The 144,179-nt window shown below is 45.6% G+C and overlaps 3 protein-coding genes across 3 annotated transcripts; 2 read left to right on the top strand and 1 right to left on the bottom strand.

Annotated features, from left to right (window-relative positions):
* The first annotated feature begins 15,216 nt into the window (after positions 1 to 15,216).
* LOC149347403 (uncharacterized) lies at positions 15,217 to 19,891 on the top strand. Its single transcript, XM_089541577.1, has 2 exons — positions 15,217 to 15,255; positions 18,369 to 19,891. The coding sequence occupies exons 1-2, from the start codon at positions 15,217 to 15,219 to the stop codon at positions 19,626 to 19,628; spliced, it is 1,299 nt and encodes a 432-aa protein (XP_089397703.1). The 3' UTR covers positions 19,629 to 19,891.
* A 21,221-nt stretch (positions 19,892 to 41,112) lies between these two features.
* On the bottom strand, positions 41,113 to 60,901 carry LOC149347402 (uncharacterized). Its single transcript, XM_089541576.1, has 4 exons — positions 60,829 to 60,901; positions 47,262 to 47,560; positions 45,458 to 45,580; positions 41,113 to 41,226 (listed from the first exon to the last, which is right to left on the bottom strand). The coding sequence occupies exons 1-4, from the start codon at positions 60,899 to 60,901 to the stop codon at positions 41,113 to 41,115; spliced, it is 609 nt and encodes a 202-aa protein (XP_089397702.1).
* A 3,221-nt stretch (positions 60,902 to 64,122) lies between these two features.
* LOC149347401 (uncharacterized) lies at positions 64,123 to 122,649 on the top strand. The gene is made up of 6 exons (XM_089541575.1): positions 64,123 to 64,174; positions 82,756 to 82,871; positions 93,242 to 93,362; positions 110,695 to 110,912; positions 120,086 to 120,236; positions 122,402 to 122,649. Exons 1-6 carry the CDS (start codon positions 64,123 to 64,125, stop codon positions 122,647 to 122,649), a joined length of 906 nt encoding a protein of 301 aa, XP_089397701.1.
* The last annotated feature ends 21,530 nt before the right edge of the window (positions 122,650 to 144,179 follow it).

The raw sequence follows: 144,179 nt of genomic DNA, 5'->3' as shown, positions 1-144,179 counted from the left end.
CATCTCTCTCTTTCTTTTATGTTTTTTTTACCTTTTCTCAGAGGGCCAATGAAAGGGTAAAAGGGCGATTTAGACTGAGCATCGCCGGAAGATGAAGGCTGCGTATACGCGGAAGTGGCTGTACCTAGCCCTTCTACGACCTATTTGGGCGACTTGGGCTGCACAACACGCAGTTGAATACCTCTAGCTGAATAATATGCCAAGAAGCTAAGCCAAACACAACTGTTTTTTTTAACGCTAAGTTCGTTACACGAAACCTCTCTAAGAGTCAGTAAGACCATACAAAGTGAACAATGGAGGGGGTACATTCAAGTTGTTAGAACCCTGACACTTCCTCCTCCCTTCTTCTCTTTGTGTTGTATAGAATCCCATCTGCCAGTGGCTCCATGGTTATGGCGCTCGGCTGCTGACCCGAAAGACGCGGGTTTTGTCCCGGGCGTCACGGTCGCATTTCGATGGAGGCGAAATGCTATATGTCCGTGTACTGTGCGATGTCAGTGTACACTAAAAAAACGCAGGTGGTCGGAATTTTCCGGAGCCCTCCATCACAGCGTTCCTCATAGCCTGAGTCGCTTTGGGACGTTCAACCCAAAAATTGCGAGGACACTTCGGCAACTAAAGTGTTGAGAGGCGAAAGCCGAGAACACTATGCGGTGTCGACTTTCGGTGAATGTGACGTCACACCGCACCCGTGGCTATATCGATAGCCAAATTAGACTTTCGGGGTTATTAAGTGTTAATTGCGCTTAATTACACATTTTCTCATCTAATTTGACACAAATCTGACGTTTTTCCGACCATTCTGCGACAATTTTCACTATGCCGTGTCGACTTCCGGTGGATGTGACGTCATACCGTTCTCGTGGCTATATCAACGTCCCCGATATTTCGACGCAATTTCGAAAATTTTGCCTTTAATCTGCAGTCATCAAACTTGGCTTCTAGGTTCATTTTTTCCTCCTCTATCTGAAGCAACCATTGGTTTTCTTCTATCTTTTTTAGTTCTCGAGTTAAACGCGTGTGACGCGCTTTGTTAACAGACGACAGTATGAGCCATTGAAGGCTCTCACCTTAATAAACGAAAGCAAGAAACCCACAGGCAGTAAGACCAGTAATTTGAATGAGCTCTTCGACGGAAGTCCGCCTCGCTGGGTTCTTCGAAACAAAAGTTGAGAAATACTGACACAAAACCAATAATTTATTTTCAACCCAACGTTTCGAGAACAGCCCGGTCCCTTCTTCACTTACGAAGCTCGAATACATCACCCAGGCTATTCGTGTGGTAAGCTTCTGAAAATGATCAGATTGTAGCGTCATCAATGGATCTAACAGTCAGCTATCGGGGACAGGCTGCAAGTTTAAGGGTGCTTTGCTATTGGGCTGGTTGCTTGGAAATCATGCCTGTTAACAAGAGTAGCCAGGAGGAGACAAAAGCCGATAGAAGACGGCGAAATCAAGGGACACTCGTCGTGAAATTTTCGTGCATGCTTTATCACATCCATCTTGATGCTTGTTATGCGTACTTTGCGCATTTGCTGTCTCAGATATAGTGTCTGTTAAAGTTTGTAGTCCACCGCGAAAGCGACCGATGTCGCTGTTGTCGGCAGCTCAACATGCTCCTGCTCGGGGGTCACTGTGCAATACATATTTTTAACAAAGACAGTACATTTATTGCTTGAGACAGCACACGCGCAAGTTATACCTCATAAATGTCTCTCCCCAGGCCCTGCGCTGACCAACATGAAACTGCAAGTTTTTCTTTACTTAAGAAAATCTCAGCAGTTCGCCTGAACTCCGCATGTGGCGCAGCAGTCATCTGACGAGGAAAGTAACCAGTAAGTATGCAGGACACAAAGACGGAGAAATAAATAGCTCAATGAGAGATAAAAAACGCGGAAGGTAAGAACTGAATTAATTCAATGGAAATGAAGCTCTATCGATATTAGAAAAGGCAGATAAGGAAGAAATCGTTGAACAATAACTCAACAGGCTGTGCCCCACTCTTTGAACCTAGGTCAGGGTGTCTTACAAAGCGCTGCTACAAAAAGAAATTAGCTAAGAAGATGTAACATGCTCAATGTGGTAAATCTGTAGAAACGATTGAACATCTCAAATGCGATGATATTCATCCCGATGTCGATGCAGGCACAGTCACTCTTCCTAAGGCCCTAGGGTTTCGCGATAACAATGGTCATGTGAATAAATCTGCGGTGGGAGCTAGCAAAAAGCGATTGGAAGATTGGTGCCTCAAAGCAGAGAGGTTACATAAAGTTAGAAGTGTAGGAAAACGTATTTAAAGAAGATTTAGGAATTCCAGACCAATACACAACGCCGTCAAATAAAACTAAACAAAAGAAAGTCGAGCATGGTGGCAACGAAAAAACCACAGGTACTACAACACACGTACGGATGTGTACCGATATTCCCTTTTCCCTGATGTAACTGAAATACGGAAAAAACTGGCAAGTGATGTTTGTAGTGTGCGAACGTGCAACAATTTGGGCTAGGTGTCGATATATTTTTGAGAAATGGTGTACAAATTTTGTGTTCTGATTGCTCATTGAAGTGTTTATGAAATGTATTTGTTTTTGTTCCCTCACTTTAACGACCTTCATTTTAGGGTTAACAGTATCACCAAATGAATAAATAAATAACTGTCCCCACCCGACGCTCCTATTTTCCATCCATCTTCCATCCTTGCACCGAGGTCTCTGACGACTGAGAGCACTGCCCCAGGTAGCACCGAAACTTTGCGATAATGTCACATTCTTGTTGTGCTCAAATGTTATTTCAGTGTACTTAATGTCCTTTTCTCTAACGTTTTTGTAATGTTACATATAAATGTTATAATAGCCTACCCCTAACATTAATGAAATATGTAAACAACATAAATGGAACATTCTCGAAAATGGTGAAGCAGCCCCACACATGCACGCAGGCCCGCTAGTTCTGATGGTACACAATTTACAACGCTTTGCAAGAACCAGCAACGATGGCGACACCCTAGATCCACTATACAGCACAGCATGCAACTCGTATTCACTCGCCTCCGAACGGATATCATGCTGTCGAGCTTATATACTTACTACTATGGGGTTGTCCCATGAGTGATAGTGGTGAATGGGTAACAAGCAACATTTTGTGATAAAATAATGGGGCTGTTCATGCAATCTATGGCGAGTACTATCTAAGAGATGTGGTTACAAAGTACTGTTAGTTCGAAAACATCTTTACTCTACGAACAAAGAGAAATGGTCTGGAAATCAATGCTCAAAATATATTTGCAATGTTGTTTTAGAGTTACGACTCTGACATTATAATAAAATTTAAAAGATTATATTAAACCAATGTTTGTTTAGAACGTGAAAGTAACTTTTCCTATATAACTTAGCGTTATATGTTAATTTTTAATGTTAATGTAAAGTTACAATGTAACATGTAACGTTAGTGCAACTTACATAACATTTTTATAACACTATTCTAACGTTCGGTGCTACCTGGGGCATTTCGATGCATGACTATGACGGTGAGGCTCTGAGAACACTAAGAATTCCAAGCCTCGTCGTGAGAAAATCCTCATTCCTTCGCTCCCTGCTGAATTCCGTACGCCGGCTGCCTAAGCGGGTCACAGCAGTTTCCCTGGATCCATGAACATTTCTTGCCACTGTTAATAACATGCCTCACGAAGCTGACTCAGGTATCAGTACGAGACTGCGTTGTAAGCCCCACCGTTCTTCCAGGCGAAGTGACAAAGTCGAGAAAGATGAAGGCGCGACTTGTGCTCTGGAACATGCATTATACATTCGGCGGCGCACTGAAATCTGCAGTAATGGCGCGGGCAATCTAAAACCTGCTTGGTTGCCGCGGTTGCAACCAATGGAGGAATGTGAGGGGTGGGAAAGGTCGCCCGCTGAACCACAGGCGCTACTGCATAATGCAGATTTTTTTTTTATTCTTGTTTTCGGTGCTTCCACTTTCCGGTCCATACGCAGATGACGGAAGCATTAGGCGGCACACGTGCATTAAATTATAAAGGAGTCGCAGTACGTAACGTCATACTCAAGTATACGTAGAAACTTTATTTCCTGGAACGAGGTATACGCCGCGTATGGTTGAGCGTAAAACAAATGGAAACGCGAAAGCAGAACACGTCTGCATGAAACTTCATCATGGACCTGCTGAGTTTGACTCGTTAGCGCACTTTTTTTTTTCTGAAACTCTTACCTTATTCGGTGCTGTAAGGTTCACTGAATAAGCGCCGTGTTGTTCTCGCCTCTGAGTGCTTCCGATGCATACTCACAAGCGCTGCGTGCGGTCGGCGCTAATGGCAACAAAGACGTCTTTAAAGGCACCGTGAGGACGTTATCCAGTTTTTGTTTAACTTAAAATGGATCGTTTGGATTTTTATGCCTGTGCTGATGGCTCTTCGGCAGCCAAAGACGCATTCATTCTTGAGAAGAGAGGATTCGCAATATGACGTCTTTTAATCCCGCGACTATATACATTCGAACTCGGTAAGCAGGAAACCATGGGATGTGATGCGACAATTCTGCGCTGGCACTATTGGTTGCGCATTTTCCTTTTCAATGATCCTTTTCCCACTGCGCCTTACGGCTGCAGGCTACAGGCTTCCTTCTACACGTTACAGGCTCCTGAAGCATATAGTGCCTTCTGTAGCCTGTAAGTAGGCGGGGGGGGGGGGGGGGGGGGGGGGGGGGTTGAGGGGTACGCTGGCAGTTGCGAGGTGCACCTTTACCGGAAGGTAGATGAGGGAAATTTCCAGAAATTATGAATTTTGGAAGACCCGCCGCGATGTCTCAGTGGTTAGGACGCTCTGCTACTGAGCTGGAGTACCCGGGTTCGAACCCGACCGCGGCAGCCGCGTTTCTATGGAGGCGAAACGCAAAAAAGGTGCCCCTGTGCTGTGCTATGTCAGAGCACGCTAAAGATCCCCAGGTGGTCGAAATTACCCCGGAGACCTCTGCTACGTCACCTCTTCCTTCTTTCACTTCCTCCTTTATCGCTTCCTGTACGGCGCGGTTCGGCTGTCCACCAAGACATGTGAGACGGTTACTGCACCATTTCCTTTGCTCAAAACCAAACCAATTTGTTGTTGTTGTTGTTCACCTCATGGGATGGCGCATACCCACAGAGGGGGATCGGCCAAGAAGAGGGGTGCATAGAGAGTTTTTGAGATTTTTTGCTTGTTTATTTAGTTTTGTTTTCTGGGGAAAAATAAATAGATAAATTAAGTAATAAATAGAAATAGCAGAATGCTGGGGAAAAGAATCTTTATGAGAAAGCAGAAAGACTAAAAAGAAACAGGACAAGCATAACGCACGCAGGAGCTGGACTCAGCAAGATCTCTAGCAGAGGGAGTTGATTAAGAAATAAATGAATGAAAATAATAATAATAATAGTAACGGTGGAAACCAATTTCTTTCTTCCTTTCTTCTTTCACTTCCTCCTTCATCCGTTCCCTACGGCGCGATAAGTGAGACATTTACTGTGCCATTTCCTTTGCTCAAAAACAATTTAAAGTTTTTTTTTTCAATTTTGAAAAAAAAAATCAAGGAAAAAACCAGTTTTCTCCTAGAAATGAACGTTGGGAAGATACTCAAAACAAGAATATGCAGATAATTTACATGCAGGCATACCCGAAGTCTGGCACTGAAAATACTTCATGCATTCTTGTTCACAAATATGCTCTATTGCTTGGTGGTTTGGCTTCCCAAGGAATGACACTTGGTGGCGCGTGGTATCGATGGTGGATTCTTTTGTCTCCACTTGTAACCGGTGTGAGGTAAAGAAGGCACATGCCGATTAACACTGAAAAATACTAGAAGTGGCCATCGGCCTGTTCCGTCTCAGCACGGTGGTGTTTCCAGCGTCTCGTCCGGTAACAGTTTTTCCAGAAGCTAATCTCGCGAAATTGTGAGATCTGAGAGTGTGTCGTCGAAAGCTGCCTGCACCGAGAAGGACGCCGACAGGCAAGCCAATCAACCAATCAGCCAATCAACTTTTAATGAAGGTCTGCTGAGCAAACTGTACCAAAGTGTCAGAAGAAGCTTGATGAGGCCTTGACATAAAACAATATAAACCTGCCCTAACAGCTTTGTGGCTATCAAACAAGAGAGAGAAAGGAATTTTAATGAGAAGAAAAGGTGGAGAGATCGGCTGGTGGTAACATGGCTCTGGCCTGCTACAAAAATATATATATACATATAAAACCATAATGGCTGTAAGCCTCCGAGCTTCGAAGGCTCGCATTTGAGCCGCCCTCAATTGCACACGCTAAGTGGGTGACTCACCGAGGTTGAATACGACAGGGTGCTGAGCCAAACAGTAGAAAAAGTTGCAAAAATATAAAAACTCTATATCCCATGGTGTCTGCACATTTTGTAGTGCAGAAGAGAATTGAGATGTAATCGCACATTGTTCGTCTGTGATCACCGCGCTTGAGAGGCTGATTTTTTTTTAATTCATAGTCTCACAACGCCGACAAACGCCGACACGGGATTTTCTGGAGAAAGGGACCTTTAATGCTATTGCATTAAAACTTGAAATTTCGAACAAAAATTTTAACGCGATAGGCTCCGTTTTCCAGAAAACACGTTGTTGGCGTCGTCGTTGTTAGCGAGAAATCACGGGCATGGCTCGGGCAGGTGGTCCTCAAAGAGCAGCCTAGGAGGCAGGTGGGACACCCAGGTCACGTGACCTTGCGGGTTTCTCACAGCCTGCCCACCGGATAGTGAACAAAACTGCCCACTGCGGCTAGTGGCAGTTACTTTAACCCACAAGGGCCGAAACTTCATAAATCAGCCTTTATCTTTTATTCTGTCAAAATACCTAAATATTTAAGAAAATAACAACATATCGCTAAAAGACATCACGGTAAAGAGCCTAAAAACCATTTTGAATCTTTTTGAAGACGTTTAATTACACCTTGTTCTGAACTGTGACTAAAGCTGTAACACGTGTGAATTCTGCTTATGTTGTACACCTGCATGGTTGATGTGATGCTTTTGGTTTTTGAGTATTTTTGACGCTTTTGTTGTGATTGTGATACTAATGTTGAAGTGCCACTGTAAATATTCCATTCATGTTGATACTTTATTTATTGTTTTCGAGTGCCTCACCTGTAGCTGTCTTGTAAACTAACAACTGCGGCAATACGTTGCCTCAGCAGTGTGGGCGCAGGGTGCCTCTCAAGCTGCATTCAAGCAGCTTTATTCCCTGCGTCCTCTCTCTCCCAGTGATACTTGTGCCACTGAGAGCGACAAATAAACTTCAACTTCAACTTCAAATGTTAAGAATTCAAATATTTTTCGATATAAGACGTTTATTTCACTTCACAATCCCAAATTAGTTTTTTATTGGTGGAAATATCTTAATCAACGCCGACTTTTCAGCTGTCCTGCACTAAAGGATGCCAGGAAAATTCGCTTCTTGATACGTGTGGTAAAGCTCCAAACGTTTTACATCTACTTTAAAATCCCATTTCTCATGAAGCGCTGTGGTTTACTTATGAAAATGCGCAGAAATTCTTCGTTTTTCTTGCAGAATTACAATGTAGTCTATAAGGACGACTTTCAAAAATGGCAGCCAGAGAAGACTAGGCAATCTCTCTGAACGCACACAACGCACAAAACTCAACGTACCCAACATAGCTCCGGCACAGGAAAAGTTTAATCTGTCTTGAACCTACACGAGCGGGCGTGAGCTTTTCCACAATAAACTTTTAGAGTTACTGCGCACAAAAAAAAAAAGAAATCGGTGTTCTACGTGTAGGAGGCTAGGCATTTAAGGGTGCTCGGGAAAAGCAACATGGGCCGCACAAGGCCCACCGCTTAATCGCTGCACCACTTCGCCAGGAGGGGTATGAGGACTCCCAGCGATCTATATATTTATTTATTTTTTTACAATACCCCTAAGGGCCCTCGTGCGAGGGTATTACATAGGCGGGGGGGGGGGGGGGGGGGGTGCGATACAAGCATGAAAATATGGCACAAGCACTTGAAACAAAATACACGTAATAACGAAGTATGAAATAAGGCTAGTAATGTACACAAATAACACAACAAACAACGCAGAATAAAATACTCAGTAAATGCACATAATATGAATTTAAAGTAGAAAATGACCGTCTGCATATATGGGAATTAACCCATTACGCTGTCACGTCATACATACCCTTAAAGTGGAGCTTAGGTGTCTCCTTCCATTTTTTTTCAGATTCTCGTTTTTTTCCTGAGCCTTCCGAGCCCTTCCGTTAGTCGGTTGGTGTCAGGAAGCGCGCCCGCGCACCCCCCCCCCCCCCCCCCTCCACACACACACAAACGCAAACGCATGTAAGACCCACCGTTCTGCTCTGCCTGTCTAACTCATTGGTGATGCTTTGCAATTCATCTCCCGTGTGACTCATGGCAGGGGTGGCCAAACTGCGTCTCCTCGGGAGTCCAAGTGCGGCTCGAGGCTCTGGCATCTGTACGCCTCTTACATTTCTGCCACTAAAGACAGCCGAACTACAGGTTGATTGCTTCACGAATGGGGCATCGTAATACAGAGGCACAGTGAGAAGTCGCCGCATGACTGGGATTACTGTTTCTACCAGTCTTTTGTAAGAATTTAAAAAAATTGCCCCACCCCCCCTTTATATTGCGGCTTTTCAGTAAAAAGATTTTTTTTATGACACTTTGCATATGCGTATCTCGCCACCCCTGGTATATGTATGGCACAATGTGGTACGGTATGCTACGGCATAGTATGATATGGTATGGGATGGTATGGTGTGACTGGTGATAGGACACAGCTAATTGGAGAGATGAGATAGGCATTTGGCCTGCAGTGGGCGTAGCCAGGCTCATGATTATGATGATGATGATATAATATGGTATGATGTTGCATATGATATGAAATGATATGGTATATTGTATGGTATGGTATGGTATGGCGTGGCGTGGCGTGGCGTGGCGTGGTGTGGCGTGGTATGGTATGGTATGGTGTGGTATGGTATGGTATGGTATGGTATGGTATGGTATGGTATGGTATGGTATGGTATGGTATGGTATGGTATGGTATGGTATGGCGTGGCGTGGCGTGGCGTGGCGTGGCGTGGTGTGGCGTGGCGTGGCGTGGCGTGGCGTGGCGTGGTATGGTATGGTATGGTATGTGATATGGTATGGTATGCTATGGTGTGGTAGGGTATGGTATGCGAGTTTCGACATCCCGAGGCTGCGCGTTGGCTATGAGCGACATGGTACTGGAGTCCAGAGTAATTTAGACCACCTGAGGTTCTTTAACTTGCAGAGCTGATATGGGACAACACGAGGATGTATTTGCATTTCGCCTGCGTTAAAACTTGGCTGCAACAGCAGGAAATCAATGCCGCTCAGCAGCCGAATGCCGCAGCCAGCGTGTCGGAGCAGCGGGTTACTGCCGTATTCGAAACGTCGTTCTGTCAGTTTGAGCACTCAACTATGTATGTAGACCGATCACTCTTGTTAGAAGCCACCGCAGTATTGATCATGTTAGCAACAGCCGCTGGCGAGATTGACTAACGCTGTCAAAATGCTTGGCGCACACGGTGAACAGTCGGTTAGCACTCCGCTGAAATCACCCTTTTATTATCAAGGAGAGAGAAGGTAACATAAAAGCAAGAATAGACGCCAGAATTAACCCGACCTTTTCTGAACAAACACATGGCAACCAAACAGTGCTTGCTTTTGTTCAAAATTAGATACTCGCGATTTTTTAAAAACAATTAGCAGTGGACGCAAGTTGAGCTTGAGGGTAGACGGGCGCAAAATTAGAAAGGAATTGTACTTGAAAGCCCTGAAATCAACTGAAATCACTCAACAAGATCCAATCAATCACTGCAGCTAGCCTGCGAATTTATATTGACAAATTTGAAGTGGTCGTATTCCGTGGCAATTGCACTTCGTCTGCTCTAAGTCTGTCTGCTGGGGTTGTTTTGTCCCTTGGTGCTGCCTTCCTTGGGCACAGTAACTGGAATGGGCTCTCCGCGATTGAATAAAAGGGAAGTTTATTCAACAGTGCAAACAAACAAAACATTGGAAACACACTCATGACTGAGGGCAAATCAAATGTATACAAAGTGGGTGGCCACCCAGAAACACCATGACCTTATTTTAATACACCGTACATATCACAAATTACAGCCTATAGTGCATAGAACGAACACTGGACAAAGAAGAATCAGCCTCCCGTAGCAACGACGCACGGGGGGGGGGGGGGGGGGGCAAGGATCTTTCTCAGGGTGATTGGCCCTTTCAAAATTATACACCACCATCCTCGAACAAACCAGCATAGTCGGTAAAGAGAGGGGGGGGGGGGGGGGGTCGGCCCGGCTAATACCGCAGCGCCGGCATAACCAGCCGACCTTCGTGCACGACAAAGAAGCGTGTGTGCCACCGTCGCAGAAACCGCGCCTCCCCATCCGCTGCAAGCCTTTCAGACAGGTATTGCCAGATGAGGAGACGCAGGCTCTGCAACGCGGGGTACATAGCCGTCGCCGGTTGACGCCGGGCTTCGGCCAGACAGCGGCGACGCCACAAAACAAACATAGCGGATATAAACACTAGTTTGCCAAAATAATCCCGTGGTTGCTGGATACCTGGCCCGGCACGAACTGAAAACATCCGATACACCTGCCACCACATTATCCGGGCAACACGGCACTCAAAGAAAGTGTGTCGCGCTGTCTCTCGCGCTCCACATTGCGCGCACTGGGCGATGGGCACAAGGCCCCATGATAAGAGGCGTTCGCGCGTGGGGAGGACTCTCCATCTCCTCCTCCACTCAAAGTCGCGGACCTGCGGAGGGAGACGACTTGTGCACCACGTGCGCCACTTGCGTACCGCGGTGCGCCGCTGGTCGTCGGCGCCAAGGCGCACGCACGCGATCATCTCGCTCAGCCGAGACGCGGGCGTCTCAGTCAGGTCGACTCCTGGCAAGTCAGTACAAACAGACTGCTTGAAACTTGCCTTACAGACCTAAACGGCTGCCTCCCTAAACTCTTTCTCATGTTCAATATTTATCTGTAACCCTAGCTTCCCAAACAAGGCACGTTTAGCCCCGTTCTCTTTTTCAGTCACGGATCTCACAGTGTTTGATTTGTTTATTTAAATCAACAAATCCGAATTCTTTTTATTTATTTACTTATTGCTATTATTGTAATTGTTGTTTTTATTATTAATTTTACATTTTTTTCTCTAATGACATTAATTTTTTAACGTTTTGAGCACCTTTTAGTCGCCGAATGTGTCTTGGCCAATCCCCCGCAGTGGGTAGGCGCCATTGTCTTGAGGAAAACAACAGCACATGTATTCTTGTAGCACGACCTAATACATCCCCTTTCACCCTAAACTGCATGCTTTTAGGAGATAATGTAATTGTTGATATATCACATGTTTTTAGCTTTCTTAAAGAATCAGGATTTCTTAAGTGTCTCTAAATGTGTTTTACCCACTGGTCTGTTTTAATTCTAATGCACCTCAGCCACTTTCTCACTCCCGAGAAGACGGCTGACGTCCCTATTCCATCGGTTGGGGACCTCGAGATCCTTGCACCGCCAAGGATGGCTGCTGAGGTTTCCGACCCTCTTTAAAGCTTTTACTATAAGTCACTTCTAAAATTTTGTCTTTTATTTTTCTAGGTTCCATGAATTAACTTTTTAGGCCCTTTACACCGCCGTTCATTTAGTCTTTTGTATAACATCCTATATAAAACAATTTTCTTTACCCTGAGCTTGGCGCATGATAGCCTTAGTTGCTTATGCGCCATTAAACACAACACAACACAACACTCTTGTAGCACGACCGTCTTCCAAGATTCTAGCTTCCAAATTTCCAACTCATGCGGTCCGCATAATTTTGTAGGCACCGCGGTGGCAAGCGACTGGAAAACCTGTGCTGAAGCAGCTGCTGCGTATGGCGTTCTTTTTTTGTTTGATTCGCTAACTGAAAGTGAAACGGGAGGAGTTATGGAATCACAGAGCTTGTTTAAAGAAAGAAAGCGGGGGCCAAATTTTGAACATCCTATATATTTCATGTGTTCCGTGCCCCACATAATATCAACAAAGTTCCACTACTACCTTAAATCGACATACTTCAGCAGTTAAGATTATCCCGTTGGGCCTCCACAGGCTAAGACACTGGACAAAGGGGAGGAACTACACCTCCGAAAGCTACAGACCAACACTTACAACAACCCACGAAGACTTCATGCCATAGACCCGGAGTCATTTGACTCACAATGCAAATTCTGCGGGGATAAGGCGGACCTGTACCATATGGTATGGGCCTGCCAACGAAATCAGGCGATCACTGTTAATAACCAGCCAACGCAGGAGGGGTGGGAGGCAGCTGTGACCAGCTCGGACGAAACGAGTCAAAAGGAACTCATCGAAAGAGCCCGGACAGCAGCCTACGCCAATGGGGTTCCGGACTGAGAGCTCCTACCGCCGCTACAACCTCCCAAAGTATTTATTTATATTTATTTATTTATACAGAATACCCCTAAAGGCCCTCGAGAGGGTATTACATAGGGGGGGCACAGGCAATTGAACAGAATAAAAAAAAACCACAAATATAAAACAAACAACAAAAGCACAAATAAGACACACTGGATGAAATAAGTAAGCAAAAGAATCAATCAAAAGCACAAATAAGACACTTTGCATGACATATAAGTAAACAAAAGAATCAAAAGAATGGCAGCGCGACAAAGAACGAAGATTACTGCATTATTAAAATTATACAAACAGAACACTAATACAATGAATCTTTTTAGTAACAAACCCTGCAAAAAAGGAAGCCATGAACAAATAAAATAACAATGTATGCGAAGAGTTAAGCAGTAGTTATTGAAGATATAAGTTTAAAATATTTATCAGGATCAGTGGTGGTTGCGATATGTGAAGGCAGAGTGTTCCAGTCAGATATTGTGCGTGGTAAGAATGAATGCGCATAGATAAATGACCTGCACGTGAAACGTCTAACTTTAAAGGGATGATCGCGGCGGTCAAAAATCGAAGTAGGCAAAGAAAAAAAGTCGTTATGAAGTGATGGATGATGATAAAGTTTATGAAAAAGTGACAGTCGTGCAATTTTACGGCGGAGACATAAATCCTGGAGACCTGCGCGTTTCTTTAAGGCTGTGACGCTGGTGTTACGTGAATAATCGGAGTAAATAAAACGAACGGCGCGGTTCTGCAATGATTCAATGTTATTTATTAGGTAAGATTGGTAAGGGTCCCAAATAGCCGAGGCATATTCAATTTTAGGTCGAATTAGAGTGGTATAGGCATGAGCACGGAGGTGAGGAGGAGCATGCTTTAGGTTATGTTTTAAGAGACCTAATGACCGATTAGCAGATGCAAGCATAAGGTTAATATGGTGGTTCCATGCTAAGTCTGAATGAAGGTGAAGTCCTAAGTACTTATACGTGGTGACTAGCTCGAGTGAGCTATTATTTAAGGAGTATGCTGTTTGAATTCGAGACATTCGGTTAGTAAAAGACATCAATTTAGTTTTTGAATGATTAAGTTGCATAAGCCAGGTTGAGCACCATGCTGTTACTGAATCCAGGTCAGATTGAAGGGATTGGCAATCGGTGTTAGAATAAATTTTGCGATAAATTACACAATCATCAGCAAAAAGTCTGATATGGGAAGAAATGGAATCCGGTAAATCGTTGATAAATATTAGGAAAAGTAAGGGGCCAAGCACACTTCCTTGTGGGACGCCAGAGTGTACTTGGCTGAAAGACGAATTGTGGTTATTGACAGTTGTAAATTGAGACCTGGAAAACAGAAAATCTTTAACCCATGCAATGACAAGAGGGTTAATATTAAGCAGTGCTAGTTTCATTAATAACCGGTTGTGAGGTACTCTGTCGAAAGCAGAGTTTGATTAAAATATTTTCACCACCGCCTTTCGTCCTTTGTTTTCATGTTTCGTCGGTGTTCCTTCTAGCGTTTTACGTAGAGCTAGAAACGGTGAATGCCTTTAGCATAGCGCGAACCGCGCCTCGCCACTGCGCATGCGTAGATCGATTTGAGGGCGCTAGATGGCACCATTTTCCCGTCAACAGCGCACCCGTATGCTGTGCCGAGGCCAATCAGCGCGCGCTCAAACCAATGGGGCTTATATAGTTAGCGATTCCAAAACAGCTTTTCTTAACTTCGCCCGCGGACGCGTTCATTCCCCCGCGTGGCAGATATTGAGAATGTGCAACCCAAATTCCGATAGGCGTATTGAGCTGGTCTGGGTGAGGGCTCACTCTGGCAAACCGGAAATGAGGCCGCCGATAACACAGCCCGAGGACTTATTTGCCGGGCTAATGGCGACCCCAGCCGGGATTTCTCGAGGGAGCAGGCACACACGTTATCAGAACTTACTCAACAAGCACGCCTTGCCCGTCGACTCTATCCCTCTCCCAACCCCCTCCTATCCCACTCTCAACAAATCCTCTGGAGGCGACTCCAGACCCGGATTCTTCCTACCCCTCAGCTTCTATCCTACTTCCGCCATGTTTCCCCACAGTGCACTCTCTGCGGAGAACCGCACGCCACCCTGGACCACATCCTCTTCGGCTGCCCTGCCGATCCTCCCCCGCAGGGACAGCCCGCCATCGGTACATGGGAGGAATGGGAGGCCCTCCTTGCGTCGCAGGACCCGGACGCGCAACTTTGCTGTGTGAACCGGTGTGCCAGTGTCATGGCCCTACGTGGCCTGGACACATGCGCGTAATGTGAGGGCTGTGCGGTGGCCCTGAGACCTTGCACGGTCCAAACTCGCTTGCATAATAAAGTTTTTCATCCATCCATCCATCCAATGGCAGGGTACGGTACGCAGTAAGCGGGGGCGGTGGTGGTTCGCGATATGCTAAAGTTAGAAGTATCTAATGTCGGATTTATGCCAAAACTACGCCCAAGCTTCTCCCAGCATGCTGCACCAAAAAGACCGCGCAAAACGCCCCAGAGAACAGCAATGCGGAAACGAATAAAGTTTAGGGTGACTTGTCCTCTGGTGCTATTTTAGGATAGACTCAGGCCACACTGGTGGCTGAGTTAAAATGCATAGGCAGAGACGCGGTCCATGCGTTCGCCACGTGTACAGAAAATTGCAATCTCGAAAGCCAGGAAGAGAACTGTGCTTACCGCGCTGCCTTAAACGCATGCATCTTTCAGGTATGCGAGTGCTTTCCCCGTTCACCGTCTCGACTCGCCCTGTAAGTTTAATTATGTGTGAATGATTTAGAGCCGCTTTCAGTGCTTGCTTTAGGATGAGAATTATGCATTGCAGTACCCGCCGAGTATGAGTCCACATAAAACTGAATTAAACTTGATATGTTTTTCTCTTTCGTTTATCCGCGAAGTCATCCGACCATCCTCCAAAAGTAGTCGCAAAGCTGGGGGAAACTGACGGGAAATCTCGGTTTGAATGGTAGCCATACGCGTATACGAGAAACGTGACTGCAAAGCGCGTGTACCGGCGAGAACTGGATGACTTGGTGACTGACGCTTTAGGCCGTTCGACCGTTGGCGCAAAGGTGTAAACTGTGTTTCTGAAATGCATTGTTATTCGTGGCCCACACTCGCTACAGATTATGAGAAGTAAAGTAATGGCATTGCAAAAACCTCGCCACTTGGAACAGTTTACGCCATGCCATTAATAACATGCAAAATAAAATGGAAAGTCTGCGGACATATTTTCATGATAATTTAGAACAAACCTCAACTTATCCGCCGTGGTTCGACTATACAGCCAGTAATAATTTCCTTGTGTTAAAATGTATGCATTTATTGTTTTTCGTGTGGTGCATATGCTGCGCGCTATACGCGCACAACGTTTTGAAGCGCGCACCTAAATAAATCAGGCAGATGGGTCAGATCAATAGCGCCTAAATCAATAAGAGACAGTTTAGTCCAAATCAATAAGCGACATCTCTCTATAGGTTGATGTTCATCGCCGCAAGGGAGAATATTATTCGTGGGGAAAAGGCGCTTAACCCTTCAAGACACGCATTATATGTTCTGCTGTCAAGCAAAATCTGAAAATTTTTGTGCATATATTTTCAACGTTCTATTTCACACAAGCAACATGAATGGCTCAAAATACTCACGGCGCATACTTCCACGCTGACGGAATTTCAGGTCAAAAACCACATTTACACCTAATTAGTTATTTTCTTTATACAAAGGAGATTCCGCAAAAAAAAAAAAACTCAGCTACTGTGTTCTTTGGTAAAGCATTCCACCTTGTGAGATAAGAAAAAATTTACAGCAGTAGACAGCCCCTCTTAGGCCCATTGTAGAACTTTTCGAAGTAGTACATGATGTGTATTTCTTGTTTTTGGAAGTTGTCCTTTTTCCTAAAATTGAAATTTGCCTAGAATTCTGTTCAGCAGGGATTTGAAATGTTTCCGGCTTTACTGACGACGTGAAAATAGCTCTTAACTCTTTGAAAAAAGCTTGAAAAGACCCGGTCACAATCGTAGACGCTGTGTTATAAAGGGTTAATGATGATATATTTTAGAAATGTATAAGCGTACAGTAAAACAAAAAAAAAATGTGACGACGGCGAAACAGTCAGCACTCCAAAGACAAATGCGTGTTAAGCAATCTGTTGGATTCAACGTCGAAATATTGACGAAAATTAGGTTCACTCATTAATTCAAAGCCTTCCGCTACAGCGTCTTCCTCGCCAAATGCCCTCCTTTGCCCTTCCCTCATGGTGCGTTTCAGCTGTCGGCTTTGAGGGAGACAATTAATAAGCGTCTGGTTTCTCCTCAACTACACACACAAACACGATATGCTTGTTTGTTGGACTTTATTTTCTAAAAACGCAGAAAAAACAGCCTCCAAAATCCGGAAGCTCTGAATGGGCTCTTCGAAGTTAAACAATCATTTGGCATGATGCATGAATGCTTGGTTTAGGTTTATTAGGGTTTAATGTCTCAAAACGACTCAGGCTATGAGAGACGCCTTAGGCAAGGGATTCGTAAATTTCGACCACCTCGGTCTTTAACGTGCACTGGCATGGCACAGTAGACGGGCCTCTAGAATTTCGCCTCCATCGAAATTCGGCCGCCGCGGCCGGGATCGAACCCGCGTCTTTCGGGCCAACAGCCGAACCCCGTAACCACTGAGCCACCACGGCGGGCCTCATGCCTAATTGTTTAAGTGAATTTGATCTAATTTTATTAGCTCGCTGTGGGGTGGCTTGTTTTCGTGTAGCCAGATTAAAGTCACATGAGCGGGGCTAAAACAAGGGAATAGCGTACGATACAAGGTTCCCGCTGCTTTCCAACATATTTGCGCGTTTAAATGATAAATGTATATACCGAAAAAAAAAGACTACATGATTTGCTGTTACAGTTGCCTGGCTTAGTTGAGTAAAGTTTGGTATAATTGCTCAGTTCTGAAATCATGTGACTGCCATCGGGTCTCAGTGTAAAGTCAAGCCACTTATTATGACTCTCAAGACAGATCTATCAAGTTTTCTACGGCTTTTCCAGCTTGTATTATTTTAGCATCACTAAATATTTTTGAACTGCCCCAAGATTCCAAAATAGGAAACGTAGTACCAATTCATAAGGATGAACCTAAAGAGAATGTGTAAAACTTCATGCCCATTTCTTTTTTAACAAGCGTTTTCAGTGAGACACTATTTGCAGATACAACTCGAAAGGAAGCCATCCAGCAAATGGCGTAAGACGGATTTTTATGACGCCGCGATTAATCCGTCGAAGCCGTGGTTATGCCCCGTTCATCTGCCACTACCTACGATTTCACGCTTGCGATTTCACGCAGCCATTTATACGCTAGAGGTATCAGAATTGGTGAAGGGGGTGAATCGGTGTTCGCCGATGGCTGAAGGGGCTCCTTTAAGGGGCGTTTACCGATTCGTTCTTGAGTTGTGTTCGACAGTACAATACGCAGTCTGCGCGAATATCTGGGCCCGTGGTGGTGGTGAAACTTTATTTCCAGCCGATGGAGAGGAGCGACCCGAAGTCGCCCCCCGCTTAAACGGCGGCCGCTATCCCTTGGGCATCGCGGCGGCGTATTCAGCCAGCTGGAGGAGCTTGATCTGTGTCCCCGAGTCGGGGCTGAGCAATAGAGCCTCCCAATGATCAGAGTCGGCAATGAATCGACTCGCGGGTAGGGGCTGCGGGCAGTTCCAGTTCATATGATTTATATCGGCTTTGTTATCACAATGTTTGCATTTGTCTGAGTAGAGTCCTTCCGAATAGAAGCTACGCAATTGGGGATTTGGATAGGTGTTAGTTTGAAGTTTACGCCAGGCTTTGGCCTTTTGTTTGGAGGGCGTTTCAACTGGTAGGGGGGATCTGAGTCTTGCAAGCCTGTAGTGCTGCAGGATTTCTCTGTAAGAAAACAACCTGTCACTGCGATCCCACGCTCACCACTGATGTATCTACAGGGGCTGCTGCTGATTTTCCTGGGCCGGCCATGGACGATGCACAAGACGGAATGCCTCAACGATACAAGCTCCCAGCTCGGCGCGTGTACGTCAACCGACTGCGGCCTATCAACATGTTTTTTGCCTGCGTCACTTATTCTGGATGCTCCGCCACTTCTGGACGCAGTGGTCGATTCCGTCTGGCAACGTGGGACTCTGACTGCTGATCGGGCGGTACAAAAGTGCGCGCCTTTCGACGCCCCTCTGGGCCACGGCACCGCCACTGCGATCCCACGCTCACCACTGATGTATCTACAGGTTGGTTACTATGACGCTTATTCTTACCGTGACGATGACGTCTGTCTTTTAGCGGTGTCGTGGCCACCTCATGTTTTGAAAAGTTTCCGCGCTGGTGTATCCTATTTATGGTGTCTGCTAGTTTTGGGAGGCGATGTCGATCTAAACCCGGGACCCATGACTAAGGCTCAAGAGGAAAAGCTGGACCTTGTGGCTGGTTCCATCTTACGCCTTGAAGCTAGCAATGCAGTCCTTCAAGACTCTGTCAACAAAGTGCTTCAGATTCATGCAGACTTAAAAATTGACTTAGAAAAACTAACAAAGCGAGTTCACGATCTAGAGCAGAAATTTGCAACCGCACCATCTGCTGAGCTCGTGGTGAACAGTGACAAGGGTCTCGCAATTGTACAGGAAAAAATTGACGACCTTGAAAATCGCTCTAGGCGATCCAATGTTCTATTTTACGGTATAGATGATCCAGAGAAGTCGGAAACTTGGGAGGAGTCTGAACGTCTCGTAAATGACTTTTGTAAAGAAAAACTTGGGCTTACTGTTGAATCTGTTTCTAGAGCACATCGCGTGGGCCGCTTTTCTTCCGAGAAAAAGCGGCCTATCATAGCCAAATTTTTTAATGAAAGGGAAGTTGACACTGTCATGAGCCGCGGCTATAAGTTAAAAAACACTAATTTAAGCATCTCGCGCGATTACTCCGAAGCCGTTCGCGAAAAGCGACGGAAGCTTATCCAGTTTTCAAAATCTATTAAGAAAGATGGGGATAAAGTGCGACTCGTTTTCAACAAGCTCTTCGTTAACGATGATCTTTACATGTGGAACACCAACGAAAGTCGAGCCATTCTTGTATCAGGGCGCGAGGATGGCGAATGACGTCCTCCCTCCGTTTCCGTTAACCTGAGTTCATCGACCACCTCACCTGCCAAATTACATTGTGGTAATTATAACGAATGGCTGTTTTTGTACACCAACATTAGAAGTGTTGTAGCTAACGGTATTGCACTATCATCTTTCATCGATTCATGTCAAGCTTCTTTAGTGGTACTAACTGAGACGTGGCTGAACGACACTATTCATGATGTCAACATCTTTAGCAGTGCTTGCAATTTCAAATTTTTTCGCTGCGATAGACAATTGCGAAGGGGGGGCGGTGTTCTCATCGCGATAAAGGAAGATTTCATTGCCACACCTATCGTTATCGATTCTTTCCATGAATGTGTTTGGGTTTCTTTGAATGATGGTGCATTTCGTGTCATCATCGGCGTTTTCTACCGTCCTCCCGATATGTCTGGTGCGTTTTCAGATGAATATCATCGGGTGCTCAGTGAAATGTATGCGCGTTTTCCTAATTCCGCTGTTATTATATTTGGAGATTTTAATTTCCCAAGAATTAATTGGTCAACACTTTCCGTAGTGGACACAGATGCAGAAGCACATTCTTTTCTCTGCTCTTGCCTTGATTTTTCATTAACACAACTCATTAACCAACCAACACGATCAACTAAAGCCTCTTCCAATGTACTTGACTTAGTTCTCACAAACAAACCTGATATATTTTCAGGCATAACTCATGAGGAACGCATCTCTGACCACGATGTTATCACTGGGTACATTAAATTTCGCGCTAGTAATAAGATAACTACTAAAAAGAAAATAAGATGTTACGGCAAAGCAAATTTTGATGCAATTAATGCAGAATTATTAATGTTTTCTGATAAATATTTGCATGATTTCTGCTCTCGCTCTATAGAGCAGAACTGGATCCTTTTTAAAACTGCCCTCAATGATCTCATCGACCAGTTCATTCCCATGTTAACCATTACCTGTGATAGCAGTTCTCCTTGGTTTACCAACCGTCTTCGGCGGCTGAACAACAAAAAGAAAAAACTATACAGACAGGCAAAACTGAATGGTCTTGTGAGTTCACATGACAAATACAGAGCATGTGAAAAGGATTATAAGGCACTATTAAAATCTACTCGGCGCAACTTTTTTTCTCATGACTTGTCGTCCATGCTGAAAAATAATATTCGCCGTTTTTGGCGTGTGGTAAACCCAGCAATTCGACCTGACATATCACTCTTACAGATTCTGTTGGTGTTCCCATCCCTGATTCAGAGTGCGCTCAACTTCTTAACGATGCGTTTGTAACTGTGTTCACAGATGAAGACATTACTTCCTTGCCTACATTAAGCGCCCTAGTGGAACTAACTATGGACGAGATAGTCATCAGTGAGCCTGGTGTTTTATCTCTACTAAACAATCTCAAAACATCTTCTAGCGCTGATCATATGGGCTTCAATAATAAAATTTTAAGGAATACATCACATAGCATTTGTTCCATGTTAACCGCATTATTTTCCCAGTCGCTATCAACTGGCACCATTCCTAACGACTGGCGCATAGCTAAGATAATACCAATTTTCAAATCAGGTGATCGTGCTTCTCCGCTTAACTATCGTCCCATCTCCTTAACAAGTACAGTTTGTAAATTACTCGAGCATATTATACATACTCAGGTCATCAACTACCTTGAAGATAATAACATTATCTTCGATCATCAGCACGGTTTTCGCAAGGGCTACTCATGCGACACCCAACTTGCCGGTTTTATTAACGATATTCATGCACTGATTGACGCTGGTTTTCAAGTTGACGCAATATTTTTAGATTTTTCTAAAGCATTTGATCGCGTTCCACACCAAAGGTTGTTGCTTAAACTTTCCCAACTGAACATTCACCTTAATATTATTGCATGGATAGCAGATTTTCTCTCATCTAGAATTCAGTTCACATCAGTTAACAACTCTAACTCATGTTACGCTAATGTTACGTCTGGAGTTCCACAAGGCAGTGTACTGGGACCTTTACTTTTCCTCATCTATATTAATGACTTACCCAATTGCGTGACGTCCAGAATCAGACTATTTGCTGACGATTGTGTGCTTTATCGACGTATAACCTGTAACACTGACAGCTAGCCACTGCAGTCTGATCTTGAAGCGATAAGCACATGGTGTTCTAATTGGTTAATGCCTTTAAATCTCCAAAACTAAGCTCATGTCTTTCACCAACAAGCCACGTATTCCTACCGCCTACTTTCTTGATAACAATAGCGTAGAATTCACCACAAGTTACAAGTATCTTGGCATTAACCTTCAATCCGACTTATCATGGAATCATCATATTAATCTCACTCTTGCCTCCGCTAACCGTACTTTCGGACTTCTCAAACATAATTTAAAAGAGGCCGCGACACATGTAAAAAAACTAGCGTACACCACATTAATCCGTCCGAAACTCGAATACGCGTCTACCATTTGGGATCCTCATCAGAATTATATCAGTAACATCGAAGCCCTGCAAAACCGTGCTGCGCGATTCATCTTTTCTGATTATTCATGTTACACCAGCGTCACCTCATTGAAGACTAAAGCCGAGTTAGATAACTTAGCACTGCGCCGAAAAATTTCCCGTCTATCACTCTTCCACAAGCTTTATCACCATCCTTCCCTTCATGATGAATTCTTTCAGCCACCGCCAGTTATCTTTCCACGTCGCGATCATCCTTACAAAGTTAAACGCATTAACTGCCAGTCATTCCATTATGCCTATTCTTTTTTACCACGCACAATAACCGAATGGAACGCTTTGCCATCAGAAATTGCCACAGAATCTGATCTAAATAAATTCCAACATCTTATGCACTCATGTTTCAACAACTAAAAAGGTATTTTTTTTAGCGTTCTTTTCTTCTGCCTTGTCTTCTTTTTATTTTATAATTTTTGTTTTGTACTTCAGCGCACCTTTTCCAGTGTCGTCTTTTTCTTTTTCTAGCGGTGCTGTTATTTATGCTCAAATTTTGCTTTTATGTGCATTGTTGCGACCCTTTCTGTGAATGCCTATTTATGATTAATATTGTGTGATTTCTATTTTATTTTAGTGCAATATTTTTAACCTTATAACAATGCTTTGTACTTACTCCCCCCCCCCCATGTAATACCCTCAAATGAGGGCCTTTGGGGGTATTTTGAATAAATAAATAAATAAATAAATAAATTCCGAATAGAAGCTACACAATTGGGGATTTGGATAGGTGTTAGTTTGAAGTTTACGCCAGGCTTTGGCCTTTTGTTTGGAGGGCGTTTCAACTGGTAGGGGGGATCTGAGTCTTGCAAGCCTGTAGTGATGCAGGATTTCTCTTTAAGAAAACAACCTGCCCTTGCCGGAGTATAGGGCGGGTGGGCTGCACGACCCAGCTCGGCGGGACAGTTCTCGAGCTAGGTTATGAGCAGCCTCATTGCCAGCAAGGGAGGCATGAGCAGGCGTCCAGATTAGGCGAATGCGCCGCGTGGGCTGATGATTTAGCAGAATCCATGCTGCTTGTGGGGAGATTCTTCCCAACGCGTAGTTACGTATCGCCAATTTTGAGTCGCTGACAATGGTTTCTGCCCGTCTTCAGAATAACAATTCTTTTGTTGATTGTCATCACGACTATACCCAGCAAACCAAAAACCTCTCAGAGACGTCTAGCTAGACGTCTCTGAGAGGTTTTTGGTTTGCTGGGATAGATCAGTATGATCCTGTATTGCACAACTAATTGGGTTCTGCGAAGGCATATTCAGCTCATTTGTTGTTTTTAGAGCGGCTGCATTCTACTTGATTTCCGTAAAGCCTTCCACAATGTGCGTTACGTCCTGCCTCCTGTTTCATAAATTATCCCTTCCAGGCTTACCTCCCTAAAATGCACTTCATTCCGCTACAGAACAGCCCCACTGACCATTTACGGAAAGTGACAATGGTTTTGAGTTAGCCGCCGCTCCCGTGCCCTCCGGAATACCTCAGGGCTCCGTTATAGGTCCGTGTGCCTGGGTTTTTAATCTATATCATTGATATTTGCAACTGCTTAACCTAAGATAACAGGCTGTAAGCGGGTGTCTTTGTTGTATAATTTGAAATTAAAGACGATTCAGACCGCTCAGCTCTACGGACTAACCTGGATAGCGTATGCCGTTAGTGTATGTCCCTCAGTATGTTTAAGTGTAGTTATATCCGTTCCCCTGTGGGCAACACCATATTAAGTCACGGTATTACATAAAGGTCAGCCTCTAATTCAAGCTAATAAAGCTAAATACCTGGGAATTGCCTTTTCTTGAGACCTAACTTGAAATATAAATTTTAATACGAAAAATTTCAAACATTCAAAAATTGTACTTGAGCAATATCTGGCCTATCCTCGTATACGCCTGCCTAATGTGTGTCCTGCCCCCTCAAGTTCTCATTAACAGCCAGAAAGCTTTTCAGAATCGCGCCGCTCGCTTCCTAGCAGGAGTCTGCAAATTTCCAAGAAAAAATTTTGATATTAAACGCAGACTTAAGAGGTCCGACCTTTCTTCAAGCCGCCCACGATTTAACGTAACATTTTCCCAGACATGTTCTTAATTGGAACGGGGCTTGAATAAAGATGCATACTTTATGCACCGACTGACACCCCCGAGCCTCGCAACCGCACTCTAAAGATTACAAAAACGTTTGGCCGTACTTCTGTTCACGTGTATTTTCCTCTTATATGAGAGCACAAGGAGCTCGTTGGGCCATTTGGCGGTGTCGCCATCCAGTGTCACAACTGATGTCATCATATATGGTAACGTCATTAATGATATGTGATACGTGGTCATGACACGCATGTTGTGCCACGACTCTTCCTGACTGAATGAGCGTGACGTCACTAAACCGGAAGTGGCGACTGGAAGTCACGACCCGAAGTGACGTCACTAAACCGGAAGTGACGACATGATGTGCTACAACAACTCGACGGGCTCCTTTCGATATCGCAACCCAGGCTGCGCCTCGTCTAGTCGTCCCCTAATTATCACCCGTGGGAAGAATATGCTGTTTGCCAAAATTAGGCCTGGATATTTCGTACCACGCGTTATCAGCCAGTGGATTCTGTTGCGTCTCGACCCCTTTAAGTTGTCGCTGATGAGTAGACGTGGGTAGTGAAATGACAGGCTCGTTAGATATACATATGAAGAAAGCCAACGCTGGTGAACATTTTCAAGGTTACGCTGCACGCAACGTAGTAGTAGTAATAGTAGACCTTTATTCGTCCATAATTTACAGGCCGAGCATGTCGACCGCCTGGGAGATTAGAAGTCGCTGTTCTTCCTCCCCTTCAGCACCAAGCTGCCACCGTAACTCAGTTGCTATAAAGCACCGTACGCGATATGAAGAGGTGTGACTTCGGATCCCACGGGTGGCATGTGGTTATCTTTTCTCCGACTTTCTAATCAATTATCTTTCTGGCAGAAACTGACTACACTGCTAATTTAACTTTAATAAACACGACAAATAGTTCAAAAGCAAACCTTCTCCTACTCTTTGCTTGGTTTCAATTTTTGTTGGCCGTCTTCACAAGCTGCAGCTATATTGATGTTTTTACGTTTTAACACCGTTGTACGGTAAATACGCTGACTATACGGCCCTGCGCCAAATGCGGCTAAGCAACTGAGCATGGCAACGTCAGAACCGGCAACACTTTACTGCATTCGCCGTACGGCTCTCCCGACTATGCTAAATCACTTTATGGTCACATGACGGGTCTCATAAATAGTAGTTCTAATTCAGACCAACCAACTCCGTTCCTCGACTCCTAGTAATCGAGGAAAGCCCTGTCCCTATCGAAATGCCCCACCGAGCAGGATAAATATAGCAGACGCACGACAGAAAACGTGACCACGCATACCGGATTTGTCTGGCTGGGCGGAGTCTGCGACAGCGTAAAATTACATCCAGGAGCTGCACTGAATTTCGGGACGCGAGACGACTCTATCGTGCGTGAGTCGTAATGGACATTACTGTGAGTCTCCAAAAGAAAAAAAAAGGACAACGCCGGGAGACCGTTAAAGCGCAAATTTCTGTTCATTGCAATTTTTTTTGTACCTTTGTCTGGGGCCAAATGGGCCGCCATCGTGTTTCAGTAATGAAAACACCCATTCTTGGCAGTAAGCGTATTTGCGTGAAAAGCATAGCCATCAATTCTGGACAAAAGTATTGATGAACGGAATTTTTTTCAAATAATGTAAGATTTTAATATAACTATAAATATATCCGCAGATCACCCGATGGCAGTCTTGAATTTTTTTGTTCTATTAACGTCGTTGCTATCATCAAAACCGTTACCCATTGGTTTTCTATGGTAGTCCTGACTGTTCGATGTGTCTCATGGAAACACTTTAAAAGAAAGATTTTGCTGCATATCAGAAGAATGGACCATTACTTTCAATGTTTTCATAAGAGTACCTTACAGTTTTCCAATAACCAAAATTTTTGTCCTAGAATGTTGCACATGAGACACGAACAAGCAAGGAACAAGTACTACAAATGAACTTTATGCATGGTACAAGTCGTATGTGTGCCTTGCTTTACAGTCTCTTTTTTCGCGTAAGCCCGCCGCGGTGGCTTAGCGGTTAAGGCGCTCGGCTGCTAGGCCGAAAGACGCGGGTTCGATCCCGGCCGCGGCGGCCGAATTTCGATGTAGGCGAAGTTCTAGAGGCCCGTGTACCGTGCGATGTCAGTGCACGTTGAAGAACCCCAGGTGGTCGAAATTTCCAAAGCCCTTCACTACAGCGCCCCTCATAGCCTGAGTCGCTTTGGGACGTTAAACCCCAATAAACCAAACCAAACCAATCTTTTTTCGCGTAAACATACTTTCAACAGTGAACAAACTGGACCATACCAAAGTATCAATTGAAAACTCTCAGGTTCACTTGCATTTTTGAATGAGAGTACGGCAGTAGATGACAGCAATGGGACATCACGCCGGTAACGAAGGAGGAAGTGAAGAAAGCCTTAGGAGATGTGCAAAGAGGGAAAGCAGCTGGGGAGTATCAGATAACGGCAGATTTGTTGAAGGACGGAGGCGAGATTGTGCTACAAAAACTAGCCACCCTGTATACGCAATGCCTTGTGACCTCGAGAGTACCAGGAGCTTGTAAGAACGCCAACATTATCTCAATGCACAAGAAAGGAGACGTCAAGGACTTCAAGAATTACAGGCCGATCAGCTTATTCTCTGTTGCCTACAAGGTATTTACTAATGTAATCGCTAATAGGGTCAGGACAGCCTTAGACTTTAATCAACCAAACGATCAGGCAGGCTTTCGTAAAGGATACTCGATAATAGACCACATCCACACTATCAATCAGGTGATAGAGAAATGCGCAGAATATAACCAGCCCCTATATATAGCGTTCATTGATTACGGGAAACCTTTCGACTCAGTAGAAACCTCAGCAGTCATGCAGGCATTGCGGAATCTGGGTGTAGAAGAGTGTTATGTGAAAATATTGGAAGATGTTTATAACGATTGCACAGCTATCATAGTGCTTCATAAAGTCAGCAATAAAATTCCAATAAGGAAAGGTGTCAGGCAGAGAGACAGGATCTCGCCTATGCTATTCACCGCCTGTTTACAGGAGGTATTCCGGGGCCTGAAATGGGAACAGTTGGGGATAAGAGTTAATAGAGAATGCCTCAGTAATTTGCGATTCGCTGGTGACATTGCCTATTTAAGCCACTCAGTACATGAACTGCAAAACATGATCAATGAAATAGACAGGCAGAGCAGAACGGTGGGGCTAAAAATTAACATGCAGAAAATCAAAGTAGTATTCAACAGCCTAGCAAGGGAACAGCAGCTCGCAATTGGTAGCGAGGTGCTGGAAGTAGTAGGAGAATATGTCTACTTAGGGCAGGTAGTGACCATTGATTCGGATCATGCGAGGGAAATAACTAGAAGAATAAGAATGTGGTGTAGCGCATATGTCAGGTTCTCTCAGATTATGAATGGCAGTTTACCAATACCCCTAAAGAGAAAAGTATACAACAGCTGTATCTTGCCGGCACTCACCTATGGGGCAGAAATGTGGAGGCTAACAAAGAGGGTTCAGCCTAAGTTAAAGGGGCACTGCAATGTTTTCCTCGGTACCAATTGATATCATTAAATCGATTTATCATGTGTTCCTGAGACCAGCGCAAAAACAATTATTGAAATCGGAGCACCCAAACGAAAGTTATTGCACTTTGAAAATTCGAAATGAAAAGATGAGACGAAAACGCATTTAACTCACCCGGTACCCGGTGTGCGCTAAGGGTTTACTCTCTTTCTACTATCGTATAGTAATGTTAATGTTTGTAGTGCAGGGTTGCCCTCTTTCGCTACGAAGCTCAAAGTCGTTGTAGCGCAAAGTTCATGACATGATACCGGTTGTGCTACTGGATGCATGCTTGCCTGCTGGAAACGGGTATTGATATGTTCTGCATTCTGACGATAGCATGAAGCGGTAGCGCCGTCATTTGAGGGCAGAAAGCAGCCTCGACTCTTGCTTTCCCTACTGGGAACAATGAACCGGCGTCGCTTTCAAAGCCTTACATCTCTGACACGGTCAGCGACCGTAAGCAATTCCTCTTCTCCTTCGCAGCTTTCCGGCGGTTAGACGGATTGTCGCTTACTTCGTCCGGGTTCTGGCCGCCGTCCTCGGACTTGTAAAGGCTGAAAGGCTCCCTGCGGCTATATCATATACTCGCTTTCCGCCGCTCGCACAAAGGGAGTCGGGGAGATTGGTTTCCTTTTCGGGAACATCATTCGCACATTACGGGAAGTATCCCCGACCGCTGTTCCCTATTCCCTACGCCTCCCCCGCCCCAACTCCCTCACTACCCCTTCATTATCCCAGTCTGATCCCATCACTGCACTTTGATTTTCACTTGTGCTCCTTTCTTTGATCCCAATTCCCGCTGCTGTGCGGGTCGACCTCCCGCAAGCTTTTTACCATATGTGAAATGACATTAAAGCCTCTGCGGCGGGATGACTCCGCGGAAATTACCTTTGTTCGGCAGCGCTTAAATTGCTATTATCGCTCGCGTAAACGATTTTCGTGCCTCTTTTTGTCACGCGATAGCAATTACACATGTAGGTAGAAGCAATAAGAAAAAAAAGAACGGATGATTAGCCATTAGGGAGTGACTGCTCGCCAAGTGGGAGTGAGCTGCACACCCTTTTTTCTCTTTTTAGGTGAATTTGTGAACGAACTTGCTTTCAAATTATCTGCAACTTTGATGTCAGAATCAAATTAAACGCGAACGAGAGGATTGAAACAGAAACATATCAGTGACATGGTAATATACTTGAGGGGTGCTGAATATTACCGCTGTTCATTTTTATTTCGAAGGCGCAAAAATTTTTCCTCGAAAGTGGTAATTGACCTCGCGCGTATTTCTTCGCCACCCGCTAATATTTTTGCTTTGTTGTATTCGGGCTTCAGTTGTCCTGTACGCGTTTCATCTGAAGCTGAAAGTTCTTAGTACATCGTTTCCTTACCTGCAGATGTTTTCAAGTAACCAACTGCCTCCATACCTCGTCATCCTCGCTTAATCTTATTAAAAAAAAAAATGCTTGCATTCTGCGCCGTTTGGTTCGAACCGTGCAGTCTGATTTAAAATGAGCGACCAAAAGACACTAAAAACAGTGCGTCAAGCGCTGTTTTCTTGTCTCTAGATCATTATTTGTTTAGCACTGTGGAACTTGCATGAATGGATGGCAGCAAAATAGCGCGTTCTGCTAAGAACGGTTAACCTTGAGTAGAATCATGGAATCCTGTACCTCTTCAATCAAGTGTATAGCCTCATCACTAAACTTGCTGTATATTACTTCGCTATTCGAAAGCCGGGGTGCAGCGGCTTGGTTCGTAATGAAGACGCTAAGCGATCGTCTCTCCTCTTGCGGCTTTCTTATAAACTACTCAGGCTTGCTCAATGAACAAATTTAAAGTAGGGGTGTGCGAACATTCGAAATTTTCGAATATATTTCGAATATTATATTTTCAGCAGTCGTATTCTATTCGAAATCCAAGTATTCGTGTTGTTTCGAATATTCGACCCGACGCGAATATTCGTATCTAGCCGAATATTCATTGTGAGCACCGGCGTTCATTTCGGTCCGCAAGCCCTATCGACAGAGACATAACAACATGGCGGCGCCCAGAGCAATGCGCATGGATGAAGGAAAATTTTCCTTCGAATTTTTCCTTCGAGGAAGGAAAATTTTTCCTGCCTCCAAGCGCCATGCCGTAGCTGACTGCGCTAGTGAGCTTTTTTGTGGCTATACCTGCGAAGCTGCTATAGTCAGAGCTGTGCACGAAGTACCTCGCAATACGTGCCAGGTCAGTGCCAAGTGAGAGGGCATTTTCTGTGGCTGGAGGAGTCGTTTCAGCTAGAAGGGAACTACTTTTGCCTGACCATGTGGAGCAGCTGGTTTTCCTTCACGACAACCTTTTATGTTCATCCCAGCAACGCGCTTTTGTGCTTATGGCAAGCTAGCCTTGATCAATGTTGTGTACTAGCCGTCTTCTCTGATATTTCCACTCTTCTAAGAATAATGTTCGAGACCTTGATACTTTTTGTGCAGCCACACACACCTTTTGTGTTGATTTTATCATCGATAGTTGAACTGTGATGTTCTTGGGTGCTCAAATAAATGTTTTGTAGGGGTTAGATGTGCCTGCCCTTGATTATTCAATATTCGATTCGATATTCGGATTCAAGTATTCGTATTCGATTCGTATTCGAAAAATTTGATATTCGCACACCCCTAATTTAAAGCAAAAGTTGCGCGGCACACCACCGATAGATGGCCGCACAGTTCACATTCGACGGAGACTCTGATAATCTCCAGACCATGACCGGACTATGTTCTCGGGTTTGGATTCGGAGCATTCCAACACAGGGCCTCTTCGATTTAACTCGATACTAACTCAGTGACGCTGCTCTGTTTACATTCACGTGGCTTTAGATAGAAAACACGTGTTGTTAGCTGATGTGCGAAATTATTCACTGCCGAAGCGGTTCGAACTTCGTATAATCTGCCTCAGTGCAATGTGATTAGTTATTCGTACCAATTAAGCCTGTGGCACCAAGCGGTCGTTTCTGCAGGCGGCGTACATGAAAGAGCGGAGACCGGGAAACGCACGCAGCGCGGAAGGTGGTTGGGAACTCGCGGACGTTCCGCAGAAACTTCTGGCGCCAAAAATTGCGAATGGTAACTCTGAGTGGTTAGAGAGCTTAAACATTTTAACGAAAACTATTAGTTACCGGAGTGTTATTGTAGTTTGTTTCTTTGCTCGTGTCTGCTCGTTCCGCAGCGCCGTTCTTTCCAATTGCGACCTAATAAGAGTTTTAAATTTAACTCTGTAACTCGTGTACCGTTCTTACTGGTAATTTCTGTGAATATACCCTTCTACAGTTCCTCTTCGAGAGGTCTTTAGAGATGAGGAATTTTAGACTGAGGAGGTGAGTCAGCTGTTTGTCCCTAAACCCTTCAATAAACCGCAGTAGTTCATAAAAATAGATGCACTGGTTGGTGCTGAGACGACGCTTGTTTAAACGGCACATCATCATTTATTTATCTGCTAATTCGCGCAAGACGCGTCTTGCGAGTTTCGGAGAGACTAGTACGTCTGGCAAATTATAATTTCTCGTATCACACATGCTCGAGCGCTATACTGTGGACTCACTGTAGCGTTATTTGTTGTTGCCAACCAAAGGACCACACGCACATGTTCCATAATGCGAACTTAACCTTCATTCTCTCTTCTCTCTTCCTCCATTAGTCCCCTCTCCATGTGTAAGATAGCCCACTGAGCATTACCTGGTTAGCCTCCCTGCCTCTTTCCTTTCTTCTATAACTCTCTCTCTCTCTCTGTGCTAAGATGAAGAAAAGGAAAAACTTCTTAGCCAGACTGCAACCCGCCACATCGGTTTATGTTGCTATTTGGGAGTGCATGCGGCGCGACAGACACGACAAAAGACAGCAGACGGACGAGACGTACGTCTCTGTCGCGCTACATGTGCCTCGTCAACCAGTATGAGGCCGGGACGAGGGAAGCAACGGCCGATTTTTTGTCAGTAGTGCCAGGACACGATAGGCTGCCTTGAGGCAGCCAGAACAGAGTAGCGCGAGGCACCAACGCCAGGCAGGAGCCCTACTCGGATGCTCCTCAGTGGCCGGTGTTATTGGTATACACGAATATTCCCAAATAGCAGCATGAACTACCTTCCATAGTTACAGCGCTAGAGACAGGACAAGAGAAGACGACAGAACACATCGCTGTGATCTGTCGTCCTTTCTTGTCCAGTCTTTCGCGCGGTAACTATGGAAGATCGTCACCAATTTCCCAACAGCTTGCTTTCGCAGAACCAACTCGACCACGAGAAAATATTACTGGAGTGACTCATCTGTTACGGTTATCTACGATTGGGCTCGCGCTCTAGAGTCCTGGGTGAACAAATGGGTTCTACAAGGCTATTTTCTCTTACGCGATAACACTTCACCACGTCAACGTGGCTATTCCAAACCAGAAAATTACTCTGACCTCTCTTGGTAGCGTATTAGTCGGTTTCAGGCAGTGTGGTGAAGGTTTAATGAATTACATGTCAGCTACCTGCCCTAAACATGGTGCGTCTTTCAGACTTGGTGCCGAAATTTGGTGAGAGGCACTTGGGTACTGTCCGTGGACAAAGAAGGGCTTGGTTTCGTACAGCTCAGACGCTTCAGAGGTTGTAAAAAGAAGAAAATCGCAAGGTGCAGCATTCTTAGCAGTCCGCGCTCCGAAAAAGCGTATTCATCATTAATATGATGAAAGTTTTCCTTGGCAGTCATTAGCGCCGTCTGAAGCCGGCAGTTCTTCCTGAGTAGACCATGAAGTCAATGGCTGAGAACCTTCTGGAAAGCGTCAAACCCTCAAAGACAGTACCTATAGAGCGGGGACAACCACATGAGTGATTATGACCTGAAGTTGTGACGTGCACTCACAAATTCTATCGCTATCTTAAAAGACGCGACCAGAGGATACACGGAATACTGCTCGTTTTCTGTGCCCTCGTAAGCCTGTATCAACTGTGTCGACCAGTGTCTGGTCAGGCTATATGCTGAAAGGCCGATGATGTGAAGGAAATCACACCAGTGCTTGTGCGCTGTGACGGTGGTTTACCAAGTTTCCACGACACACGGGAAGTTCTACATTGTACAGACAGGGCTTTGTTTGGAGACAGCAATGCTAGAGACCATGACCGAGATTTAAAGAAAGCAGATCTCGAGACAGCACACTTGCCTACACACTGTAAGAATCACGCATGTAAAACGCGTTTCCTGATGATGATGATTCGGGACAAAAGCAAAAGCCAAACCCACTTCTGGAAGTCTGTTACTGAAGACAAAGTCAGGAACTGCATGAATGGCCGGACGATTTCGCTATACACGCACAAATTAGTTTCTTTGTACTCCTTGTGTCTAGTTCAGCCTTTCCCGTTCACAGCGTAAACTAGTTATACCGAGTCGGGAGAGTTGATCTAAGATGGGAGCTATTAGTGGTCTCGGTTTAATTGAATGGGAGCGTCCCTCGTCACATACACCCGTACAACACTGTACATAGGGAGCAGGGATGGTGAAATCCTTGACAGCAGAGATTGGAACAATGCAATGTGCTTAGGGAAATCCCGCACGGAGGGATAGACTTGAAATAAGTAAATAAATACTGATCAGCATCCACCCAAGCGCAGCCATGCAGCTGGAAGGAAAACCTACTCTGCTTTCTCAGAAACTTCGTAGCTCAATAAAAAATTAGTTCTAGTTCGGGGATTGATCCCAGGACCACCGCTTTTCGGAGATATTCGCTTTACCAAGTATGCCAACTACGAAGGTAGGAAAGCCCCAAACTAGTTACCAACGTTTCGAAAAAAGAGCTTATCTTGGCCGGATAATTAGTTGCAGTGACGGCTGTTTCCAAGAATAAGTAAGAAGTTTCCACGAGCAGCGTAATTGCCTCACTAAACTGTGGATGCCTGAACTACCCTCCGCCGAAAAAGTAGATGAGACATCTTCATGTCCAAAGTGCTGGAGAGCTGTGTTTCTCATCCTTTCACCGCTTGCTCAAGTTTTTGGTGTGTAAAGAAAGTCGCCATTACCAGGAAGGTAGCAAGAGTACAAGGATTCTGATGAATTGTTCTAATTTCTTTTTTCCCTGAACTCTTGCAGCTTGATGTACACCTTCGAGACTTTATAAGAACAGCACCTGTGCCTAGAAGATAAACAGAACGCAAGTCGAGCCCTTAACAGCCCAAGCCTTATTACTCCGTGCACCAACGCCATCATGTAAACAAACGCCCGAAATGATACACGTTCTCGTCCGGTTCTTCAGCGCGGTTCCTCGTCATCTTGATAGCTCCTCATATTGAACGAATCGACTCTTCCCCAGGTATCCGCCTCATTCTTCGCCACTCCTCCTCTTTTCTGCGCTTAAGTGTGATGGCTGGAGTGCTAACGGGGCGACGTTCCGTTGTCGTCTATCGGCGCAAGCGGCAGCGGCTGCGGCTGGTAAAAATAGCAGCCGCAACGATTGCCCGGCCCCCCTCTTTCTCTTCTCACTAACGCGCACCATTGCTTTTTACCGTTGTTTTCGTTGCGGGCGCTTCCCCCCTCAGTCAACGGAGAGAACGGCCTGCCTAACAAGCAGCTGGGGGAAGAGGGCGGCGGCAATTCGCCGCCGCCCCAAATGACAGCGAGTCCCTCCTCTGCGCGGGTAATGGAGTAATTGCGCTCCGAGGTATGGTAGGGCCGGTCTTCTTCCGTCGGCCCAGCCGGATAAGCAATCACGCCGCTGGGTGCGCTGCTGCTGCTGCTTCTCGCTGTCGTCCCCCTGGCGTCGAGCCAACGCGAGGATACTCTCGTGGTCGCCGCGCGGGGGCGTGAGCGCGGTTTCCGGGAGGGAAGAGTGGCTTAAAATGGGCGGCCTTGCGGGAAGCACCACTGTAGGCGCAGCGCTTCTGTCTGCATACGCGTGAACGATGCGTGGAATAAAAGACGCGTCTTTCTACAGAAAGGTCCGTCAAAGGGAACGCTGTGTTTCTGAGGGATGTTTCGAGAGCAAGCCGGAACACGAGGCCAGGCTGGTAGTAGTGTGCGGAATATGTCCTTGCTAAGCTCTCAAGGAAAAACTTCAAGTTAATTGCAGTCGACTGTCCGTTATTTGAACTGAAAGAAAAACAAACATTTGTTCGAATTATGGAAACTTCGAAATAGGGGACCCTTTCTAACACATGATGTTGCCGGTATCAAAGCGTCAGTTCTCTATCTCTTTCTCTCGCATACACAAAGTCTGAGTTAAAGGGCTGCTGTAGCGGTTTTAGAATTCCATGAGTTTAAGGTTGCCGAATGTGCGAAACGTGCAGGTAAAGCCTGCAAAATCGTTTTGCTCTAGCGTTTGAAATGGTGGAGTAATCGCCGAATAAAGTCGTCGTCGGCGTTCAGGCTTCTCTGAAGTGCACAGCGACAGGCAGAGGCCCCGATAATGACGTCACGTATGACGGCTGTACGCTTCCAGCGAAGAAAAGGTTATTGCATGAAAGAAAACCGACGCCATCGAAGGTGAAGCTCACGATGCATTGTTTGGCGCCATCTGACGACACACAGCAGCATGGAGGCGTAAGCAGCGGGCATCTGAAATTTCGGCAACAATGACGTCACTGCCGAGTTTCCCCGCACTCCTCCAACGTAGTGAGAAGAAGCCTAAACATCGTCGCGGTTTCAATCGATGATTATGACACCATTTTAAATGCTAGTGCAAAAATACTTTGCATGCTTTATCTAGATGCTTGATAGATTCAAATTCTTGAATAACCTCGAATACTCAAAAAACCGTTTTAGCTTCCCATTAAGTGACTTTGAGTTAACGAGAGTCATAAGTACAACTTTTGGACTTTTATTCATTAAGTGAAAATATCGCAGTAATACGTGAGCATGTAACGGGTGAAATCTGAAACACTAGAAAAGTAAGGGAACATTAAAGTTAACGCGTTGTAAGAGACACTGTAGCAATCACGAAGGCACTTTAGGTATCACAGTGTCATAAAACTTATTAAACAGGAACTAAAACAAGCAAAACAAACACTCGGGAAAGCTACTCAGGGGGCGCAGTTCATCATGCGCCTTATTCGTTATGCCCGGATTCTGGTACCATTGTTGAGACATGAGACAATGGTACTGATCACGTTTCATCTTGACCACGTTTCGTATCCGGGGTCAGCGTGATGGTACTGCTCAGCTGGTTGGTGGGCTTCGAGTAGCGCTGTTTTTGTCGATCTTAGCCCTTGCTTATGCCATAATTGCAGGGTGGCTTTCTCCGGAGTAAACGGTGCTTTCGCAGCCGTCATATGTCGCAATACTAAACTGCCGTGTCCTCCTTATGTGCATGGATAACGACGATGATGATGATTTGAATTTCAATGGCCCAAGGGAAGCTTGGCCGAAGAGTGACATGTTTAACATTTACTGCGAACGCTGTTTAGGCGATGTTTTCCGGTTCCGCAGCGTTGGCTTTGGCGTAACAGTGCACCTTCTGACTAGTCGGATTGAAGTAACGCCATCAATGACGTCGCTGCAACTCGCCGCAATGAGCGGTGCGAACGCAATGACGTCACGCGCACCGCACCAGAGAACAAGACAAATACTATAATGGACAAACAATGCCACGACCTGTCACTGTCGCTTATAAAGGGTGAGTGAGAAGTGTGAGTATTTTTAGGGGATCCTCTTCTTGCAGGTAGCGTTGCCTTTAGTCAACAAAGCGTAATTATGTGTTGTTAAAGCACAATATGTTTTAATATGATGACATTTGTAAAAGTGGGAACCTTCCTTCCTTGAGTTAATGAAGTTGTAACATCAGCATCAAATGAAACGCGAACACAAAAGTAAAAAAATATTAGCTGCCGTAGGGGAAAACAAGAGGACTTTATTGCCACTTTCAAACAGTGGTCATCACTCCTTCGAAGTGGAGATCAGCTGGTCTAGTATTCAATCTTCCTGCAGACTAATACCTTTTTATTTTCTTGTTGGTCATATTGGTGTCCATTCCGTCAAATTTCCTTGTTCTATTTCCTTCAGTCTGTTGGCCTTTAAATGTATTTTAGTGAAAGGGATTTTATTGAATTTAGCATATTTGCGCTTGTATATTGTTTCCTGCCTTAGATTTATTATCACTTCTAAGTACTCAAGTTTCTTCGGTTGATTAAGTACGCTACGATATTTTTTACTTTTTCCTGTTCTCTTATCTATAAATGTAATTAGGTGTTCCATGTCGCACTTGTAAATGCTTATTAATGCGTAAGCATTTCTAGGCTATATCGGCGAGGTCGTGTCACCACAACGTGTCTGCAAAACGTGTCCGCAGCAGTTGTGACATTTTCAGAAGGGGTATAGCATCAAGCGAATGGTTGTAATCGAAAGATGATTGTGTGAGGATGCTGCCCAAAAAATATGCCGATACGATGATTAATTAATCAATTGGAGCCAAAAAAGTAAAAAAAAACATCGAAATAGCGCGGACGTCGATATAGCGAGTGGACGGGGAATACAGCCGTGGTCGGCAATATAGTGCAAAAATAGGCAAAACAGTGAAAATAAAGTTTGAAATTAACTGAAATTTATTTGATTAGTGGTAATTAATCGAACATAAAAGTTTCATTGACATAGATTAATTAGTTAATTATCACCAAAAACCATCTGGTGGTTGAATAGGCTAGACGGGGATATAATAAGTGGACGAGAAAGCAACCACAGCGCCAAATTTGAAAAACCAAAATGGTTATGGAGATAAAATAAGGTACAATGAGAGTAAATAAATCTAGATTTAATTAAAGGATAAGATAATTACGCTAATCCAGTAGTTAAATTAACAAACAAGAAGAAAATGATAAAGAGAGCCGACGAGTGCCGAGGAGGCGTCAATGCTTTCGCATTCTCCCAGTGCGGGTCGCCACAGTGTTCTCTAATTTTTTACTTGTAAATGCTTATTTACAATGCTTATTTATTTATTTATTTGTAAATGCTTATTTATGCTTATTTTATTTGTAAATGCTTATTATTTATTTAATACCACTGTGTTTTATGTACCACTGTTCTCACTGACGTCACTCTGCACCATCTGCACCGACGTGTAAAGCGGGTGTTAGGCCTCGTCAGGAGACACTACAGTCTCCTTTAGCCTACCCCGCGGACACCATGTATTGTTGTCCGAAATAAAATGAATTGAAAAATGAAAATGAAAAATGAAAAGTTAACAGAAAGCCCCATACAGTCACTGACTCTGGGAACTCCTTCGGCATATTGCCTTTTTTTCTGTAACCACCTGTGAAAAAATTAAAGATTTCATTTTCCTTTTTGGCTCTATTTTAGCATTTCATTTTAGACCCTGATAGTGCGCCGTAGTTGCATGCGTAGGCTCATCGTCACTAGTGCTCAAGACATAGGCAAATACACTTGCAACATTACAGCTTATATATAAAAATGGAAAAGCAGTTAAAACTGCGAAGTTATCGTCACGTTTAGCATTGTTTAGCGATGACATTCGTGAAGCAGCCGTTCTTGGACGAAGTTTGTTCAGAACTCGCCATCCCCACTCAAAAAATTATAAAAACTGCAGAAGGCATTGAGGAGGAGGAGGAAAAACTTATTAAGCAACCCTTAAAAGGAACCCAGTGAGGTTGGGGATAGGGGTAAGGGTGTTGCATGAGGAATCTGTATTCGCACCGTTCACGGCCTGTAGGTGGCGCGACGAAATTCAAGATGGCTGCCGGAAGAAGGTAACACTGTCTAGCCTATATGCGCTGTAGCATAATATTGGCGTTGTAGCTGCGCAGAGGCTGATAGCATTAATATGTCAGTCATTCCCTAACTCGCTTACCTCTGGAGGTATTATGAGTCGCATTTTAGCAGAACAGACTGAGAACCGACGCGTTAGGGATGGCGGCGAGGCGTTGATTGAGCGCACATCGTATCATTTACTGCGCCTTGAAGGCTTTCACAAGGGTAGACTGGTTACATGCTGAGTTCACAGGTGCACATACAAGCTTCTTAAACGTATTTGAGCTTGCCGTGTTTGAAGTAACGCACATGACCCGGAACTGTCCATGTAAACTGGGGGGTCGCTGGATGGAACACGTGTGCCAAGCTTATAGGGCAGAGAGCATGTCCAAGAAAGCAGTAATTCATCATTTATCGGCGCGTGCTCTTAAGTAGAGAAGAAAATTCGCTTCATGAAAAGGTCGCAGCTGAACTTTTAACACGTAAACCGTGAAAAGAAGCTTAACGCATGCAACTAAGAAGTGAATGTGAATTTCAAAGCGTGACCTGCGTAGAGCACTTCTCGGTACAGTCCACGCCTCAAGACAAAAAAAAAAAAAAATTCAGCTTTCCCATTGCTTCGGTGTTTCGGAAACTTGTTAGTGAAACTGTAGATTTAGCATGGCCTGCATGGTGGTTGATACTCTCGCCCGACGCAAGAGCGCTAATTCGATGGATCGACCCTATAGTACAAAAGGGCACAAAAACCTGTGTAGTCGCACAGAGGCGGTTGTGTTAGAAAGCGGATTTTCATCAGTATAGCCTTAGTGTGACGCTGGCGCAATGTACAGCTGAATGAGAAGCTTTCTTGCGTAATTCTTCACCCCTAGTACCTCCTCAGCAGTAGCTTGCGAGGTCTCCATAGTGGACCACACTTATCCCTGCTCCTGTTTGCCTACATAGCCCCACGGAGACATTTTTATTTTGATTATTTTAAGGCGAAAGCCTTTAATGGCTCATACTGTCGTCCGTTAACAAAGCGTGTCGCACGCATTTGACGCGGGAACCAAAAAATATAGAAGAAAACCAATGATTGCTTCAGATAGAAGAGGAAAAAATGAACCTAGAAGCCAAGTTTGATGACTCTAGATTAATTAGTTAGTTAATTATATGGGGAAAACGTCGAAATTGCGTCGATATAGCCACGGGAACGGTGTGACGTCACATCCACCGGAAGCTGTCACGGCATAGTGAAAATTGTGACAGAACGGTCGGAAAAACGTTGTATTTGTGTCAAATAAGATGGAAAAATGTGTAATTAAGCGTAATTAACACTTAAGATCCCCGAAAGATGTATAATTCGGAAATCTATATAGCCACGGGAACGATGTGACGTCACATCCACCGGAAGTCGTCACGGCACAGTGTCCTCGGCTTTCGCCTCTCAACAATTTAGTTGCCAAAGTGTCCTCGCAATTTTTTGGGTCGCTCCACCATGCGTAGTATCCGTACACTCCCGCTAGGCGCTTCCACAGAGAGCAAAGAACGGAAAATATCGCTCCCCATATGGGGAGTTTCTAGATAGTGAACAACAGATTGTGATAAATAGTCAGCACAGCGCACACTGGCGTGATTGGGCGGAAGATTTTATTTCGTCATGCTTTAACATGAATGAGGTACATGAGAAAACCGCCTATAATTAGTCAATCAGCGATGAATTAAGCATGGGAAGGGGGAAGGGGGCATGAAACAGAACATGAACATGATGCATGAGGAACATTGCAGGTAAAAAAATACGTCATAAGGAATAATGAAATTTGCGACTGCGTTCTCTTTTTTTGGCATGCCGTTTTTGATGATTCGCTTCCAGCTTGCTTTTTCATTTATTTCTTCTTATCTAACATTAACCTGCTTTCAATGAATTCGCGGATAAGGAAGTGATATCAGTTTTAGAGCGTGGTTTTCATTCCGTGGAAACCAAAGCAGTTATTCCTTCATGGCATTTATCAAATGGTGTTGCCGATAGCTGAGCGATATTCCGATATGCAATGATCCATGCCATATTTCTCGTCACTTCAGTCTGGGGACTTGTTGCATTCGACCACTAAAAATGCGTTGTACTTGCAGTGAATATCAGAATTGTCGAGATATTCTTTTTTTATTATTCAGCGCGCATGAAAAGCTCAAGTCATAGCATGCAATTCGTTTCCCTGTCTTATATGACTTCCATCCTGTAGTGTTCGTCGGTTCAACCTGTTCACATATCTCACATTTTGGCTCCGATTCTGTTGTGTTTTATCAGATGCGTAAATATTGTCCCCAGACTTCTCCCTAACCGTATGGCTGGGATTGCGAGGATGCTAATGAGTAAGTTCAGTCTCTATCTCCACAACCGCACGACCACGAAAGAGCCTGATACTCTTCTATGAACCCGTCATCACCCTTTGATAGCCAGCCCTTCCTGAAGAATAGTGCACCCATTCATTCATAAGGCTGTTACCATCATGAAGTGGCATCCAGGAGCAGTTATGCCCGACGCCTTGAGCCTCTCCACAAGTAGCCCCAACCAAACCATACCCTTCCCTAAAGCGCATCTTGATGGTTTATGTGTACGTTCGACGGCCCAGAGTCGAGGACATGGTCGGGTCTTCCAGAGGCGTGGATGAGGACCGATAAGGAGCAGACTAGTACACAAGTAGGCGGCGTTCCAGCACCAAAGGCGATTGCGGCGCCAGCGCAACCAGCAGCAGCCGAGGTAGCTGCTCGCGGATGCTGCGTTGAGCTACGCGGGCGGTCACCTGTAAGGCACGAACAAGACACACTGTCAACGTCAAGACGGCACCAAGAGCTGCTGTCAGCCCCCACCGATGAGGCGATATAAGTTTTTACTGAAAACGCCGTCTTGGCTTTACCTTACAAACACAAATATCGCAAAATAAAAGAGAGTATCCGCAGCGATTTGATTCGCGCCTTCAAGCTGGGAAAGAAGAGAATGATTGTTACACTGCGTTCGTGAAACGGAGGCGCAGGGTTGACGTTCACTCGCTCTGTGCTAATGTAGACTCCCCTGCCCGCCAATGGAAGCTGGAGAGGCTGGTCAGCGCTACCACTCTAAACAGGAAGGAGTAAAAAGGGAGAAAACTCTTCTATAACACCCTTTTATAAAGAAGTGTGCGCTAGAGAGTACAGCTTACTCCCTTTTAAGGCTATGAGAGAAGCCAACAGCCACAGAAACCAAGGAGCACAGGGGATTTGTTAATTGATTTATTTTTTTTTTGTGGTGTTAATCAAGTAAGAATATTACTGAATATGTTGTCGCTTAAAGCTAATTGATTAGAAAAGCAGAAGAAAAAACAACCACATGCCGCCGGTGGGATCCGAACCCACGACCTCCGAATTACGCGTCCGGTGCTCTACCTCTGAGCTACGGCGACGGCTGTCAAACCTTCTGCTTTTCGGGGGTATTTATGTTTACAAATAACCTAACCTTGAGAGTGTTCATCAGCGCCACCCACGTTCGTAAGCGGCGGACGTGGAACGTCCTGAGTTACCGCTGGTGTGACGTAGAACGTCATCGAACGGCGAGGGTGGAAGCTGTGTGAGAACCCTCTTATGCTTCCTATGGCGTCAAGACTGCCAGAACCGAGGCCCTCGCTAAGCAATTAAGCAAACAAGGGAAGGGGAATGAGGGGCTCGTTAGAAATATGAGAGAAGCCAACAGCCACAGAAACCAAGGAGCACAGGGGATTTGTTAATTAATTTATTTTTTTGTGGTGTTAATCAAGTAAGAATATTACTGAATATGTTGTCGCTTAAAGATAATTGATTAGAAAAGCAGAAGAAAAAACAACCACATGCCGCTGGTGGGATCCGAGGTAATTCGGAGGTCGTGGGTTCGGATCCCACCGGCGGCATGTGGTTGTTTTTTCTTCTGCTTTTCTAATCAATTATCTTTAAGCGACAACATATTCAGTAATATTCTTACTTGATTAACACCACAAAAAAAATTAATTAACAAATCCCCTGTGCTCCTTGGTTTCTGTGGCTGTTGGCTTCTCTCATATTTCTAACGAGCCCCTCATTCCCCTTCCCTTGTTCCCTTTTAAGGCGAGAGCCTTTAATGGCTCATACTGTCGTCCGGTAACAAAGCGGGTCACAAGCGTTTAACTCGGAATCTAAAAAAGATAAGAAGAAAACCAATGATTGCTTCAGATAGAGGAGGAAAAAAATGAACCTAAAAGCCAAGTTTGATGACTGTAAATTAATTAGTTAATTAATTACAGGCGAAAATGTCGAAACTGCGTCGAAATAGCGCGGACGTCGATATAGCCACGGGAACAATGTGACGTCACGTCCACCGGAAGTCGTCACGGCATAGTGAAAATTGTCACAGGATGGTCGGAAAAACGTCGGATTTGTGTCAAATTAGATGGAAAATGTGTAATTAAGCGTAATTAACCCTTCAGATCCCCGAAAGATGTATAATTTGGGTATTGATGTAGCCACGGGAACGATGTGACGTCACATCCACCGGAAGTCGCCACGACATAGTGTCCTCGGCTTACTCCTCTTAACACTTTAGTTCCCAAAGTGTCATCGCAATTTTTTTACTCCCACATGGCCGTGTTCATGTTTAAAGTGTATAATCAGCTCTTTATTTGCTTGTCAGGTCACCGTTTGTATGATTATACTGCCGTCGACAATTTTGTTCAACCTGTGACCGCTTGGTGGCACGAGCCTATTAGGTTTGGTTTGGTTTATTACATTAACCTATTATTTATTAACCTATTACATCGTACCCTCAAGCCTTATTTTGTGGCTGCGCTATTTATAATTAATATTGTTATTGTTAGGAGGTTTTTCACAATGACAGCAGACACTCCCAGAAAGAGAAAACACACGGGAAATGCCTGCAAAGCTGTGAGGAGCGCCGGCTAGAGGAATGACGAGGCGGCGTCACACGACTGCACGCTTGGGAGAGGTTAATGAGAGAGCGTCCCGCTTCCAGTCACACTACACCAAGGAACTCAAGGAGGCATTGACCTAGTGCCGTGTATAACCTTGTAATTGGTGAACCAAATTGCATCCTTTTAAATATGACGTCACGGCCGGAAATGTCCCATCGTTGCGCTTTAAGTTCGCCCCCGAGGTCGTATACGGTGCGTCGGCTCCATTAGGAATCATTAGGGAAAACATTAGGGAAATCAGGGTGGACGCACGGTCGAGCGCGATCGAATGAACAAAGCCACTCTGAAGAACGAACCGCCGGATTTAGATGGCTGTTCGTATGCGTAAGCTCGATCCTTGATTGGCCGGCTGGCCGTTATCCAGTCACGACAGTCATAAAACGGGCCAATCAGAAATCGATCATGTTAATTTGAAGCGATTTGTGAATACAACCTAGTAACCTGCACGTGAAGGTAATCGAACTTGGTGAGATTTTCTTGTTACTGAGCGGCACAGCTTCAGTGTCTCTCGCTCTGTACATTACAGAGATGGAATTGTCTTAACAATTCCAGATCCTCGGATAAAAATGCATGCACTCCTCTTTTTAATAAAACTAAAGTTCTGTATAGCCACAAAGATCAGTTAACGAGTTAAGTCTGCGTGGCAGATCATAATCACAAGAAAAGCGACTCGTTCGTGAGCACTGCGAAATTATGTATCTGGAATATGTATCTGAATTGCTACACAATCAAACTACTGCCAAAACCGTCAACAGGTCGTGAGAGGCGCCAACATATCTGTACACCTTTGACTTACGTTTTGTGACCGACCGCAACGGTGAACCGTCACGCTTACAAGTCGCAGCTCCAAACCGTTTAGTCACCCATCAAGTAGATACCGAACATAAGCCAAAACGTATGGAAGCCTCTTTCTAAAGGATTTCGCTAGAACCGCTTTCGCTGCTTCGAGATTCGAACTGAGGACCGGCTTTTTGTGACAATGTGTCCTGCGGTTTGTTCTTTTGATTCCTCGCCAATGGTTATTTCCCTCTGTAGTCGACACCGGAGCCGGAGAATGGCACTGCTCGTTTAGTTGTCAGCCGTAATGTAAGCTTTGAGACTGAAATTGCAACAACAGGGCCGCCGCGGTGGCTCAGTGGCTATGGTGCTCGGCTGCTGGCCCGAAAGACGCGGGTTCGATCCCGGCCGCGGTGGTTGAATTTCTTTGGAGGAGAAATTCGAGGCCCGTGTACTGTGCGATGTCAGTGCACGTTAAAGAACCCCAGGTGGTCGAAATTTCCGGAGCCCTCCACTACGGCGTCTCTCATAGCCTTAGTCGCTTTGGGACGTTAAACCCCATAAACCAAACCAAACCAAATTGCAACAGCGCTACAGCGAGACGTACACAAGAAAGACTGACACAGGACATGCGCTACCTTCATCTGAGTTTATTTACTGCAAAGTCACCCAATATATAGAAAATTCAAGGCATGCGCAAAAAAGCCGGTACAACAAGGCATCAACAAATCCGTTCAAGATATATCTCAGTCTTGAAAAGGCGGACCGAAGTATCGCTTACGCAGTCTAATCCCCTCTTGAACGGTTTCGTTGATGCCTTGTTGTACCGTTTTTTTTTTTTGCGCATGCCTTAAATTTTCTATATATTTGCTGGCTTGGCAGTAAATGAACTCAGATGAAGTTAGCGCATGTCCTGCGTCAGTCTTTCTTGTGCACGTCTCGATGTAGCGCTATTGCCATTTCCATCTCAAATTATGCACCATCTAGCCCACATTGACGTTCTTCTAAACCATGACGTCACTAGCGGTAACCACCAAGAGTAGAATGGCAAAAGATGTAGCAGTAAAAGTGAGAGAGGGGGAAAAAGAAGCAAGAGAAGGAACGATCTTTAAGAAGAAAGGGCTAGAACTGTGGCCAATTTGAGGCAGGGGAAAAGGGTCAGTGCGGGAGGATCAAGGAAGCGAAGGCTAAGGAATGACAACAGGATGCAGTACCTTGTGCGACATACACAACACACCATTTGCTGGAGCTGAGTTGCGCAGGAGGATTCTGCGAGTCCACGTACCTGAGAAAGAAACTCGGCCGCCCGGTCTCCCTCCTTGGGCGTTCCGCTCTTGGCGCGGCTCACCTCGGTCATCGTCAGCTCGTCCACGGAGAGACCCGTCACTCGTGGTCCGGGCCACGTCAGCTGCGAGGGGAACAACGGAACCACGGGCGAAGTCAGATGCAGTCAGATAGATGTGGACGGGCAGTCAGATCCGGAAGAGTGTGGGTAGGAGCGTCAATTAAAAACTGGAAGTTAAGCTTCGCCTTTAATAGTGGAACGCGACAGTGTGTTGCAGGTGGTGGTGGTGTAAATGAACACATTTTTATTTTTTTTCAATTGTTTCAATTAAGCAATTCATCAATTACACACTCAAACTTTATTAATTGCCATCAGCAAGCATTGGCTTTTCATTCTTAGCATTCTGGCACCTTTGAACCCCTCTTTTTCCATGTTTTTCATTTCTCTATTAATCAATTAATTACAGTGATTTCATTAACTCGCCATCGCCTATCACACAGCAATCAATTATCAACCACTATAACTACAGATTACCGTGATATTATTTTTTTACGCAGCCCCAGATTATTTCCGACACGCGGGGCCGACTATTACGACGCCGACGGATTTTCGACCGAATGAGCGGCAAACACAGTCGCGTAAAAGGCTCTGGTTCTTCTAGCGGCCTTCCATATCAAAAAGCTGTCTGATCGCTGCGCGAGTGACAATTCTTTCGACATAGCTTCACCAGCGAAAGAACGAGACACCAGACTCGTTCTTTCGCTGGTGAAGCTATGTCTGATGTACTTACACCAGCTAGCCCACATGGGTACCTTGTGACAATTCTTTGCAGATTTATGATTCTGAATGCGTTTATCTCAATTCATTTTTTCCACATCACACTGCCGTTGCGTGATATGCGTGCCCGTTCTGCCCGCCGTCTTTGCACATGCTCATGTTTTCCTTTGTATTCCCTGCATTGCACCGCAATAAAAGTGTTAGTAGTAGCGCTTGGTGATCGTCTCATGTGTCTCTTCCGCTGTCCTTTATCTACGTTTTTCGAGCTAACTTCTTTACATAATGCGTCACCAACTAGAACGACAGCAAGCTGTTCTGATTAATAGATTTGTATTGTCTTTAAACTGGCCTATAGATTTGTCTGCATAAGGTCTATAGACTTTATGGCAAAAGTCTAAATACATTCTATATTGTGCCTACAGAAATTTTGGTAAGGGAATGCACCATCTAGTACAACAGCAAGCTTTAAATGGATACTGAACCAAACTTTTGGAGCTGCTATTTGCATGTAAACAAGAGCTTGACTGCTAAAATTGATAAATGCGACATGCATTTTAGCGAAAAAAGGCGGATAGTACGTTTTTTTTTTCGTTATTTATTGCCATACCGTTGCACCTGGCGGCCGGCTGTGGAAGCTGCGACTGGACGTCATAACACCCGTGCGCCCACTGTTCCCGCAGGAGCACGATTGCCATCGCTACTCGCGGGTTTTGCCAGTTTTGCGTCGGCAGCGTCGGAGGTTGAGAGCCTCATCGCTTGGTCTACTCAAACTACAGTGCGACATCGCGCTTCGAGTGACGCGAACGGTTGCCTGTCGGACGAGTGTGTTATGACGTCACGCTCTTCACCTCTCGCCGACCGGGAGGGCTTGGCGCAGGCTCATAAAACATCGAAAATAAAACTATCGGCTGAAAAATATGCGAAGTGACGACTAGACTTCGGTGTAATCACATTCCGAGAATCTATTTTCAGCGTTTTTGTTCAGTTTTAGGATTTTGCTTCAGTATCCCTTTGACAGAGTCCTCACATTTGCCGTGGCCTTGACATTGGCCTCGAAGAACACCGGCGTTGTGGCGAAGGGCAGAGCCAGCCGAGCCATGCCGTCCAGGGGAAGCTTGAGACGCAGCTGGGATCCGCAGGGGCCGGCGCTCTCAGCGTGCGCCCGAGAGAGCCCGGACACCAGGCCCCAGCACAGGAGGGATCCCTTGTTCCTGCGCCCCGAAGACTGGGCCTGTAGCAACCATGGGTCCGGGAGCAGGGTGCCCAGTCGCCGGGTGGTCTCCGCCAGCTGCTGCATCACTGTCTCGCTGCAGACCGGTTCTTCGTCTGAAAGGTGGTGCAAGCGGATGCAGATGAAGTGCTTTACGGTCGGTGCTCGCACACCTTTCCACCGTTTGCAACTTGAACGAACGCATGTGTGATGTGGGCTCTGCCGCAGATGTACCCAAAAATTCTGGACAAAAGCATTTTTGAGTGGAAAACCGTTTATGAACACAGTTTTTCCATGTAATGTAAGTTTCACTGCAACAATCATTATATCCGCAGATCCAAGACGGCGTCTTGTGTTTTTTTTTTTCTATTAATATTCTTGACATGGTCAAAAAATGGCAGTGGTTTAGCTCTGGTTAAACCTGGTTGTGTTGCGAAAGCAAAGGCTGCCTGGCTACACTTAGGATTCGCTTTTGGTTAGGCTTTTAGGCGTCTTGGCTAAGCTCTAGCGAAGCGAGAGCTGGCAGCGGCGGCGCCATCTGGCGAAGCGCGGCGGCGGCAGCTGCTGCGGTTGCTAGGCGGCGGTTCAAGGTCATTCGTGGAGTCGCCGCCACGTCGACCGTGCGTCCACGCTGAAGAGGCGAAACGGTGGGCGTAGTGCTGCTTTCGCAACAAAAGTATTCCCCATTGGTTTTCTCTGGCAGTTTTAACTGTTCGATGCGTTCGATGGAAACGCTTTAAACCTAAAATTTTAATTGTAAAGATATTGATACTTATTAGAAGAATGGACCATTACCTTCAATGTTTCCATAACAGTGTCTTACAACTTTACAATTTTTCAAAATTTTTGCCCGATGATGTTGGACATGTACACATTAAGATATAGAGCTGCGGCATTTCCGTATATGGGACTTAATACTCCAAAGCTGTCCATGGACTGCGAGAGACACTGTAGAGGAAGGCTTCTGATTAATTCTGAACCCCTGGAGTTCTTTAACCCTTTAACTTCCAGGCATCGAAAAACGTCCGATAATTGTGATGATTGTTCACATAAGTGTAACGAACTGAAATATTGGCGGGAGAGAAATGACTACAGCATAATTATTTCACGTATTTTTGATAATTTCCGAATGCCGAAGGTCGAAAAAACTGTGCGAAAATACCCAGGAGCATACAGTAAATCCACTGCCAATGTATCATTACGAAGACAAATTTCGGGCTGTTCTGCCATAAGGGTTAGTTTTCGGAAGAATTTATCTTTCAGGAGACCTTCTCTATCTCTGGCACCTTACACATTTACCTTGCATTGATAAATATTGCAACGGATATTCACAGAAGACGATGTGAAGGAAGTGCCTGACTGGTGTGCGCGCGTTATTGTTCGGTGCCTCCTGTGTTGTTCGCTCTGCGCTCCGGTCGCCCTTGCTTGTGACTAGCCTTTCGGACAACGTAACAATATGTTGGCGAAGAGCGTTACTTGAAATATCCTAGCAGCCCATACACTGATGTGAGTAGAAATGAAAATTATTCACATTTTTAAGTTCTGTGTCACATTTGATACGGAGGACATTATGGGGTTAAGCGTTACGCGGTTAAGGTGTCCACGGTCATAAATTCGTCTCTTACTGCAGGACGAGCATCGACGGAGCCCGAAAGAGTCCTACAATCTATTTTTACAAAGAACAAAAATTGTACGCATTTTTTCCTAGCTTTCTTTTCACTAAGCTCGACAAATAAACGCGCCTCTCAATGTATATACGTGTGAAAAGTTTTTTCCAGTCACCTACGCTACAGGGCGCTTCACGACCTCGCGCGCATCACCAGCTTGTTAGTGTGATACGGAAGCACATAAAAGGAATAAATGAGGAATGAAAGAAAGCAAGCTGGCACTAACACCGCGAAACGAGACCCACGCCTGCCTTTTCAACCGTTCGCCCGAATGAAGCGGAGTCAGATAATGAGAAACAAATTATATAAAAGACAAAGAACTGTTCCTGAGCAGCAAGGACAGAAGAAAAAATAGAAGCGACGTTCAAGGCCCGCTACTTCCGCCATTGACAATGAAGCGGCGCTGTTGGGCGGTGCGCTGAAAGCAGAGCGAACACTTCGCCGCAACCAAACCCTGCCGAAGAAGGAGTAATATTAACTGAAAATCAGATGGTGTTGAGAGAGACCATGTATCCAGGGTCTTTGTGCCGTATAGCCGTTGTGTTCGTTCTGATACTTTTTTATCTGCATCACTAAATTTAGCCGGTGCAGGATAGCGGAAAAGACAGAGAAGGTCCCCTTTTTCTTTAATGGGCACCACGCCGGCGGTCTACAATAAACAGTTTCGGTTTTTTTCCCCGTGTGCCTCATTGCCCTTTTGCAGACGACCGTTTCCTTGGGAAGCAGATAGCAGGAGCAGGATTATCTATAGAGTTGTGTGCCGTAGTGTCTTTGAGGCACATACAAAAATGCGTCGTGTGCTCGAGCATTTTTTCAAATCAAATCAAATCAAATTTATTTTCAAGATTGGTGCAATTTTGATGGCTTCCCTGATAAGGTCAGGGAGCCATTTTGGCAGCAATGACTTTACATACACAGTACAATGGGTCAAAGAGAAGTGAATATTGCAATAGAGTATATTCAATGACCGTATACATACACTGCACAATACTTCAAATACAAGTGAATATTGCAATAGAATACATGCGCTCTGTTCATCAAGATAACTTAGCTAGAAAACATAAAACATTCTTCACAGCAGTAAAATTGCGCTACAAATTAATGGAATTAGTACAATAAAGCGTTGTACATGTGAGATACCGATGCTAGGGCAAACAACACACCCACTCCGTATGTCAAATCACACAATTTCCGCGACAAAATCAAAACTGAGTACTAAGAAAATTGTCAAGCAACAAATATGTCGCGCAATGCTGCACGAGTTAGGTTAATAGAGCCAGAAAAATATGTTTTCATCTTGTTTTACAGAAATGGTACATTGTACGTTAATGTTTGCAGAAGATTTCTAACATGACTTGGTTTGATATGTGTGAGTTCGCAATGTAAGAGTGCACGATTTCTTCAGGAATGCTGGTAACATACGCTTGAAAAGTGCAGAAGGTATAGTAGACGGTGTCTGAACCTGCGTCTGAGTCAGTCTGAATTGTCTCATTTTTTTTTTCCTCGACGTCAGTTCACGGAGAAACGCAAGTCAATACCCAATAAAACAAAACTGTGATTTTTGGAGGCGCTCACTGTCACGTGAAGAATATATAACTAGCTGCCGCAAATTGCGTCCAAAGACTGATTTGCGAGAAAACGTGGCTACCAGGGTGTGGTTCGTAAGCGCATTGTGAAAGAATTAAAATACAATACAGGATTGCACTTAAGTCTGCCTAAGATCGGAAACGCGAAAGCCCTTCCCACATTTCTTTCTTTTTTTTGGTCATTGGTTTTGTTTTTATCTTTTATTATTTTATTTTTACTTGTTTTGGTTTGTTTGGTTGATTGGTTTGGTTTATTGGGGTTTAACGTCCCAAAGCAACCTAGACTATTAGAGACGCCGTAGTGAAGGGCTCCGGAAATTTCGACCACCTGGGGTTCTTTAACGTGCACTGACATCGCACAGTATACGGGCCTCTAGAATTTCGCCTTCATCGAAATTCAGCTGCCACGGCCGGGATCGAACCCGCATCTTTCGGGACAGCAGCCGAGCGCCGTAACCACTGAGCCACCTCGGCGCGGCTGTTCTGGTTTGTATTTTCGTTTTTGTTTTTATCTGTTCTTTTGTTTGCAGTTTTACGTTTAATTTAATTTTTGTTTTCCCTTTTCTTAATTTCTTCGGATGGCAATCATGAGCCAAGAAAGGACTGTTTAGCCAATGTATGGATTGTCAGGTGGCTAATGTTGGATTCGCCATGCATCTGTCTTGTCGGACGAACGCCGATCATGAGCCAAAAAAGGCTTTCACCTTACGTCCGGGATGACGTACGTCATCCCGCCTAAACCACAGTAACCCAATCGCACGCATTAAAACCCGCACCTCCGCAATGAGCAGTTCATTTTTTTCCCGACGCCATAGTGCTCTGGAATGGCCTTCCCGACAGCATAATAACATGCTCCGATCGTCACCTTTTCCGCGAGAAACTGGCTAATCACTTCTCATAAACATATTCATACTGCGACACCGAAGTGCCAACAGTTCCTTGTTTTTTGTATGTTTATTTCTTGCTTTTAGTTTGTATATTATTGTACTCTTTTTGTACCCCGTGTATTTTTCCCCCTTTCTTCTTTTTGTGTTCTCTGCCACTACCCTCCAACCTGTATGTACGCCCCCCCCCCCCCCCCCCCCCCCTTATGTAATGCCTTCGGGCTTTTAAGGGACGAATAAATGAAATTAAATGAAATTAAAAAGACAGCCTCGGTGACGCAGCGAGGCACAGCCCTCTCGGGCTCGGACCACAGAGTCACCGCTAGGAAGCAGGCCCCGACAGTTCAGCAAGAAACGAGTTGTTCTATTCTACAACGCTCTTTCCGTCTAACTGGTTTATTCTAGTTTGTGACATAATCCCGATGGCGCCGCTCTCTTTTTGTGACTGCGATGGAAGCGGATCCTGCTGGGCTTAATTCTTATGGAACCCGGTAGGTCTGCAACGGCAACCCAAAGGGACACACCTCTTCTACCCGGCCGACGCAAGCCGCTCGGCCGCAAGCGACAATTCCTCCATTGACAAATGGTTTGTTTCAGTCCTGAGCAAGACGGATAAAACAATGCTGCGCAGAGGTGAACCCTTACAAAATTTTTAGACGGTCTATAAACTGGCTGTTGACGTCTGTCTATAAAGTCTATAGACTTTCTAAAGAAAAATCTTAGAGAACAGTCTATAGGCAATACAAATCTATGGATTCTAGTCTATGGACAATCTATAGATTTATGGCCATGCACTTTTAGTAGACTTTTGTCTATAGAGTGTCTGTATAGACCATGGATAGACAAAAAGAAATATCTACAGGAAGGCAACAGAGTCTATAAGAAGTCTATAGACTGTCTATAGACCATTTGTATAAGGGATGACCCCTTCTCGGTTTAGTAAGTCTACGTTCATACCGGAGCGATCTTCCCCGGCCCCCACCGTCCTGTTTGTGCGAGGGACTGCCTCCGAGAATCTCAACCACCTCAACAGGCAAGCCATGTCCATGTTCCCTGAGGCTCGCACTTCGGAAGCGATCAAAGACGTGGGGGTGAATCGTTGTAGGAACTTTCCGAAGCCATGCGCACTTGCAGCGACCGAGCAGGTGCCGTGCCTTCTGCGTACTGAGCCTACTGCTTATCGAGCCCAAGGTCAAGATCTGGTCCCAAGCCGATACCTGCCAGTTATCGCAATACTGAGGTTCCTCAGGAACACCGTTCGTGCGCTTATCTGCCATGGGCTAATGAAATATAACCGTATCCAACCTCTTGAGGCAAGAAGAAAAAATATTTGACGAGAATTTCTTTCCTTGATCATAAATAACAAATTGGCGCTTGATCCTGCACCCTATTTATCGTTTTTAGCTACACGCATGACACGTCACCATCATCTCGGTTCACTTACCCGGTACTTTGCTAGAACTGACACTTTCAAATTTTCCTTTTTCCCGCGTACCATCAGCGAGTGGAATTCAGTGACACAATAAAATGTAAGCGCATAGTCATCCTGCATGCCTTTTTTATCTTTAGTTTTTCTTTTCATTGTACTTGTTGTCCGTGTATCTGTGTTATCTAATATGTATTTGTTCTGCTTGGATCTGTAACATGATCTGCAGTACGAAATAAATAAAAAATAAAATCTCTATCCTGCACACGCCAACAGCATGAAATGCACTGCAGGTACTGTAAGAACTAGATCCAGTTCTAGCAGCTTCTCAGGGGAAAGGCACAATGGCTCCTCCAGCCTCATAGTTTCTTAAAGCCAGACCCCGGGCTGCAGCTGAGCCTTCCACCGCGCCTAAACCACGGCACCAGTGCGCCATTAGTGGTATGTGGTCTCTCCGCGAACTATGAGTCTGTAAAAGAGGAGGAGTACTTGCCTGGCAAGGATCTCCCATGCTAAAGCACTGCACTCTTAGGGGTAGGTGAAGCGACGTCCAAGTTTTGTATTAACTACTGTGCGAACGTATTCGAACCATAGGGCGTGAGTTCAGGCCATTTGGTTGTCACATGCGATAGCGCTCAAACAGGACATTGGGTAAGGAACAGCGCACATGACGTCTTTTCTACCCTTTATATATTCTTTCTTCATTCATTCAACAATGCAACACTAGAAACTCAGGCTATGAGGGACGCAGTAGTGAAGGGCTCCGGATAATTTCCACCACCTGGGGTTCTTTAAAGTGCACTGACATCGCACAGCACACGGGCCTCTAGAATTCAGCCTCCATCGAAATTCGACCGCCTCGGCCGGGTTCTAGCCCGCGTCTTTCGGGTCAGTAGCCGAACGTCATAACCACTGAGCCACCGTGGTGGGGCAATACTAGAAACTTTTTTTGAGGATCGGCAAAGGCAAAGATCAAGTGAGACAGGACAAAAAGCGTAGCCAGGAAGACTTTCTCTCTGCCTACTCCGTTAATTCTGTATTATCTGCACTGTATCTTTAGTGCTCAACATTCACAGACTAGCTCAACAAAGTATAGTTTTGCGTTCAGGATCTACGGCTAAAATCTATTTTTCGGGTGTGAGGAAAACAACAGTTAATCGGCGTGTGCATCGATGGTATCATGGAATACTTCGGATCGCAGTCATGGCAGGATTCTGGGTTCCGGAGACAACAAAGGCGTAAATATTATCAAAGGGTGCTCAAATATTGAAACGTCGTTTGCGAGCGCTGCCTGTTGCAATGTGGACCAACTGGAGCCTTTCATCTTCGCAGAGGAGCCGAGACGGAGAGATTGCCATGTAGCCGGTGGTTCAAGAGGGGAATGACGTAGTACTGCACAGCCGGTGATTTGTAGCCCGCACCTACCAATCAGCAGGTCGTTTATGCGGGGAGTTCAGGATGCGCCACAGGCGGCCATGCGTGCCCATGCGGAAGAACGCTGCTCCACCGGTTTCCTGCATCGATTGCGCTGAGCCGCCGGCTCGCGACCACGGCACGTTGTCTCACCAGCCGCCCAATCCTTTGTTTACCTTCGAGGATACTTCCGCTTTATTTGCTTTCGACCGCAATGCGGGTAATTTGACCCCAGCCTAACCAGGAAATTGCCCCCCCCCCCCCCCCCCCCGTACGCAAACACATGCACAAAAAAAAATACCTCGATGTTGTTATAGCTCCCGGCACAGTTAAAGTAGCGAACGCTGCCTACGTAACGACAAGGTGACGAGCGAGAATCTGTAACGTGTACATTCTCGATTGGGGTGTTCGTAGATGCATTCTAAACAGCAAGGAGTAAAAAAAGGAGGAAGCTGTTCTCTAGCTCAGTTCGCCACTCATGGGTGCAGATGTCGGAAGAAAACAAGCGCATGCTGTACGCCGGAAAATACGATACATAGACTCTAAACTCGAATACTCCTATGGGAGTATTCGAGTTTACATAAGAGTATATTATACTCCCATAGGAGTATTCGGTACATACACTCTAAACTCGAATACTCCCATAGGACTATTCGAATTTCATTAGGAGTATATTACTCCATACGAATATTCGACGTTAGAGTGCATGTACCGAATTTTCTGGCAAACAGCCTGCGCTTGTTTTCTTCCGACAGCTGCGTCCATGATTTGCCGAACTGAGCACCTTACATACAGTTTGTTCTATCTTCCGGCTACGGCACACACAAGTATTGCTGCCGACTCTATGCAGCGTGCAAGAAAGCAAGATTGACGCTACCTCAACTGCCAAAGCGATGCCGGTGACATGAACCTTAACAGCAAGCAGGACGAACATGGAGTGGCAATTAAATTTGATACGGATAATGGTTGTTTAGTGCATAACGGACCTTCCTTAAGCAATAAATCTCAGGTTCCTTCGATTTCTGAGTGGCTGCTATTTCCCTTGCCTCAATCACCGAATGTGGCAGGCCTGTCCCGGAATTTTGGACACATTTGTTCCGCGTGGGTGCCACCTTGCGGCACGTATTGTTATTATACGTTAAAAACTACTCAGCCGCTGGCAGCAGCAAGCATTCCTTGTTTACTGCTTAAGTGTTAGTTATTTACTTCCCTGTGCAACTTTCTGTGTTTCGCGTTCGCGAAGATGCAAGCATGTGCATGAATGAAATCGCATGGGCATGAAATTGCATGTACATGAAATTGCATGTTCATGAAGTTGGAGTTGAAGACTGGCAGGAGAACCGTTTTTCTTTAATGCAGGCAGTCATGGCTTAGTGGCGGTAGCTTCAGTTTCCGCCAGTTTTAGTCCCAATGAAATCGCAGCAAAACAAGGTATTAGAAAGAAGCAAGCGATTGTGGCCTTTATAGGAAGACGGCGACAAGAAAGAATTTTAAATGCTGTCACACAAATTTCACAGCTTTGACATTCCACATGCTTATATAAAGCTGCGTTTTACTGATTATCGCTGATTACAATGCTGCTCATCCGGTCGGGCAGGATGATAAACCCGGAGCCGAACTTAGTGTGAAGTTTGACATCCCCGCTGCAGTGTTATGCAGTGTAATGAGGCGAAATGTAACCTCGTTGTCAAGGTACCAATACTAAGAAGTATTTCCCACTGAACTGCTCGACCGCTTATTCTTAATCGCGGGAGGGTGGCACTGATTGATGATGTTAGAAATTTCTCAGTACGGTGGCGGAATAACCACCACGTTATTTCGGTTTCATGCAGACTGGAGCGTTTGGTTTGACACCAGAATCAGATGCATGTTAAGAATTGATAAATGTGGCGCATTACTGACATGCAATGGCCGTTTACGAAAATAATTTTATCGCATCGCCCTTGCACGAAAGAGTTAAGACATACACCAAAGTAGACTTGTAGTGTGTGCGAAATTTACCGCAAAAATGCATTTTAATACGGCGCTGCTGCGGTGGCTCAGTGGTTACGGCACTCGGCTGCTGGCCCGAAAGACGCGGGTTCGATCCCGGCCACAGCGGTCGAATTTCGATGGGGGCGTAATTATAGAGGTCCGTGTGCTGGGCGATGTCAGTGCACGTTCAAGAACCCCAGGTGGTCGAAATTTCCAGATGCCCTTCACTACGGCGACCCTCATAGCCTGAGTCGGTTTGGAACGTAAAACCCCAAAAAACTAAATCAAACCAAATCATTTTCATACGGGGATCTTCTTATGCGGCTGCGGGACATTCAAAGGGGAATACCAGATGTGCCCGTTATAGCAGGCAGCGCCCTCGCATCATGCTTTTAGTGCACGCTTCTTCGCCCACGAACTTCTCGGCGAAATTTAGCTTCTCAAAATTACCTAGAGAGAAAAGAAGCGCCACCATGTATGCGAGTTTTCTTAAAAAGCACTTCATAAGCCATGGGAATGCTTGGAGAGGACATTTCGTATGTGGCTTGGTTAGTGTCCGGCCGAAAACAAGGATTCTGCTGCGGAATCACATCTGCTTCGCTATGATCTGCGCTGTGTGGCGATTGCGTTCTTTTTTACCACATTTTTTCTTAAAAAAGAAACAACTCAAATGGGCGTTGGCCGTCGTGCTTGTATGGAACAACCAAAGCACTTTTCGGAAGTCTGCCTCGAGATGAGTCGTATGGTTATTACTGGAACTAGGTCTACTGCCAAACAATAAGCAAGCGGAATATGAAGTGAGCAGTTATCTGTGTTCCTACGCCTATCCGACAGTAGATTAACGGATGCAGTGCCCCTTTTTCCCTGAAATATTTCCATAGACTATATAGCTCCTCATTCGTTGGAATTTGAACAGTCTCGATGTACCTCAGTGCCTGGTAGAAGTTAGTCCGTTGCTCCTAGCACGGTAGTGCAGTTCGATGGCCTCAAATGACTCCAGAGAACCCCAAGCACCATTCATACCCAACAATTCTGGAAAAAAGCATATTTCAGCTAGAAACCCTTGATGAACGCAGTTTTTTTTTTCATACGGTGCAAGATTTCACTATAACAATCAATATATCGCCAGATCACCCCTTCATTGCAGAACTCTCAAGAAATAAAATAAAATAAAAAATGTGAGAGGAAGCCCGCACCCAACCAGAGGTTATCGCAGGCGAACCAATCACCCGACGGCGGTCTACCATTTCTCTTTTTGTAGCGAAAGCTACATTGGCTGCGCACTTGCGATTTCGATGTGGCGGTGCTCCGTGAAGGCACAGAGAACGACCTTGAGCCGTTGCCTAGCAAGCGCCGCAGCTGGCAGATGCCGCGCACTCGCCGCGCCATCTGGCATGACGTCACACCGCGCGCCTCGCCGCGGAGCCGCCGCCGCCGTTTGTTATGACGTCACACCGCTGGCCTCGTCGTTGGGTTCGCTTTCGCTACCTATATCCTGGGCATAGCCGAGCTAAGCTACTGCCAATTTTTTCCTTCTATTAACGTTGTTGCTACCGTCAAGAGCGTTCCCGTTGGGTTTCTATGGCAGTCTTAACTGTTCGATTCTATCGACGGAAACACTTAAAAAATATTTTTCTACATATCGAAAGAATGGGCCATTACCTTCAATATATCCATAAAAGTATCTTACAATTTTACGATTTCCAAAATTTTTGTTCAAGAATGTTGGACATGCGACGCAAGGGAAGGCATTCTGGTCGACCTGTGCATGGCGCCGAATCATTGGCCTCGGAACGTATTTCAATAAAGCGAGCCTGATGGCAGCCTAGGAGCGAGCGGATGTTACTCTTGGCAACTCAGTGTTGAGGACACAAGACTCTACATACCAAAGCGGACACCTGCAGTGTAGTCGGTCGTTTGAAAGGTTTACTCAGCGTTGAGATAAAGAAAATCAATAAATCTTCGTGTTGAGAAGTGCGAAGCAGCTTTTTATGCAGGAATAAAAACAAATTCTCCTGATTTAATCAACCGCAGCAAGGAAAGGTTATCCAGACTGACATCAGCCTCTCTTTTTTTTGGTGCTCAAACAGCGCGCCTTCTACTACTTCCGAGATATGGAGCCATGTCGGCATCCATGTCGAACATTTTCGGACAAAAATTTTGAAAAGTGGAAAATTGTAAAACTGGACTGTCATGGGAATATCGAAAGACATCGTCCATTCTTCTGATATGCAGCAAAATCTTTATTTTAAAGCGTTTCCATCGATCGCATCTAAGAGTTGATACTGCCATAGAAAACCAGTCAGGAACGCTTTTGACGATAGAAAAAACGGTGATAGAAAAAAAACTGCAAGACTAACGCCGGGCGATCTACGGACATATTGATTGTTATCGTGAAATTTTACATTATATGGAAAAATTGCGCCCATCCATGGTTTCCAGCTCAAAATGCTTTTGTCCAGATTTGTTAGACATGAATAAAACGCCAGGATTTCTTTCTCGCTTTAGTTTTTCGCGCAGGGCCCGAACTCGACAATTAAAAAGTTCATGTTTTACGCGTCTTGTGAATTGTGATGAGCAGAAGTAGCGATAGAATTCTACACATGTCCGAAATTATCCGACAAAAATTTTGAATTTTGAAAAATTGTAAGATGCTGTTATGGAAATATTAAAGGTAATGGTTCATTCTTCTGATGTGCAACAAAATCTTTCTTTTAACGTCTTTACACCGGAACGCTTTTGATGACAGAAAAAACGCTAATAGCAAAAAAAAAAAAATCAAGACTGCAGTCGGGTGGCCGGCGGATATATTGATGGTTACAGAGAAATCTTACATTACATGAAAAAATTGCCTTCACAAATGGTTTCCCGCTTAAAAATGCCTCTGTCCAGAATCACTGGGTATAATCGTCCCACCAATAAAACCGAAACCCGTGCAAAACATTCTTGCAGGGACGCAACACTCTTGCTAACACAACTTTAAACCTTGTAATGTAACGGGCGCCAGAAAATTCGATAAATGAGGTTCTGTGCCCGAGAAGACTAACACCTCATACGAAGGAAATCAGAATATCCAGTCGTACCGAATTTGCATGGCTTTTGACACTGCTTAGCTCATTGGCGATGCGTTTCCCGCCATGCATCACTCGACGATTGGCATTTATTCTTCACACCGGGCAGCTCTCAGGACATTTATTATTAATTAATTCATACTGTTAACCCTCATTTGAGAGTCGTGACAGGGAGGGAAATGAAGCAATTCGTTCAAGGCACTAATATATACCAAAACCTCAAACACGATTCATTATAACGACGAACATTTCGAGTCAGTAGCAGTGCAGCATTCAAATGCAAATAGCGTTATGATAGAGCTAATATCACGAAAAAAATGCAAAATAAAATGTAACAATGCTGTGTGGTTCTACAGCATTTTTTCTTCAAAATTTTCGTTTCATTGCAGCGCATTCATTAGGTTACTTCCTTTCTATTCGAAAAATGCAATGTAAAACAATTATAATTATGCGGGAAAAAATGTGACGGGTATAAAAAATGTTAAAACCAGAGCATGCTCGCCATGCAATAAAACCTACGTGCGTCCAACCATACATCTTTATGAAACTTATTCGCAATAAGGACTCCCGTTAAGAATCACTGTTCGATCTGCCCGTTTACTATCGTTTCAATCTCAACGCTTTATCATCAGCCTGACTACGCCCACTGCAGGTCAAAGACCTCTCCCATGCCTCTCCAATTAACCCTGTCCTGTGCCAGCTGCGCCCACCGTATCCCCGCAAACTTCTTCATCTCATCCGCCCACCTAACTTTCTGCCACCCCCTGCTACGCTTGCCTTCTCTTCGAATCCACTCTATTACCCTTACGGACCAGCGGTTATCTTGCCTTCGCATTACATGCCCTGCCCAAGCCCATTTCTTCCCCTTAGATTTCGATTAGGATGTCATTAACGCGCGTTTGTTCCCTCACCCACTCCACCCGCTTCCTGTCTCTTAACGTAACACCTATCATTTTTCTTTCCATAGATCACTGCGTTGTCCTTAACTTAAGCTGAACCCTTTTCGCTATACTCGATGTTTTCTGCGCTTCACATCGTACTGTAATGGTATGTGAGGTAGCGCAAAACGGGACAAGGGACAGAGAAGGACGCACGCAGGCGCATGTGTTGTGTGCGTCTTTCTCTGTCCCTTGTCCCGTTTTGCGCTACCTCACATACCATGAATCACAGTTACCGACTCACCCAAGTTTCTACCCGTACTGTAATGTTTTTCTCCCCTCAGTATAATATTAACTCGCCAAATAATAAACACAAGCTTTTGCATTAGCGCCAAACAGAGTCGTTTTTAAGAAAGGGAAACGTAAGGCGGCACAGAGAATAGCGGAGGTTGTGTAAGGCTATTGGCATGCTTGGACGCACTCACCGGCTCTCGTAGTCACCGCCAGTAGCAGCGCGACCGCAAAAAGGCTCACAGCGAGAGTTGAATGCGATTCCATGGCGACTCGAAGAGGGTACAAGTCCGCAATAAGACGCAACTGCTCTGCAGCTTCCTATATATCCCAGCAGGAGGCAGGGGCGCCCATAGCGCGATCCGACCGTCAGCGATCCGCATTCGTTTTTTACTCTCTGTGGCAACGAAAAACTGGTTCCTCAAGTGACCGCAGAGGTAGCGCGAGATACAAGATCGACTCGGTGACCGGAGGTGCCTCCGGAATTATCGGGTATTTTTTGGTCCTTTCTGGTCGTCTATATTGCTACCAGTGCGTGAGAAGAAAAGATGCGTCTGCAGGGTTGTTTGGGAAAGGAAATGCGGGGTCTTGTACCTGACCGCCGCACTGGTTATCGATCGGCAATCATAAATTATAAGCTCAGTGTCAGTGGAGGTTAAAGAACAGATAACTGAGACCGAATGCGCTAACGCTCAGAGAGTACGGAAGTATCTTTCTCACGGAATCGCTGGTAACTTGACGGGTCATTACGCTACGTTTTTATTACTTTCATATGCGTGCCACCAACGTCATCATCATGAGTCAAGTCGAGTTCACTAAAGGTCAAATCAGGGTGCTCAATGTAATTTCTTCTAGCGGAGGTGGGAGGGGGGGGGGGGGGGGTAGATGATGGCAGCTAGCTGAACGCTGCCAAGGCCAATAGAACAGTGGGAGGCAAGAGGGAGGGGGGGGCTGAACCTATATACGTGCCTGGGTCAAATGCATCACTGAATAATCTGTAATTATTACTTCTCGCGCTAGCCGCAACCGCAGTTTTTCAAACTGTCCACTCTGTGCAACTGTTGGCAAGAACATTGGTATTACCAGGTGGCTTCGACCTTGATCTAAGAAAAGTTTGGTTTGGTTTGGTTTATGGGGTTTAACGTCCCAAAGCGACTCAGTTCGTACGCTGCGTAAGTTCGTAAGTTTCGTACGCTCTACTCTCTTCATGTGAATTTTCACGTTATAAACATAACGTTCAATTCAATTCAATGATTATTTTCCAACTCTAGGTTGGAGGGCACCTCAGCGAAAAAGCAGTTTCTCACTGCTTGAGAGTGCCGAGGGCCCTCGCATACATCAGCAGGCGACAGTTTTAGCAGGAAGCTTCTTTACATGGAACATATTACAGGCATAAACACAGGCATAAACACAGGGATAAACACAGGGATAAACACAGAAAATAAACACAGGTAGAAACGCAATATAAACACGGTATAAACGCAGGTATAAACACAAGTATAAACACAAGTATAAACACAGGTATAAACACAGGTATAAAGAATAGATATGTGGTTACCGAAATAACAGTGCAATCTCATGGTATTACCATGAGATTGCACCGAGAGCTTTAAAATTTTGTATTTCAGAAACGAAAATGCTCATTAAAGACTAGTGTATCTCTTCGAAAGGCGCATTAGAGGCAAGTACATCAATTTAACTGAATTTGTTTCTGTATCATGATAGTACAACTAGCGTATTCCTTTCAATGAAAATAACATAAAAGAAACGTCCCATTCTCCATCATATAAAGAACAAGGTTGTGTTTTGTTCCCTAACAACCACCCCTCTCATTTTCCTGTTTCAATTTAATTTCAATTAAATTCCATTTAATTTCAAGCCTTTCCTTTAGCCTCCCCGTTTGACCCATTGTAATTAATACTTTTTGGAAGGACAATGGCAAATTGTTACTCGCAACCGTTTTCATTCGTAACGGTCTGGAGCCCTGGAGGCGACTTGGCGAAAAAGGCTCAACTCCGGCTAGATGTGCTTGGTTCAACAGGGCACCTTGAACTATATTTGACGGTCCCAACAACATTTTGCCTGGAGAGCAGTACCCGCTGTGAGATGCACATGACTGTTGGCGCCGGGCGCTACAAACATGGGACAGCAGAATCCGCCCGTGACTCTACTGCCTGTGGCTGAGGACACCGCTGGGCACCGAAGCCAATACCGCTTGTGTATACTTACCTGCATCCTATTCGAAGAATCCACAAGAGCACCGAACAAATAAGGGATGCAATGGTGGAGGCAAGTCTCATGGTTTCCACAGCGCCAACGGCAGATTTAGTTTGTTCTGCTTTCCACTAGTGGATCACGGGACACTGTGGTTGATACAGGAACGTACTGATTCAGCAGCAAATGCATCCCGACGATACGGTTCACGAACGCTCCTGTTTTCGAGGTCGTATATGCATTATGCTTTCTTTCTAGCTTTTGTGCAGTTCAACAATAAGCCACCCTAAACAGTTAAGTACTCCACACAGTCTCCTTGAAAGCCTGGATGACTATTTAGCGCGATCACACAAGTCTACTATGATATCCTTAGATTGATATCTAGACATCCTTAACATCAATAGATTATAATGCCTCATAATGTTCGATAATATCCTTAGAATATCCATGCGAGCCTTCATACCACTCCTGGTACAGTGGTGCAGTGGTTAAGCGATGCGCCACTTCCCTGCGATGGCAGGTGCTGCCACCGGCTGGGCTTATGAGACCCACGTAGCTCATCCCGGGCAACCTCTCGCAACCATAATTTAACTGCCACCTGCCACGGTGGGCAGTTTGCTCACAATCCAGTAGTGAGAGCTTCACTCCTAGGGCTTCACCTATGGATTCACTCTTTCTTTGTGACATGTGCACTGTAATGCATGCATTTAAAAAGCACGGCAATGTTTTACGCGGAAAACAATGGCGCCGCCACTGCCTTACTATAGGTGGACGCCTGAACTCTTCTGTCAGGGAATGGATCAAGGAGGGAATGAATGGACGCCGAAAGAACGGGGAACCCACTCTGCATTAAATTCGACTATTCGAGATTCTAAAAAGCGCGCTGATCGCAATCCACACAAATGTTTTCTCAATTGGCTTCATCGAAGCGCTTCCGCCGAGGCCGGGATCCGTTCTCGCTACGTTGCGCTCAGGAGCAGATCGCCGTGACCAGCGCAACCACTTAGCCGTCTCAGCGGCTGCACAGAACGTTGAACAAGAAATCGAGCGTATACAGACGCATCCTTTCGGTGCAAGCCGCAACCAGGCGATTCTCCCGCGCCACGATCGGCGGAGGCAGCGGTGCGGGAGAGAAGGTGGTCGTGCCAGGTCGGGGCGCGGCGGAGGCAGTGAGGGGTCAAACGGCCAAGGACTCCCAAAAGGCCGTCGTACCGCGGAGAAACGACGCTTCCGGAGGCACTGCTCCGCTACTCGAGATGCGATCCCGAACGACGATGCCGGCGCTGGTCTTCTGGTGCCGCTACGGTCTTCTCCTCCTGACTCTCGGTGAGTTCCATCGACTCCTGGCATCGCCCCATCTTGTCCCTATACTGACTTCTGCTTTTTCGGCCGCGGGGTACAAGTCACCCGCCGTTCAGTGAGGCAGTTACGGATGCCATGAGCCATTTATTTTCCCGTCTTAGTCGTAAAACAAGCAAATCTGTGGCTGCTTTTGCTTTTAAAGTTAGTGATTGCCCTTTCTACGATCGCCACCCTGGAGCGGAACTGGAATCTGGGAGAAGATAACGTACGCCAGGAAGCGGAGGCCTTACTTCTCGTACTACACACTCGCGTATACGGAGCCAGCTGGTTCCGAGTTTCGTTTCTGGTGCCGATTGAGGGTTTACTCGTTTCGGCACTTGTTACGCCACTTACGGGGCTTACAAATGGCAAGGGGTCGCTCCTGACGCTTTCAGTGGGGCTGAACTTGAAATACCTCCTGGAAGCTTGCTTCGCCTTAATATAGGCTGTGCCGTGAAGTAAACCATCAGCGTGGGAAAGCGCTGTCGAAGGACTCTGGCATGGGTTTGTGCGCAAAAGTTTATAAAACGCGCATTGCTTGGCACTTGCTGAAACACACAGATGTGAAGTCGGAGCAAGATTTTGTTCCTTCTAAAAACCAGCGAGAACATGGAAGAAAAACAGCGTGTTAATTTTTCCTCTCGTTTTGCCCAAGCGAAATGTTCTCGCGCTGTTGTTCGCTTGCACTCCTCATCCCTTCATCCTAACTATTTCTTTTTAAGTGCGAAAGCACTAGTTAACGAGCTCTAAGCGGCTCACCGAGTTGGTGTGAAGCTTGGCCTTGAAGGTGACCTTGCTGAATCCTAGCATAGCAACACCTCATGCAGAATTAAAATAAATGTTGCCTTTACTGGGTTTCGAACCCGCGGCGGCTGGAACAGACAAGCTTCGCTGGCCATTTCACGACAGTTCTATGCTATCACCGCCTCAGACGTTCACGCCTCGTGTTAAACTGCAACACAAGTGTGTTTTGCGCGCGCGCTCTCCTTCCTTTTCGATTATGAACAGCCCACGCGCCCGACCTGTACATAGGTTAATTTGTAAATAGAATACTTGTATATCGACTTCTCTTCCCCTATCTCACCTACCTGCCCCCCCCCCCCCCCCCCTCCCTCTTTCATTTCATTTCTCCAGTCTGCCTTCTGTGTCTCTATTTTCGCTGCCCTAGCTCAGGTGCTTCCGGTAGCAATGCAGATGCCGGGACTAGTAAAAATCTTTTACTTCCTATTATTATTGTCATGTTTGAATAAACCGCTACTACTACTTTCACCCTGTTCATTTCATATCGTCGACTTCGGCAGCTTTCATCTGTCAGCCTAATATCATCGCCAGACGTGTCGACGATCCAGCAAAACAAACCCATGAGCCAAACAGGCTAAACACATCCTTTCGCGCGTCTGCTCAGTTTAACTACGTTGTAACATTAACGCTTTTTTTTCTTCCGACCGATTTCTGCTGCCGCTATGCGCGTGAATTTGCATACTAACAGGCGAAGATGGCGGATCGTGAGAAACCTCGCAAGTGAGCTGGCGGCTTCTTTTGATTGCTTCAATGCAACATGCTGTCAATACGCGAGGAGGGGGGGGGGGGGATGTTACACGCACTTTATAACACTGTCGCAATAAGGCAAGACTGTTGCAAGAAGTCAACAGTAAATAAGGTTTAAGGTTTATGGGGTTTAACGTCCCAAAGCGACTAAGGCTATGAGAGACGCCGTAGTGGAGGGCTCCGGAAATTTCGACCACCTGGGGTTCTTTAACGTGCACTGACATCGCACAGTACACGGGCCTCTAGAATTTCTCCTCCAAAGAAATTCTAGCCGCCGCGGCCGGGATCGAACCCGCGTCTTTTGGGTCAGCAGCCGAGCACCATAACCTCTGAGCCACCGCGGCGGCTCAACAGTAAATAAGGCAACATTTTTATAGTCTTCATCGTTTTGCCATACGGGCACGAATTTCAACGTTAATATGACATAGACACAGAGAAGGCGTTTTCGCAAGTCAAGTTGCTTCAACCACTTGAAGAACGCAGTGACGTAGGCAGTACGTATAATTAACCCGCCTGACAGCAAGGTGGAATGACGTACAACAAATCTGTTAGTCTTATATCGCCATGGAAACTTCTCGCTTCGCGGTGAGTCATTCCTCGCGTTGTGTTTTATCTTCATTCTCCATTTCACGGTTTTCAGGAGGTAATAAAAGCCTATAGAAAACATTTTTCTTACATCCATTAGGGTATACGCAACATTCTTAAGGAGTAAGTGGCATCGGCTTCGGAGTATACCGTAACCAAGAACTCGTTTCGCTTGCTACGCAAAGACAACGTCGGACAGCTATAGGCATACGCTATAAGGAACTCTTGAATCAGATGTTGGGCGTTTCTGATAAAGTGCTCCTGTGGTGACATGTTCTGGCCCAGGTAGGACTCAGAGCGAATGCTGCACTAGCAAAGGGTGCTGGCAGGGTGTGTAGAGCAACCGCTATCTCTTTTTAGTTCAGGGAAAGGCGGGGATGAAAAGTCGGCAATCTTTCTGTCTTTTTCAGTAGAATTCCTTAACCAGCTATGCCGATATACGGGGTGTTTGACCTGAAACGTTACACAATTTTAAACAAATAGGCTATTTGAAAAAGAGCGCTTATTTCAGCATAACATTGTCAGCGTTGTACTACATCAGAATACAGCTAAGACATGCTAAGAAGAAGGCTGGTTAACTAATATTGAATTGGTTACTTCTGAACTAGTACTTTTAGGCTCCTAAGTTATTGAGAGGCGTTTAGCTCATGGTAAGTAATCACCTAAACAGTTTTTAGTATTTCGAAAACGCAGTCACCCTCGGCGCTGTGAACCAACAAATTTTGGCTATTTCAACGAGTTAGGTGCACTGGAGAGGTTGCTTTGCGTGCAAGCTTCTCGAAAGAGCATCTATTTTGGCACGATGTAGCCAAAATTTGTTGGGACACAGCGCCGAGGGTAACTGCGTTTTCGAAAATTTAAAAACTAATATCGATATTACCTACCATGAGCTACACGCCCCTCAATAATTAAGGAGCCTAACATTAACAGCTAAAAAGTTACAAATCAAAATTAGTTAACCAGCCTGCTAGTTATCACTTCTAAGCTCTATCCTGATGTACTACACCACTGACAATGCTATGCCGATAAAAGGTTGTACTAACTCGAAAAGCCTATTTTTTAAAATTGCGTAAAATCTTAGGCGAAACACTGTGTATATAAACAGAACTCGGCACAGAGAGCACGGAATAAGGGGCAAACATAATGACGACGACGATGATTTTACTTTAATTGCCCAAGGCCAGTATGGCCAAAGAGTGCCACATCTGACTTCGTTTTAGATCTGCACCAGATTTTCCAAGCATTTTCCCCCTGATGTAGCCAAGTATGAGGCCGGAGAAGCTTGTACCTAGTGATCAACCAGCGAATACAAAGAGTCACGCAACTCAAATGAAGCGTCATGCGCCGACAATTCATTCTGAAGGGACAGCGATGGGGCAGACAAAGAGCTTGCATGCGACTAAATGTCCCACGACTGAGTGGCGACCCTTTAGTCGCGTTGCGTCTCTCACTTCCACCACACACGACATTTATTGATCTGCACATACTGCTGGTACTAACTCGGACCAAGACAGGGTCTGCTCGTATTGAATAAACTATTAGCGAAGCGAACCAAATTTTAAAGTGTTCACCTGGCAACTTCCGCGCGGCTCCCTCTTCGCCAAAACATGTACTTGAAAAAAACACTGATACTACCGAAACAAAAATACCCGGCATCAACATGGGACTCAACGCCGGAATGACTTCTTCAGAACATCTCCTTATGGACTTCTAAAACTTCTCTTCACCTTTCACAAAGGAGTTCACCTGTTCCATTCTTGCATTTAAAGTCCGTTACCATCACTTACAGAACCGGCACCATGGAAGGTCATATTTATTTTCCTTTCTTAAAACCTCGCAAAATATCTACCGCTTAGTTTTGATTCTCGACACTTCTAACTACGTCACCCAAAGCAAATATTTAATTTTTTAACACAATACATTTCCCGTCGTTTTCATCATTGTAGTAGAGTTGATATGAAGAGATGCTGTACCAAATTCTTTTTCAGCCATATCATCGCAAGTCTTCGACACACAGTTTAGCTACGTTTTTCCTCGAGATTGCATCCACTGAACATATGCAACGCTTTCACAATACTCATCCTATAGTTACGCATACGGAAGAACGTTTAATTTGCGTAAATATTGATAATTTATTAATCTATTTTAACTTTGGCCTATTCCCCCCGTAATACTCCGTAGGGTCTTATGGCACAATAAAAAGTAAAACAAATTGCTTTGTTCGCAAATGCAAGAAACAGCTTTTAGAACATTAGAGATTTGGTGTGTGCCAAGGAAATGCAGCTCCTAACGTCCACCTCATTAATTACAATACAGGTTGAGAGCAAATGGTGGGCCATTGAAGATACGACCCCCATGAAGGATCAAAAGTTTTTCTTCTACAGATGCAGTCCTCCTCCCAGCTGTCTCTCCCCTCTATCTTTTTTACAGAAAAACAAGAAAAAAATTTGATTAGCAGTTTCTATCTAGGGTTACATTCGGCGGAACTTCACTTCCATGAGTGCGAGCTTACCAATTCCGCCCCCTCGTTCAACAGACTTAGACTAGGCAAAGAAGCTAGCAGCTGCCCAGAAATGGTGGCCATCACAATTCTCGGGGAGGGGCGGCGAGTAATGTTGGTCGGCGAAGCAGCCTTCGATCGCGAGTACAAGTGTGCCTTGTTTGTTAGTTTCAGTTTTGGACTGTAAAAGTTCTCGACAAAGTCAGTTTCGGGTTTATAATTTATGGGTGTTGAACGTCCCAAAGCGACTAAGGCTATGAGAGACGCCGTAGTGAAGGGCTCCAGTAGTTCCGACCACCTGGGGTTCTTTAACGCGCACTGACATCGCACAGTACACGGGCCTATCTGAAAGAAAAGACTGACCTTTGTCACTGAGGCGTTTGCTCATACACTATCACAAGTGGACACTGTGCTCGGTGTTACTATGCCGCTTTTTCCCCCGTAGTTTTCCGCTACCCAGTCTTCTTATCTGCGTGGTCAGTGGTGTTCTAAGTGTTAGCACTCAACCTCCGTATTTATTTTACGAAGAGCACCGAGACGGCTAAGCTGCCCATAACGTCTGAGAACGTATCATATTAGAGAGCGAAATGAAAGGACTGCTAAGTACATAAGAACAAGAACAGACTGTTGCTGATCCCTGACCAGAGCTTCTCATCCGAAGCGTCATTCGTTTTCCTTATGTCTGTTAAGACACTAATCATCCTGTGATGCACGGTGTTTGGGGGATCTGCACACGACTCGCCCTACCCTCCTCCTGGGAGCACATTCCTCCGGAGGTGCAATAACCGCCCGAAGCGGCCTCTGATGGCCATTGAGCCGAGTTCTCTTCCGGTGTCGCAGTTCCTGGTTACACAGAAGCGACTCGAGAGAGGATTAGGAAGGGCAGCGACCGACGGGACTGTGGTGGTGGCGGCCGTGTCTAATCCGGGCAATGCGTTCCATGCATCGTCCCCTTCCGAAGCCGATTAGTCACGCCGAGAAAGCGAGCTGCAGCGTGAAAACTACTGGGACTCCGGATTCTCTTCCCTCACCCCTTGCGGTACAGCGTCCAGGCGACGCGATGGGACGAACATATTGAACGCTGCTTCTGAAACAGTGCCTGTGGCGCCCTCCAGGAGTGGACTACACAAGTGGAAAACACTAGAAAATGCTAGATTTACTAGTACCGGATGGGTCTTTGCGAGAAAAATAAAGCTGGAGGCGTGAAACGCATGCGCAGAGATGAGTCACGGCGGTTAACTTGCGGGAATGCAAGCTCGAGTCAAGCAGGCCGTAGCATGGTGCGCTATACCTTCTCTTCCTTTGTTCTACCATTCAACAGCCTACTACCCCTTCTTGCAGCTTCACTAAACCACTCGTTATCACTTCTCACTGACATATCCTTATCAAGTTGCTATCACCGGTGTTGCATTATAGCCAGTGTTTCGGTCCATCCGGTGTTTCGTTGTAGTCGGTGTTATAGCAGGTGGTAGGCGGAGAGCGGCAGCTCCATATGAAGGCCCCCGGCCACCTGCCACACCCTACACACGAATAAGCCAAATGGGGGTAAAAAGATTGTGAGCTGTATTCTAGCGCACTGTTTTTTTAGGGCGGGGTAATGTGCCAAAGTTCCGGAGTAGATTTTGATCGCTATATACTGTATATAGAACAGTTAATCTTGGCGACAAAGGTCATCTGTTGCAATTATCACCCAACCTTCATTATTTCAGTCAGCCATACGCAATATATAATTACTAGCAAGTTTTGTACTGTATAATGGATCACCTTCCTAGACTCTTTCATTTTGTACTTTTGCTGCTCTCTGTGTACTCTGTCATGTGACATTATACAATTAAAAACTGTCAATCAGGTTGTAATCATTCAACCTGCTGTATGGCCGCACGCTTAACACTGTTACACTTATATTGCAGACATTCACGTTATTTCTTACTTGTATTGTGAAATTTTTGATGCGTTCATCGATATCGTTGTATTAACCCACTCCTCTCTGTAATGTCCCCACCCTGAGGGTATCAAAAATTAAATAAAAATAAATAAATTACCGCTGCAAGCCATACTAACGTGACGCAGTTAGCAAGGGGAGGAGGTCTTTAAACGTGGGGCCGGAGATCTTGTCGTTAGCAAACAGAGGAATTGAAGCCTCGGTTGTTAAAACCTTCGCAGCTGATAGAACTTCGCATCTTTAGAAGGGGGTAGTTGTTTCTGCTGTAACCGTAAGAATTCCGCATTTTGATTGCTGGAAATCTACCGGATGGCTTCGGAAGCATAACCAGCCCTTTAAAAGGAGTGCACTAGAGGACAGGTTACTCCCATGATACTCCTTTCGCACGGAGTGGATTCCAAGAGAAGGCAAACGTAGCAGGGGGTGGCAGAAAGTTAGGTGGGCGGATGAGATTAAGAAGTTTGCGGGAATGCAGTGGCCGCCGCTTGCTCAGGACAGGGCTAAATGGAGAGACATGGGAGAGGCCTTTGCCCTGCAGTGGGTGTAGTCAGGCTGATAATGATGATGATGACTCATTTCGCGTTTAGATTGCCCGGTTCACAGATGGAAGCCTCACACAGACGCCAACGTAGTACAGCGGACACCGGACAGTTTTCGCCGTCGTGGTCGTCCCAATGCTCTCGCTTTAAGGAGAAGTTTGGAGGGCAATACTAGCCTCGGGTAGCCGTCATGTTAGAGGCAGATGCGCCGAAAAAGTGAGATGATTCTCATTTTGTCCTTTCATGTGCGCACTTCAAGCGGGAGTGAAGAAAACCGATGATGGTATCCTGGCAAAAAGAAATGTCAAAGATACTGTGAAGAAAAATTAAAAACGGACAAACAAAGGAGGCAGCTTTTGAGGAAGTGTGTCTGCTTTTGGGCAATGTATCTGAAAGGAAACAAATGCAGCCGAACATTGAAATCGGTATAGTGTTTTGGTGGGGCTTCTCCCAAGGGTAGGACCTAACCCGGACACTCCGTGTGATTGCTTCTCCATTGTCCTTCTCTGTCCGTTTCAAAAGAATAAAAATTTGACAGCAGTAAACTAAAGTTCCTTTAGAGTTCAGCGGCCAACAGAAAGGAGCGGAGAGCTGTCTACATACAGAAGCTTTTCAACACACGATGCCGCTGATCAAGGCAACGTAGGCAACCTGTAACACCACCCCTGGGATGGGCGGCGATTACTAGACCGCCATTAAGACAAAACGAGAGCCGATGCTGCAGGCAGGCAACCCCGTTAAAGCCGCCAGTTTCAATCACCGAAGAGCGAATCAGCTGTCTCTCATAATTGTTCAAAAAGCCTAACGGGTTGATTGCCTTTGTTGGTTCATTCGCCTTAGGTATGACGACTCCGGCTCTGAGTTTCCTTGCAGCCCAACCTGCCTTTCTTGCCATTCTTAGGGCAGGTTTGGATCAATAGCGAATGCTGAAACGTCAAGCGCATGGCATCAGTCTCGGTCAGGTTGGCTTGAGTTTACACCAAGGTTACGACGAATAGCCAACATCATCTGGTTAGTGAAATTATTAACGGAATAATGACGCCAGGCACAACGGTACCACGATTGCGTTTTTGTATGTGATGGGAGCGTTACAATGGACGCTTTATTGTCTTAAACGTACGGGCACAAATTTACGAATCCTATCGGTCAACACGTTCACAGACTACGTTCGACACCCGCGCTCACTGTGGCCAACCCGTTGCACATTTGCTGACTGATTTGAAGCCTACTCATTGAACGTTGCTCAGGATTTATGACGCTAACGTAGCACCAAGGGAAAGAATTCAGATATTGTAAAATTAGGCACCTGAGGCCAACCATTCGGACAAAAAATTCCGGTTGTTTTGTACAAAGCCAAGGTGACAAAAACATCAAAAACGAAATTCACGACCTGTCCAAAGTAAAGAAATATGCTCAATGGAACAAAAATCTATTACTTCAAATCGCTGGATGACAAACAAAAAGGGGGCACGAATCATATCCTGACTAACTTTCATTAACCAACTTTCACTTGACACAGTAAACGTGCGGCGGTTTGAACACTGGGGGATACACACAGCTAGTATTAGATCTGTACCGATACAGACACGCATCTCGGTGATAAAGAGAAGATGCGGAAACCTTGTTGACCGGAACGAAAACTGTCAAAAACGTGCGTCTAGGCAAGCGACGCTAAAAACTTTCTGGAAGCTGGCCGAGTTAAAATTGAACTTTGATAATTTCGTAATAGCTTTTCTTTTTCGTCAGAGCACGAGGGAACAAACTTTGACTATATTTTGAATCCCACCAATTTCTCATTATCGAAGGAAGCGTTACAGCTTATAAGCTAAGCATCAAGCGACAGTCGTGCATAAATGAAACAAGTACATGCAGTGCATATGCTTTATTACGTAAAACCAATTATTCGCATGTTCAAAAAACAATAGTAAAATGCGGCCAGCGATTGTTTAGTTTATCAGCGCTAAGTGCGAGACATTACCGAGTTCTTTTTCTCTAACCCAGTGCTCGCTTTATCAGGTAATTTTACCCTGCACTTTTCACGCGATACACCTCACTTATGAGCGCAGCGCTCTCACATGGAAAACTCGGAAAACTCGGAAAACTTGGAAAGTTGGAAACTTCATGAAGTTTGAAGTGTACGTAACATCGATGCACAGCAACGCATAGCTAGCACACGCGGAGTTTACCTTCGATAACCAAGAAGAAAAATATGCAATTTGATGCCAACACTCGAGTACTTACTTCATCATCACAGCTTTACTTCATCATCACAGCTTTACTTCAGCATCACAGCGCAGAACGCCATTTCTTGATGCTACCCCATGTTCGTGGTTCAGCAAAAAAAAAAAGTCGCAGACTTTTGATACTACGGACTTGCAGTTAGCGCAGTGAGGTAAAAGGAAAATGGGCAGCGGGCTAAAGGAGAACTGTCAATAGAAACAACAAAGCGAGGACGCACAAAGGCAACAAACACCGATCTAATACGAATATCAAAGGAAGCGACATAAGCAAGGCCGAGCAGAACTGGTCGAGCTGATAAACATTCTGAAAAACTGACAAAAATTGAATGTTAAACCTAAATTACCGAATTGAACGTATTGTAGCCATTCTTTTATTATAGGTTAGTCTGTTGCCATCCTTCATTATTAGTGTGTGTCACTTTGTAATTTGCAAAATGTAGTATTTTTGTGGGGCTACGCGAATAGTGTTTTTTATCAACTGGATCAAATACGAATAGTACAGGTAAAAAGCGAATCAAATACGAATGGAATTGTGAAAGAAGCGAATCAAATATGAATCGATACTTCTGCGAGTGATCGTACAAAAGGATTATTCAAGCTTAACAACGAAGCAGTAGCGGTGGATAGAAAGATGCCGCACTGATTTCTACCAGGGCACACTTAACACGAAATCAGGCTATTAACTCTTTGACCGTGACATCATATGCACAGGAAAATTACCTTCTGCTTCTGATGCCGACAGCGAACAAGCTATACCGCTCTGAACAGAATGGAGCAAAAAGGAATGAAGCAAAGAGACAAGATCACGCTCTTTTTACTCCCATACTGGTGTATTTTTGTTTAGAGTGTAGCGCCTGATTTCACTTAATGAGGGGTACGGGAGTTTGAGACATATGGCCACCAAGACCGGGCATTGCTGAACTCTGTCGCATTAATGGACGCCGCCACACAAGTCGACCGCAGCGCGGCGCTGAAGGCTTCTTCCAGTACAGACCGGTCGCTGCAGCGGCGTTGGAGTTAGTCCTGCATTAAGGCGAAAGCCTTTTATGACTCATACTCGCGGCCGAGGTCATGTCCGGTGTAACGCTGTCTTCCACGAATAACGCGGCCCCGACGCCAAGTTTGATGACTGTAGAGTTAGTTAATTAATTATAGCCAATTATAGCGAAAAAACAAAGAAAACCACGAAATGTGTCGATATAGCGTGGACGTCGATATGGCGACGGGAACGGTGTGACCCCACATCCACCAGAAGTAGTCACAGCATAGTGAAAATTGTCACAGAATGGGCGGGAAAACGCCGGATTTGTGTCAAGTTAGATTGAAAAATGTGTAATTAAGCGTGATTGGTACTTAAGATCACCGAAAGATCTATAATTTGGGTAAAAATTGTTCATAAATGATGAAAAGTGGATGATGACGTCACATCAGACCAAAATGACGTCGAAACAGTGTGATCTGCCGCCAAGCTACAACTGCCGACGCGCTGTGCATGCTCAGCGTGACGCCACCGCTTCCTCTCGCCACGCTTTTCTCCTCTGTCGTGAAATGAATTCAAGCGCGGCAAAGAGATATAAGAGATATCTAAGTTCCTCTAGCAAACTTTTTTGAAACAGTCGTCGAAGGAAGCCACGACGTGCCCTACTCGACCTTCGCGTGGATAATTCGCAAACTATTCGAAAACTTGCGAACACATTCGGTTCGTTTCAAATAACTTTGAACGCACAATATGCAAAAAATTGCGGTACACTTTGGCAAGTGTTGAGAGGCGAAAGCCGAGGACACTATGCTGTGACGACTTCCGGTAGATGTGACGTCATACCGTTCCCGTGGCTATATCGATGTCCGCGCTATTTCGACGCAATTTCGACATTTATGCCTATAATTAATTAACTAATTGCTCTACAGTCATAAAACTGGGCTTCTAGCTTATTTTTTCCTCTTCTATTCGAACCAACCATTGGTTTTCTTCTATCCTTTTTAGTTCCTGAGTTAAAGCCATGTGACACGCTCTGTTAACGAACGACAGTATGAGCCATTAAAGGTTTTCGCCTTAATATTGCATCATACGCGTAGCCATTATGCTGATGCCGCTGGAGCACGGTGTTATAAACATAAGCGTCACGTTCCCGACCAATGTTAACCGGCTTAGCTTTTATAGCGTTAGTAAAAATAATCTGGAACAGCCGAGCAGCTTCTTTGCAGACTAATGAAAATTCCGAAAAGCAAAAATTTACTAAACACAAGTAGTGTAAGGAGTTGCGAATGTTCATCTTTTGGGAGCAGTGTACTATTCCACCGATGTGCTAAGGTTTCAACAAAGTAACGACACCTCTCTGAATACATAGTGGTCTAAGGCTACTTCACTGGAGTTCATTTAAATTTGACCTAGGTGTTTCGTCGAGGAGATTTATTGCTAGACTGCCCCTTGGTTTCTGTGGCTGTTGGCTTCTCTCATATTTATAACGAGCTCCTCATTCCCCTTCCCTTGTTTGCTTAATTGCTTAGCGAGGGCCTCGGTTCTGGCAGGCTTGACGCCATAGGAAGCATAAGGGGGTTCTCACACAGCTTCCACCCTCTCCGTTCGATGACGTTCTACGTCACACCAGCGGTAACTCAGGACGTTCTACGTCCGCCGCTTACGAACGTGGGTGGCGCTGATGAACACCCTCAAGGTTAGGTTATTTGTAAACATAAATACCCCCGAAGGCAGAAGAATTGACAGCCGTCGCCGTAGCTCAGAGGTAGAGCACCGGACGCGTAATTCGGAGGTCGTGGGTTCGGATCCCACCGGCGGCATGTGGTTGTTTTTTATTCTGCTTTTCTAATCAATTACCTTTAAGCGATAACATATTCAGTAATATTCTAAACCAAACAACAGCACACAATAAAATAAATAAATTTTAAAAAATCCCCTCTGCCCCTTGGTTTCTGTGGCTGTTGGCTTCTCTCATAAGCAGGCCAAGTTTTGTAGTTCACTCAACACATAACCGCCGCTACACACTCGCCACCGAGCAGCGTTTTTAGCGAAATTTAGGGAAAAGGCGGAAGTTCCGGTGCTATAGTACGGCGGTGCCGCTCTTAATGAAGCGCATTGATTTGCCGAGACAGAATGCGGAAACTCGCCGCTTTGTTTGCTCCGTAATTAAGCGTGAGAGTGTGCAGGCGAACAATTAGTAAATCAGGATCAATGCTGGACGCCCACGTGGGGTCCGCAATGCGGACGTCCCGTGCACGTCTGGAGCAAATTGCAGGCGCTGCATAGTTTTACAAGAAAAGAAGAGTAGCCGGGAAAGACGTTACACACGGTTAAGCACCTGGATGCGGATGTGCGTACATCGGTTCCACTACACTGTGTTAAAACATTGGCAAACGTCGTTTGTAATTCTTGTTGACGGAGGAACACCGCACGAGTTGTTCCTCACAGTGCGAAATGTGAGACAGGTGGAAAAAATAACCAATATGGTTTATGGGGGCTTTAAGTGCCAATGCGACTCAGGCTATGAGGGACGCCGTAGTGAAGGGCCTCTAGAATTTCGTCTCCATCGAAATTCGACCGCCACGGCCGGAATCGAACCCGCGTCTTCTCGAAGAGTATATTAAACGGGGTTAAGGAAAGAAACGAATTTCGACGTATTATCGGTGAAGAACGTGAATAAGCGCGGATTTGCAGAAGCCGAATTCGGTGGCTCAGTGGTTAGGGCGCTCGTCTATCGAGCCGGAGTACCCGGGTTCGAATCTGACCGCGGCGGCCGCGTTTCGATGGAGGCGAAACGCAAAAGGTAGTAGTGGTGAAAAACTTGTTTAATACTCAAAGAGAGTTTGGGGGTCAGACGACCCCACTACATGTCGGTATCCTTAGTCCGGGACACCGCACGACGAGGCCCCGTCTCGCGCCCGCTTTACTAGAGCCCTTTGGGACTCCAGTGTGGAGCAGTTGAGGAGGGCACTCTCCTACGCCTCTCGGGTGTGGGTGGGGGAAGGGGGAAGGTGAGGATGTGAACGCGAAAGGCGCCCCCGTGTTGTGTGATGTCAGTGCACGTTAAAGATCACCACGTGGTCGAAATTATTCCGGAGACCTCCACCACGGCACCTCTTTCTCTCTTTCTTCTTTCACACCTACCTTCCTCCCTTCCCTTACGGCGCGGTTCGGGTGTCCACCGAGTTATCCGAGACAGATAGTGCGTTGTTTTCTTTCCTTAAAAGCAATTATTCTCGCAAATGGCCAAATGACCACAGGTACACGGGCTCTGGTCGTATACTACGTGTTAAAGCGGCTTCCCTTGATTCCAGCCGAAAAATGCAGTTAGGGCAATGTATTTGATCAAAGGTTGTCAACGCAATCATAGATCCCTGGTAGAGTGGCTTACGGCCTTATCCGCCGCATCAGCACCCGCCGGAGAGGTATGAAGGAGGATGACCTCTGTCGGCTCACGCAAGCTTTCCTCATTAGCAGGATAGTCTACTCCTACCCCTACTATCACCTCCGCCGGAAGGACGAGGAAGCTGTGAACAGCATTATACGTTCAGCGTACAAAGCGGCACTGGGGCTACCTCAGTACGCCAGCACACAGCACCTCCTCCAACTCGGCATCTACAACACGCTCACAGAACTCATAGAGGCACACAAGACCGCCCAAATCCACCGCCTCTCACGCACTAAACACGGGCGGCTCATACTTGACCGTCTCAACATCAACCCCATAGGCAACGTCCACCCCACGACGCCCATTCCGATAGGGGTCTATAGCCGCCTAGTTATAAAACCAATCCCCAAAAACATGCTACCTGGCCGCCATGATACGCGCCGTCAGCTGAAAGCCCAAGCACTAGATGCCACATACCTTGCCGACGAACACGCAATATACGTAGATGCTGCACGGCAAAGTGCAAACACATACGTGGCTTGTGCAGCCACGCCACAGTCTACTCTCGTCACCGCCGCCACAGTAGTAGCTCACTCTCCGACAGCGGCAGAAGAAACCGCCATCGCGCTGGCCATCGCTGACCCACGTACGCGCACAGTCCTCAGCGACTCGAAAAGAGCGATACAAAATTACTCGGCAGGTTTTATCTGCCACCCCGCTGCACGCATCCTTCGCGGCTGCACTCCCGACCATAAGATCAATCTGGTCTGGGTACCCGCCCACGCGGGAAACTCTGGAAACGAAGGGGTCGACCGACTAGCCCGAGGACTAACCAACCGGGCGGCCGGCCCCACGGACCCAGACGCTCTTGCCGAGGCTCCCCGGACCTTTGCCGAAATTACCAACCTCTACAGAGAGATGAGACGCCAGTTCCCGCCTCCACACCCCGACTTGAACCGAGCGCAAGCCACCTTGCTCCGCAGGTTGCAGACACACTCCATCCTTAGCCATTCTAGACTTTCACTCATCACAGACGGGGAATACGACCCCGTCTGCCAAAATTGTTACCAGGGAGAAATCGCCACCCAGGCTCACATCCTCTGGGGTTGCGCGGGAAATCCGCCCCCTAGAACCTTACTGCCAGCTCCCTCCGAAGACGGATGGAACCAACTCCTCAGAAGGCCAGACAAGAGCATCCAACTGGCACTCATTTCGTGGGCCCAGGAAGTCGCCCCCACCTGGGCGCCACACCAAGCCCACCTGCCCTAAATCCCGCCAATCTATGGCAATAAAGTTGTTTCTCTCTCTCTCTCTCTCTCTCTCTCTCTCTCTGCCGAGTTTCAGCAGTGTCGTTAGAAGATTGGCACACCTGCAAAATAAACTTCACCACATAGCACCAACGTCTTTTTGATAAGATGGCTTCACAGCAGTGCATTAATGTAGTTAGGTGAGCAGATACGTCAGGTTCACAACTACCAGACTTTTAGGGGGCCAGCTGCATGGTATGCGGTGTGTTTTCTGCGCGGCTTTTGTAGATTGTCCATTGCAATACGGTGTGCAGCTACACGAGCAAAGCCTTATTAAATCGTCGCCGTACTCAGGTGCCTTTTTACGAATTTTTTATTTTTATTAATTTATTGAACGTATTTAATAAATACAATAACGACAATTTTTGTTCTGCTGTGTGTTTGAGGTGAACGGAGATGGTAAATATAATGACCAGTTCCTAATAACTTGCAATATCATGCGTGAAAATGTAGCGTCGATTTCAGATTAAGAGCAACCCTGTGATATTCTGGCAAATAAACCTATATTAACAGAAGACAGACTCGAAAGAAGCGGAATATTACGTGCAGTAAAGAAAAAATATGAACAAATTACTGCACACAAAAAATATCTTATCATATTCAAGAATTTTTCAAAGAAATATCCTTGCGTCATGCGATTACGTACCCAGCAATTCTGGACAGATGCGTTTTTCAACGGCAAAGAGTTTATGAATGCATATTTTTTATTTACTGTAGCATTTCACTACGGCAATTAACACATCCCCAGAAATCCTGTCGGCAGTCCTGTATTTTTTTTTTTTTGCTATTAACCTTTTTGCAATCGTCATTGACGCTCCCCATTCGTTTCCTACGGCAGTCTTAACTGCTCGATGCGAGTGATGGGAAACCTTAAAAATATTTTCCGGCTCATCGAAAGAATGGACCATTGCCTTCAATATTTCTATAACAGCATCTTACAACGTTCCAATTCTGCAAAGATTTTGCCCAGAAATATGAAAGAAGCCAACAGCCACAGAAACCAAGGGGCACAGGGGATTTTTTTTTAATTAATTTATTTATATTGTGGTGTTGATCAATTTAGAATATTACTAAACATGTTATCGCTTAAACCTAATTGATTAGAAAAGCAGAAGAAAAAACAACCACTGCCGCCGGTGGGATCCGAACCCACGACCTCCGAATTACGCGTCCGGTGCTCTACCTCTGAGCTACGGCGACGGCTGTCAAAATTTCTGCTTTCGGGGGTATTTATGTTTACAAGTAACCTAACCTTGAGAGTGTTCATCAGCGCCACCCACGTTCATAAGCGGCGGACGTAGAACGTCCTGAGTTACCGCAGGTAGTGACGTAGAACGTCATCGAACGGAGAGGGTGGAAGCTGCGTGAGAACCCTCTTATGCTTCCTATGGAGTCAAGGCTGCCAGAACCGAGGCCCTCGATAAGCAATTAAGCAAACAAGAGAAGGGGAATGAGGGGCTCGTTATAAATATGAAAGAAGCCAACAGCCACAGAAACCAAGGGGCACAGGGGATTTTTTTTTATTAATTTATTTATATTGTGGTGTTGATCAATTTAGAATATTACTAAACATGTTATCGCTTAAACCTAATTGATTAGAAAAGCAGAAGAAAAAAAAACAACCACTGCCGCCGGTGGGATCCGAACCCACGACCTCCGAATTACGCGTCCGGTGCTCTACCTCTGAGCTACGGCGACGGCTGTCAAATCTTCTGCTTTCGGGGGTATTTATGTTTACAAGTAACCTAACCTTGAGAGTGTTCATCAGCGCCACCCACGTTCATAAGCGGCGGACGTAGAACGTCCTGAGTTACCGCAGGTAGTGACGTAGAACGTCATCGAACGGAGAGGGTGGAAGCTGCGTGAGAACCCTCTTATGCTTCCTATGGAGTCAAGGCTGCCAGAACCGAGGCCCTCGCTAAGCAATTAAGCAAACAAGAGAAGGGGAATGAAGGGCTCGTTATAAATATGAAAGAAGCCAACAGCCACAGAAACCAAGGGGCACAGGGGATTTTTTTTTTAATTAATTTATTTATATTGTGGTGTTGATCAATTTAGAATATTACTAAACATGTTATCGATTAAACCTAATTGATTAGAAAAGCAGAAGAAAAAACAACCACTACCGCCGGTGGGATCCGAACCCGCGACGGTGGACATAAAGAAAACACATCTACCCAGTCTGTTGCTGGGCTCAGAAGAAGAAGAGATAGCAAAAAAAAACACTGAAAAAGTGTTAGTGTCAAATTTTCTTCACCTTCGCCCGAGTCTTATAACGTTTATGTGTGCGACTGTTCTACGGCGAGCATGCGCTATCAAGCCGAGGACAGAGCGACGCTAGGATTAAAGTAAAGCTTACGCTATGCTACTTCGAGCCTCTGCGTTGATGCTTAACCCTGAAGATGGCGCGACAATTCGCGAAGCCCTACTATTTTGATCTCGGTCAGAACCCGCCTTCGGCCTATTCACTTTACGTACAGGACACCCTGCAACATGGCCTAGATCTCATCGACACCTTTCTCACCACTGCTGGCCTCTCTCCTGCTCCTGAAAAATCCGAGCTCCTTCTTCTCAACCATTCCTCCTACCAGCGCTCACACAACCACTTCGTCTCTCTCCACCTTTCTGGCTCTCCCATTCCTGTCGTCACGCAGTGCAAAGTTCTTGGCTTTCCTTTGCATGCAGCCAAGAACGTGCAAGCCCTCCACCACGCTGTCACCACCTGCCACTCCGTAACTCACATCCTGCGGCGCGTGGTCACTCGGCCCTCATCCATCCCCCACAGTGCCGGAGGCTCGCCTTCTTCGGCACGTTCAAATGAACGCAGTCATCACCCCGTCTCGCCTCTTTCTCTATCTCTATCGATCGGACCCTTCCTGTCCCAACTACCTCTGTATCTATGCGGACCTGGCCCATTGCCTCTTTTATTGCCCGGCTGCTCAGTAGTCGGGTTCCTACCCCCCACCTTCTTTATCCATCACCACCTGGCTCGACTGGCTTGGCGCTGAAGGGGAGGAAGAACAGCGACTTCTGGTCGCCCAGGCGGTCGACATGCTCGGCCTGTAAACTTTGGCCGAATAAAGGTCTTCTACTACTACTAACATGCATCGTGTCCAGCATCACCAACTCCTCTGACGCCGCAAAAATGATAGCGGGAGGTTTAGTTTGCTTAGAAAAGTAGCAGTGAAAAATAGACAAAATTGCTTTGGTATACATCTTCCCTCTTAAGTATAAGGATTCCGCCTTCAGAAATATTCTCGCACAACAATACGAATGCTCCTAGCGGGCGAACACATTCACGGATTCCAGCAAGTGCAGTTGGCTTCGAGGAACTGATCCTCGCAACATTTCAAGCTTGGAATTGGGGTTTTTGTCGGATGTGCAAATTGTCTCTTTGCCGCCAAAATAGCCTTAAAATGCCTCCTGAGTTGCAGTATTCGTGAGTGTTTACCGAGCAAGATAACGTTCTCCGCTCATTGCTAGAGGGTTTCTGTGTGGGAACAAAAAAAACACCGATTGTCTGTTTGTTTTTCGGCAGGTTTGTCCGTGACTGCCCAGGAAACCACTCTGTCGCCAGACAGCCCTGACAGTTTCCTGACGACCGTCGCCCTCACCGAACAAACAACTGAGACCCCGCCGTCTACCACATCAAAGGTAAGGCCTTTATTGCGTGCTAAAAGACATGGCATAGGCCTAAATAATCTTGGAACTGACCCAGCTTAGAGGATCACGTCCCTTTCGCTACCGCTCCTCGAACCTATGGAGAGTGCACCTGGAGCGATGAAGCTTGCAGAAAACACGGCTGGAAAACACTTCGAGCTGAGGCGGAGAGGTTAAGTGCTTCTGCCAACTGTTTCATTCCAAAACCGGAAGAAAACATGAATGTGATACGAAAACGGAAAGAACCACCCAATCGGAACAAATGAAAGCAAGAAAGACAGCCGCAATGACAGACGAAGCCACATTAAAGACACACGTGCCGTATAATGAATACATAACACTGAGGAATTACATTTCCGCAATATGTTTTTTTTTTTGGTGGGGGCGGGGAGGGGGGGGAAGGGGGTGTTATTCTTTCTTTAGTACATTTACCTTTTGGGTGGCTTTTCTCTCAGTAATGCTCCTTAATTTTTTTTTCTCGCATAGTTCACGTGTAAGTATTTCTGGAATTGCACTCACGGTCTATTGACACTGCGTCTTGCTTGTGCAGTAAATTCATTTGATTTGGAAGCAGTCCGCCTGTTCCCACTAGATGTGTTTACCTGACCGGGGTTGACCGAGCTTTTTCGCTCAGGGAATCAATCCACTTAATTCGAATCAAATCAAATCAAATTTTAATCGGCTTCACTTGGTACGTGAGTTTTCTTTTCCTGTGCAACCTAAACACAGCGTACTTGTTAGTAGTTCAGGAAGCACGGTGATTCACCAAATGCGTAAAAAAAAAATTCGCCACAAAACACTGAAGTAGGACACGACAGTACCTAGAGAACATTAGGAAAGCTCATTAGAAAGTTCCTAATTGAGATATCTAGTTCTCAGCCCTCTTGTGCTCCGGTTACAAGAGAAGTTTTCGCTGTGTTTTCACAACGTTTACATGGACGTTTTGCTGGAAGCCAGTTGAACTTCATTTTCTAATAGCACGACCAGTGGCCCGTTAGTGAATGATTCTGTTTGTATGTGTATGTGTGTCCAACAATTCTGGACAAAAGTATTCTTGAATGGGAACCTGTTTATGAACGTTTTTTTTATGTATTCTAAGATTTCACTATAACAATCAATATATCCGCAGATCACTAGACAACAGTCTTCTCCTTTTTTTGCTGTTAGCGCTTTTTCTGTCTTCAAAAGCGTTCCTCATTGATTTCCTATGGCAGGCTGAATTGCTGGATGCGAGTGATGGAAACACTATAAAAGAAAGATTTTGATACACATTGAAAGAATGGAATATTACCTTCAACAATACCTTTAATACCTTTATAAGAATAACTTCAATATTCAAACTTTTTTTCCAAGAATGTCGGACACGTTTCAGCGAAATGTTTCACTGCAGTGTGAGCCACAGCTTAACACTCTGCGAGCTGATACACATGCAGTGAAGCAAAGAATGGTTTCAAAGTCTGGTCGCAGGTATTTCGCTCGTGTTTCACCTGCTTGCATGTTTAAAAGCGTTTCATAATGTTGTATTATAGAATGAGTCTATGCAAACCGGAAGACCAGTGTGTCTTGCGATGCCCTAGTGTATATGGCCGCGGAGAAGTTCCCTGACTCGACCTTTGAAGCGAAAGTGTCGACGGCCATGGTGCCATTTGAATCGTTAAAGTGGGACGACCGACCTTAAGTGCACTTATGAGCCGTTAGGGAGTAAACAACGTGCTCAAAGGTATCCCGACCTGCCTGTTTGGTTTAGTAAACGGCCGTTGAAAATGGCAGTGTAACAGCCAGGGGTAACAGCCGTCATCAATTACTAGCCTCGTCATCTTTTGGGAACTTCGTCGAAACCACCTTCCTGTCAGTTCCTTCTCTGTCCCTCAAAAAAAAATGGCGGTGGATTAGCCGTGGTTAAACCTGGAGGATTGCGAAAGCAACGAGGATAGAGAGAGAGAGAGGCGATGGAGAGCGCGCGGCAGCGGCAGCGGCCATGGAGGTAAAAAAACTAGGAGGGAGTGCGCTCAGCCTCTGCAAGCCATCCTCCTCTGACGCCGCTGCCGAGGGCCCTTTTGCGCACTGACTCATGGGAAATAGGCCCTCCTCCACAGTTACCAGACTGCCAGCCAGCGGTGCTTTTTAGTGAACGTCCGTGCTCCGAAGTAGCGCAGCGCAGCGCTTTGGCGGAATGCGTACCGAGCTCGAGGTTGTCTGCAGGCTCCGCGTCTCTGTTGATTACACTCTTGAGTTTTTGGGTGCACTGTAGAAAACTGCGGGTAAACTTTTCATCAAAGGGTGCGGCCGCGACCTCGTCACTGTTCTACTGTGGTTCATAAAGAGAATGGAGAGGAATTCCTTTCGTCGTTATACACGCATACGGAGCGTTTATTTCAGCGCATGCTATGAGCGGAGAACTCTAGAGTAGGCGAAGAAACGAGCCTCTAAAAAAGGGCCCAGCGGCTTCCAGGGCGCTCACGGCGGACGGACGTGTTGAACGAGCGCTCCGGCGCGCTGCGCAAGATTCTATTTCTCGGGCAGGCGGACTTCGGCCCGCCCATGGGCCCTCCGTTCTCCGCTATTCTCAAGGCACAAGTCGTGTCGAATACGCGCGCGCACATAGGCGGTTCCGACGTGAAATTCAGCAGTGAAGTATTTCTCTCTCTCTTGCTGTCGAGAGAGAGTGCCGGCGGCTTTACGTCTGCCCCTGCGCGGGGTCTCCCGGCCACTGCGCACAATCACTTACAAAAAGAAGTAAACCGTAGCGTCCTGTCTCGGACTAATCGCGCGCGCGGCATACTGCACTAGCGGCCGGGGTGGGGCGCCCGGCCGCGTATACCGTCGGAGGTAGCACCCACGGAGCATTCGTGTCACGCGTTCACTACCTGGCGAAGAGCGAGCGGGAAGTCAAGCCCGCCTGTTCGATGAACGCACAGAGGCTCACCACTGTTCTGTCACGGGTATAGAGGCTAGAATATCACGGGTGCGCGCAGTGCCGCGCGGCCACAGGAGCGCTTCGAGACTGTCCGGGATGATTCCCAGCGCCCTGCAGGCCGCGAGAATCTCGCGACGCGGCACTGCAGAAGCGGCACAGCGAAGGAGCATGTGCTCCAAGTGTCTCCACTGCGCCGCAGTCAGCGCACGCGTCGCTCGGGGATGGTGGCCGCTGCGGCGAGCGAGTAGTTTGCGCTCACCACGGAGCCGTCAGTGAACGCAAGCAAATGGTCGCCTAGTTGCTCGTACAGCGAGAGAGCGAAACCGAAACCGAAATCCAGCTAAGAGCTACCACTGCCTTGTCACGTGAGGGCCTATTTCCCATGATGCTTTCCATTATATTTTTTATGACTAGGCTTCAAGATTGTGACGTCATGGTCCCTCCTAGTTTTTCTTCCTCCATGGCAGCGGCCCAGGCAGGCTAGCTATGCGCCACTACTGCGCATGCGCAACTGGCGATCGCGGCAGCGACACCTATTAGTCACCCGGGCAGCGACGGCGGCGGCGCGCCAGCGTGCGCCGTGTGACGTCACTGCTCCTCGCGCATGCGCAGTATGGCCTTTCCTCCGCTCCGCGAAATGCCTCGGCGACTCGCGTAGTGTTGCTTTCGCAACAAATAGCAAATTCACACCCCTTCCCCTGCCCACCCCGCCCCCCCGCGCCTAATTGTAGATATATCTTACACAGCAATTTCATTTGCTAAGTAACGTAAATCATCCCCTGCTGACGCACACTTCGTTTGAGTTTGTTTACATTGCTGTCAGGTTACGAATACAGTACAATGTGGAAGTTCGAAACCAACGGCAGTAAACGCTTATCACACAAGAACTTAAGCTATGAAACATTGATCGCATAAAAGGTGAGTTGCCATTTTTAGACATGATGCGGCATAAAATGGTAAATCAGACCGCTTAGCTTGTACTTAATAAAGAAGAATGCATATAGCATGCATAATAAAAGGTCAACTCGTGGTGAAATAGAACGCCTAGAAAAAGCACGAAAGTAAATAATTCGACGACAGACGACTTGAGTTCATACGTTTTCAAAGCAAGTGGAGCCTGTTGTACTCGCGAACGATGCGGAAAACCGAATTTCACTTCAGCGTAGGAATTTATACAGGTGCTTAAATCCACTGATCTGACCTTCATTGCATGAGTGTCGTCCGCGGACAGGTAAATCTGACTATGTCGCCTTTACAGGACAGGCACAAAGTTATCTTTTCCATGCCCAGTGGAAATGCCGAAACCTTAAGGTGCGGTGCCCATTCTGACAGCAATAATGAAGTGAGGAAATTCGTCTAGACACCCATGGATCATTGAGATGCTTTTTAGAATGAATCCGCACCTTCAGAATTCTGAAAGCTGGGGAGAACTGTGGGCGAATTCCACGCAGGAGACAGATTGCGTCCTCTGTGCATTGTAATGTAACAGCGCAACAGCGGCGGTAAAATTAATGAGCGGAAACCGACTCGCCCAAATTTCAGCTGTACTCTGGGTGATCTCCGTTCAGCGAAGCAAGCTGGTTTAACGCTGCTGCTTCGCCGCCGGTAAAGATGTGTTCTCTTTCTTTGACGCATTGCACGTAATATTTATTCCAATATATTCTTTCTTGACCAACCTTTAGCCTCCTCCAATGCCTCGCGATCGACCAGAAATACCGACACCGGCAAGCTAAGCATGCCGGCGTATACGTAAGGAACGTACAAAAATAAAAATGCCTGGAGCTCGGTTGGTGATAGGGTAGGCTGGCGAGAGCTCTTCGTCAGGGTGCGTCTTTGATCAAGAGCGCCTCGACTCATTAATTATTCGGGTCATCGCTGATGAGATCTGCACCGAAGGAACGGCAGAGGATAACTAAACCACTCCGCTTTCGGGCGCAAACAAACCGGACCGAAGCGATACTACGTCGCGGAATAGTTGAAGGTTGTAAATATATGCACGAGGAAAGCGATCGAGGCACATTAATTGTTGATTAACACTACCTGTTTCCAAATTCTGCAGGGTGGGTAGTCGGCGAAGTCAGTGTATTTGTCAGTGTAGAAGCTGCAATACTGCCCTCTTATCTCCTTACCTTTCTAACTCTTTTGCCAAAAATAAAAAGGACGATTTCTTTATAGCTCTGTTTCATTCTACAACAAACATAAAGGACAGAACCAGAGAAAAACTTCACCTGATTTAGACATAAAAGACTAAAATAAACGACTGAAAATGCAACGAAAGTTGGTTATCACAGATTATCACAGAAGGACACATAAAGGACAGAAATAGCGAAAAAATTAACCTGATTTAGGCATAAAAGACTAAAATAAACGACTGAAAATGCAACGAAAGTTGGTTATCACAGGTTATCACAGGTTAAAGTTCGGCTTCACAGAAGCGCATCTGCCACAGATCGGATGTTGCGCGCATCTCTTTCGGAAGTTTGTTGTGGTCATAATGAAAACGTTCGCCCGGGGAATCTCACTTTCGCACCCGGACTGGCAACTAAAGGGTTGCATTAGCATGATACTCTCAAACAAGGGCACCGCGCACAGTGTCACGTGATTTTTGTTTTTTGGTTTATGTGGTTTAACTTCCCAAAGCGACTAAGGCTATGAGAGACGCCGTAGTGGAGGGCTCCGGAAATTTCGACCACCTGGGGTTCTTTACCGTGCACTGACATCGCAGTACGCGGGTCATAGAATTTCTCCTCCAAAGAAATTCAACCGCAGGGGCCAGGATCGAACCCGCGTCTTTCGAGTAAGCAGCCGAGCACCGTAATCACTGAGCCACCGCGGCGGCGATTTTTGTTTTGTCGCCCTCAGCCACGTGTAGGTACTGTGAATGAAGCAGTCCCGTGTAGGTACCGTGGAAAATGACACCCATTTGCCTGGAGTCGAATCGCCGGATACAAATGCTTCCTTATTTAGTTAGCGAGGCTGAAGGTCTTCTCCAATCCAAATCTCCACTGTTTTGAGCCTGAAATCCAGATGCGTCTCCTTCCCGACTGTAAAGTAAAATCATGGCGAATGCGCGCGACTGTTAACGATGACTTTCGTCCACTGCCGGCCCACCGAAACGTCCTCGTCTTCAGAATCCGTCGACTCCGAAGTGAAACACAACAGCTCGGTGGCATCACTCTTGCATTCAAAAGACATTGACTTCGGCTTCTGAATGTGAGGAAACATCGACACACCTTTGTTTTTGGCTTGTTTTGGCAGGCTCGTCACCGCGGGAACAGTCTCCACAGCAAGCCGCCATATCTAGTTGCCTCTTAACAGCGTTTAAATTATTGTTGCGGAAGTAACACTACGGGAGTCGCCGAGCCAGTTCGCGGAGCCGAGGAAAGGCCATACTGCGCATGCGCGAAAAGCAGTGACGTCACACGGCGCACAGCTGGCGCGCCGCCGCCGTCGCTGCGCGGGTGACTGGGAGGGGCCGCCGCCGGACTCGCCAGTTGCGCATGCGCAGTAGCAGTGCATAGCTAGCGTGCCGGGGCCGCCGCCGCTACGGTGCGCTCTCCACTGCCTCTCTCTCTCTTTCCTCGTTGCATTCGCAACCCTCCAGTTTTTTCAATATTCCTTCTGCTACTGATGCCAGAATATGAAGGGGGTATTTTGCGTCTGTTAGCCTATCAACCTGATTGGAGAAACTAAATTCAAACTTGTGTGGCCAGGATTTTTGCATGGCATTTTGAAAGCATGACGCCACAATGCCTCTTTTCACAAGCTTCGAATGGGCTGAGCTGTACGGAAGTAGGGGCTTTTTACCCCTAGGGTCAAATGCCCAGCATACATGGAAATCAGTAAAATATAAGGTCAGATCAAGGAACTTAATGCGATCATTCACCGCCACTTCATGCGCCACTTCAAGGAATATTGAAAAAGCTGAAGGAGGGAAAAGCTGTCCCCCATTCCAAACAAAAAATCTGGCAGTAATACCTTATGTCCATGTTGTGTCCCACAATTTGAAGAGAATAGGCAAAAAGGCTGGAGTAGATGTTGTTTTTTCGGCTCCTGTCAAACCCTCCAGGTTTAACCAGAGCTAAACCACTGACAATTTTTTCTACCTGATCTGCCGACCCATGAAGCTAGTTTCTATTTTTTATATCCTCATATACTGTTGTCAAAGGGAACTAGAAGCATCTAGACAACCAAGCTCTTCTTCGGTGCGGGGTGATAACCTGCTCGAGCGACGACGTGCTTATCCTGTCTTCGGAGGGAGTGGTACAAACTGTGTGGACGAACTCAGCTCGTCTTCGGTAGCGAAACACTTAGAGAAAAATTAATTCCTAGCCTCGTTAGGCTTACCCGGGCCGGAGAGGGTGTGCTATTTTCAAAACTACCGCTAAATTAAGATATCCCAGACGGGGTAATCAAATGTGGGAAAGAAAAAGAGAAAACAAGCAAATCGCGGAGAGCAAAGAAAGGCGCAGTTACATTTGATTTAAGAAACAGACAGGTGATACTGAGTTAATGCAGTGCAGGCAGGGAGCAAAATCTTGCGGGGTACCGGTGTACGAAAAAAATATCGCTCCGTTGTTTCGCTACATTGACAGCTGGTAGTCTATCTATTGGTTGGAATATGCACGTTTCTTCATGCTGTTCAGGTTTTTCACTCAGCCGGTTCCCCTGGCCACGGAGAAAATATCTTTTAGAAGAGGGTTGATACGGGCTGGCCAGTGCATATTCACAGAAAAGATGTAGCAGCGCTAAGAAGAGACAAAGAGAACCAGACAAACACTTGGGCTGTGCTTGTCTTGTTCCCTTTGCCTCAGTTAGTGCTACAACATTTCTGTCGAAATTTCTTTCTTTCCTGTGTATCTACATCCAAAAAATATTTTGTCCCGGACTGTACATACAGACAGAAATGTAGGAGTCCTTCGCAGCGGAGGAAAAACAACACACATGTCAAACATTCTCGGGCAAAAATTTAGAAAAATGAAATATTGTAAAATATTGAAGGCTGTGAACCATTCTTCGGATAGGTAGCAAAATCTTTCTTTTAAAGTGTTCCCATCGATTGCATCGAAGAAATCGCATAGAAAACCAGTGGGAAACGCTTTTGACGGTAGCAAAAACATTAATAGAAAAAAACAAGACTACCGGCGAGTGATCTGCGGGTATATTGATTGTTACAGCCAAATCTTGCATTACATGAAAAAATTGCGTTCATAAACGATTTTTCATTAAAAAAATTGGAGGCTTATCAAGGTTAAGCCCAGTGGATGCGAAGCATGTCCTTAGCGTTTGGAGGCATCTTGACCGCATACACGCCCGGCGCAAAGACGCTGGCGCGGTTGCGGGCACAGATTGATTGATTACTTTTTGGGGTATTCTTGGGAGGGGATACTGGTCCCGACGTATGTTGGCCAGTTGGTGGCATCACTCTTGGGGACCAGGGGAAGGGGGAGGGGGATGTAGGGAGGGGAGAGGGGAGGGGGTTTGGTCGTCGCCGCGACGGGAGCGGTCCGTGTCCGTGCAGGGGGAGGGGTCTTGGAGTAGCGCCGCCGCCGCAACAACAGCTCGCGGGGGGAAGCCTCGGTGCACTAGGATAGTGTGCAAGCACCGGGCTGGGGGAGGCAGATTCCTAGACCTTCATGTGGCTGGGAGGAGCCGAAGGTCTAGAAGGGTCCAGGTCCAAGGCTGCAGGTCCAGGAGGCCGCAGGCCTTGTGCTGCAGGTCCAGGTTCCTCGGGCTACAGAAGGATGTCCAGGCCGGTCTCCTTGAGGTAGGCCAGCAGGAGCCGGCAGGCGGGCAGGGGGTTCCGGGCCGGGAACAGCAGCTGGTCCTCCGTGTCTGCTGGCAGGCCGAGGGCACGGTAACCTGCAAAGAGACGGCTACGAGGCAGAGCAAAAGTAGGACATGCACCCAACAGGTGACCCAGAGTGCCTGTACCCCGCACGATGGACAGGCAGGGCAGGAGGCCATACCAACTACGAACTTGCGTGTCGGCGTCCATGAGCATCCGATCCGAAGTCGCAGCAGGAGGGCACGTTCTCTGCGCGGGATCTTGTCTGGGAGCCGGTGGAAGGGCCTGCACGCAGAGATACGCCTGTCAGGGTGTTTTGCCCTTACCGCTCGCCTTAGTAGATGCCGGGCAAAATCATGCGGGGCCACATTGGTGGTTACGGGCGACCCGTCGTTGTGGGCAGCCTTGGCGAGGGAGTCGGCGTCCTCGTTGCCCTCGACGCCGGTGTGACCAGGGACCCAGTGAAGGGACTGACGCGACGGTGGGCGCGCGCCGCCTCATCCCTGGCGTGACGTCACATATCACGTGATGCAGCGATGGTGGCGCTGCCGCGTCGCGCGCGACGGCGCGAACCGAAGCGTGGAGGCCTCCGCCGGGCGACGTCCGACGGCGCGATATGAGGCCCCATCTGCAGCCGATGTGACGTCATCACGTGACGTCATGTCACCTGACCTACTTGAAGGTCACTTGAAGGTCAATGGTGGCCACCGCCGGGCGTCGCGCGAAGGCCCGAAACCTACGTTAATATGCTTCGCATAAAATACTTTTGTCCAGAGTTGTAGGGTATGAGTAGGTAAATATAGACAAAAATTAGTTATTGTTTTACTTGATAACGTCGTTGTGCGGAAGCTGCTGAAATCTTGCTGCGATTGGGGGGGGGGGGGGGTAAGTAGCCACTCTATTCGGCTATAGCACGTAGTGGGAAGAAGAGCGCGTAAAACAATCGGCGTCAGTCATATGAGCACTGCCCAGTAGAAAAAAAAACGACAGAACCGTGTCAAAAATACTACAAATATTGTTACGAGGCGGCAAGCCTAGGAAAAGGACGACATGATGACAGATGATAATATGATTTAATGGCTGTGGGCCTAGCGCGAGCGCTCCGTCCTACGCCACTGCCCTCTTCTTCTTCATAGCAATATTTTGCAGCTTCATCGTGACAATATATTTTTCTGTTGTTTGTAGGATTCTTCTGTAGCACTGTAGTTATTTCTGTAGTATTTTAGTTCTGTACAAATTTTTTTTAGTAAGCACATACAACCCTGCTGAGAAATGTTGTATGATGCAATAAACTCATACAGTTTGTCATGCAATTATCATACAAATCACGCAAAATTATCTTACAAATGTCATACATTTTTCCCAAATCATACAGTTATCAAACAAATGCCATACAATATCTTACAATATCATACAAATTGTATGATTTTTTTTATGACGAAGCCTCTATGAGGTTTACCATCATGCAACTTTTTTCAGCAGGGAATTCTATTGCTACTACAAGTTTTAGGTCGAAAACATAACACAAAACGTCTGGCGACGACAGAAACCTTTCTGATGTGGTTTTACACTGGGTGCACAGTCTTCCTTTGTCGGCATTCGCAGATCGCTCAGTCATTCAAGTGAATTCTGACCGAACGGACTTTTTCATTTGCGCAGGCACCTTCCACTGCACTTTCAGTTTCGGAGAATGAAACAAACGCGGTGGAGACTCCCGAGAAAACTACGGCTGCTTCGAAGAACGAAACGAACACGGTAGAGCCCCCGGAAAAAACCACAGGTGGGTCTGATTCCCTGCACGGAATCCTGTTTGCTCACCGTAAAATAACAGTGGAGTACGAAGGATGTTTATTCTTGTTAAAAAAGCACATCCAGCAACGTGCAACCGTTACGGAAATATCTTTAAACTCTCTATAGACTCTCCATAAACTTTGTTCAATAAAGTGTACAGACTTTCTATAGACAAATCCTATAGACTAGACATGAACAATCTGTCGATTTATGGTCATATGCATTTAGTAGACTTCTGTCAGCAGACAGTCGACAGACTACGAATAGATAGCAGGAAGGAAATATAAGAAGTATATTCAGGCTATGTAGTCAATTTTTATAAGGACAAGTTTAACCACGAAAAGCTATTTTGTGAGCGTTAAAATAGTGCAGACAACACGCGGAAAGAATGGCTGCTGGCGTAGTCTAAGCTATGCAGGGTACCTGTTCTAGTTTCAAATAAGACATTTTAGCAGAAAATCTCATGCGACATTTTGACTCTCACCGCATCGGTGAGAGGTACAGTTTCGAACGCATTTTGCAGTTAGGCGCGTTTATAAAACAAATAAGGACCCATAAAATACTATGTAGACGAAGGGTTAGACCTCATTTTTGTGTTCGCGAGCATCTCCTTCGACCATCTTCGGGTAAACACAGTGCAACGTTTAATATTTTGCAGTATTAAAACAAAAAACTATAAAAAGTGTCACAGACAAAAATAGAGTTGTACATTTGCCTATGTGCCAGCCCTGTCGGTCATAAATTAATGCTGACGGTTTCAAATTTTTTGTATGAATGCTGACAAAAACTACAAGAAAAAGTCTATACTTCTGGTTGTTCACAAGCAGAGGCTGCAAAATCTTCAGCTCTGATATAGCGGTATAGTGCAGGAACGGTAGAAAGATTGTAATGATTAGTTTTGTTGGTATTTAACCTTGAAGTAGCCTCACTAAGGTACTTCGCATGTCACATGTTCATGTGTGTTCGCTTACCCGCATTTGGATTGAATAATAGCTAGAAATTTTTACACCAACCCTCTAACATTGCTAAACGACGCACACATGCAAAAGATGTACATATATGCACCACTGCCGTGCAACCACAACTGTATTTGTTTGACTCTGCTGTGACATTTCAGCAGAAAACCTGCATTGCCATGAGAACAATTGCACTTAGGCCTAGTTGTGATTCTCGTCAGACATAAAAGAACTGATCTTCAAATTTGCTTTGTCTACGGCCAGCAATGCGAATACCAATGTCATAGTGCATCAATGTGTTGTTCTCGGCGTGTCTTCACTGCCACTGAGAAAGCATGCCAACGGTGCTGAGCGATGCCTGAGTGGCGTCGCTTGGTTGCAGGGGTGCGCCAGAACCAAATCCAGATCCAGGTGTGCGTCTTATACTTTATCTGTATAGAAACCGCAACCGAGGATCCGCTGCGGAAAAGAGGTAACCAGCTCCCACTTTCATGCGCTTCTGGGCAGCCGGGCTCATGACGGGATCAATGAACACTGGCGTGTTGACTTTGAAAAACTTGTCAATGACCTACCAAGAACTTCTTGGAGCAGCCTGTGCCAACCGTCAGTCAGTTCTACTAAGCACAGTTCCTGCCATCTGTATGAGGAGTTAACCTGGAAGCTACAAAAGCACTCTAAACAGAAGAGAGTAAAAAAAAGAGTAAGTTCTTCTATAACACCCTATTATGAAAGGAAGTGCGCTAGAAGACAGCTTATTCCTTCTTTACTCCCTTATAGGCGTATTCGTGTTAGGAGTGTGAATGCATACAAAGCCGACGGAGACTGCTTAAAACTGTTTGGCTTGGGGCAGGAGTAATGAACTTTCGCGAAAATTTCTCCTACGAATTGGTATATGTGAATCACGGTAAATTTTGTCCAAAAGTAAATTTTCTGACAAGTTTTCTTCCTGCTCTCCAACTTTTCGGTTAAACAATCAGCCAGTCCTCACACCAAACGCTCGCCTCATGAACCGTGGTCGTGCCTCCCAGTTTCAGAGGAAGGTTGATGTGAAGGCTCATGATGCGTACAGGTTAAAAAAAAATGTTGGACTAAATTCACTGACCACATCAAAGCAGAGAGCAATGACTCTATTCTGACGAAGACAAAGCAGCGTTGAACAGCTTGCAGTCCCTCAAAGCAGAGAGGGCTCTTTCAGTTCAGTTCACGGCTCTCGTGAGTAGAGGCGTCGCTGTACATGTTATAGCACAATTTCTTCTCTCATGTTACTTCGGAGTCGGTTTTAACAGCTGTATGGAGTGGATATGGCGTCACAGACAAGTTGACTTCAGCGCTTGCGCTCGCCGGCGCCGGCACGACAAAAGATTGGCATTGGTGGGTTTTGCACGTAACCTCATGTAACCTCACCATTGTCCTAACCTGTGTGTGATTGTCCCAGCCATCGTTCGGCCGTCGAAATCGAAACTGCAGCAACACTGAGTAAAACCTGACTAAAAGTTATTTAACGTGCTATGGTGAATTCCACGTGGAAATACATGTTTATTGCTGTCTTGCACATGTTATACCTTCTTCTTATATACCTTCTTCACCGTCTGCCGTCTCTTTTTTTGGCGCCTTTTAGTATTAACGTCGAACCAACTCGCCCACCAGTAAGCGCTTAGTAAGAAACAACGATAAAAATTTGTTGTCTCTGCTCATTTAACAAACACAAGCTCCAAAGAGCGCCACACAGGCGCCATGCAAAACAGGGAATGTCTCTCCATACTGAGAAGTGCGCTATAGGGTCTAAACGATTGGCTTCCACATCTTGGACAATGCTGGAGAGGCAAGACCCATGCGTCGCGCTTGTATATGTTGTGTATGAAATCATGAATGTTGTGCCGAAAGTTCAGCGGCTGTTCCGTCCACTACAAATGCGTACCCGTGTGATCGGCTACAAGCTGTTTAACCTTTAATGTGCGTATTATCACAGCTCTAAGCATAGGGCTAACGCTTGTATTTTACAAAATGGTTTGGCCGGCTTCCTAGCACGAAGCTAGGATGAAGCTGTGAAGATACCAGTTGATGACGATGGGTTTTTAAGGCGCAAGTGCATCTTTGGCAAACATACAAGTTGACGAGACACAGGTAACTGTTACAGGGCGTGTAAGCAAAGGGATAAATTGAAATAATCGGCAAATGCATAAAGTACAGACAATTCCGAAATCGACCTAAATTAACAAAAACTTAAGTAATAGTAATGCACAGATATCAGCAGTAGCTTACCCTACGCCTCAAATGCAAAACAAACATTTCTCAAAATATCTCCCCCCCCCCCCCCACCGCCCGAAATTTTTTCGAACTGTCACCGAGCGCAGCGTGGCCCAAGTACATATCGCGACTTCTGCTATCACAGTATAGTTCTTGCCTGGATCGTCTGTCTTGCCGTGTCTAAAGTTCACTATCTGTGATTGCGCAAGATGTTTATTTGCCTTGTTTGACGCATTATATAGAGTGACTTTTACTTAGATATGTAGATTTAATAGAGACATACGTGTACTTAAATATCTTGTGGCCAGGTTTTCTCTATATATAGTGACTTTGTTTCGAGGGACACTTTTTTGTCCTTTATCAAGTTGTATCTTTGCATTTCTAATACTCGATTTTATCTTCGCACTTCTAATGTGTGGTTTGCAGAACTGCTCGCTTATACATGTGCGCTGTTGCGACTAAAATTTCGGTACACTTACTCGCAATACATGACCGGCCGGTGACAGCTGCTGCTGCGCAGTATACTGGAATGAAGGACAGCGTCATTGGGATTTTTCCCTGGCCGTTGTGTATGTACAAAAATGTAAAGGTTCTTGAATAACAAACATTCATTAAAGTATTTGTCCTCTACTTGTTAATTTCATGGCCTTTACGTTTTTCATATCAGCGGCATGCACTACTTTCGGACTGATATAGTTCTAGACTTCGGGTGATATTTTCTTTACTTATTACATGCGCAAAAACATGGGAGCATTGGTATCAGTTATGTCTGCCTCCCTTATCTGGACAATGCGTAGCATTATCTAATACACAACTGCATTGTCAATGGCAATCCACTCATTATTCTTGCGTTTGATCCCTCCACAAATTCTATGGGGGGGGGGGGGGGGGGGCGCGCTGCAACATGAGCCCCCCCCCCCCCCCCCAACAAAATTTCTGGCTACGCCACTGTTCCCTGCTCATTCCCTCTCACGCAGTATTTGCCAAGTAGAGTGATTACAAACGTGATTACAACATTTGTCAACTAAAGGCTTAACGGGATCGAGCGGCTTTATAAGCTGTTATCAGAAAACAAGAATAAACGTACAAAGCAGGGATAAAAAAACATGATCTTGCATGTACAAGAAGCTTCAGCAATACAACTCGAGCTATTTGGGTATAAATCGAACACGGAGGGCAGAAACACAACGAACGAAAGGAAATAACATAGCGCAAAACATCCGTGGCTTGTTTTACTTCCCTTTTTTCGTTGTTTTCTAGCGCAGTGTGTTGGATGTACAAGCATGCGAAACAATAGAGTTCTTGCATAGTTATCTCTTATGGTTACCTGCCCCCGCGGTAAAGCAACACTGTACCTTGTATCACAGTTTGTTCGCTCTACAAAATAAGATAACGCCTGCACCAATGAAACAGGATGTGAGGCATCAGACATCCCTCATAAAACAATGATTTGCGACTAGATCACTTCCGTAAGTTCCGAAATCGTGATAGTGCGGCAAACGGCACTCAGAACAGTAGCCTAGCGTCCATTTGTAACGCGCGGACCACTTCGAGCACTGATGCCCTGATTTTCAAGTATACCAGCTTTATAGCGTCATTCGCAGTTCTAATAAGCTCTGAGACACTCTGCGGCAAAGCTTTCCTGTCTGCAAGACAGACAGCAGCTCTCCTTCGCATCGCTGTATGATATACAGTGATTGCGGCTGCCTGCAGTAATTGACGCTAACAAGGCCCAGTGTGCGTTATCTATGAGCACCTGTGTTGATGTCGGCTCCACTTCTGAATGGGAGGAAGGCTGCATTCAATCGCTGTCTGCCTAAAGGAACGACAGGCGCGTTACCTCGTTGCGCCATGCTCTTTCCCTGATTGCTGCCGTCTTGTTTCATTTGGTACTTCTTTTTTTGTTTTTGGTTCGTTGGAAGAGATTGGGATTTAATGCACTTGGCAGATCCCGTTCCGAGCATCGCTTACTCCGCTCTGTGCTATCACCGTCGTACTTGCACAGGCCAGAAGACCACCTTCAGCTTCGAGCATTGCGATCAGCGATTCCATTTCCGCTTCTTGCTGAGTGTACATTCAGGGAAGGCGCTATAAAACGCCATGAATAACTTCTAGAGATGAAAGGGCTTTCCCTGCGCGATGTTAAAGGGTACAGTCTGCAGTGTAAACGTAAGTTGATTTAACCTAATGGATGTATCTGCTTAGGACCCTTATTTGAGAGGAAGCAAATCTTTCATCACGGCAAATGGCCTGGGACTTGTCTAGGACTTGTTTCTAATGTAAGACGATGAAAGGAAAGACACGTACGACCTACACATGAAAGTCAGGTATTTTCACTTAAAATCAGAGAATTCAGCACTGAGATGTTATATTAGCTTTAATGGCCGTTATAGCCTGCGGCTCAAGCGCAAGCAATTTTATCCTAATGCATGGACACAGGGCTCCTACGAGAGAGCAAATCAATCTTTGATGATGTCAAAGAGCGGGTGACCTATGCAGAGGCTGAGAACGTTTCGAATACAAAATGATGGACGGAAAAATGGAGACACGTGTGGAACCGTATTTACGGTCCGTATTCTAATACTGAAAGAGCAACGTATTGACTAATAGCCCAACGAAATCTTGCGGCGTAACCTGTACTTCTACGTTAAAGGGTTACTTACTGCTGTCCAAGCTAAACCTTGTCGAAAATAGGTCCGAGCTTTGAGTTTGTGAAGTGATGTGTCGTCATACCTGCTCTGATGTAAAGAATCGTAACTCGTCGGAAATCGGTACTGTTGAAAGCGTAGTCGGCAGAACGTTAGAGTACTCGGAGTTTTCAGATTTTCTGCAAGCTACAGGTAACAGCTAGCATATCGCCAACGCAATGCTGTTCAAATACCTATCGGCCCAATACTCTGCAGTTGGGCGAATCATGCAAGCTCATGTTGCGAAAAACAACTTGGCCACACGATGTAAGGAGAGTCGAATAAGTTTATCTTTTCTACAGGTTCATTGTACGCACGGTTTTCTAACACATTCGCATGGGAAATGTATACTAAGTCGCAGTTCTCACATCTAAACTCAGCGGCCTGCCTCTATGAGCGGAGTCGTTTTGATGTCTCCTGCCGGTGCCCAGGACTCTCCCCGTGAAGCCAAGTAGTCCAAGCCTCCCAAACATTCTCTCCAAGCCGAAGGTCTATGAGAGTACTCAGAGTCTGAAGCTCAGTCATTGGCCGACCATGTACGACAAGGTTATGGTTCCAACTTTCCACAGTCCACTTTCTAACACACTGCATTCAATCGCAGGCCACTTGGAACATGACTTCTGAGCGCCTTTTTCTCCAGTTCTCCCGTTTTTCTACTTTTGATTTTAGAAAATTGGGTCCAATTTCGCAGGTACACATACCCTGTTTCTTCAGGCAACATGTGCAAGGCAAGGGTCACCACGCAGGCATCCAGAGAGCTGCATTTCTTGTCTTTACTTTAGATACTAGCCATGTATCGCGTACTGTGAAGTATTCGCTTGAGACATGGTTCATAACCGGTGCCTTTTTGCAGACCCTTTTGCAATCATTAAATTTGCCCTCGTGAGTCAAGGAACTAAATTAGATCGGTGACCTGTTGAATGATTATCGAGTCAATACGACAAAATGAAGGACGCTAAAATAGCGATGAAAAACTAAAGGACATTTTACCACCATTTCCAACAAGAAAAGAAGACACTTGCTTCTTCATTACCCCCCCCCCCCCCCCACCCCCCACCCCGCCCTCCCAACCCAGTGCCAAAAGCAGAAAGCGAATGTTTTGCTTATCAGTACTCAAAACCTGAAATTTTATGGTACTGTAGAGCGAGCATGCGTTGTGGCGTTAATGCACAAACAAGTCGTTGCTTATACTCCAGCTTCTAGAATAACAATATCCGCGAGTCGGGTACAAAAATAGTCCTGACAGTTTAAAATGATAACTAGAGCTTTAGATGCGTCGAAAAAATAAAAAAACAAAGAAAAGGGTCCCTTCAGTCCACGGCATTCCTTACAATCTCTAACTTGCACGAATAACTCTGTCAATTATCCAACGTTCACTGCCCGCCAGGCTTACTTCGAAAGCTAATGCCTCCTGGAATTTAATATGCGAAGCACATATTAGCGAATTCCCGTTTCGTACCTTCTGCCCCTTGCTCCAGTTTTTTGTGACTTCGCTCTTGTGAGGCAAAGTTCCAACTCGTTACATTTCGGTCTGTGCTAAACCTGAGTGAAGTTACGAGCCTAACTTCGTTGCAATATATATACAGAGGAAACTTGCCTAGTGGCGCACACGGTGAAAAAGTTCTTACCCATTCCTCCTGAATAAACTAATGCCAGATGGTTAACTTCACTATTAGTCAAGAAAGAACTTCCAGACAGTTACACGAAGCAGGTTTCTAATTTCGCTCCAAACGTATTCCTAACAGCGATATACTGGCGCCTACAATTAGTGGAGCAGTTACCGCGCTTTCTTCTCTCTTTAATCCTCGTTCAAAGGCACATGCTCTAAACCAATTCACAGCATTATAAGCCTATTTCTAGCCGTGGCATATTCGTTTAAGAGCTCGCTTTGCTGGGGAAGTGTATGAACGCCCCGGCTTGTATTAAAGTTTACAAGCGTATCGAATACGCCGTTAAGAAGCGGGAGTGTATCCGCGCAGCCGCGGTCAGAATATTCTGTGATTTGGAAGGCCGCGACAGAGTATACCGGGTGATTTTCTTTTAACCCTTACAGATTTTTATTACAACTATATCAGTCGCGTCGATGTCCGTCTAGGCAGGTGGATTGTGCAGCAAAGCTGATATATGTACGTGATAGTGCTCAGCAATTGCACGATTAACTAACTGAAATTACCTAGCCAATTTTTGTTGTTTTTAAGGAGAAAGCCTTTAATGGCTCATACTGACGTCCGTTAACAAAGCGTGTCACACGCGTTTGACTCGGGAACTAAAAAAGATAGAAGGAAACCAACGGTTGCTTCAGATAGAGGAAAAAATGAACCTAGACGCCAAGTTTGATGACTGTATATTAATTAGTTAATTAATTACAGGCAAAAATGTCGCAATTGCATTGAAATAGCGCAGACGTCGATATAGCCACGGGAACAGTGTGACGTCACATCCACCGGAAGTCGTCACGGCATAGTGAAAATTTTCACACAATGGTCGGAAGAACGTCGGATGTATGTCAAATTAGATTGAAAGTGTGTAATTAAGCGCAATTAACACTTAAGGTCCCCGAAAGATGTATAATTTGGGTATCGATATAGCCATGGGAACGTTGTGACGTCACATCCACCAGATGTCGTCACGGCATAGTGTCCTCTGCTTTCGCCTCTCAACCCTTTAGTTGCCAAAGTGTCCTCGCAATTTTTTATTTTAAGGGGCAAGAATATATTGGGAATTTAAGGCCGCCAACGCACAAGGTGTACCAGAATTTGTAAATTCTCTCCATAGGCAATGCGGTTCAAAATATCGAATGTCAAAACTGCGCATTCGAAAGCTCGTTGAGTTGGCTTACCTGCGTTACATATTTATAAACTATGTCGCTCGCATTTCCAATGCAGCTAATACAGACGCCGTTTGTTTATTTTATGGTTAAGAGGTAGTTAACGAGATTTCGGCGACGATGCTACGTGCACCGAGACCATTCTACAAATATGCAACACGGTGAAACCAACTCAACGAGCTTCGAAATGCCTAATTTTGACGCAATACTTAAAACCACATTGCCGACAAATAAAATTTAAAAATTGGGCTCCCCTTCGGTGTTGACGACCTTCAGTGCCCCAGTATAATTTCTCCCCCAAAAATGAAAAATTAAAAGGTGATCGGTTAATTTTAATTAATTAATGGTGAAATTATTGACTTCTATTACGTACTTAATGTCTGCCTTGCTTCAAAATTCACCTGCAGAGGCCGCACTGAAGTATCTCTTTCAGTTTTTACAATCAAAATCGGTAGACGTCTTTAAAAATCGCCCTCTATACTTGAGTAAACACCTGACCGTTACAGCTAAAGCCTGAATAACAGCGAAAGTGTACGAAGTAGAAAAGGTAGAGACTACTTTTTGCGTATAATTCTACAATAACTCTGTTTTCTTGGTACTACTCACTGTAGTAGTAGTAAAAGACCTTTACTCGACCATAATTTATAGACCGAGCATGTCGCTGTAGTACTTGACACCGAACGCCGCGTCCAAGAACACCCCAAAGTTCCTGTACTTCCACGCCACGTCTTACATATTTCTCATTTACTAAAAAGACTACGCGTACGGGCCAGCGCCTGCCCTTAATAATACACCCTTGGCGTTCAAATTAAACAGCACACCCAACAATTCTGGGTCCGAAGCATTCTTGGACGGGAAAGAGTTTATGAGCGCAATTTTTTTTATATATTGTGAGGTTTCATTGTTACAATCAATATATCCGCAGATCTCCCGTCGGCAAGTTTTGAATTTTTTTTTTCTATTAACGTTCTTGCTATCGTCAAAAGCGTTCGCCAAGGAAACGCTACAGAAGTTAGTTATAATGAGTTTTATGGAGCAAAAGCGACTAAGGCCATGATGCACCAAACACGGGGTTAATTAAAGTGTCTTGTGTAAAAAGTGAAGCTTTTGACACCTATATTTTGTTTAAAATACTGGCTTCCTTAAAGGAGTATCGCTTAACTTTTGAGTCCGTGTTTTCCTCTTTGTAATAAAGCGTAAGGCATTGTGATTCATGAATTACCACGTGGTATCCTACCACGACCAATAAATAATTTATAACTGCATTTCTTTCTCGTGCTGTTTCTATTTTGGTTTCAACAGCCGAACGATGGTTGTGTTGTCAAAGTGTGGTTATGGTCACCTGAGGCTCGAAAAACTGCAATACAATCGCTGCTTCTACATACGTTGTCAGTTCGGCTCTTAACGAAGGCTGTCTTCAGCACTGTAGTGAATTAAAACGATGAAGCAGCGAATATATCGCAGTTTTTAGATGCCTCACATGATATATAACCACACTTTGGCATCACATCCATCGTTCGGTTGTTGAAACCGAAACCGTAACAGCATGACTTAAAATTTGATTGCATATTATTTAGCGGTCCTTGGCGAATATCACATGGTGATTCGTGCGTAGTGGCGTTTTCCGCATCATTGTAAAGAAAACATGCCACCAAAATTAGGTGTCTATACTCCTTTAAAAACCATTAAAATATGTAAAAAAATCAACAAATGCTTGATCACTTGAAAGCAACATATGGTGTAATCGGATGCATTCATTGTAGAATGATATAATTTTTTTTTCTCAATCCTTCATGTTTTGTACATTAAATTAAAATGCGGTTTAAGTGAGTTACAGTAAGAATATTCGAGTTTGGTCCTGATGAAAGTGTTGTAAGCCAAGGGCTTAGTATTGCTAGGAGAAAGTTTTAATTTGCGTCTCAAGAAACAAAACTTTCAGAATGCTGCAGAAAAGATATTAGAGATATGATCGCCCCAGGTTAATCGGTTGGCAAGAGTGATTACCATATATATACCGGGTGTTTTTTTTAGAAGGTTCAAAATTTTAAAAAAAAGGTAAATTGTTTTAGATTTATTTTAGCACTGGGGCTATACTGGAGGCTACGGCGGGCGCCAGGCAAGAGGAAAACTGCTTTAATTATTTCGCTGATTAACAAAATATGTTAATAAACTTTTCCAATTTTGGTTTTAGGGGGTATGTTGTATTTGCAGAATTGGAGATCGTCCTCTAAACAGTCCAACCGAGAAAAAACAATTTTAATTAAAAATTTTTCACGCACGTTACGAGGCGCGAAAAATTCACCCTGGTAGGCATCTTCACACCGTAACGCAGCGGCGGGAGCGCCTCTGACGTAGTTCACTCCGCCCGGCGCTTTGCGTCACGCGTCCCGGACTGGCGGCCTGCGTCGCTCCGCGACCTCACGGAATGCCGCGCTGGAAGAAAAACGCATTGACACAAAGTGCAGGGCGGAGCGAGCTACGTCACGGCGCTCACAGACGCTGTGTTACAGTGTGAAGCTGCCTACCAGGGTGACTTTTTCTCGCTTCGTTACGCGCGCAAGAAATTTTTTAATGAAAATCTTTTTTCTTGGCTGGACTGTTTGGAAGACGATCTCCAATTCTGCTAATACAACACATCCCCTAAAATAAAAAAATTATAAAAGTTAATTAACGTATTCAGTTAATTAGCGAACTAATTAAAGTACTTTGCCTCTTACCTGGTGTCCGCCGTAGCCCTCAGTATAGCTCCAGGGTTAAAACAAATCTAAAGGAATTTACCTTTCTTTAAAAATTTTGGACCTTCTAAAAAAACACCCTGTATACTATGTTCTGAGACTTCGCTGAGCATTGAATCCCGGCATATTATGCCTCAATATTACGCATTACGTCTGATGTTATAGCGGGCTGACGAAAGCCATTTAAAAGGGTCTCGCCTCACCCCATCTTTTTTATTTCTCCTCCTTTACCTCCGTTACTTTCTGCGCATAAATAAAGACGCAGTCAAGATTAAAGAGTAAACTGAATAAATATTCCAGCAATGGAGCGCCGCTCACGAGAGAAATAAATAACCAAACCTTCATATTTACGCATACCGCGTCTGATCTTCGTGCAGTTACCTTCAGCTCGAAATAAAAAAAAATGTACAAGACGTTAACTTTCACGTATGCTTAATGTTGAGCGGGTTGAGCATTTGCATGGAATATAATGAGATGCGATGCGTGCGGAAGATGACAGCGCTGCCCGCGCTCTTCAAAGGGAACGCTTGTGTTAACGCACGAATAGAAAAGTGGCTCTTGGGGCCGCTCCATATTTCAGATCCTGTCAAGCCCGAAGCACGCACTTTCAACGGGCCTCAGAAATTAGGTTTCTGCGCAGCGTAATATACAACAGCGGAACTCATTTGAAGCGAACGGGCGGCTTCGTTTGATGCGTGATCTGCGCGAAACAACCTCGTTCCGCAGGTAGGAGATTTTAAGAGCCTACAAGAGAATTAGGTCTTGATTGGTCGCCGCACCGTTTCCTTCCCGGGGGAAGAGCGCGCGGGTCGATACCGCTGTCGAGATTGAGCCGGTGGGGGTTTCCGACACAATTCGGTAGACGGCGCGGCCTCTCAGGGCATGACGTCAAGCAAGATGTGACGTCAGCGAAGTGTCTTCCCTCCTCCTCAAGTACAACGGTACAACGTCGATTCGGCCAGCAAGCCAAGTTGCCCCTCTGACACCGATACCTAGGTGGCGTCGTCCCGCTGAACAATGCATCCGAGCACGCGCAGTTTGGTGTTCTGACTGCGCCCTCTACTCGGCGCGGGAGGAAATGTCAGCAATGTTAATTCAAAAGTCGTTTGTTTCTGGTACTCTGCAGCAGATGGCAGCACTGCGTACAACGCTACCTACCGGTCCATTTTGTTTCAAATCGAACATTATGCGGCTGTTCAGCGTTTGTAATTTAGTTCTTAAGTTAGCGCTTTTTACAGCAAATGCGATCTTCACCTGGTTCCATGAAAAAAACCTTTCTCTTGTAAGTTGGTCGCAAAATTTCCGAGGCCAATACCCAGAAGTCGGCGCGATTCGCACGGAGACGCGGTGACCCTACCACTCGTAGACTTTGCGTTCAAATATCTCGAGAAGAAATTCCACTATCGCTATCAAGCACGCGTGAAACTTAGCATTCTTGATGCCGCAGTTCGCATCGTGCATAGCCTTTCCTGCAAGGTTGACTGACACGCGAAGCAAACAGCGCAAACAGCGCAAACACCAAGGGAACGTCTTGGCAATTTGGGGATTGCAGGCCACGCAAACGATCCTCTCCCCACTGTCGTAAACTACATCACCGCGCCGCTCCTCAAAAGCGTGAACATTCTGCCACGTGATGCACGCTATAGCCGCCACTGTGAAGGAATATATCATACGTGCTAATATCGCTTTACACAGTTTCACATGGAAATTTTCGCTGCTCACTGAAATTTGTCACCGAAACGCCACCGAAATTTCGAGGTCCGTCGGTGTATGTGCCCCTACGATGTGACAAATCTTATTGGTGAGTAACAACTAGCAAACTTTTATAAGACCGGTTTTCCCCAAAGATTCTTTCCACGAAACGCTGTATTTCCCAGATTGACTTTTCTATGCTCTGCGAACAAAACAAGAGGACAAGGAACAACTCATGAACCGAAAATAGCCTCTAATACACCTCTTTTTTATTTATGGGGGTAAGCTAGAGACAGGTACTGTAGTCAGCGGGAGGAGCCATTCTGCCTTTCTGCCATTCTGCCCCCCCCCCCCCCCCCCCCCCCACGCGCGATCTCGAAAACGTGTGGCATCCGTCCGGGTTCTGGTTAACACGGATTAACACCTGTGCCGCGCGAACAAATGTAATGTCATTAAGTGCTTACTGCCTCAAGCTTTAAAGGGGCTGCGAAACACTGCTTGGGGGGATACCGGCTATACTTCAGGTGAGTTCTTTATGTCACACAGATGCTGACTTAAAAAGAATTACAGGAATCGATGCACAGGAACGGGAGTTATTCAGTGGAGAAATTTCAAAATACAAGCAAACAAAACGCTGCCCTCAACTCAATTTTGGCGGGGCTTCCCACTCCTATTTCGCTCTCCCAATGACGGCACCTGGCGCAACCAATCAAAACAGCCAGCCAGAGCACGTCGCGGAAGTTTGTACTCCATGGTTAACTCGTTTTTGCTGAGACTGGCAGCGTCGTTTCCATGCCAGAGCGCCCCTGGTGGTGTATTTTTATTTTACTTGCTTTGCAGGGCTTTTATCTAAGACAAACAAGTTGTTTTTGTTGATCTAATATAAAACGCAGACAGGTGACAAAGTGTGTCTATTTATTCACAGAATTTGCAGTATATTTACTGTTTGTCCGATCATCAAGCTCGCGCCAGGTGATGTCATATCCGCTGCTAAAAACCCGCCACTGTGTGGCGACACCATCAGAGCCATGAAGTTGTTTTTTGGGAGGACATTAAAATATTAAAAAACGGAATATACGCGGTATTACCGACGCTAATAGCACCATTATAACTCACTGTGTGCAATCAACAGGCAAAACAGTTAACTAAGATTGTGTTTCTGGGCCCCTTTAAAGTCATTAGCGTGGAGCCTAACGCACAATTTTAACGGCATTAACCTACTGAGTTCGCCAAAACCCATTCGCCCGAAAAATACGTGCCCTCGTCCCAATTCTAACTTAAGCAGAAAAGCATGCAACTTAATTAGAAGCAACCTCCTGTTTCTGTAAAGCAGGAAATGTTTTATTCAGAACTTTCAGTAAGATGAGGAACCTCTACTTCATTTTTGCTGCGAATGACGTCATTTTTACCAGAACTTCTGACATCCGAGTTTAAGGCTACCTTTTCGACTTCTCAACCAAGAAAAGCGGTATTTCGTGGAAGATAACATTAATATTACATTTTGGACAACATTATCGAGATTTTGTTAACCAGCTCTGTTTAGTATGAGTTCACATTTCCCATTGACTTGTGGGCGTTATTATGGTCGTGACGCGCGTATAATGACATTAAGTCAGGACGGGTACCAACTACATCCAATATAATGGCGTTTACAAACTTAAGATATTAAGCATTTACTTTTTTTGAGCATGTGTGGCATGAGTATTGGTACATACTCTCCCCCGTCGCTCCTAATAGAATAAGAATAAGAATAGAATAAGAATAGAATAGAAGAATATAGTAAGAATAAAATATAAGAATAGAATAAGAATAGTTAAGAATAGAATAAGAATAGAATAGGAATAGAATAAGAATAGAATAAGAATAGAATAAGAATAGAATAAGAATAGAATAAAGGGTGACTGGTGCTCCGCGCGAACCCTATTGGGCGAAAAGCAGGGGAAGCAAACGCAGTTCATGAGAGTTTTTTGTTCGCGAAAACTTTTCTGCAAATTTGACTTACAGATTTTTGCCAATTCTCGATTGAGAAGTGAGGATGCGATTCGACAGATGACGCTGGCCCCACAAGCTAGCTAAGTTACATTCGGTAAAAGGCACTTGGAGTAAAGGGAGGCGTAAACTAAAATGAGATGTTGAAGAAAGTGGAAATTTAATTTAATGTTCGGAAAGAACTATTCATGTACTTCACCATTCGGCACAGTCCACAGACGGTGATGGCTGGGCGTTGATATCCAAGCATACGCGCTTTGTTTCAGTAGCATTAATTTTTTGACAACGAAGTTGCAGGAGTAACCGACCGTCCATCTACTACACCCAGCTACAATCCCCGAAGCACCAGTGGAGGCGAATCGATATCGGTGCCCTGAGCAGCACGAAGCGCACTAAGGTGCGGGAATGACCAAAACGCAGTAAGACGGCGCCCACAAAAACATTTGCATCATTCTTGGGAGAACATTTTGAATATTGAAATGTTGCAAGGTACTGTTATGGTAATATTGAAGGTAATGCCTAGTAAAACATTTCTTTTCCATCGGTCGCATCAGTGAAGACTTCCATAAGCGGGGAATGATTGGAAAAATGGGGAATGTTTTTGGCGACAGCAGCATACTAGCAAACAAATGAAAGCCTACCGACGCGAGGTATAGATATATAGATTGTTATAGTGCAATCTTAAAATAAATAAAGAAATTCCGTTCATGAACTCTTTCCCGTTGAAAAATTATTTGGTCTAGAATTGCTGTGGCATGACTGCGTGTGTTCGTTTGTATCTGAACTACGATTTTCTGTGCAGAAGAAAAAACAAATTTAGAAAAAAATGTCTGTGGCTTAACTTGGTTAAGCCTGGAGAATGCGAAGCATCATCGTGTCGCGTAATTTGGAGGCGCACAACCACAGCGACGGCGCGAGGTGGGCCCCCGTTTCTCCACTGTCGTGACGTCATCGTGTCACGTGGTGTGACGTCATGTATCACGTGATTTGGAGGCGCACAACCACAGCGACGGCGCGAGGTGGGCCCCCGTTTCTCCACTGCCGTGACGTCATCGTGTCACGTGGTGTGACATCATCGTGTCACGTGATTTGGAGGCGCACAACCACAGCGACGGCCCGAGGTGGGCCCCCGTTTCTCCACTGTCGTGACGTCATCGTGTCACGTGGTGTGACGTCATGTATAACGTGATTTGGAGGCGCATAACCACGGTGAAAGGCTGAAGTGGTAGCTAAAGTAGTATGCATCGCATAAAAACTAGCACAATCTACAATTAATAATATGTGAGGTAATGAAGTTTTTATTTATTTGCTTCGAGTTTTAATAATCTTTTTTTTGCGCACAGTAAGTGAGGTCCAGCTACCAAAATACTCTAGCCATTCGCCAACTTCCACTGAGTCGATATTCATCGAGTTCATTGGTTACTGGAAACTGCTGTGTGGTACCAGCGAACACCACTGAGCTCCATGGCTGTTAACTAAATGAGTAATAAGGGAGTAATTACTCATTGACATCCACCCGAGCACAGCCATATACCCAACCTTGGTAGATTCCCCTAAAACATTGGACTAACTAAATGAATATGCATTTACTGACTTAGGGACATGACTGCTAGACAATTAAGCATTAAACATACGCGGATAAACAATGGTTTGAGTTGAGCGTGCTTTTAGCGCATCTATGGGGGATCAAAAATTCAGGGGGTCACTTTGTTGACCTAAAGTGCGGTGAGGCGAAAGCCTTTAGTGCGGTGTTGCTACTTGTGTCACTGATGTTGGGTTAAGATGCTAAGTACACAATTGCTTGTGATTCTTAAAGGCTGGAGACACTGGAGGGCGTTTGGGAGGCATCCGTCTGATTCGACGCCTTTCTGCAAACACTCTCCGGCGTCCTAGACAAGGGGAAACACATGCGCGTTGGCAGGAAGTAAAGTAGCTATTGGCACGCTCGGCTGCGGAACAGAAGGATGGTGGTTCGAATCCCATTACGCACAAAGATCTTTTTTCTGCTCTGACTAAAAAGGCGTGACACCTATGCTGACAACCTTCTATCGATAACGATGAGGCACTAAAGGCTTTCGCCTTAAAAGTGTTATTTCATTAGGTAGGCCATGCCCCTCCCATTATGCCTTTCCTTGTCCCGTACACGGTAAAGCGCTCAGCGACAGCGCAGCGTGTGGCTCATGCGCAGTGGCCACGGCGGCGCCCACCACCACCACCACCACCGTGGCGACCCCCAAGCTGGCCAACGTGTCGGCGCCGTGCTCCGAGCGGCTGGGCACCCTGATGAAGCGGGTGCTGCGGGGATTCCCCTCGCGGCTGCCCGAGCTGTGGGAGTTCCGGAGGAGGAGGTTCCTGAGGGCAGCAGTGGTCGGGGGCCTGCCGCAGCTGGGCGTCGAGCGAATGCAGGTCAGACGGGGTGAAACGCATCCACGGGCAGCAATTAGAGAACTAGTAATTAACGAACTACAACACCATCCGGTATGGCACGAAAAGGATGAAGGCGAGAGATGTAGGACGAAGAAAGCAGCAAGAAGAAAGCCAATATATATATATATATATATATATATATATATATATATATATATATATATATATAAGATGCGAAATTGAGAAACGCTTCGTTTATTGGGAGTCGACGTTTCGGACAGAGCCTGTCCTTTTTCAAGACTGAGGTTACATGGTTCTTGCTTCTCTTCTTAAAGGGTCTCCATCTGTACACGTGTTCGACACCTGAGCCAAAACAAGCCGACACTGCAGAAGGAAGAACGGCTCAGAGAAAAAAAAAAGAAAAAATTAACAAAAAATACACAAACGGGGCAGGGGGTGGGGAGGGTAAATGTCGTCGCCCGCCACCCACGTATGCGGTCGCGGGGAGAAAAGAAAAAAGGAGAAAAGGGGAGGAAAAAAAAAAAAGGAAGAGCGGGAGGGGAATATGGACAGAGAACTGAGTCCTAACACAGCGGACAGCTAGCAAAGTGTATAGAGACAAACAGTGGCCGACGCACAGCATAGATTTGAGGTGCACTCAAATGTTGTCCACTTAAACGAGTAAACAAGATACAATGGAGCAAAAGGGCGGGGGAAAAAAAAAAGAAAGACTTCCGCCATGTGCAACTTCTTTGGCAGGATGAGTCAAGGCGGGCAGAGTGGGATTTAACGAGACACACGTGGAGTGTACCTGCACACACCCACACAGGCAACAAAAAAAGGAAAAGAAAAGGCCGGAAACGGAGGCGACTTTGGGGAAGAATCGTCGCGTGGGGCCACTATGAATGGCGGGGGTGCTTAAGTTCTTTGACGGCGCCGCTCTCGTCAAGATGGTCGAACGGGGGAAGGTAAGAACGCTGTGGGCGATGAGGCCATCGGTGTAAGCGTATGGGAGAAAGCTTGCGAGGCCTGTCAGGCCGGAAATCCAAGGTCAGTACTGGATTTGAGGGGGCGTATTGAAGACAAAGCGCCCAGGTTCTCATTAATGCCTTGGGCAATTGTTCCAAACTTATAAATAAAGTACGACTCGCGTTGCTCCCGCTCTCGGGTGTTGTTGAACCCACCCTGTAAGACTGTTAATTTAAGTGCTTCAAATGGGTGTTTTTTGTCATTAATGTGTTTTGACAAGGGGAGGTTAGGTAGAGATAGGGCATGAGCGCGGTGGTTATTAAAGCGAAATCGTAGAGGGTTAACCGTCTGCCCAATGTACTGCATACTGCACACACCACATTCTAGGAGGTAGATAACGTTGGAGGAGTCACAATTAAAGTCGCCATTGATTTTCCATTTAAAGCCTGAGGCTGTGCTTATCGCACAGCTGGTTGTTTGCATATGTTTGCAGACGTGGCATCTACTTTTGGCGCAGGGTCGGCAACCCAACCCAAGGTGGTTATGTGTTTTTGAGTGTACGAGAATGTTTTGAATGTTTTTCGGTCGTCTGTAGACTACGTGAGGGGGAGTAGTGAAAATTTTTGCGAGGCGCTCGCTTTGTTCGAGAATGTTGAAATGTTTTTTAAGGATTTTGTTTACGTTGGGGGGATTACCTGTGTAGGTGAGTACCAAGTTTGCCCGGTGATCTGTTTCTTCGCTGCGTCGACGTCCATCTAGTATTTCATCTCGGTTGAGTTTAGATGCCCTTTCAATTGCATCGTCGACAATGGCGGGGGGATATCTTTGCTTGGTGAGGACCTCTCGCATGCGATTGGAATTTCTCTCGAAGTCTTGATCTTGTGAACAGATTCTTTTAAATCGGTGTGCCTGAGAGTATGGAATACTTGTTTTGGAATGGCGAGGGTGACAACTTTGATAGTGTAAGTATTGTTGACGGTCCGTCGGTTTTCTATATACGCTGGTGTTAAGTGAGCCTTCCGTTACCGAAATCTCGACATCTAGGAAGTTAATTGAGGTGTGGGAGTACGCGTGAGTTAATGATATGTTGGGGTGGACAAGGTTGAATTGTTCAATAAAATGTAGGAGTTCTTGCTCTGTGTCAGTCCAAATTAGAAAAATGTCATCCAAATAGCGTTTGTATAGGATGGGCTTGATGAGAGAATCTTGCAAGAATTTAGATTCAATACTATGCATGAAGATGTTGGCGTAGGCGGGGGCCATCCTTGTACCCATGGCTGTGCCATTAATTTGTAAGTAGTGTTGATTGTTGAATTCAAAGTTGTTGTATTCGAGTACGATTTTCGCAAGTATTTCTAGAACACGTGTGGCAGGAGACTCCTCTTTTCTATCTTGTCTGTACGCTTCGGTCAGAGATCTGATGCCATCGGAATGAGGAATATTAGTGTAGAGTGAGATTACATCTAATGTTACCAGAAAGGCACCTTCCGGAAGTTTAAGGCCCTCTATTTCGCGAAGGAAATGGTTTGTGTCTCGTATGTAGGATGGGTGCGTTGTTGGAATATGCCTGATTAGTGTGTCAATGTAACTGGAAATTGGTTCTGTAATCGTGCCAATGCCAGATACTATAGGGCGGCCAGGATTATCCTTTTTGTGGATTTTCGGTAGTAAGTAAAATCGACCTGGCGACGGGTGTGGTGCGAGGAGGGCTTTAGATAACCTTAGGGTTATGTCCCCTTTTTGCGCAAGCTTATCCAGAGTCTCTGCTATATATTGTTGGTATTGTGGAGTTGGGTCTTTTTCAAGAAGCTGGTAGAAGCAAGTGTTAGAGAGTTGTCTCAAGCCTTCCTCAATGTATGCTTCACTATCCATTACTACTATACCGCCTCCTTTATCTGCTGGCTTTATGGTTATATCTGTCCGTCTGCTGAGAGCCTTCAATGCATCCCGTTCTTTTTTGGACAGGTTCGGTCTCCCTGGAGTGTGGCTTTTGTAAGCGTGGATTATGTCGTTCTGGACCGCATTAATATACATATCCAAGTGTTTGTCTCTTCCCATGGTAGGAGTCCAGTGTTGGTTTTTAACGCAGAATTCTCTGCTGTCTGCACTAAGTTGGGGCCTGTCACAAAAGTATTCTTTCAGTCGCAACATTCGTGCAAAATTGTCCAAATCTTTTAAAACTGAGAATTCATTGTATTTACTTGTGGTGGGGCAGAACGTAAGACCTCGAGAAAGAACTGATTTCTCGTCATTTGTTAGGGCGCTGGATGATAGATTAATAATGCTATCCTGGAAACCGGACCCGGAGCTTGTAGCAACGGGTTTATCATTGATGATAAACCCGTTGATAAACCCGTTGCTACAAGCTCCGGGTCCGGTTTCCAGGATAGCATTATTAATCTATCATCCAGCGCCCTAACAAATGACGAGAAATCAGTTCTTTCTCGAGGTCTTACGTTCTGCCCCACCACAAGTAAATACAATGAATTCTCAGTTTTAAAAGATTTGGACAATTTTGCACGAATGTTGCGACTGAAAGAATACTTTTGTGACAGGCCCCAACTTAGTGCAGACAGCAGAGAATTCTGCGTTAAAAACCAACACTGGACTCCTACCATGGGAAGAGACAAACACTTGGATATGTATATTAATGCGGTCCAGAACGACATAATCCACGCTTACAAAAGCCACACTCCAGGGAGACCGAACCTGTCCAAAAAAGAACGGGATGCATTGAAGGCTCTCAGCAGACGGACAGATATAACCATAAAGCCAGCAGATAAAGGAGGCGGTATAGTAGTAATGGATAGTGAAGCATACATTGAGGAAGGCTTGAGACAACTCTCTAACACTTGCTTCTACCAGCTTCTTGAAAAAGACCCAACTCCACAATACCAACAATATATAGCAGAGACTCTGGATAAGCTTGCGCAAAAAGGGGACATAACCCTAAGGTTATCTAAAGCCCTCCTCGCACCACACCCGTCGCCAGGTCGATTTTACTTACTACCGAAAATCCACAAAAAGGATAATCCTGGCCGCCCTATAGTATCTGGCATTGGCACGATTACAGAACCAATTTCCAGTTACATTGACACACTAATCAGGCATATTCCAACAACGCACCCATCCTACATACGAGACACAAACCATTTCCTTCGCGAAATAGAGGGCCTTAAACTTCCGGAAGGTGCCTTTCTGGTAACATTAGATGTAATCTCACTCTACACTAATATTCCTCATTCCGATGGCATCAGATCTCTGACCGAAGCGTACAGACAAGATAGAAAAGAGGAGTCTCCTGCCACACGTGTTCTAGAAATACTTGCGAAAATCGTACTCGAATACAACAACTTTGAATTCAACAATCAACACTACTTACAAATTAATGGCACAGCCATGGGTACAAGGATGGCCCCCGCCTACGCCAACATCTTCATGCATAGTATTGAATCTAAATTCTTGCAAGATTCTCTCATCAAGCCCATCCTATACAAACGCTATTTGGATGACATTTTTCTAATTTGGACTGACACAGAGCAAGAACTCCTACATTTTATTGAACAATTCAACCTTGTCCACCCCAACATATCATTCACTCACGCGTACTCCCACACCTCAATTAACTTCCTAGATGTCGAGATTTCGGTAACGGAAGGCTCACTTAACACCAGCGTATATAGAAAACCGACGGACCGTCAACAATACTTACACTATCAAAGTTGTCACCCTCGCCATTCCAAAACAAGTATTCCATACTCTCAGGCACACCGATTTAAAAGAATCTGTTCACAAGATCAAGACTTCGAGAGAAATTCCAATCGCATGCGAGAGGTCCTCACCAAGCAAAGATATCCCCCCGCCATTGTCGACGATGCAATTGAAAGGGCATCTAAACTCAACCGAGATGAAATACTAGATGGACGTCGACGCAGCGAAGAAACAGATCACCGGGCAAACTTGGTACTCACCTACACAGGTAATCCCCCCAACGTAAACAAAATCCTTAAAAAACATTTCAACATTCTCGAACAAAGCGAGCGCCTCGCAAAAATTTTCACTACTCCCCCTCACGTAGTCTACAGACGACCGAAAAACATTCAAAACATTCTCGTACACTCAAAAACACATAACCACCTTGGGTTGGGTTGCCGACCCTGCGCCAAAAGTAGATGCCACGTCTGCAAACATATGCAAACAACCAGCTGTGCGATAAGCACAGCCTCAGGCTTTAAATGGAAAATCAATGGCGACTTTAATTGTGACTCCTCCAACGTTATCTACCTCCTAGAATGTGGTGTGTGCAGTATGCAGTACATTGGGCAGACGGTTAACCCTCTACGATTTCGCTTTAATAACCACCGCGCTCATGCCCTATCTCTACCTAACCTCCCCTTGTCAAAACACATTAATGACAAAAAACACCCATTTGAAGCACTTAAATTAACAGTCTTACAGGGTGGGTTCAACAACACCCGAGAGCGGGAGCAACGCGAGTCGTACTTTATTTATAAGTTTGGAACAATTGCCCAAGGCATTAATGAGAACCTGGGCGCTTTGTCTTCAATACGCCCCCTCAAATCCAGTACTGACCTTGGATTTCCGGCCTGACAGGCCTCGCAAGCTTTCTCCCATACGCTTACACCGATGGCCTCATCGCCCACAGCGTTCTTACCTTCCCCCGTTCGACCATCTTGACGAGAGCGGCGCCGTCAAAGAACTTAAGCACCCCCGCCATTCATAGTGGCCCCACGCGACGATTCTTCCCCAAAGTCGCCTCCGTTTCCGGCCTTTTCTTTTCCTTTTTTTGTTGCCTGTGTGGGTGTGTGCAGGTACACTCCACGTGTGTCTCGTTAAATCCCACTCTGCCCGCCTTGACTCATCCTGCCAAAGAAGTTGCACATGGCGGAAGTCTTTCTTTTTTTTTTCCCCCGCCCTTTTGCTCCATTGTATCTTGTTTACTCGTTTAAGTGGACAACATTTGAGTGCACCTCAAATCTATGCTGTGCGTCGGCCACTGTTTGTCTCTATACACTTTGCTAGCTGTCCGCTGTGTTAGGACTCAGTTCTCTGTCCATATTCCCCTCCCGCTCTTCCTTTTTTTTTTTTCCTCCCCTTTTCTCCTTTTTTCTTTTCTCCCCGCGACCGCATACGTGGGTGGCGGGCGACGACATTTACCCTCCCCACCCCCTGCCCCGTTTGTGTATTTTTTGTTAATTTTTTCTTTTTTTTTTCTCTGAGCCGTTCTTCCTTCTGCAGTGTCGGCTTGTTTTGGCTCAGGTGTCGAACACGTGTACAGATGGAGACCCTTTAAGAAGAGAAGCAAGAACCATGTAACCTCAGTCTTGAAAAAGGACAGGCTCTGTCCGAAACGTCGACTCCCAATAAACGAAGCGTTTCTCAATTTCGCATCTTATTTTAAACTAGCAACCAAGTACGTTTACCTTATTGTGCTACATATATATATATATATATATATATATATATATATATATATATAATGAAGGGGTCACAACTTTCCGATTATCTTCGTTCATTGCCAACAGTTTCGGACGGAGGACCGTCCTTCATCGTGGTATATACCCTGATGAAAGACGGTCCTCCGTCCGAAACTGTTGGTAATAAACGAAGATAATCGGAAAGTTGTGACCCCTTCATTCTACAAGTCTTCCTGGCCCATTGAACAATGAGGCCTGCCGCTATATATATATCAGAAGTGATTTCTTGGCAGCTGATTAGTCAATAGTCACCAGAAATTGAAAAAAACATAACAGGATTTAATTCAGGACGTTTCGGCTGGAGGACCAGCCTTTTTCGAGTATATATATATATATATATATATATATGGTGCTTCACCCAGGACTACACAATTTTCAACAATAGGCTTTTTAACTTAGAGCCGTGCTTTTTGTCATAACATTGTCAATGGTACAGAACGTCAGAAATTTATAGTACAGTACAACAGATTTTTGTTTTAAGAACTGTGAGAGTAGCCGGTGCGGTCTGTAGAGCTGCATTACGCAGCGGTGTGCACATCAAGTACCCCCTATGGAAGAGTAATTAGAATGTTACTTAACTTAACTCATATATTTTTGTGTTTTTAATTTTACGAGGCAAGGTTATTTGCGAACGTGACAACCGATTACATCGAAGGTGAGCCCTTTGAATTTTCTTAATCGATAATGTGGTTCAAAATATCGAACGTCAAACATACGCATTTGAAAGCCTGTTGAGTTGGCTTTCTCGAATTGCCTATTACAAAATGGCGTCGCTGGTCTTGGTATCGTCGTTGAAATCAAGTTAACTTCCTCTACATCATCTAATACACCAATTAACCCTGCATCTGATGCTTCGGAAATGCAAGAGACGGCATTTTATAACTATCCTATAGGAGAAAGCCAACTCAACGAGCTTTGAAATCCGTATTTTTTTACATACGGTGTTTCGAACCAGATTGCCGAATAAGAAAATTTAAAAACACAGCTCATTTTCGATGCTGACGGCCATCAGTTTCACAATATAACGTTTTCACCTTAATTAAAAAAATAAAAGGTTATTAGGTAACGTTAGTTATTCGTTTAATCATAGATCAATATGAGATACATAATATCCGCCTAGCTGTACAATCCAGCTCTACAGACAACACCAACGTATCTCTCACAGTTTTCAAAACAAAAATTCGTAAAGGTTAAAGAAATCATCCTCGCTCTCCCATATCACTTCCATATGAGGAAGTGGGACACAGGTCCTATTTAAAGTATTTATGTATTGAGCTTTCTCCGTAATAAATAATAAGGACCAATTATGTTGTTCTATCAAACATTTCTCTCCTCTTCCACTACCCCTCATTTCAATCCGCTCCTGAAAGAAACGGGATGTACGACTGGTTCGAACTAGTCGATGCTACGCTGAATTAAATGCCAGTTAGCTATCCTGCAGCGCCGTTCTACGCTTACGTTCCGTCGTCTCTGCGCTGTTTGTTTCGAACATCTTATCGTACCAACTTGGATATCTGGCAACCGCTGTCAAGTACTGCGAACGTTTCATACGTCTCACCAATCGCATGACTTAACTTAACCTTTATTATTATCATCATCGGCTACATGACTATTACGGCAGGCCAGATTTCACTACTTAACATCTCCAATCACCCATGCCTTGTGCCAACCACGTTTAGCTCCTATACCCGTGTATTTTAGAAATACATCTTCTCCTTTGAATAACCTTACATCTGCCCCGCCGCGGTGGCTCAGTGGTTACGGCGCTCGGCTGCTGACCCGAAAGACGCGGGTTCAATCCCGGCCGCGGCGGCTTTATTTCGATGAACGCGAAATTCTAGAGGCCCGTGTACTGTGCGTTGTCAGTGCACGTTTAAGAACTCCCAGGTGGTCGAAATTTCCGGAGCCCTCCACTACGGCGTCCCTCATAGCCTGAGTTGCTTCGGGACGTTAAACCCGTATAAACCAAACCAATAACCTCACATCTGCCTACGCTGCTTATGTGATCACCGGATTGTTTCTCGTAGTTCTGCACTGCATAGTGAATGTTCTTTTCTAGCCAGAGGCTTTCTTTGATCTCAGCAGACAGCTGCTATATACTTGAAGTGGTTATGGTATATCCTCCTCCACATAGCGGGTGTCGGGTTGCGTGACCAGGGCTGCTTTGACCTTTCCTGCGTTACAGGTTTTGCGAGGGAGCTCGTTTTGAAAGCACAAAATTACTGAAAGTCTCATCCTTGTGTGTACTAATGACAAAGCAACAGAAAACGAAGGCATAGTTAATAATGGACTTGTTTACTTCACAGAAAAAAAACAATAATTTGCGAAAGGCAAACGGCAAATACGATCAGAATAAAAGGGCGGAATTACTGGAGGAGACAGCGCTGGTGGAATTGATGCGGTAATTCATGAAACTTCAAATCAATTAATGCCCAACAGGACGTGCAGGCGTAACAGAAGAAGCTGAGAAATACAATCACAGATTACCCTGCCTGGCATGCGTATATCAGGCAGATAAATGAGCGTTTCTGTTCGTACTGCTTGGTAGGTATTTTAGCGCTGGAAATTAGTGCGAAGATAGAAGAAATGTTTGAGCTCCAATAATGAAACTGCGTACTTGCTGATTGTGTTAATCACTAAAGCAAACTCCCTGACTACTTTATTTCCGCCTGGGTGATGAAGGAACCTCTCCGCGAAGGGTGCAAAGCGGCATCGATGAATTTATTCTAATAACCGAACCCGCAGGTGAACTGCAACCTGAGCTCTGCGCACACCACGTGGGACGTGCGGCTGCGCGCCCAGCTGGACGGCATCTGCAACCTGGGCATCACGGGCCTGCCGCGCATGTACCTGCGCTTCACGGGGCCCGTGGTCGCCAGGGCGCGCTTCGGGGCACGTGAGTCACCATCATCATCATCACGCCAAATGGACTATGCTTCGTGTTGTGAAGGAAGTGGAAGTTGACGTTGTTTTTTCACAGTGCCTCATACGAGGTAGCTTAAGCAGAGGAAGAGATGTTAAGATTAAATGGGCTCTGAAACAACTTCCGAGGAGAGCACAACTCTATCGATCACTGCATTTGTTTTCATGAACGCGTGAGCCAAATAATACACCTCCATACGCAGCAGAGTACTCACCATCACGCACGAAATTTGCCGAACCCTTCCCGGCGACTTTTTCATGCTCGCACCCTCCTCCGTCGCTCGCACCTGCGTTGAGAGATGATAGACGGCTGTTAGATGCTTTCAGACTTCAGGCGGCTACCATGACCGCGGCCAGGAAGCTCCGCCCCCGGAGGTGGGGCCGGCGGAGGAGCGCCGACCTTCCAGCGTGCAGAAAGTGGCGAGAGGAGAGGGAAAGGCGCGAAGACGCTGAAATTGAAATTTTGACTACAGATAACTCAGCTTCTACAAAGCTCATTAAAAAAATTTTGCTGGACAATATTGGTGAAGCGGCGAGCTTTAACATCCCAGGCACATTGAAATTTTATTACAGCCCCTTTCAGAGCCCCTTTAAGTGCCTGAAAAGTGAAGATGTCGCTGAAGGGACGTGTCTCTGCTGGCCTGGTACTCCACGCTGAGAGAAGGTGCCAATAAGGAGAAAGCTAAGGCGGCAACTGGTGGTGTGAAAAAAATTCACAGGGGCACCTAATTACATTATGCGTTGGCAGTGCGATAGCATTAGAAGAGGCTCGTGCCTTTACCGGAAGTGATGTCCCTTCCTGTCTGGTGGCGTCACTTCGCTCCAGCCAATGAGAAAATTTTAGAACCGATGACGCATTTGGCCCCATGTGCCTTCTAATGCTATCGCATAAACATAATCTACACGAGCTGGATGGGCGAGGCAATGCATGCGTCCACGCACACTCGAGCTAGTACACGTTATGGCACGGATATGAGAGGCAAGTGACTAAGGCATGATTTTAATTCTTCGCATGCACTGGGGAGGCGGGGGGAAGGGGATTGTCATGCAAAAATCTTACCATTTTCCTTAAAGAGATGGGGGCATTTCTCTAATCAGGAAATTATTTATGTACCCGTCGAATTCATTTCCCGGCTGTGGCGTTCTGTTACTGAACCCAGGTCACGGGTTCGAACAGAGCCAGAAAGGCAGTATTTTGTTATAGTTCAATTAAAAAATGCTGGATTACTAGGATAGTTGTTGACGCTGAAGTCGAGATTATCCCAGACATCTCCATTATGGAGTATCTCACCCATAAAAGTATTTTTAGGTCATGAAAATCCATTGACAGTGATATTTTATTAAATATTGCATAAATTAACACTCAAAAATTTACTTTCAGCCGCCTCGTGTTCGTGTAAAGACCTTGTCTTGGTACAGCAAAGGGAATCTTGATATACGGGAGAATGACGTCGTTCTAATGGTATGCAGGGTATGCAACTGCAGCTGATGCTTTGTAACATAAGCTAAGCAGAGGGTTTGAATATTTGAAGTTGATATATGTATCTTTCCTTGCTTGCACACGAACAGATATATCCCTCAAAGCGCCGCGAAATTTCTTGAAAATAGAAGGCACCAGCAAACAACATTACATGAGGGCAAAGGCATGCTCTGAGTGACCATAACTTTTGCAGATGTACCACAGTCACCTCCACTAGATAATCTGTTACGGGCTCCTGCCCGCAAGATATATTCTTTCATCATTCTTTTTTGTATATAAAGAGGTCGACAAAACTATCTATGTACAATCATGACAAAACTATATATAATGCGGGTTTAAAAAAATATATATCTGAGTGGTCAGGCAAAGCATGTCACTGAAAAGCCTGGAAGCATGTGTGGAACATGCATGCTCGATTCGCTCACATCAACTGCGGGTATCATTTTAGCGCGGCGGCGCAGGAATATTTTTTTTTTCGTCAACCCGCACTCATAAAGGTTTGTCAATGTTCGTCGAGGAATTATTATTTAATCTCTTTTTTTAATCAGAGGTGCCAGAAAGATTTCCTATGCATACACATAGCCATTAGCATAGACTATTGTTGGTCCGGCCCCAAGTAAGAGCCGTAAAGAGCCCTCTCTTCCTGTGACTTGCCGCAGCGCTCTCTGACGAGTCCAAGCCGCAGCTGGACGAGTTAGAGATCCTGACGGCCGACGTGCACGAGATCCACTACCAGAGCGTGCTGGGATTCGAGCAGCCATTCGTGGAGCGAGCCTCCAAGTACCTGCTGCAGAGGGCGCTGCGAGAGGAGGTGCTGGGACCTCTGCGGGAAGCCATCAATGCCGAGATAGAGAAACCGAGTCCAGAGCCGCCGTCTACTACGGAAGAGGAGATCTCACTGCCCTGACGGCTGCACTTAGCCGTCCACGCACAATCAATCAAGGAATTATTTATTTTCTCATTTGACGCAGCAGTCCCGCACGACGACTCCAAAAAACCAACACGGGCGACGTGTGTGCAAAAATTTAAGCGGCTGCCGGTTCCCCATAATAAAGACGTTGACGTTAGCTTGCGCACCAACAAGGTTTTCTGTGTCGTCATTCTGTGGAGCTATAAGAAAAAAGAAAACTATCCTCAATAAACTACCACGCTTTTTGGCTTCGATAAAATGACATCGACAGAAGTACTGCACACAACTCTGCCCTTTATCCGCCGCTATGGCACGGCAGCGCCTTTCGACAACTGAATCAAAGGTCCCGGATCAAACAGCGGCTGCGGCGGACTCACATGTATGGTGGCTAAGTTCAAAAACAATTAGCGCCTAATTAAAAGTTTCTAGCATGTAGGGTGGTTTGCGGTTCGAAAAACAAAAGCCGTCAAACAAGTTCATAGGCCAACAAGTGGAAAAGGCCTTTTCCACCACGCTGTAGAAGGGGGAACGAATTGAATAGAGTAGGCTGCTTGGCTAGTTGGTTCACAATGCACAGATGGCGGAACCAGCGAGACTAAAGCAGGACTAGACAATCAGAATCAGGACTAGAGCAGGACTAGAATCAGGCATCTGTCTGATTCGACGCCTTTCTGCGAACCTATTAAGGTGGCAGCTTGGGCTTGTTGGTAACACATGTCAACATGCAAACATTCTCCAGCGTCCTGGACAAGGAGAACTGCATATGCGTTGGCAGGAAGTAGCGTAGCCATTAGCACGATCGGCTGAGGAAAGGAAGGATGGTGGTTCGAATCCCATCATGCAGAAAGATTTTTTTCTGGTCTGAGTAGAAAAGAGTGACACCCCTGTTGACAACCTTCTTTCGACAACGATGGGGCATTAAGCGCTTTCGCCTTAAAAATTGCTCTGTCCGCAAACTGGACCGTAGACCGTACCGCTTGGTGTGCCAAGTTGCGGATGTGACGTACGAAAGCACTCAAATCAAATCAAATCAAAGGTTTATTTTGCACTTCATACAAAGAAATGCCGGGCACAGGGACTCCGCTCCGCTCCAAATCGCCCCGTTCGATATAAGTGGTATCGCTGTGCTGTTCCACTTTCGCACAAGGAAGCGACGTTTCCTCGTGTAGGCTGTACAAGAGCCTAGCTGTACGGCAGAGCCTGTACCAGCTATTCCGCTGCAAATACATCCACCGCTTGTTTACATATCTTCACATTACAAATATTACTTTGCATGCGATTTTTCGAGCAGTCCTGCATTTTAAGGGTTTAAATGTTGGCGTGCTTTTGTACGGAAGCACTTATACCGCGGAAGGCTATGCTATCTCAAACAGGGGTCACCGTCACACCGACAGAATACTTCACCATTTCTAACCTTTTCGTTAAGAAATCGAAGAAGATGGCTATACAATGTAACCATGTTTTGCATTCTCGGAGAAAAATTTAGAAAATTGGAAAATTGTAAGACAGTGTTATGGAAACGTTGAGGGTTAATGGTCCATTCTTCTGATATCTAGCAAAATCTCTTTTAGTGTTTCCATAGATCGCATGGAATAGCTAAGACTGCCAGAAAACCAATGGGGAACGCTTTTGATCATACCAAAAACGTTAATAGAAAAAAAATTCAAGACTGCTATCGCGTGATGTATTGATTGTTATGGTGGCGGATATATTGATTGTTATAGTGAAATCATACACTCCATGAAAAAAATTCGTTCATAAACAGATTCCCACTCTAAGATGCTTTTGTCCAGAACTGTTGGGTATGATTCAAAACGACAACCCGCAAAGCAGATTCCACCTAATATGGAGACCTACAGATTGAAGCTATCAGTGAAACCATTAGCAGGAACAGTCAGTGGTCACTTGCCCATCATGGATCCATGAGAAAGAAAAAAATAGTGAAATCGCGGCATTCGTCTGGATTAAAATTATGCATATTGAAACTTTGGGTTTGTCACTTACTTTTAATGCTTTCTCGAATAAATAATTTACCACTCCAGTGAAGAACCGGCAGCTTCGCTTACAGAAAATCATCGTAGACATGTGTTCACCGCATTTCATGCACAGAATGCAACAGCTGGTGGTGTTCAACGTTCAGAACACGATTTTCATGCGCGCTTAAGAATCAGAAGGAGTTGCAAAAAAATTCCTTTCTTAAGTTTCGATCTCAAGACATTTTTTTTCGTGATCGCAACGCGTTTACTGGCCGTCGCTTTGCTCCGAAATATCTCAAATTTAAAGCTCAAATTTATGAGGGTCAGTTAAATTGCATAAAGAAACCCGCCCAGCTTTTAAATAAGTATAAAATAATAAAGGATGTACAATTATTCTCTACAATTAGAAAAATAGGCATATCGCTTCAAAAGCAGTGTGTATGAGTATGTTTCATGCAGATTCTTCTGTGTATAAGCTAAGAGGCACAACAACAGATTGTATGATTGATTGATGATTGAGCCTAGCTTAGTGAATTACTAAGCTAGGCTGAAGTCTACATTTCACCTTTATATTCTGGAAGAAGCCAGCTGGCGAAGAAGACGCGAATAAATTCCTCAACTATTGAAGTATGATCGATGTTTCAGAGGCCGGGTAGCATTCCACGTTCGTTTCACAACCAGTCATAACGGCTTTGAAATAAAGTGCTTTAACAAGCAAAGAGAGAACATGCACAGCTGAGCTTGGCTGAGTGATTATTAAGTTCTATTAATTGCGCTGTTACATATTGTTTACCAAGTGCCGATAATTTTCGTTTGCATGCTTAGTCATTTAATGACAGAATTATTCTTAAGTACCTGTGAACTAAAGAACTTTGCCATCTATTAGGCCCTGTTCGAACATACATCCACGTCAGCGTGTTATTTTATCGAGAGTTCGGACAAGTTATGGTGAACGCTTTGATGGTTTGTATGCGCCAAGGGTTGTTAAAGGGACTGACCACTGACCAAAACATGTCATGAGACTATGCCGGAAATTAATACAGCATGCCTGATATTGTAATAATTGAGCACTGGAATACCTACGAAACAATTATCTTTAATTTTTGCTTGCTATTGAAAAGCGCATAAAGCACTATGTTGCGGTGAAACTCGCCATTGTCGGCGTATAATATCATAACCCGCGTCTTTCGGATCGGCATCCAAGAGCCATAACCACTGAGCCACCGCGGCGGCTGGTATAGTATAGTATAGTATAGTATAGTATAGTATAGTATAGTATAGTATAGTATAGTATAGTATAGTATAGTATAGTATAGTATAGTACACTATAGTATAGTATAGTGCACAAGGGAAGGAAAATTAGGGGCTCGTTATATTTTTTATTTATTTATTTGAAATACTGCGGACCACGCATGGTCCTAGCAGGAGGGGCACATTCAAACATTTTGCAATACAAGAAATTACAAGCATATGCATAGAGAAAAAATAATAATAATAATAAGTCAGACAATCAATCAGAATTGAATATATAAACAGGCAAAAACAAACAAAACTCACGAAATAAAGAGATGACGTTCCAACTCTGCTACAAAATTGCTGGACAGAAAAATATGAGAAGGTAATGCATTCCATTCGGATACAGTTCTAGGGAAGTAACTGTTTTTAAATGTGTTTGTGCGGGCGAAAATTGGTGCCAGTGAGTGTTCCTGCGTATGTCTTGTTCTTCTCGTACAATGAGCTTTGACGCAATTACGCAAATTCAGTTTTATTTTTTATATGACAGTAGCCAACAGCCAGAGCCAACAGTAGCCAACAGCCAGAAAAACCAAGGAGCATAGGGGATTTTTTTTAAATTTTTGTTGTTGATCAATGCAAATTATTAGCGAATATTTTATCGCTTAAAGATAACTCATTAGAAAAGCAGAAGAAAAAACAACCACATGCCGTCGGTGGGAACCGAACCCACGACCTCCGAATTCCGCGTCCGGTGCTCTACCAACATAGCTACGGCGACGACTGTCAGATCTGTTGCTTTCGGAGCCATGGGTTCGGTTCCCACCGGCGGCATGTGGTTGTTTTTTCTTCTGCTTTTCTAATCAATTATCTTAAAGCGATAAAATATTCCCTAATAATCTCCATTGGTCAACACGAGAGATTTAAGAAAAAAGATTCCCTATCCTCCTCGGTTTCTGGGGCTGTTGGCTTCTATCATAGTATAGAATAGTATATTATTGTATGATATAGTATAGTATAGTATAGTATAGTATAGTATAGTATAGTATAGTATAGTATAGTATAGTATAGTATCGTATAGTATAGTATAGTATAGTATAGTATAGTACAGTACAGTATAGTATAGTGTAGTGTAGTGTAGTATAGTATAGTATAGTATAGTATAGTATAGTATAGTATAGTATAGTATAGTATAGTATAGTATAGTATAGTATAGTATAGCTTAGTATAGTACGATATAGTATAGTACAGCATAGTATAGAATAGTATAGCGCTGTTAAGCGTGCGCTATGTCGCCTTTCTTGTCCCAGGGCTTACCGTCAATTGTTAGAGACGCGCCGTGACAGGTCCCCAGTTTAAATTCGACTCCAAAGGGTTCCTGGACGCGGTGTAGTATAGCACGGCGCAATGCGGTTTTTGTCTTTCACCCATACCTAAATGTGATCCCTGTGGTCGGGATTTGATTTCACGGATGCGTACTCAGTAGAACACATTAACCATCGAAAATCGCGGCGAGTGTGTAATTGAAAATGCGAAAGATACCTAATGTTATTAACATAACGTGTTCTAACTATACATCACATTCCGAGCTCACTAATTTCATTTCAGTTATTACGCCGTAGGGAAGAAGCGACGAGAATTGCTCTAGCTTCATGGCGCTAAAGATTCTGCAGGCGTATAAATTAACCTAATGAAGAAAAACGACGACCTGGAGATGTGTGACTAACTGGCGATGGTTGATGTTCCTTGCTGAAAAACAGCGAGTCCCGGCTGCTTGTGGCTCGCTCTGTAACCTTTCACGCTAGTAGGTGTTTCGTAGCTGTATTCCATGCCGCCTTGACATTTGGATTACTGCATGTCGGCAAAGGCACCACTGCATTTCACTTCAGGCGCCGTCGGTCTGTGCAGTTTTTGCCACACCGATTCGCGAGCATTGCACTTTATACACATCATGGAGCACAGGGCATTTAGTCGAACACAGGCAATGCCGAAATGATTTGCGCGGTATTTCAAATGAAAAGTAAACTGTAAAGAGATTGCCCGTGATGTCCAGGACAACAGCAATGAACTACAACGTGTGCGATGCTGTTCAAGTCTTCGATTGCTCGCTTTGATCCTCCGAGCCAGAACGCAAAGATCGGCTGCTATCTCTTAATTTTAGCCAGAGCGGTTACGTGACGTCACAGTGGTTACGTGACGGAAACAAAACCTGAAAGTCATTTGGTTGCCAGCGAGTGATAGCGACGTGTTCTTTGACGTGCACTGACATCGCACAGTACACGGGCCTCTAGAATTTCGCAGCAGGCCTATTAATTACACTGCATGCAGTGATGAACACCTGCACTGCGTTTCAAAACAACGCAGAAAAAAAGGAGCCGCTGAGATGTATCGTCCAAAATACTGGCGTTGACACCAAAGCAGACGCCTATGGCTAAGCCTTTTCCGTACTTGCAAACAGCCCTCGAGCAGTCATCAACGTAAGCTCGGTTCTCGCTGCTCCTTCGCACTGAAAACAAAGGTTCCAAGACTCCGGGATGTTTGGATGACCTTCGTCAGTTTGTTTGAAGCTTGAGCATACACAACAATTCTGGGCAAAAGCATTTTTGAACGGGAAAAAGCTTATGAGCGAAAAGTTTTTAAATATTGTAAGATTTCACTATAAAAATCATTATATCCGGAGATCTCTTGTCGGCAGGCTTTCAATTTTTTTTTGCTATTAACGTTTTTGCTGTCGTCAAAAGCGTTCCCCACTGGTTTTCTACGGCAGTCTTAACTGCTCAATGCGAACGATGGAAACATTATAAAAGAAAGTTTTTGCTACATATCGGAAGAAAGAACCATTACCTTCGATATTTATATACCGGCTCCCTAAAGTTTTTCAAGATTCAAAATTTGCCAGGTTTATAACCAAAGCTTATGACAAGTGCAAAAAAAGGAAAGTATTGGTTGTGCCTCGACAAAAAAAAAAATATCTGCCTCTCCTGTAACCAAGAGTAGAGTAAGCATGAAATGTTTACGGCATAACAGGAAGCGTACCCGGACACGACGAGACGCAGACCTGACAAGAATGTATATGCAGTGCGTTCCGAAACTGTCTTAAGTGCGTAGAGGCGAAAGCGTTTTCCGCACCCATAGAGTTAAAGTTAAAACTTTCCGCACCACTTTGCCTATGTGACACTGGTGACGCCACCACCGGATTACGTCACACATAATTGAAATAATGACTAATTACTGATTATTGACTAAATACTAATTAACTGCTAATTAATGACGCTTAAGCTTCGCCTTTAGGAGTGGAACGCGACAGCGTGTTGTAGCGCTGCCAGGCAGTCTACGGAACGCCACCACCCGTTCGGCGCGATGCCTTGCAACGCGACGCTCTTTGAGGAAAGGAAATTACGCGGTAATTCTTTGTCATCTCGGTGGACACCCGAACCGCACTGTAAAGGAAGGGAGGAAGCCACCACCCGTTCGGCGCGATGCCTTGCCCTTTGAACGCGACGCTTTCTGAGGAAAGGAAATTACGCAGTAATTCTCTCTAATCTCGGTGGACACCCGAACGCACAGGAAGGGAGGAAGCCACCACCCGTTCTGCGCGATGCCTTGCCCTTTGAACGCAACGCTCTTTGAAGAAAGGGAATGCCGCAGTAATTCTCTGTCGTCTCGGTGGACACCCCAACCGCACCGTACAGGAAGGGAGGAACGCCACCACCCGTTCGGCGCGAAGCTACCGGCGCTTGTATGCCGGTCCTGTAGGAGGGCTTGGAGAGTCTCGTTAAATCTCGTACGGTGCCCGGATGCTCTCGTTTCAGTGCCCGGATGTTGGCTCTCGGTCTCGGCGTGACGTCACCACACTGCCGACAACGGGAGCTAAAAGCATTTCATGCTTAATAAATCACAGTAGCAGGCAAATTTTGAAATAGAATTTCACTCTTGTTTCTTTGCTGTGCAGCCGTCATGCCACTTGCATGGCACGCCGCCATGAGCTCCCTAAAACAATTTGGCTATGCTAGAATGAGGGACATCACTTTAGTGCTGTTCTGATTTGGCATTCAGTTGGGTGCTGTTCAGAGACGCTCTGGGTGCTTTCTAGATATACTAGAGCTGTAACTCCGGCGAGTCACATATTCAGAACATTTAATGATACGTTAAACTTACACTAATGATGAAAGATGAAAAAACTTCACAAGGATTGTACTAAACTTATACTCCTCTATGGCTGCCAGTGATGTTGAATCAGCTCAGCTGTTTCGTATGCATATGTGGCTTGAGCACAAAAACTGCACATTATAAATTGTTGGAAAAATTGGCAAGAGGCAGAATCTCTCTGACTATTGGATTTAGATGTTGTTAGTTGCGTGAGCTTTTGTAATAAGAGAGCAATTACTTAATAGGATCCACCTGAGAGCAGCCATACGGCTGCGAATGGAAGCTGTACAACTTTCTCAGAAGCCCCGTAGTTGAAGAAGGGCTCCTCCCGGTCCGCGGATAGAAATGGGAAACATCGCTTCCCTGTGGGAGACGCTGAACAGAGTTAACCAGGACGGCTACAATATGATAGGGATAGGGCGCATTCATCAACAGCTCGCAAATGGAATCAACACCTTGAAGCGCGTTGGACGGTTGATCTCTTCGGCCTCGCCCTACCATGTTCTAGCTGTACTGTTTACTTGGACTGCTGGGAGCGTTGGTACTGATTCATTTTGAAAGGAGCGTGAAAGGGCAAGCGAGAAGTGCAAGAAAAGCACAGGAATAACCCTGACTCAAAATAAATTTGCTATTCTAAGCTCATGAAATGCATAGGGCCACAAAAGCAAGCCGCATGAACATAAAAAAAAATAATTGAAACGTTTAACGCCTGTTGCTTAAATCATGAACTTCAGTGAAAGCTAACGCAGGCGTTTTCGGCCTGCGGTCCGCAACATCGTCTCCGGCGTTGGCAGCCGGTACTACTATCTTCGAGCTTCCCGCATTACGCAGCATGGCTTAAACGTTGCCAGTTTTCGCGCATGAAACATCAGGGATCTTTTGGATCTTTTTTGGCAGCACGTTTTCGGGCAGGGTCCCTATAGCTTGTGATCACTGCGTTCACCCTGTCGCATGTTTGCGGGCTGTAACCTCTTGGCTTCGTGCAGCATCCAAGAAGCGTTTCGTAGCGTTTGGCAGCGTGTTAAAACCCCCGTCCCACCCGATGTCGACAATGGTTGGACGGGACGTGGGACTCGTGGTCTCGTGGTCAATAATTAAGCGCGCGACTTACGCGAAGACGACGAAGGTAGAGCAGGGCATGCGCAAGGGCTGCACACATGATCGTGTAATGAAACTAACCATACCCAGAAACTAGCCGCCGCGGTGGCTCAGCGGTTATGGTGCTCGGCTGCTGACCCGAAAGACGCGGGTTCGATCCCGGCCGCGGCGGCTACAATTTCGTTGGAGGAGAAATTCTAGAGGCCCGTGTGCTGTGCGATGTCAGTGCACGTTAAAGAACCCCAGGTAGTCGAAATTTCCGGAGCCCTCCACTACGGCGTCTCTCATAGCCTTAGTCGCTTTGGGACGTTAAACCCCATAAACCAAACCAAACCATACCCAGAAACTCTGGATAAGCGCATTTCTCAACGGGAAGTTGTTTATGAACGCGATTTTTGGCATATCGTAAGATGTCACCATAGTAATCAATATATGAGCAGATCCCCCTCGGGACGTTTGCAGTTTTCTGCCATTTATTTTCAAAGACGCACCCCATCGGCTTCTCTGCTAATCTTGATTAAATCATTTCCATTTTATTAACCGCACCCGACAATATTACACAGTTGCTTCACAATTAAAAGCGGTCTCCGATAAAGCTGGACTCCGCCTAGCCCGGCGGAGGAAGGTGTCCCATAAATAATCTGAACAAACAAACGTAGCGTCGAAACCGGACACAGAAAGATGAGGACAGGACGGGGCTACAACTTACAACTGAATGAAATCGATAAACGAAAGACACATCCCTTCTCGAGCAAAGACACTCATGCGCAAACTTGAAAGAATGACAAAACTGTGATAATCTAGAAAAATCCGGTAAAAGAAAAAGAGACGAAAAGGGGAGGAATAGCCACCGCTCATGAAGACTGTTTACAAACATTAAGTGCGTCTTAGAAAGTTTCTTTCTTTTTCCATTAGATAAATAGATGGTGTGCTAATGCACGTGTCCCATAAACAGCTTTCGCTGTTAAGTGCAGCACAACCATCTCAACTAGTTCCCAGATAAGCAACTTTCTAGTCTGCGAGGGCTTATCTCGGGTGGAGCCTTGCCTTTGTGCTGTAAAACAACAACTATGTACAAAAGCTTGAGCTCGTCCACATGCGCCGTAATGATGAGGCCGATGCTTTTGTAGCCTTATCCGTACAGTCTAAACAAAAATTAGCCTATTTAGGAGTTAAAAGGAGTAAGCTTTCCTGCAGTACACTCCCTTCTTAGGGGTGGTGTAGTTTTATTTCCATCACTGAAATTACGGAGTACTAACGGCTGGCAACAGATACAAATTCCCTGTTCAAAAATGTGCGGTGTGCTAGCAGTTACGAGTATTTTAGTCGTGAGTATTTTCGTTTTCAAACTCCTCTATTTCCCAACATCAGCACCTCCGGTGCCACTTTTAAAAGCCTCCTCTTATTGCTAATCGTTATTATGATTTGCAGTGGAAGGGGCATCCATGCCAACAGTAAGCACTCAGTGTATTTAATTATCTAAATCTACCCCGGGACTTTGAAAGCATACCCTGCTCCTAAAAGGAGGTGCACTAGAGGAAAGCTTTCTCCGTTTTTACTCCCATATAGGCTTATCCGTGTTTGAAGTGCATGTCATTAAAATGCCTTCTTAAACGCTTGCTGAAGCAGCGGCTCATTTACCCTGTGTAGTTCGAAGCACAGCCTATTATAGAATGCGCTAAACGACCGCCGAGCAACGTGCAACTTACTGGCATTATACGCTCCACAGAGTAGGATCTGTGAACCTAACAGCACTTATTTTCAATATTTTCCTTAAATAAAGCCGCACACACTGCAGACATTTAAACTGCTGCAAAGATCAACATTTGCGACCTAGCCACGACCCATTCTTAAGGGCATGTGACATGGAGCGGACATGTTTTATAAAACTACAACCTTTCTCTTCGTTTCTTTAACTGGTGACTTTCTGTCTACCATTTCGCAATGCTGGTCACCCGTGTCGACGTACTGCGATATGTGTGGATGACATTCAACCGAAAGGCTGAAACATCTGAGTCGCTATATTTGAACTAATGACGATGCGAACAACAAGTCACCTCCTGTTCATTTCTTATGAACTTAGGTGTATATATATAGTGTGCTCGTACGCGCTGCTTTCCGGTCATTCCGTGAAGGTCTTCATTGGCAGAATGGCGCTCGAAGGGTGTCCGATATTCATCGTTCTAATCATCAGTAAGTACTGACACGCTGCCAATTGCACCATGATATGATGCTTTTAAACAAGTTATACAAGCACAAAGTTATCCCGCTTAAGACAAAAATCGAAAATAGCGTGTGCACGCTGATGAAATTCTTCTTTACCCCTGCCATCACTAGGTACTTAAAGATAACTCCAACCAACGTCTTTTGCAGAGGAAAGGCATAGGTAGCTGTTTCTACGACGGCTCATAGATGGTGCTAGCCGCACTTACCTATTGGCCAGGCATTATTTACTCTGTTAGAGGTGCTACCGCGCTTTCTTTTTCGCGCTGGGCAGGGAGCGGTCGTTATAAACAAGAATACGCCTACATGGGAGTGCCAAAGGCGTAAATTGCTCCTCACGCACTGTATTTTATAAAAGGAAGTGCGGTAGAGGGAAGCTTAGCCCCTTTTTACTCCTCTCACGAAGTGCAAACGCGGGAAGGTTTCTGCACTCTGAACACGAATGTGCCTATATGGGACTGAAAAGAGAGGATGCTCTCTTCTGGCACCCCCTCTTTTAGGGGCAGAGCATGCTCCGCAAGTTCTGAGTAGATTTCGATCCCTAAATATACGCAGTGCTTACTATGGGCAACGGGTGTACATTAGCTGTTCAAAACATAGTAACCTCATGCAATTATCATTGGGAGAAGGCTTTTAAAAGTGGCGCTGGAGCTCTTGATGTTAGCAAATACAGGAGGTTGAACCTCGGTTAAAATCTCTGTAACTGCGAGCACTTCCCATGTTTTAAAGGGGGAATTTCCTTTGGTTGCCAACTATGCGCGGTATGATCCTCATTCGAAATAAGAGACTAAAATGACCTCGTGTGTGTGTGTGTTTGTGTGTGCGTGCGTGCGTGCGTGTGTGTGTGTGTGTGTGTGTGTGTGTGTGTGTGTGTGTGTGTGCGTGTGTGTGTGTGCGTGTGTGTGTGTGCGTGCGTGTGTGTGTGTGGGTGTGCGTGCGTGTGTGTGTGTGCGTGCGTGCGTGCGTGTGTGTGTGTGTGTGTGTGTGGGTGGGTGGGTGTGTGTGTGTGTGTGGGTGTGTGTGTGTGCGTGTGTTTGTGTGTGCGTGCGTGCGTGCGTGCGTTTGCGTGTGTGTGCGTGTGTGTGTGTGTGCGCGCGCCCATGTGTGTGTGCGTGCGTGTGTGTGTGCGTGTGAAGGGGGCAAGCTACCTGCGGCAGTGAGCTGCCATCGAAAACCTTTTGAATTTAATGTGTATTGAATCGGCACTTAAACTCGTGCATTACCTCGTGCACATGAAATTGGTTCGGTTTGGTTTATAGAGGTTTAACGTCCCAAAGCGACTCAGATTATGAGGGACGCCGTAGTGGAGGGCTCCGGAAATTTCGACCTCCTGGGGTTCTTTAACGCGCACTTACATCGCACAATACACGGGCCTGAATTTCACCTTCATCGAAATTTGACCTCTGCGGCCTGGATCGAACCTGCGTCTTTAGGGTAAGCAGCCCAGCGCCATAATCACTTAGCCAGTGAAATTACTTCATGCTTGTCCCCATGGAGATTTACAGTACCTAATTTTTACAAAAGCATGTCCCACGAACGAAGGCATTGCTTTTCAAGCTATATAAACGTTTGTCTGATGAATATATATGCAATCAAATTGCATAACAGGGCGTTATATATGTGCAAAGCCATCCTTCTATAAATGCCAAACAATTACATCTAGGCGCTGCCGCAGGCAAGCTGGGAACAAGAAAGCCCCAATTTTAAGAGGTTTTGTCGAATTAGTTACAACACACCGGATCCAAGAATGTTACGCACACTACCCCTAAAAGGCAACAAATGCCTTTAGTCGGGAAATCTGCAACCTTTCGGACTTCATATTGACTGCTTATATTGTCACGTTGTAGTGACGGCAATCCAGCAGTCAGGAAGACAGCAACAAAACTTGCAAACAAAGCTCTTTATTTGGGCTGACTTGCGCCCGCAAAAGAACTGAGTCACTCGGCGGCGGCGTAAGCAACAAACGTGCTCGTCAGTCGTCGAACTACGAATGCCCGCTGCTCGCGGCATCGTTCAATTTAAAGCCGGCAAGGAAACTTCCAGATAACAGGTCGAGACATCTAGAGTAATCTGGAAACACGTAGATGCAGCTCTTCATGGCTGTGGTCAATCGAGATTAGTCCAGTCGCTTCTCGCGTCACGAACACAAATGATAACACCCCTTTCCTGCGGCCTTGCGCGGACAGTACAGTGATAAGTGGCAATATACTTAAAACCCCGTGACGGGTTTTCTTTCCATTTTTGCGATTAATAGAACTTTAGTCATATCGAACGTTTTGCAAAAGTCTCCAACATAACACTGGTGCCTGTTTTCGCATGCTACATCCTTTTCCAGTTTATCACTACCGTTATCGCTAGTTTAATTTTCTCGTTCCGCATGAACCTCGGCCAGCGCCAAGTGCAGGGAAGGAAAAAGTTTAACGCTGCGCGTGTGCTTTCAGCTTCCCTCCTGGTTGCGGGCGACACTGATGCGACAACAAGGAGGAGTCGTAAGTCTGTTCGGTTACTTGTATAGGAGCATAAAAAGGCTTCAACTATGCCGAAGTTATCTTGAAAGCAGTTCCAAGGGCCTCTGAACTACTCTGAAACTTGGGAAATTCGGCGCACCAATTGAAACTTCTTGGCAAAGATGCAGGAATACCCAGAAAAATGCGGCCTGTTTTGTTCATAACTATGACCAGCTCAATATGTTGCGCATATCTTCACTCTCTCTCTCTCTCTCTTCATATAGAGAGGGAAAAAGTACGAGACTGCTGTTCGTTTCGCATTTTCTGTTCTCTCACTTCCCTTTGATCCAAAAGTTGTGACTGATTAGTCGTGCTTTAGGCATTTTTGTAGTTTCTTCTGATGGTGCAGTCTTCATCTTGAACTACTGCTTTGTCTCCTTCGAACCCTTGTAATTATGTGCGTCATGAGAGGCGTATATATATATATATATATATATATATATATAAGAAAAGAGGTAGTGTTCGTTTTTAGAAGGGTAACAAGGGTATGCAGCATACTAGCAGTTTTAAGTTAAGCGTTTATTTAGCTAACTGCATGCGTGACGGTTTCCGAAGTTATGTCGGAATTACAGATATTTTTTATGATAAATTTCTATACTTTACAGTTTTTTAGTCTGGTTTATACAAAGCAATGAACATGGAAGGCCGCTCATGGCGCCTTTATTGTTACACAGTTTTTGAAAAGCTAACTACATAGGAGCACAGTGTATAGTATCTTATTTCCAGTAGCACTTGGGCTGCATAACTTATCCGTTTTTTCTTTTATTCTGCAAAAGACAAATCAATCTTATAAACGCGCAGTGTCTGGCAAGGATACATGTATTCATTCTTCTTTTTAAGATCAAGTCTGCTCAACGGCCTACCTCAATACAGAAGATGGCAAGGTTCGTCACTTTCCTCACACCTAGCATGCCAAGCCGCATCAACCATCTCTTAAGTTACCCTGCAGAAGTTGCCTTCCATTTTGAGTCTTTCTTTCAGCCTCGTTCACATGGTGGAAGCTATCGGCACAGGCTCAGTCCAAAGCGTGCACAGCTCCCTACGCAGTACGTGGAATGTGTGTCAACGCTGGGCCATTCAAAGACCAGTACATTACGTCTGACATTGCGGAATGCGGTCGCGATGCGCTCGAACATTCTTTGCCGAAAGAAGGTTGTCAGCAGAGGTGTCCCGCTTTTAGGTTGGTCGAAATGGTTATGACGTCAGAGTGTGCGGATTCAAAGTAATGAGGTCACCCACGGATGCCCGACGCCCCCTTTTGGAGCAGACGACAACTAATAAAATAGTTGTCGTCCGCTCCGACAGGAGGCGTAAGGCGTCCGTGGGGGACCTCGCAGTCAATGTCAAACAGTGCTCCAGGAAAGGCTTTCGCCTTGCAGCACTTTAGAGAGTCAAAGTGCCCCCTGAATTTTTTTGCTGTCCAGTATGCGCACTGGCTCAACGCTACATTGATGGTTCGAATGATGCAGGAGGTCATCTGGTTAATGACAGCAAAGAGGGATGACGGCTCAGAAACGCATGCTAATCTCTTTCAGCTTTCTCAGGGGCCTTAACTTAACAGAACGTGGGAATTATTTGCCCTGTAATGTATACTTGCTGCAATTAGACCACTTTCTTAATGCCGTAGTGAATCTGTGATTGTGCCGTTGATTTAGCATGTTGTTTTCTTTCCCATTCCTGCAATAGCCACAACGGGGCCGCAGTATATGTGAACTACTATATAGCAATTATGTTAGCCCGCACCGCAGACCGGATATAACCGGTATATCTGTGTTATCCCGCACCGCAGACAGGATATAACCGGTCTGATAGTTTTCTTGAACGCCTAATATGTTTTTCTTAACAGCTTTGGAAAAGAATCATACTTTTCCCGAGAGGAAAGAGCCATGGCGTTAAACACGTTATATTCAGGTCATATTTAGCCCATGCCCATTGTAGTGCGGAATTACTCACAGACAATAAGTTGCCTTCGAAGCGCCAGATATTACTTTCAGAAAAGCTCCCCCCATCCCCCCCCCCCCCGCACAATTACCTACTGATAGCCCAATGCAAATAAATATCGGCTATCTAGCATCCCAGATTTACGAGAGAGAGAGAGAGAAGGAAAAGCTCATTAACCGAAAAACAGAAAATTCAGCCGACGTTTAAATTCGCTGATTTGCTACTCCGCACGGGGAAGGGAATCGGGCAGAGAAAGATGAAATGAGAGAAGGATAGGAAGTGAGGGGTACTCTAATCCCTATCAGTTGCCGCCTGTGTCTTGGCCATTCCACCACAGTGGATACGCGCCATTATTTAGAGGACGACAACAACAACAACGACTCTAATCCCTCCGATCAAATTTGCGATGCTGCAAAAGCAATGACTAGTCTTCAAGCTACAATAGCAGCCTGGGGCCGAAAGTGGAAGGCCTCTGCCCGCACTACTGATGTATCGCGGGTAATAAAGCCCATGAAAGCGAACCTGCCGTAGTCTACGTAGACACCGCAGAGTACTCCCACCCCTGAGCTAAAGCTTTCTGCGTACTATCCAACAACCTACAACACACGACATCAGGCTCGATCAGGGCAAACACCTGGACAGAAGCCGAAGGCACAGCCATTACGCTAGCGATATCGTCTTCCATAGCCACTATTATCCTGAGCAATTACAAAACCGTCATTCAAAAATTTGCCCGCGGGCATATATATGCTGTCGGCTATAAAATTCTCACCCCCAGCATTCAACCACCTCGCCCCATCCAAATAGTGTGGGTACCGGTTCATTCGGCAATCGCGGTGGGGAAGTGGACCATTCCGCTGCTCGAGCGTACGTCAATCAAGAAAGCATGTAAAGGAAAGCCCGAAAGAGCTAACAGTCACCGTCGGCAACACAGTTCCTTACTTACTATGTCATCAAGGCATATTTTGGCGTATAATTTCAGAAGATTCCCACAATTATTTCTAGACTTTCTGCATCTTAACAACAACGAAAAATAAACCTTCTTATTGTTAGTTTTCATCGCACTGCCAAAAAGCGTAGATTATGTAACTTCAGTTGCATTGCCTATTCTTTCTTAACTTCCACTCCATTTGACTAATAAGTCCATCATCCTGTTGTGTACTAATGGGCAGGTAATTAATTGCGGTAACAGTATATTTTTCTACGAAATAACGGCGTGTTTTCGAACTGTTTGTTAGCGTGGCGCACGCGCTCCAAAAGCTTCCCGCTTATGTAAGGGGGTCGGCAGCGACTTCAAGTCGACACGGCGACGCCATTGGTTGCAAAGAGATACTGCACCATTTCCTTTCTTCAAAAACCAATTTATTTTTTATTTGTTCTTTAACGGGGCAAAGCCGTTTTTTTTGTGACCTGTGAAAGACAATTGTAGCGCATTAAGTACAAAACTTGTGTGAAGAGATTCGCTCAAGGTAAGGATAGCTCCCTTCGCTGTAGTGAAGTTTCCACGAGAATTTGTAAAATGTTCTTTTAAGTAAAACGTACATTTGAGTGACATTCGTCCAAGTGGTAATTCAAAGTACAGAGAATAAAATGCCAGGTATTTACTACGCATTTTTCTCTAGTTCTTATAAATTTTGGCAATTACGCTTAGCTTCGAACTCTACAAACTGTTTGCTCAGAAGGAACTTCGGTGTTTTTACAGTCTTTCATGAGCCTGGACGTTCTAGCAAAAGGGGGCCGATATTAAGGCGAAAGCCTTTAATGACTCATTCTGTCGTCCGTTAACAAAGCGAGTCACACGCGTTTAACTCGGGAACTAAAAAATAAAACCAATGGTTGCTTCAGATGGAGGAGACAAAAACGTCGAAATTGCGTCGAAATAGCGCGGACGTCGATATAACCACGGGAACGGTGCGACGTCCCACGCACAGGAAGTCGTCACGGCATACTGATAATTGTCACAGAATGGACGGAAAAACGTCGGATTTGTGTCAAATTAGAGGGAGGAGGGATTTGTGTCAAATGTGTAATTAAGCGTAAATAACACTTAAGATCCCCGAAAGATGTATAATTTGGGTATCGATTCAGCCACGAGAATGGTGTGACGTCACATCCACCGGAAGTCGTCCCGGCATAGTGCCCCCGCTTTCGCTTCTCAACACTTTAGTTCCCAAAGTGTCCTCGCAATTTTTTTAGAGGTAAAACGGGGCACATAATATCCGATAATCTGCGATGAGTAGAGGATAACGCGCGATTGTGAAACAGTCTGCGTAAGTTATGATCTCAACCCACAGGAAGCAAGGCGAAAAATAAGAAGTTATGGAATGTATGTTTTCGTAGTGGTTTGGTAAACTAAATGTTATTGTGTAACAACTGATGTTTTCGACCCATTTTTGGATAGTTGCTCGTCAAAAAGTTAGAGGCTTGGTAATTGGCACAGCTTCCAGTCACTGAAAAAAATCTGTCCGATATTTTGGGTTGTAGATTTTGTTCCAGGTTTAAGAACAGGAGAATAGGAACCGAGCTTTTTATTTTGCAAATAAGGTTTTAAATTTTTTTCACGAATTTTCTGTGCTTGAGACAACTAGCACAAAGTACTTCAGCTGTAATTACTTAAAATTTTCTTCTTCCTTTTCAAGATCCTAGCTGGTTGTGCCATGAAATGTAACTACGGATCCAATGGATTCTTCACCAGTTCTCAAGTGTGCACAGTAAGTTAGCTGTTTTCTGACTCTTGTATTGTGCCGCATAGTGCATAGTATTCATATTTCTGTTCTTCAAAACAAAAAAGCTAATGAGGAGTGCTGCACGCTGTGGTGTAGGGAAAGAGAGTGCAAAACCAGAGCATGGCTTTATAGTATGTCACCGTGAGAGACGACTCCTCACTCAGTGGTACCTGTTGAGGCTTCAGCGCTTTCATTAGGCTCTGAAAATTTCTGTTCACGGACCTGCAGGTCAGATAGAAGCATGCACGAGCAGCAGCAATCATAGATATATATATATATATATATATATATATATATATATATATATATATATATATATATATATATATATATATATATATATATATATATATATATATATATATATTGTAGGGGTGCGTTTATTAGGCGTCCTCAAGAGACCGAACCCCTGTGCAGGGTCTGGCAGCGTCGACGGGCGTAGCCAGCACCAAGTGAGAAGAGAGCGGGGGAACTTCGTCGTCGTCAGGCGCAGCGTAGTGTCGGCGCATAACTTCGTCGTCGTCAGGCGCAGCGCAGTGTCGGCGCATGGCGGTAGCGGAACCTGTCACAGTTGGCACACTACAGTTTCCCCCGGGTGAAAAGGAGCCATCCTGGCGTCTTAAGGGGAAGGAAGAACAGAGGGGTCGTAGTACGGCTTCAGTCGGTCGACGTGTACGGTTTCGCGGCCACGGCGACGCAAGTCCGCAGCGGGTGCAACAGGCTCAACAATATAATTGACCGGAGATGTTTGCTTGAGAACCCGGTAGGGACCATGATACCGATGCAGCAGTTTCCGCGAAAGGCCGGGAGTTGTGGGAGGCACCCAGAGCCACACAAGGGAGTCGGCAGGGTAGGAGGTAGAGGCCGCGGAAGTGTCGCGGTCATGTTTTTGCTGCCACTGGGTCTGCGTGGTAAACGAGCGAGCAAGCTGGTGGCATTCTTCGGCGTACCTGGCAGCGTCGGACAGTGGCGTGGACTCGGAAATGTCGGGTCGGTAGCGAAGAAGAGTATCCATCGTGCAGGGGGACTCGCGGCCGTACAGAAGAAAGAAGGGAGAGAATCCAGTGGTGGTTTGTGTCGCAGTGTTATATGCGTAGGTGACGAAGGGAAGAACTTGGTCCCAGTTGGAGTGATTGGCGTCGACGTACATGGACAGCATGTCACTGAGGGTTCGGTTGAAACGCTCGATCAGGTCGTTGGTCTGAGGGTGGTAAGACGAAGCGGTTCGATGAATAATGCGGCATTCCTTGAGGAGGGCCTCAAGAGCGTCAGACAGGAATACGCGTCCACGGTCGCTGAGCAGTTCTTGAGGAGCACCATGGCGAAGAATCAGGTTCTTTAGAAGAAAGGAAGCCACGTCGCGGGCGGAGGCAGATGGTAATGGAGACGTTTCAGCATAACGTGTGAGATGATCCACGGCCACGATAATCCAGCGGTGACCAGCGGGAGTGGGAGGGAGGGGGCCGTAGAGGTCTATGCCAACGCGGTCAAACGGGCGGGCAGGGCAGGGTAACGGCTGCAGTGGAGCAGGCGAGGTGTGAGGCGGACATTTACGCCGTTGACAGGATGGGCAAGATCGCACAAAGTGGCGAACAAAGCGGTACATGCCACGCCAGTAGAATCGAAGACGCAGACGCGTGTAGGTTTTCAACACGCCGCCGTGGGCACACTGTGGGTCCGCATGAAAAGCGGCGCAAATGTCGGTGCGTAGATGGCGGGGGATCACTAGGAGCCATTTGCGTCCGTCGAACAGGTAATTGCGACGGTAGAGGAGACCGTCCCGAATAGAAAAGTGACGGGCTTGACGTAAGAGAGAACGGGACGAATTATCAGTCGTAGGACTCGAAAGGAAGTTAATAAGACTGGCGATCCAAGGGTCTTTCTGCTGCTCGGTTGACATGTCGGCAGTGGCAAGCGAGGACAAGTCGTAAGCAGACACAGGAGCAGGCGATGAAGCACTAGGTAGCGGCGAGCGGGAAAGAGCGTCCGCGTCATTATGCTTGAGGCCGGAGCGGTAAATGACATGAATGTCATACCCCTGCAATCGCAGAGCCCAGCGAGCTAGGTGGCCTGACGGGTCTTTGAGAGAGGCCAGCCAGCACAGGGCATGGTGGTCGGTTACTATACAGAACGGGCGACCGTAGACATAGGGACGAAATTTTCCAATGGCCCAAATGATGGCCAAACATTCTCGTTCGGTAACAGAATAGTTGGCCTCCGCTTTGCTCAAGGTCCGACTGGCGTAGGCGACCACATATTCACGGAAGCCAGGTTTGCGTTGGGTGAGAACGGCACCCAGTCCAATACCGCTGGCGTCAGTGTGGATCTCAGTAGGCGCAGTCGGGTCAAAGTGGCGCAGGATAGGAGGCGAAACCAAAAGGTGGCGCAAGGTGTCGAAGGCGTCATCGCAAGCAGGCGTCCAAGCGGAGAGGTTGGAGCTGCCTGCGAGTAGCTGGGTCAGAGGAGCGATGATCGAGGCGAAATTTAAGATGAAGCGACGGAAGTACGAGCAAAGGCCAAAGAAGCTACGGAGCTGCTTGAGTGAGGTGGGCTTCGGAAATTCGGCAACTGCACGAAGTTTGGCGGGGTCCGGAAGAATGCCGTCTTTAGAGACTACATGTCCTAAAATGGTGAGTTGTCGGGCAGCAAAGCGGCACTTTTTCAAATTCATCTGGAGCCCAGCGTCAGTAAGACAAGTCAGAACGCGCTCCAGGCGGATGAGATGAGAAGAAAAGTCCGCAGAAAAGACGACGATGTCATCGAGATAGCAAAGACAACTCTCCCACTTGAGTCCACTAAGGATGGTGTCCATCAGGCGTTCGAAAGTTGCCGGGGCGTTGCAAAGGCCAAACGACATGACGTTGAACTCATATAAGCCGTCAGGTGTTATGAAGGCAGTTTTTGAGCGATCAGTGTCAGCCATGGGCACCTGCCAGTAGCCTGACCTCAAATCCAGCGAGGAGAAATACTCAGCTCCTTGCAAGCAGTCCAGGGCGTCATCGATTCGTGGCAGGGGATAGACGTCCTTGCGTGTGATGTTGTTGAGCCGGCGGCAATCAACACAGAACCTGATGGAACCATCTTTCTTTTTTACCAACACAACAGGAGACGCCCAGGGACTGTGAGAGGGCTGTATGACACCCCGACGGAGCATGTCGTCCACGTGATCAGAAATGACGCGGCGCTCAGAAGCCGAGACACGATAGGGGCGCTGGCGAAGAGGGGCGTGTGTACCGGTGTCGATGGTGTGCGCAACGACAAACGTACGGCCCAAGGCAGTCTGAGGAAGATCGAAAGAAGACCTGAAGCGCTGGAGGAGGGCGACGAGTTGATCACGTAGCGCGGGTGGAAGGTCAGCGTCAATGGCACGGTGGAAGACGTCGGAGGGCGGTGGATCATTCTTAACATCACAGGAGCTGAGCACATCGACATCGAAGGAAGCGGTCGTATCAAGAATAGGGTATAGGGAAGGCAGGAATCAAGTTCTTCAATACGCCCGAGGCATTCACCTCGGAGCACTGCTGACGGGCACGAAGATGGGTTCGAGACGTAAATTGCACTTTGTCCATGGTCGATCGTCAGAACAGCAAAGGGAAGCAGGAGGCAGGGATGGCGGGAAGCGGTACCTGTCACAGTTGGCACACTACAGAGTGTGTGTGTGTGTGTGTGTGTGT

This window comes from Amblyomma mixtum, chromosome 4 (assembly GCF_055824585.1).
Source record: "Amblyomma mixtum isolate Tamu chromosome 4, ASM5582458v1, whole genome shotgun sequence".
NCBI classification, from domain to species: Eukaryota; Metazoa; Arthropoda; class Arachnida; order Ixodida; family Ixodidae; genus Amblyomma; species Amblyomma mixtum.
This window is presented reverse-complemented; position numbering and strand designations above follow the sequence as displayed.

Excerpts from the sequence above, each read along its gene's own strand:
- LOC149347403 (XM_089541577.1), top strand. The coding sequence starts at position 15,217 with ATGCGAGTGCTTTCCCCGTTCACCGTCTCGACTCGCCCT. Across the intron at positions 15,256-18,368 it reads TCACCGTCTCGACTCGCCCT|GGGGGATCTGAGTCTTGCAA; the intron begins GTAAGTTTAATT and ends TTCAACTGGTAG.
- LOC149347401 (XM_089541575.1), top strand. The coding sequence starts at position 64,123 with ATGCCGGCGCTGGTCTTCTGGTGCCGCTACGGTCTTCTCCTCCTGACT. Across the intron at positions 64,175-82,755 it reads TCTTCTCCTCCTGACTCTCG|GTTTGTCCGTGACTGCCCAG; the intron begins GTGAGTTCCATC and ends GTTTTTCGGCAG. Across the intron at positions 82,872-93,241 it reads CGCCGTCTACCACATCAAAG|GCACCTTCCACTGCACTTTC; the intron begins GTAAGGCCTTTA and ends TCATTTGCGCAG.
- LOC149347402 (XM_089541576.1), bottom strand. The coding sequence starts at position 60,901 with ATGGAATCGCATTCAACTCTCGCTGTGAGCCTTTTTGCGGTCGCGCTG. Across the intron at positions 47,561-60,828 it reads GGCGGTGACTACGAGAGCCG|ACGAAGAACCGGTCTGCAGC; the intron begins GTGAGTGCGTCC and ends ACCACCTTTCAG. Across the intron at positions 45,581-47,261 it reads ATGTCAAGGCCACGGCAAAT|CTGACGTGGCCCGGACCACG; the intron begins GTGAGGACTCTG and ends TTCCCCTCGCAG.